The sequence below is a fragment of the Epinephelus fuscoguttatus genome, linkage group LG20 (assembly GCF_011397635.1).
Source record: "Epinephelus fuscoguttatus linkage group LG20, E.fuscoguttatus.final_Chr_v1".
NCBI lineage: Eukaryota > Metazoa > Chordata > Actinopteri > Perciformes > Serranidae > Epinephelus > Epinephelus fuscoguttatus.
The window spans coordinates 4,187,115-4,305,058 of NC_064771.1; the positions used below are offsets into that span (position 1 = coordinate 4,187,115).

Consider the following 117,944-nt stretch of genomic DNA (forward strand, 5'->3'; position numbering starts at 1 on the left):
GGGGGACTGTGAGGGCCATGGCAAAACCTCCAGCTTTTATTGTTTGGTTTTATCTCAAACAACAACAACAAATAGCCATAAAATTAAAAGTAACAAAATGTCAGAAAAAGCACAACACAAATAAACAGTTTCATTCAGAAAAACAACAACAAAATAATGTGTTTGAGAGGGAACGGGGGAAGCAGAAAGCTTATTTAGTCCTGTCCCTTCCCCATCCCTATATATAAAAGATACCCTGACAAAATAATAAATAAATACAACAAAGCAATTATTAAAACAAAGATCAAGGCATACTTAAACTAGCCTCCTACAATATCCTAAACTGAATAAATTAATTTCCCAATCACTTCCCATATGCAACCAAAGTAAAATATTCAATGATCCATGACCCAGCCATGAATGAAGTTAGTTACATTTGTATTATATATGTTGTTTCATGTAAGGAACAGAAATGTAATAGAAGAAATACTTGCAGAAAGTAAATATAGTTGTTTAGAGGTCCTTGTTTTTGTATTTGTCAAGAATTGTTTTCTTGTATCTGTTTTTAAACTGTATAGAGCTAGTGCTTTGATTTCTTCATCAAGACCATTCCACGAGGTTACCCCACAGACCGATATGCACATGCTTTTAAGAGAAGTACGTACTCAAGGTTGTTTAAAATTCAGTTTTCCTCTTAGATCATATTTTCCTTCTCTATTTTGAAACATTTTTTGAATGTTTTCAGGAATGTTTTTAGGCCTGTGCCTCTTGAGGCAGTCCATTGTGGATTTCGAGGCGTGTTAACGATCATTATCCTATTGTAGAAGCCATCCTCTCTTCATCTTCAGCTTTTTTTACAGATGCTGTGATGTTTGCTTCCAGAATTTGCTGGAATGTAACTGAATCCATTCTTCCCTCTACCCATGAAATGTTCCCCATGCCACTGGCTGCAACACAAGCCCAAAGCATGATCAATCCACCCCCCTGTTCAACAGTTGGACAGGTGTTCTTTTTATGAAATTCTTTTTTTCTCCAAACATACCTTTGCTCATTGGGTCCAAAAAGTTCCATTTTTGTTTCATCAGTCCACAGGACTTGCTTCCAAAAAGCATCAGGCTTGTTTAGATGTTCCCTTGCAAACTTCTGACGCTGAATTTTGTGGTGAGGATGCAAGAAAAAAATTTCTTCTAATGGCTCTCCCATGAAGGTCATATTTGTACAGTTGTCGCTGCACAGTAAAACAGTGCACCACCACTCCAGAGAATCTTCCTGCAGGTCTTTTGCAGTCAAACAGGGGTTTTGATTTGCCTTTCTAACAATCCTATGAGCAGCTCTCTCTAAAGTTTTCTCTGTCTTCCAGACCTCAACTTGACCTCCACAATTCTCTTAACTACCATTTCTTAATTACATTACGAACTGAGGAAATAAGTACCTGAAAACCTTTTGCTATCTTCTTATAGCCTTCTCTTGCTTTGTGGGCAGATATATTTTAGTTAGTTCAGAGTGCTAGGCAGCTGTTTAGAGGAGCCCATGGCTGCTGATTGATGGGACAAGGTTTCAGGAGATAAAGCTTTGAAATTTGCATCACCTATCCCAAAGATGACTCCCTCTCTCTCTTCCTCCCTCCTTCCAGCCCTCCACCTCTCTTTCTCCCATCCTCAGCCCCTCTCTCTCTGAATTCAGTTAAATTCCATTCAGTACAGTTCAATTCCGTAAGCTTTAGTGGCATGAAATTTTGCTGCCAAAGCACAATTACTATTTAAGACAGTGAAATTCAGGAATAATTAACAATTTCTCCCTCTCTCTCTTCCTCCATTCCACCCAAATTTCAAAATCTACACCAGGTGAAATATACACCTTGATTAAAATACAGACTTATCACACAATTCAAAGCAGCCTCTGTAAAGACACTCCAAAACTATTATCGGACGCATTGCAAGTAAAGCAACTCTTACATTGTGAAGCCCATCACAAAACAAAGAGCACAAAGTCAACAATATAAGTTACGTTAAATTAAGCAACAGTTAGTTTCTGAGTAGCAGTAAAATTAGCTACTTTTTCAGTGTTGCCAATGATATCACCAAATGTGCTAAGCTAGCTACATGTAGCAGTGAAGGAGAGAGGAAAGGCAGACTGTCAACAAACAAACAAAATGACTGCCAGGAGGTTGAGGACTTCTGTCAACAAGCAAACAAAATGACTGCCAAAGTGACAGAAGACTCTGTCAACTAACAAAAAACAAAATGAGTGTCAAAGAGAAGGAGGGCTCTGTCAACAAACAAATAAACAGAAAGACAAAGCAGCATGTGAAGTTGGACATCAGTGTCTACTTCATCTCAATGAAAGACAAATAATTGCACTAAAACAACAAATGTAAGTTAGATACACTCTATTTATCTGTCTGTGTTTTTCTCTTTGCTCACTGGTGTATTTCCTGGGCCCTATTTCACATTAATTATAAAATTACATTTATCATGTAAATACATATTACTTGTATGGTTAGTGATTTAAGTCAGTAAGAAAATTATTGTACTCTCCCAAATTTAAAAGTCAACCATAGATCTTTTTCAATAATAATAATAATAATAATAATAATAATTATTATTATTATTATTATTATTATTATTATTATTATTATTATTATTATCATCATTATTACTAAATTAAAAGAAGAGCAAGTCTATCTTAATAAAAGCAAGATAAGGTATGGGGCCTGTGACTTGAAGCTTCATTATTTAAGTAATCAGTCTTACATGTTGTATAATCCAAAATTCATCTGCGAACATTTCTGCTTTGTCACACAGCAAACAGATAGTATTCCAGCAAAGAAACATCACACCATGCACAGAGAGTGGGAGGAACAGGGGTTAACAGTTGCTCATTTTTGCCTCTAGCACCTAAGTAGGTTAATCTGATCATACTCTGATTTACACGCTATCAAGATATATTTCTCTATCTATCTACTGTTGAACAAAAACTTCAATGTGACTTTTTTTTCTTCCAATTTTTACAGGTTCAAGTGAAAGATCTAAGAATTACTTTACGCACTCAGTAAATAGAGTTCTTTCAAATTTTGCTTGCAACTTTGTTAAAAATCTGTTAGTGAGCACTTCTACTTTTCCAAGATAATCCATCCACCTGATGTGGCATATCAAGATGCTGATTAAATAGCACCATTACTGGTGGATGGTCACAATAAAAGAACACTCTAAAATGTGATCACACAACACAATGACAGAGATTTTACCAGTTTTGAGGGAGCATGCCATTGGCATTTTGACTGCAGGGATGTCCACCAGAGCTGCTGCCCTTTAACTGATTGATCATTTCACTACTGGAAGACATTTTCAGAGTTTTTTTCTGTGAATTTGGCAGTACATCCATTGGCCTTACAACCTCACAAGTCTGTTATGATGGCAAGGTGAAGACCCTGGTGAGGACGATTAACATGCAGATGAGCTTCCTTGAGACAGTTTGTGCAGAAATTCTTCAGTTATGCAAAACAACTGTTGCATCAGTTGTTCAGGTGGCTGCTCTCAGACGATCTTACAGGTGAAGATGCTGAATGTGAAGGTCCTGAACTGTTGTGGTTCTGGTCTGTGGTTGTGAGGCAGGTTGGATGTACTGCCAAATTCACAGAAATGACATTGGAGACATCTTATGGTAGTGAAATAAATATTCAGTTCACAGGCAACAGCTCTGGTGGACATTCCTGTAGTCAGTGTGCCAATGACATGCTCCCTCAAAATTGGTGGCATCTGTGAACTTGTGCTGTGAGATCAAACTGCACATTTCAGAGTGGCCTTTTATTGTGACCATCCCAAGGCACACCTGTATAGTAATGATGCTGTTTGATATGCCACACCTGTCAGGTGGATGGATTATATTGTAAAAGAAGAAATGCTTACTGGCACGGATGATTTTTAACACACTTGCCATTAAAAGTTGAGAGAAATATATCTATTAAGCGCATAAAAAAGGTCTAAGATGTTTAAGTTAAACCTGGGAAAAATTGGGGCAAAACTAGAAGTGCTGGATTTAAACTTTTGGTCAGTAGGCCTACATATTTCTGAAAATCGGTAGGCTGTGGTTTTTGGTTTTAGTTTGGTGAACTAAACTCGAAACATAGGCTACTTATACACAAATAGCTGTGCATGGTTGGTTTCTGCCTGTTCACAGTGACTGTGCAGGAGTGACCTGGAAGACGAGCGGGTTTTGAACATTAACTTTAGTGTCAATCTTTGAGCCCAGCGGAACACACAGCACAGACACCGCTTCCTGCAGCCTCGACCCACCGCTCTGTCGTCTGCACAGCTGTAAGTTCCTCCACGACTTTGAAACCGTAAAACACAAACTGAATCTGGATACAGGAATGTGTGGCAGATTTAGAAGTTCGATCAGGAAGTTGAAGCGTAGTTTAGCTCGATGAGTCTTGCCGACAGACATAACCAAGTCACATGACCGATCGCTTCTCTTCAGGCTGAAACTATGTTTGTTTTGTTGCTTATCAATCTGCAGCTGATCCCTGCGAACTCTACCGACCATGGAAATCTCATTTGCAGGCAAACGAGCTCTGGTGACCGGAGCAGGAAAAGGTAAAGCAACACTTAACACAAATACACACACAAGACGGAAGCCAACGTGCGTACACTGACACCACCAGGCTGTTTTAATAATCGCATCCTCTCCAGCCTTACAACCTACAACACATACAGAGGATTTATCCCAATATCCCTCCTCGACTCCTTCGTCTTCTATCCTCGATCACTTGACCCGGAAATCGATTGAGACTCGTCATCGTGTAGGACGTCTCAATACGTTAAATGCGCTCTGAGGAATCCAGGAGTTGAGGAGAGAGGAGAGAGGAGGTTTTCAGAGGGGAGGGAATCAAGGTAGGGGGAATCGAGTGCAGGCCTCGCAGAAGTCTTTTACCGACCGCCTCACATGAACACATTGTGTGACTCTAAGCACGACACGGTGTATATTATAAATAGGCTACAGAACGCAGGTTGTTCTTAATGTGCAGGTTCAAGATTCAAGCTTCAGGACAACTTTATTAATCCCCTAAAGGGCAATTTCATTTGACAGCTCGCACAACAACACACACACAAAGTAAAAGTGAAAAGTAAATAGAGAATTAAATAGTGCCAGGACGGTAGAGCTCCCTATAGGCAGTGTACTTGCTGCAGTGGCTGTGGGCTTGTTTCCAGCCTGTGGCCCTTTGCTGCATGTCACCCCCCTCTCTCCCCCTTTCATGCTTTTTGGATCAAAAATGGCTCTTTTGTTAGTAAAGATTGCCAACCTTTGGCACACACACACACACACACACACACACACACACACACACACACACACACACACACACACAGGGTCTAAATTTTCCCATCTACACTCAAGCCCTTGAGAATGTTTTAACTGATCACAAAAGAAACAATGAAACATTATAGTCCTGGCGTATTTTATAATTTATTTATGAGTTTAACCGTTCAAATATTTCTTCTGTTATTGATTCAATTCCATTGTCCCCTAAAGAGACACTTGTCTTGCAGCCAGGAGAAACACAGAACACACAGACTTGAACATATAGAGTAGGCTACATGAAACATAATAAATCAGTAACGGTAAGAACATGACCCCAGCAACATCAAAAGATTAAAAACTGTCTGAAGCCACAAAATTATTTGAGTCGTATGATTACTAATAGGTCTAAATGAGCATTCACAGGTATGTTTTACCAACGAATTGCTACTCTGCAGTGAGCTATTTATGATTTTTGGTGCTTTAACTATGCAGCATTTGTGGTGATAGAAAACAGAATCTGTCCTGGCACTATTAAATCATTAATTCCTCAAAGACTTTTACTTTTTTGGATTTGGAATCCATCGGTAGCCCAGCTGGTAGACCACCGGCATAAGGCAGTTACAATGGGCCCCTGTGCACGCTATTATGACAGGCCCTAGTTCACGCTATCGTGCACATATCGTCTTGTCACATGATCAGAGACTTGACACTTGATAACATCAGCATACATATTACCCAGCAAACATCATTGCATATCTGTATATAACAAAAAATACCAAAGAAAATAAGATTTAATTTAATAATTTTAATAGCTGATTTATAGTCATAGAATGAGCATATCATTTTGTTACAGATGCTAATGACTATTTTACAAAAAAAGAAAAAGTAAACATGACAGACATGGGTTTGTATTTTTCAAGGGCATATATAGCAGTTGCACTGTTTTAATTGAATGGGTTCTTGTTTGAACACAGGCATATTTCCAAGGTGACAGTTACTCATGAGGGCCCATTCTCCACCCAACACATTGTTGGAGGGCCCTCTCACTTTATGGGCCCCCCACCTCACAGGCCCCAATGCAACTGCACTGCCTGCGCCATCTATATTTAAGTCTCTGTGGGAAACTCAAGACTAGCCAACAGTATTGAGGGTCAGCAAAGATAAATGAATATTTAAAAGAAAAAAAGTGAGTAATTTCCATATGATGTTTTTTTTTTTTTTTTTGTCAAAACCATCAGGAGCCACTTGAGAAGGGCTCAAGAGCTGTAGCTTGCCTACCCCTGAGCTACAGTGTCTTTAGGTTCATCATTACTTGCTGATGTTGTGCAGTCAAAAAGTGTTCCAACTCACCAGAACTGAATTTGAATTGTAGTGGAGGTCCCAACATTTCTGAACATGTCAGGCTGAATGTTGGAGAAATGCATCTAAAATGATGCACAGGACATCCAGAATATTTTCTGTTGGTAGAAGAGTGCAACCATAAAAAAGAAAACAAAACCCTCAGGTACTGGGTGTAAACATTCATTTCACACAATGTAAGAGTCAGGAACATGTTTGATTTAATTTGATTGACTTTCTTGTCTACCTCAGTGGAAATGTATACAATGCACATAACACAGCACACCATTAGAAACATACAGAATTAGTATAGTGCAAATGGGCAAATGAAGCTTTTGCAGACTGCATAGCCTGCAGGCTGCATGTGGAGAGGGGTTTATTTGTAAAGTTAAAGGATAAAATGTGGGATTCAAGAAGTCAAAAACCTACAGCATTGAGATAAGTTAACCATTTTGAGCCCTTTAAAGAGAGAAAATTACAAAAATATAACAATACATGTGGGAATGACACATGGGACTTAAAAGCAAGAGGGATACACACACATTGAAACACTGAGTGAAAGTGTTTTGATACATGAAATCATGATTAGGGCATGTACCAGTTACCTAGTTAAAGAATGGGAATAAATCAAACAGCGACAGAGATATACCCTTTAATAGCTTGCAAAATTAAAAATATCTGATAGAGCTAACACAAGTAACATATTACGTCATATTTATCAGATTTTGGAAAACTCTAGAAGTCAGGAAATTAAAGCAATCACCGGCTAGGAGAAGGAATTAAAGGTAGTTATACCTCCAGACATCTGGAAAGACAAAAGTAATAATACATGTATGACTACGAGTATTATTGGAAAATCAAATATGTTTCTTTTTAACACCTGTTATCCAAGCAAAGTGCTTTAGCTGGTGGAGAAAATGTGGGGAGGTAGAAGCCAGCCACATCCACATATTCTATTCCTGTCCAGATTTGCAGCAATATTGGACAGAAATAAGGGGAGCGATAGACAGCATTTTCCAGCGCTTACTAATTTTGGGGCCCGAGCAGCTATTACTTGGCCAAACACCACAGCTACTCTCTCAACACAAGAATAGGCTACATATCTTTTGGAACTTTAAGAGTAGCCACACTTAAACAGATAACAAAAAACTGGTTGAAACCGGAGGCACCACAACTCAGAAAATGGAAAGTTAAAATTAACGAGATCTATAAAATGGAGATGATAAACCACAGCATTAGGAATCTAGCTAAACTATTTGATGAAAGATAGAGGAGAATGCAGAAAACAGGTATTATACAGAAGTAAAAGGCAGGGGAAAATGAGAGGAGATGGAAGAGGAGAAGGTATGAAAGGAAAGATGGGGGAAGAGAAGAAAGAAACATACTTTTTCCAGGATGTCCCCTGAACCAAACCAATTCTTATTTCTTATTTAAGTCTTTTTTTCTGTGGTGTATCTTCTAAGAGTCTTAGTTATTTTATTGACTTTACTCATGTTTATTATTTATTGCAGTAATCCTATGTATGCATAAAGGTATAGATGTATGTATTATTATTAACTATCCAGTCATATCTATGTTATTTTATTTTATTTATTTATTTATTTTTTTTTACTTGTACAGTAGCTATTGTAATGATTGACACTTCCACTTTTCTTTTGTTTCTATGTGAAGTAGCTCAACTGTTGTAAGGGACTATAATTTTGACAAATAACGTGTATTTTTTTATTAAAAAATTAATAAAGCAAGAGGGATACACACACATCGAAACAGTGAGTGAAAGTATTTTGATAAGTGCAGTCATGATTAAAGCTTGATATTTTACTAATGTTTTGATACTAGTATTAATGTGATAGGGCCTACCTGCTGTATTGGAACAAAAAACTTTTTTTGATACTTTTTTTTTTTTTTTTAGATTGTTTTTTGGGGCTTTTTGCCTTTAATATACAGGACAATGTGAAATGGGGAGACAGAGAGAGTGGAGGGAGACATGCAGCAAAGGGTTGCAAGCTGGAGTCGAGCTCGAGACCACTGCGGCGCGGCATCGCCTCTATACATGGGGCGCCGGCACTATCCGCTAAGCCAACGCCCCCCCCACCCCATACTTTAAGAAATATTATCACGTTTACTTTTATAAAATCCTTTTTGTATCCAACAGAAAAAGAATGTAGAATGTATCATCATTTTTCCACACATGTAGGAGTTTGGTATCAAGAGGACACATTTTAAGTTCCCCTATGTGTCATTTATGAGCAGTATATAAACTGCTGTCAGATATTTGATAAATGGTGTTTAACACACCATGATGTAGCTGGAGGCTGCTGTATGAACAGATGGTGAATGACAATATAGTCAATCTCAGACAACCCTGCTTTACAGGAGAGGTTATTTGTTAATTGTTGACAAATGCTGTACATTAATACACGCTCAGATTGTCCTTATACCTGATTATAACTAAACCTCCGTATAGTGAGTTCTAAAGCATTTATTACATGTTCACTGCTCATTAATCCTAAATACTGGGACTGACAGTTAAGTGTAACCGCTGAAATTAATGAATTGATAAAAACTGAGGTGACAGAAATAATACCAATTAAAAATGAAAAAACTGATGCAATTTCATGTGAATTTTGAAAGACTGATGGAGGCATGTGATGAATTTGCACATACCCACACAGAGTCTTGTCAGTTCCAACACACTGAGAAAAAGGAATAGAAAAGGCTTTGTTCGTGGAGCGCAGTGTGGCAAAGCCTGAGACATGTGTGGAATGTGTGTGTGTGTGTGTGTGTGTGTGTGTGTGTGTGTGTCAGCTCTGGTGTCACAGCAGCAGCTCTACTCTGTAATAAGTCTTTGTGTTTATGGATGTTTTGTGTCCCAGGGATCGGCAGGGCTACGGCTCTGGCTCTGGCACGCTGCGGGGCAAAGGTCACGGCGGTCACACGTACGCAGGCTGACCTCAACAGTCTGGTGCAGGAGGTACTACACTTACTTTGACTCATAGTTATATGTGATGAATAGGAGAGGGGGGAGAGATTCCAGTGGTAATGACTTACGAATCATTACGTCATCTGACAAATGAGGACGGTTATATTCTTACAGAGCTGATTGTGTGAGGGTTCAAACTCTGTGCACTAACAATATTGTTGGAACCTGACCTTTGTAACGGGTCCCCAATTAATGGAAACTTAAGGTTCAAAGTATCATGCTGAAGTAGGCAGGGAAATAGCTAAACACAGCTGCCAGGCTGCCCGCCAGCCTACATTTTACAATGCTAATTGCAAATGTTAGCTGGGCTGCCGGGCTACTCACCTAACACAACCGTAACGCCTGACCCATTGCTGGGACAGAGCCGCTAATAACTCAAGCTCCGGACATTAACCCATGCTACGATTGTAACATTAAATTTAATTGAATCGACATGGCGACATGTGCCTAACATTACTGTAACACTAATTAAAACAGACATTTGACTCCGCCATTTCACTTCGAAAATACGCGCTGCCATTGCTCACTGGCTTTAGCCTTTTATAGGGAGGGAGGGCCAAGGGCTCTGAGAGGGGTGGAGGGTGGGGGGGATTCACATGAACATACATGAACACGCAGCCGGACCGGGTTGTAAACAAGGGGCTGGAGATCAACACAGAGAGAGGGTGCGTGAGGTCATGCTATACTCCAGATGAAATTACACCTCTAGTTCTTCACATAGCAATTTTTTAATTCCTTCAATCTAGAAATGATGAATTTTGCTTATTGCTCCTTTAAGTTGGCTTGGTGACATCACAGAGTCACATGTCACTGTGACAGTAGTGCCCAATCAAGTTTGAAAACTGGGTCCATGGGCAGGACTCTCACTGAGGTGTGACAACAGTCCTGTAGAGATGAATGCCAAATGGCTGTCCTTTGCTTTGATAAACAAAGAACATGCGGTCTTGGCCACCATTTCAGATGGCAAGACCCAGAGGGAAATCCTTTACATGTCCAGTTTAGATCTTAACAAATGATACATCATCTGTGGTCCAGTGAATCCCAACAATATCACACTGTGTATCTTTTAATTTTAGATTCATTACCTTAAACAAACTTTGGCTAACATAAGCCCCCATATGTGTTTAGTTTTCAGACTCTATTATTTTCACGTCATTCTGATACATCAGAGCTTTCACAACAATTAGTCTTCCCAGTTACAAAATTGATTAAGTCATGGTGCAAAATGTCTTTTACCACAACATTAACTGTAACCTATCAAAACCATTGTGAAATACATAAACATCAATCACTGCGTTATGGGTAACATGAGTGGTTTAAAACACATTTAAACACAGTTTTCTTCGCCTTATTTCCCTAAACTCATTGTCTCACGACATGCTGGGAAACTCCACCCATTTAGCCCTGACACACCACAATATGTTAAGTGCACAATGATAGTGTTGTTTATTGGCCTTAAGCCAATTAGGTGTAATCAGCTTTATAAAGTTTAGTCATTGTAACTCAAAACGCAAAAATTGTTGACTTAACAGAAGAAAAATATGTGATGAGTTTTGTGTGAACATAAAGATTTTATGTTATTCTGACAATGCAGGGCATTTATGTAGACTTTACATTAAAATGTTGTGTCATGGATGAATTGAGGTTTCACTGTACAGGAAGATAAATATTTGAAAAGCAAAACCAAGAGCCTTACTTCAATATATTCTATTTTTATATTTTGAATGCAAGATATGAACTATTTGACACTCCCCCCCCCCGTTCCTAATTTGTTTCTCACTCGTTTCTCAATTAACTAATCAATAACTAATCATTAGCTACTCTATGAACTTTGATGATCTGTTACTCAATAACTAATGGTTCACTAACAGTTAGTTCCTCATTTTTGTCCTGCTTATTATTTAATGTTTTGTCTCCTTATTGTCAAGTGTTACTGAGATTTGTTTCTAATGATTAACTCTGGAGCTGTGTCCTAGTTCTGTGCTAAATACTAACAGTATACAGTGTGTCTCTACTAACAGGACATGATTCTGTTTTTACTGTATTCATTGTTGGATGGATTATTATTGGTTTAATATTCACACTGAGCCATTTCTGTTTTTGTCCTTCTCCTTCATCTCCTCCTCTGTCTACTGTCTGCACTGACATCTTTGGCATTGGCTTCCTCTCACAGTGTGCATCCATCAGCCCCGTGTGTGTGGACTTGGCCGACTGGGGGGCCACAGAGACAGCCTTGCGGGATGTTGGCCCCATTGATCTGCTGGTGAATAATGCTGCCTATGCCAATCTGCAGCCATTTCTGGAGGTCACACCTGACCAGTTTGACAAGTAAGATTAAATACTCTGTGATGATGATATCCAACTAGAAAGCTGCCGCAAAATAAATACTCAGAGAACACAACATGATTTAGAAATTTTGAGTTGGAATATACAGTTTCACCATGTGGCAAACTATATGTTTATTATGTTCTAAGGTGTCTTTCATCTCCAGGTCATTCAATGTGAATGTGAAAGCTGTGCTGCATGTCTCTCAGGTATAATGATGGCTCAAATCCACATCAATACATAATTGTTTTTTTGTCTTTTTCCTCTTGTTAGAAGCTGGCCAAATGTAGATGATGTCCAGATGTTTACATAGACTTTGATGCAGTTCGGCAAAAGCACATGTTTTGATTGATCTAACGATTTACACTAAACTCAGGTTTTGGTGTCAAGGAAAATATTGTATCCTTCAATATCACAATTACAGGAAATATGGTTTAATCGCAGCATTACTTTGAATTCAGATATTTGTATCTAAATGCTCCTGTTGAGTCAAACAGAATTGTGTCTCTGTGGTCAGATCGTGGCTGGTGGTATGAAGGCTAGAGGATCAGGAGGCTCCATCGTGAATGTGTCCAGCCAGGCGTCACAGTGTGCCCTCAGAGACCACACAGTCTACTGTGAGTACCACAGGAGCAGCCATGTGCCAACATTCACCTGAAACGTTTCCCTGAAGAAAAATATTTCAGTTAGCAGATCTCTTGAATGAAAGAAGCTATTAGAAGTGTTCAGTACATATCTGAACATATCTTTAACAAAATCTTTTAACTGAACTGACTGTACCGAATCATCATTGCTGACTGAATCACTGCTCCCCACTGGTGACCAAGAGCACCACTGTCATCTTAGCTGTGAGATACAGAACAATACTGTCTGGTTAAGTATTCCTTTAACCAGACAGTATTGTTCTGTGAGATACAGAACAATACTGTGAGATACAGAACAATACTGTCTGGTTAAAGGAATACTTCATCCCGAAATGACCATTAGTATATCAGTTACTCACCATGAATGATGAATTCAAAAACTGAGGACAGGAACTGAGGTCTCGATGAATTGAGGTCATAAGTGGCCACATTTAACAACAGCAAAACTATATCAAAACATCCATTTTCAAGCTCTCACACAACTTGTGCAGTATAATCCAGGTTTCATTTATCCAGTCATATGCTCAGTACCTCCCAAACAGACAGCCCTTTTTGACAAGGAACGGAGCGAAAAGTGAAACTTACCTATGTTCTCTCCAAAGCCGGATTTCACTGACAAAAACAGTAGTTTTCCATTTTACCTTTGCTTGTTTGTACGTGACTTTGATAAATCCAAAATAACCTTTTCAAACACCAAAGTCACACGGCAACACAGACAAACTAACTGATCGAGGCAGGTGGCATGGTGGTGCAGTGGTTAGCATTGTCGCCTTACAGTAACTTGGGTGGAGGGTTCAAAGCCAAGAAAAGCCCAGAGGGGTGGGGAAGCCCTCCTGTGTGGCTGTTCTCCCCATGTCAGTGTGGGTTTTCTGTGGGTACTCCGGCTTCCTCCCACAGTCCAAAGACATGCAAGTTAGGTTAACTGGGTGACTCTAAATTGCCCATGTACTAAACCATTGTGAGTGTGAACGGTTGTCTTTCTCTATGTGTCAGCCCTGTGATAGTCAAGCACCCTGTCCAGGGTGTACCCCACAATGTCAGCTGGAATAGGCTCCAGGTGGATGATGGTTCAGGCAGCAGAACATTCACCATTGCATCTCCAGACTCTTTCATGCTTGTCACATGTGCTGATTGTGAACCTGCTCTCATCTCTAAAGAGAACTGGGTGCCAGTGGCAGTCCTGCCAATTCTGGTGTTGTCTGGCGAATGCTAATCGAGCTGCATAGTGCTTGGCTGTGAGCACAGGTCCTACTATAGGGGCTCTCATGCCACCCTCATGGAGTCTGTTTCTGACAGTTTGGTCAGAATCATGCACACCAGTAGCCTGCTGGAGGTCATTTTGTAGGGCTCTGGCAGTGCTCCTCCTGTTCCTCCTCAAACAAAAGAGCAGATACTGGTCCTGCTGTTGGGTTGATGCCATTCTATGGCCCTGTCCAGCTCTCCTTGTGTAACAGTTGGCCTCTGATATCTCATCCATGGTCTTGTGCTGGGAGACACAGCAAACCGTCTCATGACTGCACTTATAGATGTGCCATCCTGGAGGAGCTGCACTACCTGTGCAACCTGATTGGGCTGCAGGTACCGCCTCATGCTACCAGTAGTGACAATGACACTAGCAGAACACAAAACTAGAGCAGAATCAGTCAGGAAGGACAGGGAGAGAGCAACTGTCTGTGGCCACCACATGTAAAACCATTCCCTTTTTGGGGGTTGTCTTGCTTTTGCCTCTTCATTGCACCTGTTGTCACTTTCATTTGCACCAAAGGTGAAACTGATTCACAACCACTTGTGCTTCCTAAATGGACACATTGATATCACTGAGGTTTAACTGACTTGGTGTTACACTGTGACCATTAAGTGTTCCCTTAATTTTTTTTGAGCAGTGTATTTATTTATTGTGTGATCATGAAAAACACGTTACTTTGTCACATAAAAAAAAAAAAAATGAGGAGTTGGTGTTTCAGTGTTTTACACCAGAGAGCAACATAAACCTGCCAATGCCAAATCCAAAGCACTTTTATTAATTTACATATGGAGGTGCAAGGGAGCTTTTTCTTTTTTGAGATGGAGTTACATTGTCTATGTTAAAATGATAAACAATCAACTGTCCAATCACAGCTTAGGGCGTGACCATGGGTGATGCTTGGTGTCTGACGGCAGCCATGACAGACAGCCTTCTTGTGGATCAGCTGTCTTGAGGGACATTACTATTGACAGGACATATAGTTACATTTGTAATTCCATAATGGGACACATAATATATTTCCCTGTTAACTACTCTGCTAACCACTGTTTAGCTGATTCAGTTATTTGTAGATTTGTATCAGAAGTTGCAGAGGGCAGCACTGACACTGCAAATGAACAGGGCCCATGTTTCACTGCTGCAGCCCTGGTAAAGTTCCTGTTGTCTAAGTGTTCCTGTCATTGTTCAGGTGCCACTAAAGGAGCCCTGGATATGCTGACTAAAGTGATGGCTCTGGAGCTGGGACCCCACCAGGTAGAGTCATTCTTACATAACACAGCAACCTCTTTCTATAATTCTCATCATAGTCTGGCTTGTTACATTTTACAGTCAGCTGAGTGAACATTATTTAGCTTGATCCCAGAATTGTCATTAGTAGCCACGGTGGATGCTGTTTAGCAAATTTACAGTGTGCAGTGAAATCTTGTGCACAGAAAAATAAATAAGCACAATTAAATCTTATTAATGTGTATCTTCTATTCAAGGGCGTGTTTTAAAAATGAGAGGATGAATGGTGCTCTCAGTGATTGAATATTGGAATAGTTTTAACTGAACTGTCAGTGTTGTGTTCTGATCAGATCCGTGTGAACAGTGTGAACCCCACAGTGGTGATGACTGAGATGGGTCGCCAGGGCTGGAGTGACCCCGAAAAAGCCAAGACCATGACGTGCCGCATCCCTCTAGGCCGCTTTGCAGGTCAGACACTACAGGCTGTATATACATGCTGTTGACAGTGATCCTATCCCCATCCATAATCTATACTTGCTGGAGCCTATCCCAGCATACCTTGAGTGGAAGGCAGGGTGCACCACGAAAAGGTTGCCAGTCCATCTGATTACTACCTGCACATCTTCAAGGCATAGTTTCACATTTGGGAAATGTGAGATGAGAGGATAATAATGTAAAAATATTGTTTTTAAGATTTCACAAGGAACTGCTCCTAGTTACCCTTACAGTAATTTTAAGAGGTTGGGGGAAGCCCAGAGTCATAACACCATAGCCAGAGTAGCAAATCTTTATAGATTTAAGTGGAAGATGGTGTCATGAAATGGAATAAGCTTCCTCTGTTTATTAAAACTGAGGTATGCACCTCAATTTTGGTGTTTTGGGCAAAAAACCCATGATAGTTTTTGAGCATATTGTAATTAAAGTATTATGAGAGAAAACTAGACGTTTACCTCCTCTTGCCCTTCTTTTCAGGCTTTAGAAAATCTAGCCTGTGATGGGAGACTTTGACCAATCACAGGTAATTTCAGAGAGAGGGTGTTCTACAAATGCAGATGCAGGTGCACATCCCATTGGATGGTAAAAATCAGAATGGTGAAGAATCCTGCACAGAGAGTTGCTATTCCCACATTGGCAACAACTGCCTACACTGATAGCAACCCAAAAAAAGTTAGATGGGCTTATAGTCTGACGATAAACACACACAACATGTCAATATTGGCAAAGTTTTTCAGAAATGAAGAGAATATGTTGGTAACAGTTTAGTCTTCTGCTAACTGGCGCTGAAGGCTCACGACTGCTGCTTTAAGTAAAAGTTTACCTAACTGATGTTATTTAGAGCCTCGAATCACAGTGTGTCCTTCACCTCACTCTCCGCTGCCACAGACCACTTCACTTAGAGGAGCGCGGCCAGCAGCTCTGAAGACTGACCCCCAGTCAGCGGCTACGGCAACTTGAATCAAGCCAGCACAAACCCCTGATCTGAGGAGCCACACAGTCCCTACCTGCTGCCGGATCAGCAAACTTTCTGTTGCTGCCGTTACACAGGTTAGACCCAACGCTGGGACCCAACAACAACCCGCTGGGACACTCTGCTTTGGGGGGTTTGTGCTGGCTGTATTCAAGCTGCTAGTTGCTGACCAAAGGTCCGTCTCCAGAGCTGCTGCAGACTCTCCTCCCAGGGAAGCAGTCCGCAACTGCAGGGAGTGAAGCGGAGGGACCATGGGATAGCTAGCAGCAGATTCTCACCTCATTTGTGGTCCAATATACAGAGAGAGCGGAGCAAGGAGGGACTGAATGAATCAACTTTTGCGCAACTTTACAATGAAATGTGATAAAGAAATGAGCGTATGGTAAACACGTTACTGTGTGAAGCGTGTGCATATACTTTTGGTCGTCTGGTGGAAGGGGCTTAGGACAGAGAGGGGGGAGCTGCAGGAGGAAGAGGTATTTTTGATAGGAGGGGGTCAAAGGCAAAGGCTAAGCCTTGGCTGATAGATTGCATTCCTTTATAGAATATGAAGATCTTTATTATTTTTTCCATCTACCGTCCACTTAATTGATCTTTGCATCTTTATTTATTTCTCAACTGTTATCTTTTTATGATTTTTTTCCTGTTTTTCCCCTATCTAAAAGATCTTTATCAATTATTTGGTCATGATTGTTGTGTTTTCTTTGTTCTTCTGCTCCCACTGCTCAACCTCCTCAGAGAGTTCATCCTAGGGTTCTGAAAAGGAGGCTGATGGTTAATTCAGATTCAGGAATGTGGATTCACCCTCTCCTGCCCATTCAATCTACATGCATTTTGTGTTCACATTCTCTGCATGAATGTCTAGCATGTTCTTGGTCAATGTTGGACTCCGCTGACTTGAATTGTCCCCAGAATTGTCACCCGAATTTGTGACAAGACTGACTTGACACCAATTCTGTTTACGGTTTTCACTGATAGTCGGGATCCCTAGGTGTAGCCAAAGAGTGCATTTAAATCTAAATCTAATGTTACTGTCAGCTTGGACACAAACAAAATGCCCCCAGCGGTGCAGTTATGCAGTGTATGCACATACTATACATACTTACACTCAATAAAAGTGTTAACTGAGCTCCCTGTGTATGTGTGTGTGTGTGTGTGTGTGTGTGTGTGTGTGTGTTTGCAGAGGTGGAAGACGTGGTGAACAGTATTTTGTTCCTGCTGAGTGATAAAAGCAACATGACAAATGGAGTCACTCTGCCGGTGGACGGAGGCTTCCTGTCCTGTTGACAAACTTGAGTCTCGTCTCAGGACACTGCCCCCCTGTTCAGAGGGAAAACAAGTATCTCCTGTCTCATCATCTCACTGCAATATACAAAAGAGGTCAATTTAACAAAGAAATTAAATTCAACTACTGCACAAATCAACCTCTAACTTTTCTTTATTTGTGAATTATATTTATTGTAGTATTATAGTAGTATTAATATGTCATATATGTTTCTTTGGTAGTTATCATAATAATTTTGATATTTATTGGTACCTACAGGGCACCACATGTTTGCAGGTGAGGTTAGAAACAAGTCTGAGTAATGATGATGTAGAATATTTTAAAGGTCTATTGTTTAGGATTTAGTGGCATCTAGTGGTGAGCTTGCAGACTGCAACCACCTGAAATTCCTCTCCCATGTGCAACGCGTATAGGAGAACTAAGGTGGCTGATGCAAAAACGCTGATGGCCCTAGAGCCAGTGTTTGGTTTGTTCATTCTGGGCCACTGTGAAACAACATGTTGGGCTCCATGGATTCTGTTAACCCAACCTGGTAAGGACCCTTCAAAGGTCTCACAAACTAAAAGCAGTCATGTGATGAATAGCAGTAGAGAATTAAAAACACATTTTCCAACATAAATTATGTTTATTTTCTGACATATCTCCAATTTCTGTATTTTCTTTAGACATTGTTTTGTTTCAAGGTGACACTAGCTGAAAAGGTTGGGCACCAGTATACTTTAGATAGCACTGTAAAAATCCATCTGTTATCTGTAACCACTCAGAGGGGTGGGGCTGATCCCAGTGGGTAATTATAAATATGTGCACAATATGTTTTTTGGTGGATTTAAAAAGTGTCCAAAATCAATCTGTCATTCCAGAATACATTGATATGGATATTCAGGACTGGCTGGCAGCAGCTAATGATTATTTTCTGGATTAATAATTTAAAACTATGGTCTACGCTGCAGCTTTCACAGTCATAAACCAGCATTGGCATACAGTTATCTATGTCACAACATTCACAATAAAAACGAAATATTACCTGTTCAACAAAAACTCTGCTGTATCAGCATCACTTTTCAGGCCCAGATCTTGCTGGGGCTTTCTCCATCAGTCAAAGGATGACCCGAAGTTTACTCTGCTTTGAGCTCTCAATTTGTCGCATTTCCTCTTTGTTTCTGCCTTTTCTTGCCTTTGCCGGTGGGGTAAGCAGAGGCCGCTTGCTGCTGTCACTCTTTATTTTCCATATCGAAACTCATGTAGCTGAATCGCTGAGGGCCTTACAAACCACTCGTACTTTCAAATGCGGAGGGGGGTTGGGACGAGGCGGGACGAGGAGCAGAGGAGTGTCAAAATGGAGCAAGGGGATTGGACGGAGGGTAAGAGAGAGTGCAAATTTGAGCAAGGAGTAACTCCCATGTGGACCGGATGGCTGTGATTGGTCAATTTCTTTGCAGGCCTGCAGCCGCCAGAGAGAATGGATTTTTTTGGTTCCTTTTGCTCTTCACATTGTGTAGCTAGCACTATTGGGCCATAACCACCATCTAAATGATGTTAATAATAATGATCAGTCTTTCTAAAGACCATAGCTTTGAAGGGGCAAAAAGAGAAATCGTTTCACCGCGAGGTTTGCTGTTGTGCACTGCCTGTAGACCAAAACAAAGTGTGTCATGAGCCACACCTCTCTCACTCACTCTCGGTCTCTGCTGTGTTTAGCTATTTCCCTGCTTTCCCGTTAGCGTTAGCACTAGTCGGCTGCCACGCTAACGTCCCTACTCTTCTCCGTGAGCCTGTGAGCCCGCCACGGCTCCGGCTCATGGTGAAGAGTAGGGACGTTAGCGTTAGCCCCTGGAGTTAGCACTAGAGCTACTACAGCTACTGGAGTAACTTACAGCTATGGAGCGCTTCTGCCAGCTCTTCTAGTCACTGAGCCTCGTCTCCATCTCAGCAAATATATTACATTTACAGGTACCATCATCATTGAAGTAGGCAGGGAAATAGCTAAACACAGCTGCCAGGCTGCCCGCCAGCCTACATTTTACAATGCTAATTGCAAATGTTAGCTGGGCTGCCGGGCTACTCACCTAACACAACCGTAACACCTGACCCATTGCTGGGACTGAGCCGCTAATAACTCAAGCTCCGGACATTAACCCATGCTACAATTGTAACATTACATTTAATTGAATCGACATGGCGACATGTGCCTAATGTTATTGTAACACTAATTAAAACAGACATTTGACTTTATGTTGTTACTTAATGTTACCTGTCCAGGAGAAGAAGAGCTAGCTCTGAGACAAATTGTAGTCCATTTAGCTCTCGCTAGAGTTGCCACCCGTCCCGTTTTTCCCAGAATTGTTCTCTTTTTTCATCAGCTGTCCCGGAAAAAAAAATCTCTCCCAGGACACAATTTGTCCCGTTTTTTGGGGAAAATGAAGCAGCAGCAGGCCAAGGAGTCCATCCAGAATCAGTGCAATCAGTGCAACAGGCCCCGAACAACGCATAGTGCGTCCAAATTCACACCTGTTCTTCTCTATGGTTTTTCTCCGCAACCGTGCGTCATAGCGAGAAGTCACGCATATCATGTGAAACAGCGGAATCGTAGCTTTCCGAATGTTTTCACAGTGAAAAAAAGATAAAGTTACACTAAAATGATGTATAACAGAGCTTTCATACAGCTCTGGATGGATTACTCGCGAATGCAGGGTCGCACAGAAATGCCACGTATATCACATGAAAGTGCAGGAGCAGAGCTTTCCAATGATACCACACATATCATTGTGCTGTCAACCCATCACGCTATAAATCCAGATCAATTGTTTACAAAATAAAAACCTGACGAATTTCCCTGTCTATCCACATTTGTAGTCCGGCTTTCAAGATGCAAATATTTCTATATTGTCCAGTTGACACTGCATCAAACTTTGTATGGCAAGACCAGCCACTTCACCTTTGCGCACCCAGACAACTGCAGCCTAATTATGCATGTTGACAGGGCCGTAGTCACCATATACCCCTTATTTTCCAAATTCCATTGACTATTTTTCTATTATCTTAGATGTAAATATTGCATGTTTCTTTCAGATAAAACACATTTTTGACTTGTGAATGAGTCAATGGAATTTCTTGCAAAATGGAAAAAGACTGGCAATCATGTCCGCCTGGCACAAACCACATGTTTTGGACAGCTGTGAAGTGACAGAATGCCCCACCATCATGGTTCTTATATTACCAGATTCCAGAGAGCCTCCCCTCTTCATATATGGCAGAATATGTCAACTTCCAACTTGCTATGGTGAGATACATGTAAAAATGTAAGAATTTAGTCACACGGATTTGTTTTTTTCATTGATATAAAAATTAATATAAAATACAGGCACATAGAAGGACATGGAATGATGGCAAATCTGGTCTCCTATGTCTGAATTTCATGTTCATTGGTCAGTCTGAACTGGTAATAATGGCCGAGCTCTCCGCCTCAAACATTTGGTCGAGTGTCCCTTTTTTTCCACAAATCCAAGGTGGCAACCCTAGCTCTTGCCGTGCTCTCCACCTTGGAAATGCAAGGCCAATGTTAATCCGAGTTCTGTCCCTTTCTTTATCCGACAACTTCTTTGCCAACAACTGTTGTTTCTTAAGAGATAATGTCGGATCCTGGTCATCTTCAGGTGGACGTTTTGTTCCGCTCTCTGCCATTTCACTTCGAAAATACGCGCTGCCATTGCTCACTGGCTGTAGCCTTTTATGGGGAGGGAGGGCCAAGGGCTCCGAGAGGGGGGGGTTCACATGAACGTACATGAACGGGCAGCCGGACCAGCTTGTAAACAAGGGGCTGGAGATCAACACAGAGAGAGGTTGTGTGAGGTCATGCTATACTCCGGATGAAATTACACCTCTAGTTCTTCACATAGCAATTTTTTAATTCCTTCAATCTAGAAATGATGAATTTCGCTTATTGCTCCTTTAAGTGGTTAAATTATTTAAGACTGTGAAGTCTGTTACAACTTTCTTCATTCCCAGGTTATGTCTTCAAACAGCCAATGACACTGGACAAGATGAAACCAGAGAATGTTGGGACATTTTGCTTGGAAATAACTTAAATGAGTGATTATCAAAAAAGATAGCAGTAAACTTTCTATTAATCAACTTATTGACCAATCAACTGCTAAATCTTTGTAATTTAAGCCATATCATTCTACCAGTTTCAAAGGAGACATAGTCAGGTGACATGTCCCCAGACCAAGCATTTTATGTTTGACTTAGGGTCAAGATGAGTATAATTAGTATAATAGTATAATTATATACTAGTTTGTGCAAGTTCGGAGAAACACATTAAAGCTACAGATGGTCACTCTTTGTTTTGTTTTTTTGTCATATTTACTGAAACTGTCACTATATCCTGACAGTAGCACAGGAGACTAATAATTTGTGAAAAAAAGACAAGTTCACAAAAGAAAATGGACAACGAAAAGCTTGCTTTCACTTTCACACACTGTTGACTTGTCCTTGCGATGTACGCTGTTGTTGGCGAAGGAGAGATGGGCAGTCTTTCATTGCAGAATTTCCCACGCATTCATTTATGAGTGAGCGAAAGTGAAAATTTACCACTGGTAATTCATATAGAAAAAGACTGCTCTGTCTCTTACAACAGTGGTGCCCTGATTTTAGTGTTGTCCATTGTGTTTCCAACATACTCCAGCCGGCTGCGTTCCAATGGAAGATGCACACCCGACATGGTCCAGCCAGGGTGCACGGTGCACTAAGTCTAAAAGTTTGCTTTCACACACCTCTGCAGCAGCCACTCCTCCGGTCCATTAATCTGATCAGATTAGGTCTGATTTACCCAACCACAAACTGATCAACTGATCAATTCTCCACCCTGCAACTCAAACTCAACAAACTGCTGCTGGGGGAATAAAAAAAAAATTCTCATGAAGACTTGCACCTGCGGTGTGTTTACGGACCCGCAAAAACCTCTGACTTTAGAGATGAGACACAAAATGATCACAAAAGGGACACACAAACAAACAAAAAAGGCCATTGATCTTTACTGAAGTGCGTTATACACTGCGATTTTGAGCTGTCCCAGGTAGATGAACGATGTGAAAGTCACGGGGTGCTATCTTTGGTGGTGGCTGTAAAAAAGTGGTCCTATGTCCTGTGTAGGAGGTTTAAGTGAGAGCGTATGTGGGGGAGGGGAGCAGCGCAGCATGACTTGTCTTGGCTGTGATAAGATAATTTCATTTAGGTGCAGTGGATTCTTATAACTGCCACTAGGAGCACAAGGAGGAGCCAGAGGAACATTATTTTTTCAGAATATTTGACTTTTGCACCACTGTCAGTTTCAGCAAATGTGACAATAAGGTGTTTTTAGTCCACTTACTTTACTTGTGTTTCTTTCATGTTGTTATTTGTTACTGTGGGTCGTAAAGAGAAAGAAAAGGCTGAGTGCGGAACAAATCATGACAGAACAGAGAGTACCTTACATATACATTTGTATTTAGTATACAAAAAATTGAAATATTTCACCACACAGACATGTGAAGTAATAAAAAATAAGACAAACAGTTGGAACAAGTATACAAGTCATCTTACATTACATACGTACATGGCCAATGCATTTCATCATACAACCTCTCCTAAGAATTACAGTGGGTCAAAGAACCAGAGAACTTCCATGCAAGAGTAGATTAGAATTTTTTGCTGCGTTTCTCATCTACATTTCAACACCTTAGCTAGGCAGGACCGCACAACATGATTCAACCACACAGTTTGCTATGCCAACCAAAGACAGCGTGACAGAGTGGACTGCAGTGCTGCGTCTCGCCACATGAGGGAGACAGACACACTGCAGACCTGGAACCATACAGAAATGCATTTCATAAAGGTGCAATCTGCACTGTTTGCCACAATGACAAACTCCACAAAGATTGGCCCCTTTATTGTACACTGTTAGCAACACTTCTAACTTCAACACAAGCGACTATAATCCCTTTAGTTTGAATTGTTTTAGTTTTAAGAGCTAAATATTCAGGTACATGTAGATAGATATTCATAACGCATTCCTTTTCTAAGGATTATTCTGTACATCACTAGATGTCATTAATATCCATTTTTTTCTTCCTTTATGTCCACAGATTGTTGAAAAGTCTTGTGTATTACTACAATACAATATGAAATAGTACCAAAAACTGGACACTAAAAAACTTGGCTTAAAACAATACTGTCTTTTATGCACTACCCCAAACTGTGAAACAAAGCTGTCTCACTGATACCGACACGTGCTTGTCCATACACACAAACACCAGCGCTCATATACACGTCCGTGACTCTCTCTCTCACACAAACACGCACACACTCACACTCACACACACTCACACTCACACTCACACACATGAACAGAGACAAGATCTAAACAATGGGATAAATTAAGACAAAATATTTTAAGACCCATGCAAGCTCCTCCACCCCCAAAGGCAGAACTCAGGCAGCAAGGTTGTACAGCCCCCATGTTTGGCATGCTTGTCTTTCACATGTTCACAGTTAGATGAAGTTACCCACAGACACCTGACTGAGATCAGATGCTTGTCCAAAGTAAACAACATGCTCAAGAAACATTTTTTTCATCATAACAGGACAGCACAGATTGGATTTTCCACCTTGCTAACAGTGGTAAAACAACTTCAGCTAATGCCTGGTACACACTACATGATATCAGCCCGATTATAGCCCGAAGCAGCGTCATACGGTGTTGGCATGGATCGTGGATGACAATTCACTGAGTGTCTTATGCAATAATCCATCATTTCATCTCGCGTAGTGTGCCATAGTAGACGACAACTGACGCCACGTCTGAGACGCCTCAGGACGTTCCAACAGAAAGTCTAGCATGTTTGATTTTCTTTTTGTTGTTCAAGACTGCTCCCGTCACAGCCGTCACTTTGATCAATAGAGACACAGAGCGATAAGCTGCCGTACACAACTGTAACTAGGGACGTTACCACAACAGTTTAAAAAGGGAAAAAAAACTACTGCCAGTAGTAGTAATATTACTGCCATTAGCATCAAGCTAGCAAACAATGTTATTTCTTCATAATGGAGATGGACATAAAGTAAGAAAATTAAAAAATAGTGGCGGGGCTTTTACTTACCACAACTGCAGAGGCTACCAGCTTCATTTGAAACAGACTACATTATAGACGGTCCGTTATTTATTATTCCCTTTGTATTTTCATATTTTTACTTTTTATCTGCTCCCGTTTGCCTTGATAAAGTTAATGCATCGCACTGTCATTTCAAACTCAATACTTCCTGTATCTGTATCCAAAAATAAAAGCCCCTTATAACTTCAGTTGAGAGAATCCCTTCATTTTCTAAATAAGCTTTTATTGTAAAACATTTGCAGGAGTTTGTTGTGGAGGAATCAGTGACTTGCATGTTTGCGTACAGTACTTCAAATGTAGCTCCTACCATCTGGTGGCATTTTTTTTTTTTTTTTAACGTTACTACAATAACATTTCTGCTGGCACATGAACAGACAATGTGACTGAAATAATAGGAATAATAATAAAAATAGGACAAGAATAACCCGTTGATGTCACTCACGTCACCAGGGATAAATAGTGTGGTCCCTCGTGTAGTGTGTCATGTCTGTCGGCCAAGTCACGGCACAATTTTATGACTCCACAATAGCCTAATGTGACACAGTGACTGTTAAAACGAACAGAAATGTCGTGTAATGTGAACCAGGCATAATTTGACAAAATGATCTCAACTCAAAGTTCACTTATTAGCTTTTTCCAGAGTTTCAACCATACCTCATGGACTGCATTAGCAAAGAAGACCCAGTGAATGACCCACAGAAGTCTTAATCATCTCATGGCCTATTCTGATGAAGAGCATAAGATGACGTTAAAAGCTCAACTAATATTTGCAAGTTAAGCTTGAAAAATGTAATGCTTGACCTTGTAAATTGCACAACACCTCATCTTCTACGACTGAGCAAACTCTCCTGCTGAACAGGCTGCAAGGTGTGGTTGAAAGCTAAAATCAAGTAAGTGGAACTGATAACCGATCAAAATATTTTTGTCAAACTAGCTCAAGATTGAGCCTTCACACTCAATCTTAAAGTACGTTTAGGATTGAGGATTTGTGCAAACGTAATGAGGAAAGCCAAAAATGTGATGGTTCAGAGACACTGGAGTTAAAAGTCACTAATCTTACAATGTTATGCTCCCATGTAAACCTTTCAGAAGAACATGTTCATAGTTTTGTACATCATTCCTTTCAGTATCAATGACACTGCACTTATTCAAATTATTGCTGAGATGTCTGAAATGTCTGATGTCTGAACACCATTAACCCATATTCCCCATTCCTTAAAGGAATGCCTCACCCGCAAAATGACCATGTGTATATCAAACACGCACCACCTATTGTCTTGAATTTGTGAAAAAAACTCTTTTTTTCTCTCATGCCATCATGGTGAATGGAGAATCCAAAAAAAGCATCATTGTTCACATTTAAAACAGCAAAACAATACCAAACATCTGTTTACAAACTCTCATACAGCTCCTGTATAATCAGAGTCTCAAAGTTTACATACAGATATTTTGATATAGTTTGGCTGTTGTTAAAATTTTTCCCAAATGACTTCAATTCATCAAGAATGTTCACCTTTTTTGGATTCTTTGTTCACTGTGTAGGCATGTGAAAAAAACGTTTTCTTCACAAATTCAACGCTCAGTGAGTAACTGATATACAAATGGTCATTTGACCATGGTCACTATCTGGCCCCAGATTTTCTCTGTGTTCATTTGATTAAATACATTGATTTGGCAATATGCAACATATTAGCAAAAATCTGAAGTAATAATGGTCTGACAATAGGTTTTGACAAAGGGTCCCTCAATAAATGAGGGTCTTATGGCTAAGAACAACTGCTGAATTTGCTTGAAAGTGCAGTCTGACTCATCAGACTTTGCATTCTTAAATCTCAGCAATGACTTCAATGAGTACATTACTGTTGATTGAAATGGGTGCTAAAACTACAAAATAAGACCCAGGCTGTAATTAACTAGAAATTTCCTGGAACTTATCACATTTCTTGTAGAGAAAACACATTAAACCATGCTCTATTTGTGAAGTTTAGTGAATGCAGGCAGTAGTATTGTTCTGTCAGGAGCAACAGATTTGTGTGTGCATGCCAGTAGTATGCTTTTTTTCTCCACATGCTGATCTTAGATCAGGAGCTGAGGGTAACTTCAGACCTGAAGGCTTATTCATAGTTCACTTTCTATCTAGTCAACACCGCATTAATTCAAGCAAGCGTGGCTGAAACAGAAGAGATGTCGCAGTATGAAGACGAGTATTAGAAACCTTTGTCAGCCCTCATGGCAACTTGATGTGGTTCTATGAGTACAAAGTAGGTGGACAGTCAATGTCTTTCACAGAGAGCCTATGAGCCTATTCAGTAATGGTAAAAAAATTGGATTAAGTATTGGTCTTGTTACCAATATCGCTTTGAAAAAACATCAATATAAAGAAAGCAATCTCAGCAGTGCACACTCACTCTCGCTAGTTTTCTCTCATCCTCTCAGAGAAGTAGTGGTTGTTGTTCATGGTGATGTAGTGAAGTGTTTTAGCAAGGTTTCCTCCTCAGAACATGGTGCACCTCTTTCCCCTTTTCTTCACAGGCGGAGGGCAGAGCACAGCTCGGATGGCCTCATCAAATACCGTCTTCAGGCCTCGCTGGGTCAGTGCAGAGCACTCCAGGTACTTCACAGCCCCTGAGGAGAGAAAAGATTTCTCAGTGACAAATGGAGACAGTCAAAAACAAACAGATATGCCCTCAACCTGAGGGCCTCAGTACCTTTGAAATTAAGTCCTTAAATAGTGTCTGAAACCTCCACCTCCCACCACATCAGAATTGTGGAGAGTGTGCAAAGGTGTGTAAGTACTGCACCATGAATGCTTTTCAGAGAAAACATGTACTCTTATCCACACAAGTAATATTTGTTGCATTGAGAGTACAAAGGCACGCAAAAGACACAGAGCTGTTGGAGAAAGATCAGGGAGTGATGGTGTTATCACAATGACATCTGTTATTTATCTGATGGAGATAGAAAAGCATGGACACTTGTGATGTGTTCACAACAACAGTTTCACCCTATCAATTGATCAAACATGTCATCAAGTCAAAAGAACCCTGCATCATTATACCAGGCCACCAACGGTGTGCTGCAGGCTAACTTTAGCAACCCTTGCTAACAGGAGCACTAACAAGTGCAGCATCTTCTCTGCAAGACTTTGTTTAAAGATCAGACATCATATGCCATCAAAGGAGGTGAATGCAGCATGGAAATATGTCAAAATGTAGGACTGTCATCCACAAATCAGCAATTGCAATGTAACATTAGCTAGCTAGCTAGTTAGCGATCAAGACATCAGCTTACTATTAGCTTTTTTTGTTATGCTTGTTATAAAAAAAGGACCATTATACATTAAACAACACTGAACTAAGTTAAAAACTAAATCATCATTTTTAAAAGCTTTATCAACAATAAAAATACATACACAATATAATCGGGACACCCTTCACCTAGACATGAATGCACAAAATGAAGGGGTGGGGGCTGAGCGTTGGGGTGTATTACTGTAGGACTGAGCCCAACTCACTGAAAGGAATACTTCAGCATTTTTGCTTCATCTGTCTGAAGTTCAAAAATCGACCTTCCAACACCACCGAAGCTCACTCATTAACATGTTGTATCTAGGGGTGCACCATAATATCAGCACATCATCTGTATTAGCCAATATGTTTTTTCTTATTTTGCACAATGAAGAAATATTACATACATTGAAAAGTACTTTATTTCATGTTTCCATCTGTTGATGGGCCATCATGATAAGAGTATGCATGCATAATATGATGTTAATACTATTGCAGGAGAGACTTGCCGATCACTAAATTTAGGTGGGGAAAAAGGTGGATACGGGTATCACTAATAGGTCAAATTAGTTGTTACATATAATATACATTATTATTATATACATACAATATCGACATATCAGATATTGGCAAGAAATCCAATATCGTGCATCCCTAGTTGTATCATGTTGTGTTAAGTGTGGAAAGTGTCATCCATTCCCTCAGTACTTTAAAACGGTGTCTCTGGTCATAATGTGGGTTACCAGGTACTGTTGGTGATCACAGACTTTGGCTTTCATCTCTGTACAGGCACAAACTTGATAACCTCACTGTAATGACAAGACTTGAGAAGGCTATAGGGATTAAGCCACAGAGATATAACATGCTGATCTATGAGTTTCAGAGGTGTACTTTGGATATTCCATTAGCCCTTCCTGGCTGCATCTTCCAAGGCTACACTGAATCACTTACTATTAAAGATCCAGTGTGTAAGATTTATGGGGATTTAGTGGCATCTAGCAGTGAGGAGTGCAGACTGCAACCAGCTGAAACTTCTACCTGTTAGAAGTGTTCTTTCTTCAGGAGGTTTCTACCAGGAGCGGAATTATCCTAAGAGGTCACCTCCTCTCCAAAACAAATGGACCTGGGGTCTTATTTATAACATTGTGTATGCACAAAATGCGGCCTGAAAGAGGCCTTCCCACACAAAAGTTGTGACGTATAAAAACAGACTTGATGGGAGGAACTAGTAAACCAGTAAAAACACTGAATGAAGAAGTTTCACATTAATTCCTTTTTGGTAGGAGGTTCATACAGTTTTGCAAAAAGTATTCCAGGTGGACATTCAGTGTAAACTAGAAACCCTATACCTAGGCACCCTGCCTTTGGACAATATTATCTCTCATGAGAGGTATTTATTTTGGATCCTAAGTGCAGCCAACAGGAAAGCCATTTCTAGAAAGTGGCTAAAACCAGCAACACCTAAAGATGATGACTGGATTGATATTATATATGACATCTTTAGGATGGCAATGATTATTTTTTCTATTAGACTGCAAGAGGACAAGTTTTTGAAAAGATGGGAAAGTTGGATGGTGTATATTACGCACGTTTTTCATTTGTTTAAGGTGAATTTCTGTCCCATTAAATGAGTTTCTTGTCCTTGTCTGTAAAGTGATTAGAGTAGCATGAAGACCTAACCCAACACTCTATGTTACAGTAATACCTGTATTTACATTGACTTTATTGGTCCATTTCGGCCTTATCTTCTGCTATAACTGTGTCTTACAGATGGCTTGGAAAGATATGGCTATCAAGTCCTATGAGTATGATTTAGTTGTCTGTTTGGACCTTGAAATAACCCCCCCAAAAAGTGTCACATTACAAATCATTTTTTTTCTGATGCTGCTTGTTGCAGATGGGCTTCTAACTATGATGGCTGACACATAAACACAAATGGCCCTATCTAGAGCCAGTGTTTAGATTCTCTTCTTTGCTACTATATAAACATGGCTGTGCAACATGGCTATCTCCGTGGATGTGGGGTAATTATACAATAAAGAAAACACACTTGTTATATTGTATTCAAATTCTGCAATCAGGCACTCCAAAAATAAAGAAAACAAGGAAGAAGTTTAAAAAAAAAAAAAAAACCTTTACTGTAGTGGCTAAATCATTAAAAGAGCCAACATGTTTCAGGGCTTAAAAACATACAAGGAACCAAGAGGAGGCCATCACATGACCCAGATAATGACATGTCAGGTGGAACAACAGAGGAAAAATCACAAAAAAACATATCTATATCCTCATTAAGACCAGGATACTTTAAAGGATCCAGTTGATAAATCCAAAAAGATTCCCTTTGTTTACTTCTCTTCTCTCTCCTCTCTGTAGTCTTCACCATTCTTCTCACAGCCTATGTGGAAATATGTGTGTGTGTGTGTGTGTGTGTGTGTGTGTGTGTGTGTGTGTGTGTGTGTATATCTTTATCTATATTTTTTTTTCCGCGTGACTCATCTCATGTTACTCTGTTTTTTTATTAACTTGTTATTTTCATTATTTTCTATTCGTTTCACCTGGCATGCCATTATTTGGGACATGTGATGGCATCTTATTGGTTCCGGCTATTATATTGGCAGGGCCATACCTTTGTTGTATGTTTTTAAAACCCTGATGGCAAGTGGGCTCAATAGCATCCACAAACACACGGCAGGGTTGGGATGAAATTCCACGAATGTTGACGAAATTTGATTGAATCATTTCTGTCATCTTCAAGAGCATATAAACATTTTTTTGAATTGGATTTGTTTTAATTTTAATTTACTTTGAGGACTTGCACAAAAACTCACAAAAGTGTACCACTATTATTATTATTACCCACTTTTTTTTTTTTTTACCTATTTACCTATGTATTTATTCATTTATTTATTTTACTCTCTATTCTCCTCCTCCTGTCACATACCTGCACATTCCTCTGGTTACTGTTATTCATATATAAATATATGATACACTTAGACAACACACTTGCATACACACACACACACACACACACACTTACAATGCTCCCACTAAAAAAAAAAAACAAAAAAAAATCTGTACCACGTTCTGTTTCATGTCTTATATTGATGTCTGTTTATTTTTTAACCTCTGGCCTAATTTGTCACCTGTGTGTACTATGTCACACTTAAAAAAAGAGAGAGAGAGAGAGAGAGAGAGAGAGAGAGAGAGAGAGAGAGAGAGAAAAGAAAAAAGCCTATCAACTTGTGCACGTGACGCACACAGCCTCACCGATCTCTCTTGCCATGGCCAGGCCCTGCGGGTAGGTGATGGGGGAAAGCTTCTTGTCTCGCAGCCTCTCAATGGTGTCCTTGTCATCTCGCAGATCCAGCTTGGTGCCCACCAGGATGATGGGTGTGTTGGGGCAGTGGTGTCTCACCTCAGGGTACCACTAGGGCACCACACACACAAACACACGTGTACATTTGCAAATGGACAAAGTCAGTGAGAGAGGAGAAAAAGAATAGTTAGCAGATACAGAAACAGAGCGACGAGCACCTTTCCACTGTGACATTCAACAGACTCTGTGAGTTGTGGAGCTAGAGGAGTTGTTTTTTGATAGATCTGTCTGAATGGAAGCATAGTTGTATGAACACAAAACATCCTCAGGCACAGCATCCTCCAATCACATGATGCGATGAGAGAATCCCGTCAGACCAGGAGCATACAGACTCTACAGAGGGAGGCTGGACCTTCAGGGATGTGTGATTTCATATGAGAGCGTCTCATGACGCTCAGCAGACCAAACCACAGCTGGCCGCCACGCTCCCTCTGCAGAGTGTTCACTTGTTCAGACCTCGCCTTACAACAAGTCTCTGTACCACATCCCCTGGAGGAATGAGTGCAAGTCTGGACGGTTCTAAACCAAGGTCTGAACAGGTGGGGCAGCGGTGTGAGAAGCCAGGTGGAGCCATAGATGTGCCTCCTTATGGTCAGACTCGGCGTGGAGGGGGACAAAGGGAGGGGGGGCGGTTGGTCAGTCAGCGTACTGACCTTAGCTCGGACGTTCTCAAAGGAGGCCGGACTGACCAGGGAGAAGCATATCAAGAACACATCCTGGGAGAGAACCAGAGAGATGGCTAGTTGAGAGCGAGATCTGTGTGTGTGTGTGTGTGTGTGTGTGTGTGTGTGTGTGTGTGTGTGTGTTTTGTCTATTTTTAAAGACACTAACACTTCTGTATTGTACTTTTCTCTATGAAATTCTTTGTTAACTCACACAGAGGCTAGTTGCTGCCTTTAATACAAAAAATATCTGCTCAACTTCCTGAATGAATAGCTTTTTTTTTGGTAATACCACAAAACTTACAGGATTGCCCTGTGTCAATTATACTTTGATCAAAAATTTAAACACTTTTGTTTTTTGCTCCCATTTTTCACAGGTTTAAATAAAAGATCTAAGCCACAGTAGATAGAATTCTCTCAACTTATGTCAATTTATTAAAATCCATGTTAGTGAGCACTTCTCCTTTTCTGAGATAATCCATCCACCTGACAGGTGTGGCATATCAAGATGCTGATGAAACAGCATCATTACTACACAGTTGTGCCTTGGGATGGTCACAATAAAAGGCCTTAAATGCGCAGTTTAATCGCACAACACAGTGACACAGATGCTGCAAGTTTTGAGGGAGCATGTCATTAGCATTTTGACTTCAGGAATGTCCACCAAAGACGTTGTCTGTGAACCAAATGTTCATTTGCAACTGTGTTGTTGATGTTTTTTCTGTGTATTTATGGAGAAATATATGTTTTTCATAGTTAACATGTTTATTATACAGCCTAATTGGCCTATTTAATCTAACAATATATGAATTATGCTCTGTAATTTGAGGTATATTGTATTATTTTTGTGAAATGCCATTCCATGTCATTATTTGTTTCTTTAACATCATAGTCATAAAGATTATTTTACAGTAATAAGGGTGACTCTTGACCCTCGAGAAAAGAGTGGAGCATGCACAATATAATTCTTAAACTACTGTATAAAGACCTCACATGATTATTTACATGTCCACTACATTTATTTTTATTTTTCTCATCAATCTATACAGGACATACATTAGCAAGTGCATTTTGTCAGTTCAGTCAGTTGCCAACTGAGTTAGTAGCCGTAAATATTTAGAAAGAGCCAATCTAAGTAATAACTAGTTTGTTTTGTGCAGCACATCATTACTTAATGATGTGTAAATCTTCAAACAGCTGGTGTAAAATCTAACGTTTGTAAAGTTTGAACCTACACACCCACCCTGCTTTAGAGGTGAGCATGTAAGTGTGTGTGTGTGTGTGTGTGTGTGTGTGTGTGTGTGTTTGTGTGTGTGTTTGGGAGGAATGGGTTTGAGTACCGTCTGTGGGTAAGACAGTGGTCTGAGCCTATCGTAGTCCTCCTGTCCTGCTGTATCCCAAAGGCCCAGATTCACTGGTTTCCCATCCACCATCACATTGGCAGAGTAGTTATCGAAGCTGCAGGAAGGCGAATACTACACTGAGTAAAATGCAGTTAACAGAGAGTGCATATGTTGCTGATTTTGTTGCATTTAAATGGTTTGAAGAGAGCCATAGGAAACATTGGGATGCTGTTCCAAAAGTAAGAAAAACTTATTGTATATCACAATTACAGCCAGGCATCAAGCATAACCTTGCCTGATTAAGCTTTTATGCAGTTTACTCCATATATCTATATTCAGAGATGATGACAGTTTTTTAAAGACTCTTTATGTTTTATACTTCATTATCATACTAATAATTGTTTGTTGGTTTTACTTGTTGATGATATAACTTGCTATTGATTGCCACCAGGAGGTGTTATATATTTATCACCAGCAGTTCAACGTTTTGAGAAATATACTTATGATGATGATTTATTGCTGAAACATGGAAGAAAGAAATCGGTATCAAAAGTTCAAATTTAACAAAATAAACAAAAGCAAAATAACTGTATTTTACCAAAATGTTAAACTAGTCCCTCAAGGTACTAGTATTGACACTGGTATTTAACATAAAGATCACTTGTGGTCAAAACATCTTTGATACAATAAAGCATTGGAGCTTAGTGTGCAATCATCTATTGCAATATCAACATTTCTTACATAATTTCTTGGAATACTGACTGATCAATTACAACCTTTTACAGTCTGTTATTTCTGAAGAGCATATCATATCTATGGACCACTGCTATGGACGCAGTTCTAATAATAGATCCTTGGCAAAAGCAATAAAATCATTTCTAAATCAATAATATCATTATATATATTAATAGTGTCACATTATTTATTTCTTTAGTATGTAGCCATGTAATAAGTGGGATGATTCAAGACCCCTCTACTTCTGGGGTCCTGCATCACCCTGTCATGGTTCATTTTGCAACAATGACCCATTTGCTGCACATCATCCCCCACATATTGACCCTTTCATTGGTATTCTGTTGCTAGGGCAACAGTCTTGGTCCCTGTTCACTTCCTGTCAGCTACCAAGGAAACTATAAAAGAAGGAAGGGTCATTACGTCATTGACAGTGTTCACATTTCGCATTGGAGTCAGAGATTGGTGTCATTTCTACTGAAGTTAATGGGGCTGGCTTGGCAAGTCCCACTGTAACCCATCATATCTGTTCTGTTTCACCATTGATTCACAAATGCTTCCACCAAATAAAAAACACATATTCCGTGATGTTGACTGACATTTTCTATCTAAATGTGCATGTGCATTTTACTTGTTATTGGTCTCCAAACAGATCATGGCTCTGTCTGATCAGCTGCATATAACATTAGCTCACCCAAATCCGTTTGGTCCAATACAACATGATACAAGACAGGGCAGGTCCAACCTATTATCACTGACCAGACAAAAATTAACCACATCCCAAGTCGTCACTGTGTAACATGTACATACAACATTTATTGATTATCAATATATATACAACAACATTAAGGGACTGTTCGTTGTTTATGAGGGGTTAGGGGGTGGTGCAAAACAAGGAAGGTATGTCAAATAATGTTTAAGCACTGGGGAGGGACCTATGTTTTTTATTTTGGCTGTGGGGAAATGGCTGTATTTTGTATTTATTTTACCACCAATTAAAAAAAAAAATGCCTGTGTTCTTTACAAATAATAAAAATTACACAATTTATCATAGCCAGAAACTGTAAAAACAAAATTATTGTTGGATTTTCAAATTTCCTGAAACATCATGTGTGACAAATACTTTGGTAAGGAAAAAACACAACCAAATCTGATCTGAAAATGGTGATATTTCATCAAATTCCTTTAATCTGTGTCTCATTTAAAATTTGGCCAAAAATAAACTGTGTGCACGAACTAACCATGACAAGAGTGAAAAACTGAGGCTTTTTTCAACTCTAGGATCAATTTTGAACTTTTAAATATCAAAGAGTAAGTTTTTAAAATATAACAACTAATCTATTGGAGGGAGGGTCATGCATTTCAAGGAAAAATATTTGTAGCTTCCGAGAGGGTAAAAAAAAAAATAAAATTAAAAAAAAGTCACACCCAGCCACCCCCTTCCTCTGCTAAGTAAAGAACAGTCCCTGAATAATATTCAGGACAGTTAACTTTAGCCAGCTCTCTCCAAAAGATTTCTTTATATAATTAGGAGGTGATGATAATCACTAAATTATAATAAATCTGGACCTTTATCTCTTACTGATACTTGTTACTTAGTTTGTCAGTGAACTAAGTTGCACTTTGTTTAGCTAACGTTAGCCAGCAATATCTCTGTTGAGATGCCCTACATTAATTTAGGGATAAAACCATTAACGTCAGTCAGAAATAATAAGGTGTAAAAGAAACAGACAGGGAGCTTTGGTGTTGGTGAGTAATAGCAAATGTTACAGCCTCTCTAGTTTAATCGCTGTCAGGATGTGTGTGCTAGCTAATATAGGCTTGATGACTAGCTGAGGCAAACTGTAAGGCGTTAGCATTGTGGTTAGTCAGATAAAAGGTCAAACCTGCCCAGTTTGGCCATGTATCATGATGTGTCGGACTTAGAGTTGAGTTATATGCAGCTGATGGACACAGCCATGATTTGTTTGACAACCAATAACAAGGGAAACAAATGCGCACATTTAGGGCCGTAATATACTTGCTGCTTGATCGAACGTATGCGTACACAATGGGTACACAACGCGCCGTGCGTTGTGTACGCGTTATAACCCGGAAATTGTGAAGAATCTCATGAGAAGAAGAAGAAGAAGGGTCTGGTCTGCTCATCCGGTCGGGTCACTGTGTGCATTCGCACCAGTGCTTCTAGCGGTTATATGAATATTGCACCTCTCGCACGCATTGGCGGTACCTCACGTTGAGATGTGCATTCGCAGATCACATGTGGCAGCCATGATGCGGTCGCATTTGCGTTGTTTGCAGCAAATATATTACTACCCTTAGATAAAAAGTCTGGCATGCTGTCACTGACATAATGACAGTTCCTTCTATCATGGGTTTCTTGTCAGCTACTGCATTAACAAATGTTCCAACAGCAAATATAAAGAGAAACATTTAGAATGTTTAAATACAGTGCTCCAGGATGACGGTTTTCCATAGGCAGAAGATAGCGTCACCCTGGTTCCCTCGTCAAAAAGTCTCTGGGATTTTTCAATTAGATGTTGGATTATTGCAGAAAATAAGCTTTTCATAAGACACATAATGGTTTCAAATTTCACAGTGGGGTACTTAATGACATATTTTATGTCGCAGAACAAAACATGAAAGTCTCTTAAGCTTGTGTTAAACACAGACCTTAATTTCAGGCATCTAACCAAAAACCCATTCAAAAACCCCACTGACTTTAAGACAAGGACACCAGGAGTGCTAAAACGCTAACTCATTTCCATGTTTTAGGACTCATTCTTGCAGCACTCTATTGTCAAGTCTGAAAACGTCTATAACATGGTGTTGTTCATTTTCTGGTAAACCAATTGAGAAACTGGTTGTACATAGTCTGACAAAAGAAATCTTCAATCTACATGCTAGCTTTTACAGAGCTTTCAGTCGCAACTCATGGTCTTCATCAGCAAATGTTTGCTAAATAAATGTCGACTCAGTTGTCATGTATGGAACTTTGGGTGGTTGGTAAAATGTGGTCTGGTCATTTATATTACACATGTTAAGACATGATTCATACTTACAAGTGAGCCATTTTTATGACAACTTTGCTGATAACAATGGTTTAAGTACAGTTGAAATTCCTGGAAATAGCTAGTAAGTTAACACTGAGTCAAAACTGTTTTTGTTTTGTTTTGTCAAATTACTTTTTCTACGGTCAAGAACAAGGAGGGGCTGGTTTTGGGCTAATCCAGCAAATTAAATACATGACAAACCACAGTGTTGATACACAAATCTTATTAAAAACAATATTAACATAAATCAGTGTTGGTCATTGATTTACAATATTACCTACTATGGTTTAATACATCCAGAGATATTAAGTTGATAGCTACCAGAGTATAAACGCAATTAATGTCACAACAACCGACCCTAAATCATAGTATGGCCCTATAACATGAAACCACTGCGTACATCAAATAAGTGTAAGCGCATGTGCAGTGTGTGGTTTACTCACACAGTGGGGATGTATTCACCAGGGAAGGCATTGGTGGTGTAGCTAATCAGCAGACAGGTCTTACCCACAGCCCTGAGGAGAGGGGACAACAGAGGACACATGAATACAGACGTACAATACAGCTCCACTGACTCATATGAACAAAAACTAATTCTGTGTAGACTGTATCTAAGTGCGTATGCATGCCTGTATGTGTATGCATGAGTGTAAAGGCAGGCTGCTACTCCCTTCTACTGTGCCACACAGACACTGGCCTACATTCATGTTGCCTGGGGACACAGTAGCCCCCTATGATAACCCCCAACCCTCCACCCCCACCCCACCCCCCACACACACACACAAACACACTCACTCACTCACTCACTTACATGCACAACCTACCTCTCCTGCACTCATACAGTACACATAACAGCCCCTCCCCTTCTACAGTGTACTGCACTGACACAAGGCGTAGGATGCCCCACAGATTGGTGGTGGCATGGAATGGGTATTGGCTGTGTACTCATGCATGAAATAATGAGTAATTTTGTGTGCATGTCTCCATAGACACAGCAAATGGTGGTAACACACAGTGCCAATATGTGTGACGGTGCCATGAGACTGATTTGAGGTCAGTGAGTTTCTTTGGTTGACATGGACAGCAGGACAGAGACAAATAGAGGACAAGAAAATAACAAGAGAGGAGACAGAAGTACAGCAAGACATGTTAATGTCTTAATGTCTTCAGAAAGTGGTACTCTACTGATTAAGCATTACAGTTTCATTAAATTGGAGGACTAGTGAGAGACATAATAAAAAAAAATGGACCACAGATACAGAGATATCCTGAGCTGCAGTCCCAATAGTGGGTCAAGCTCCCAAAACACTGGATCCTACACTTCCCACAATGCAACTTGATATTGTCTATTCTTGCAAGTATGATCAGAGAACACTGTAAATTTCAAAGGTGGTGCAAAGTCTCTGGCTAATACCTTATTTCTACATACCTCTGTGTGTATCATAGATTTATAATAAAACTTAAATATGGGATGCCAAAATTTCTCACCTAGCGCATACGCCAAAAACGTTTCTAGCTTCAGAGTTGACTTCTGTGTTGACCCTCTAAATATGCACAGTAGTGTTTTTCCATCTGGGGACCATAATTTGCCTCAAGTACTTTGAAAAATTCGACCTTTTGCGACAGATTTCCTGCACTTTGCCACAGGAAGTTTACATCAACTAACTGATAAATGTAATACAGCTTGATTTACACTTTTTCTAGGTGAAAAGTTCAACAGCACATTAAGCTAGCTAACACTGATAGCATGCTAACTGTATAACATATAAAGTGCATGCATGGCATTTATGTCTTTTAACAAAATATTTCACAAAACTGGCTACACACCTGACAGGCCACCCTCCTCACTTATTTGCCACCATTATTTGTCTTTGACAATAGGGTGGCGAAAACAGCCAAAAACTAACTTTTCTGCAAATTTTGCAGTGGCGTTTTTATCCATCCATAAAGAGATCAGTTCATTGTGTTGAACATTATGGGGTGTATTACGTATACTATACAGAAGTATGGACACAAAACAAAACTGTGTAGAAACAAGGCATAAATGATTGAAAAACTGATTCAGTTTTTTTCTTTTAAAGATCTTTCACCATAAAAACATGGCAATCTGATGATGTAACAATGCTATAGGTTTATGGCCACCAGTTTGAATTATTTCAACATTATTTTTGAGAAATCATATTTTGTCCATCAGTTTCTCACAGTGGTTGGCTCTCCTTACTACAATTTCCATGATCCTTTATTGCTGTATGGAGAAGGCACAAATCTGGCACTATGAAAAACCCTTTGCTGTTGCAAGTGATCAAAACACTGCCTATTAGTTGTCCTTTAGCAGGGAACCAAAAATGAATGTTAAATTACTCTGTAATTTGATGTTTCTTACTGAAAAGCACCTTGGGAGTCCAGGTTAATTTCTCTACGCATGTTTTGCTGTCCACTAGCTTGTATCTTTGACTTATTAAAGAACCAGATATTTTCTAATACAGTTGTTCATCATTGGCACTGATAATTCAGACAGGAAGGTGTAATGTCCATCAAAGACTTTAAGTCTTCAAATGGTCAACTAACACTGTCAGATAAAGAAATGAGTGTGGCTTTTACTTCAAGAACCCTGAACACACATAATTAATCCTTCAGTTCACAACTATGCTACATACAGTATAAAATCTATTTAAAGAGCACATGCAAACTGAAGCAAAGAAGTTTTACATAGTAGCTTGGGCAGTATCAAGGTATAACGATGTACAAGGGTATTTAGAAATCCCAAAGGTATGATTTTCAATATCATCAAAAATACAGATACTCCTCTTTCTATGATACTGATATGGAGATGCTGTATTGACGCAACGTAGCACGCGCCACCAGAGGTCAGTCTACTGGTGGAACAGGTAGCTGAGCTGAGAAAGATGAAGACTGCAAGTGGTGGGGATAATGTTACAAGACTAGTAAGAGAGAAAAATGCCTCTGCCACTGTTTGGAAGTACTACCACATATAAGTTTATCTTGAGATGACTTCCTCCAACTACAAAAGCAGTTTTTTAGCCACATAATTTAATTCAACGTATCATTCATCAGTATCTGCCACGGCAACAAGTGTCATCAGGTCCTCCAGAAAGAAGGGCGCTTATTTCCTTTCTATTCATTATTCGCTACTCCATGAATATTTAAACGCAGGAAGACTTAGAAACACAACATTGTAGGCTAGACAACGACATTCTACAATACTTAAGCAGCTCAACTTTTACTTTTTATTGTTTGTTTTTACACAAATACCATCATTTATCATAAAACCTGATGAAATGTCAGAAGGCTTTAGAGGTATAAAAAAAGCAGATACTGAACAAGCCTAGTACACGGTGTGAGTTAAAAATGTTTTAGCTTGAGTATAAAATTCACACATATCTCAAGGCATCATATACCCACTCCATGGATGCATGGAGAGAAGAGCAAAAGTAGAGAGACTGGAGGAAAAGAACAGCAAGAACTGGAGTTTGTGAGATTAGTCAGTCCGAGCTGTTACACAAACACACACACAGATGGTCTCAACATACATTGTCAATGCCTACTTTACTCGCAAACTACAGCTAATGCCTGTGCAGCTGGTACATAGGCCTTTCTAACAGCAGTCATTTTGACTTGTCATGGTAGGAAAAGCATATGGAACGCAGAGGGGCTCCAAACGTTGATTGCGACGACGTTCGTATTAATTAGTCAAACTTCTAAACATCTTAACAAGTAAAAATATAACAGCTTAACGCATAAAATGCGAGATAAGACGACAGAAAATGCCATGTTAACAAGTACATTTTTGACGTCTTAAGACATTTAATTTTGGATGAAACCATTTCACCAATTTCAGAGGGGAAACTGATGAAATAGTGTTCGGTATACACTGTATTGTGTCCACTAGATGACAGAATTAAATTAGATTACAGACACTAGAGTACATTGGGCATAGTGTTAGAAATCAATTCTGAATGTGTTATTGATTTGCCTTCATTCTTTCATATCATATTAAATAAATGCCTAAAGTTATTTGTTTCACTATAAAAATGTGTAAACTGTCATTAAGGCAGACAAGCATAGCGTTAGCTGGTTTATTCACTTTACATGGAGCTAAAATTAAAACAGAGTTATGTAAATTGTTTGCCTCATGTGTTGAGGCTGTCTGTTTCTGAGTTACAAGAAATCATAAATCATCTTTTAGGAGATGTTTACCATAAGCTAGCTTGTGCTCTGTTAAATTTAACAATATGCTAATGGAGCAAGGGAAGCTAATTGCTAACTTGCTTGGTTAAAAAGGAAAACAACAAATGCTTTGAGATGGCTGTCAGAGATGACAGAGGTATGATTATGTTATTCCGTCTGAGGTGAAACAGGTGGTATGTTTCACATGTTTTATTTCCTAATTGCTCTGGAAAAGAGGATTAGCATACCGTTAGCATACCAGTCTGTACCGTTAATATAGTAAAACTCCGGTTCTCTTCTGGTTCAGTGTCAGAGGCTATGCCTTTAATTCACGCAAGGTATCATTGGGGCTAGGAGTAAGGTGGATACAAAGCTCAGTTTTCCTAAGTAAAATATCATGTTTGTGTTTCAGAATTTTTTTTTTAATATAATTAATACTGGATGAAAACACATTTGGACTGTAGTATGTTATAACCACAGTTGCTTAAAGTTGCTTCCAGAGGCCATTCGCTGTCCTCAATGAGTTCATGACAGAATTTACACAAAATGGACAAGTCCCAAACACTAAATTGAAATTGCGTAGAAGACAGGTGATATATATGTAGCCAAAACTTACCCACTAACAGAAGCCTATATTGGCCATCGCTACGTCAAAAAGGGGTGGGTATGTTGACGCTAACCAATGGCACGGAAGCCTTAATGTTCTAAACGTTCTAAGATGTCAGCACTTGTTAACAGGGCATTTTCTGTGAAGACATTGTACTTTTACCTGTTAAAGCTATAGTGCGTAACTTCTACAGGTCCTTAAATGTCCATTTCACCCAAGCCACTACTAGAGGAGATGACATAATGCTGATTAAGCCGATCGGCTCCTCTAACATCTCGCGGTATTTTTCAATATATATCATTTTTAGTATGCGTGTCGACCGGTGACATTCCCACACTGACACACAGGAAATGCTTCCTCACAACAAGAAGGGAGGGGGAGGAAGAGCAGAGAGTGTCATAGCAAGAGGTAGAGCGCAGGTAGAAAGAGAAAGCAACATGGCGGAGAAGCGGCCGAGACACGGTTCAGAAGTGGATCCTACCAGAAAGGCAAGTGTTACTCTGTGTACGATGTGTGGCGACTGGCGAGTGTTACTCTGTGTACACGGTGTGTGGCGAGTGTCACTGTACATGGAAGTGCCGCCGGCTTATTAGCTGTAATAACACATTATCTGCTGGGAGGCGACAGAAGTTACGCACTATAGCTTTAAGACAAACAAATTTGACTTATCAATACAAACATCAAAACAAATTGTTAAGAGCTCTTTCCCGTTTCATAACAGCATGAACAATAGCAGAATGCAGTTTAGCCAACATTCATTTTATTTCCACCTTTGGTTCTCAAACTAATTTCAGTAATGCACCCCCTTTGAAATATGTTTCCTGCCAAGTACCCCTGACCAACGCAAAATAGTTTTGGTAGAATATACAGTACAATAAACACAGTGAATAAACACCAGTGTGTCTGCATTTGTTGCAACAGTTTATGATTTATGGCAGTCAACAACTGCATTGAAAACAGGAATACTGCATGTAAAATGTAGTGAATTGAACTTATATTTACATTTTTTATTCAACTTATTATAGTGTAATTAAGAATTACGCATGACTGATATTTTTTTAATTAATATTTACCGTAAAACCTCAGTTAAAAGCCTAGTCCCAATTAAATGCCCAATCCCGGGGGCGTTGGTAGCGTAGTGGATAGTGCCGGTGCCCCATGTACAGAGGCGATGCCTTGCTGCAGCGGTCGCAGGTTCGACTCCGGCTTGCAACCCTTTGCTGCATGTCAACACCCACTCTCTCTCTCTCTCTCACCCCATTTCAATCTGTCCTGTCCATTAAAGGCAAAAAGCCCAAAAAAATAATCTTTAAAAAAAAATAATAAATAAATGCCCAATCCCTTATACTAGCCCGGTGTGGCTACACATTTTGACAAATAAGTATCTGTCATAATTAGACACTTGGTCTCGTTGCCAAGCAGTTAATTTTTTTTATGGCTACCTTTGGACCATAAGGATCCTCAGATCAAAAGAATCAAATGGGGTTTTTTAAAAATAAATATTCATCCAAGCTTTGAGTATTGTTTTAACAAGATAAAGTGGTGTTCTGTTGGTATGCCAGGTGCCTTAACATTCTCTCTCTTTCTGCTGCACTATTGTTGGAGCTAGATCAAATGAATGACTCATAATAGTAGTAATATTCATGCTAGTTTAACTAAACAATTTAATTATATTTCCCATCTTTGCTGAGCAACAGTTTTATGTTAAAGGAATTAAAGGCCTGCCCCATATAGACACTTGTCCCAAAAACAGGCCTGCTGATTTCAGTGATTTAAACAAATAACTAATAGCCTGGGCTATTAATTGAGGTTTTACAGTAAACAAAATCCCCACTGCAGTACAAGGCTACCATACAAGGTGCCATCTACTAATCAGTGACCATCAACACACTCACACCGATGGAGCAGCCATCAGTGGCAATTTGGGGTTCGGTACCTTGCCCAGTGATATTCATACTGATACGAGGAGCCAGGGATTGAACCCCCAGTTGATGGATGACCTGCTCTGCCTCTGAGCCACAGCTGGCCCCTTTAGACCCTAGACCCTCCCTGCCTGGTAAACTCCTGTCTTTCCCAGTTTGTAATGCAGGTTTTTTGTTATAAATTTGTACTTTCCAAGCCCAAGCTGAGAAATGACATCATCAGGGTTGTTTACCGAGGCTCTCTCCAGAGCCAGCTCCCTATGCAGAATAACTGAGCTTGATGTCTCAAATCAGAAAATGCTCCTTTAAATTATTAGTGCCATTCTCTGATTCCCAACTGCACAAATGTTAATTCTGCACATATTATCTGCCACATAGAATTAATCTGCTTCAAAGGAGGATTAAGGTCACAAACTTTTTTTATTTAAGTTTGGAGATAAATCCTAGGATTCTGAGAAAAATCTCTGAGGAAAGGTAAAAATTCTGAAAGAGTAGCTTTCTAAAAATTCAATTCAAAGTCAGTTTGGTTTAGTTTCAGCATTCTGACTTTAAGAATAAGAAATATGACTTCTGTCTCAGGCCTTTTCTTAATTTTCCTAAGAATACACACTAATGGTTCATTTTTTCCTGGCCTAAATCTATACCTAGCAATGATATCAAGATTTTAAAAGAGAAGTGAAGCCACAGATATCAGTCCACATGAGGCTAAATGTGATATGGGTGCAGAAAGAAAGGCACAGTGTGAGCAGAATTAGGGCAGCGGGGCCTATTTGCCACTGACAGGGCCACAAATTCCTTAGCGTGCATCAGCACTTCAGCCTGCCTCCAGTGGCCTACGAGGCGTGTAGGTGTTCCCGCATCCGTTCCCACCGTCACAATGAACCCCACACCACAGTACGATCAAACCGAATAAAATCACAAAGCAGATCACTGAGGATATGTACTCAGCATCAGGGAGCAGGGTACAGAAAACCAAGGCGACCGACAGATCGGTGAGCCCCAGCCCCTTTTCCTAACGTTACATAGCATCCTCCCATCATCCATCCATCCGTGGACGCTTCACCGTATCACACAGGAGAAAATGTGCTGGTGTTGAGTGTGTGAAAGCATGCTCTTACCCGTCGCCCACCACCACACATTTGATCGCTTGCATTTGTACAGGAGCTGGAGGCTTTCAGGGAGCCGGCGCTGTAGGTTTTATAGATCCGACAGTCTGCACTGAGGTCTCGGATGAGAGCAGCGGGCCAGTCCGCTCGGCGATGGAGCCGCAGTGAAAGGGGTCGGTGACGAGCAGTGCCGAGCAACTCCGGAAAGTACCGAGTAATTTTAAAGAGACAGAGCACGGAAGAGAGGAATCCAAGAAGACGAAGAGAGGATTCACGTCCTCTACTTCCGCATTTGCTTCTGTAACTTAGCACGGCTTAGCACACTACCACTAGCCCATTACAACTACTACTAGCCTACTACTACAACTAGTAGTAGTAGTAATAGTAGTAGTAGCCTACTAATAGGCTACTATTGGCTACTATCACCACACACTGAATGCACTCAATGTCTGTTGTCTGTTGCCAGTGTCTCAGCAATGTTATAGAATATAAGTCATGCTGCTAATGATGAAAATTACTGTAATGCCTGGCTGAAATACATTGCTATTAGAAGGCCAATTTGCCAGGAAAGGAGAAAGAAATAGTAAAATAGAAGCCTCCAGAATGGGCTACGAGTAAAACAGTTATGGTAAGGAACTGTTCTTCACTTATCAGAGGGGTTGGCTGGGGAGTGACTTTGTTTTGTTTTTGTTTTTCTCCATTTTTTGGTTTGTTTTTTGGTTGTTGTTTTTTACCCTCCCCAAAGACATAAATATTTTTCCTTGAGCCTCCCTGAGTGTACAGCAGAAGTCTTGGAGTTGAAAAAATCCTCAGTTTTTCACTCTTGTCGTGCATGCTGGTTAGTTCGTGCAAACAGTTTATTTTTGGCCAAATTTTAATGAGAATTTACATAAAGTGATTGTGATAAAATATCACTATGTCAAGCTCAGATGTTTTTTTTTTTCTTACCGTTTGTCGCACATTATGTGTCCAAGGAAATTTAGAAATTCAATGATAATTCTGTTTTTACAGTTTTTGGCTATAATAAATGGTGTAATTTTGGTAATTTTCAAAGAACACAGGCATGTTTTAAGATTGGCGGTAAAATAAAAACAAAATACATCAGTTTCCCTTAAGCTGACATAAAAAACATAGGTCCCTCCCCAGTGCTTAAAATTTTTTTTGACATACCTCCCCCCTTTTGCACCACCCCCTAACCACTCATAAGTAACGAACAGTCCCTTAATATCATTAACTGTTTGAAAGTTGTATATTTATTGTTAATCAATAAATGCTGCATGTACGTGCTACACAGTGACAACCTGTGATCTGAAATTACGACCACCTATCTTACCACTATCAATCTATGAAAGTAAAATGTTCACATCTGGAACGCGTGTGGTCATTGCAACCATCAGTATTTAAAAACTAGCGCTTACAAGTAACATTCAAATAACATTAATTTTGATCTTTTATCATCATCATCTGTATTATGTTCTCATTTTAAGACCAGTACACCTGTTTGATAATGCCATGCCCCCATTAGGAACATGTCTGATAGAATGATGCTGAAGGTTCATCCATACTGACTTTCACAGGGTTCAAATATGTGTGAACTATCTTGACACTTAGGATCTTTGGCTGTATTTTCAAGACCCAGTGACCTCATACATCCCCACCCCATCAACACACAATGCTGAATACTGTAATGATATCGCTTAAATAGAATAATAGGCAAATTCATATCAACTGCTAAATCATCCACACATGACGAAAAGTTGTGGGACATTTATTTCAGAAATGACTTTTTAATTGATACAAAAAGCACAATCAAGAACAGAGCAAACTGGTAAAAACACCTGAAAATATAAAATGATAAATATCCATGACATATCTGAAACAGTATCAAGATATAAAACAGCAATTTCTATATAAAAGACTGCATCCAGAGCTTAATTTGGACTGAATTTGTAAAAACAGCAGAGATTATTTGGTGAGTCAGTTTTCTGCTCTCTGTGTCTGAGCTGGAGAGGGGCAGCCATCTGGTTTGACAGATACAAATATTAAGGCATATTTGAACAAAAATCTCATTTTGCATGTAAACACCAATGATGCTAGAATGGGCTGGACAGCAAAACAGATACAAGTGATGACAGTTTAATTAGCGCACAGGACATCTCAATTAGAGTGGGGGGCTAAAGACATGAGAGTGGAGATTCTTCTGCAGTGATCCAAGGTTGTGTGATGCATTAAGACAGGGCTGTGGTCACAGCAAATTAAATGTCCTTTCAACAGCAGTTCAGTCTCATACCAAGTCAAACATTTTTTAAATGGTAAATTCAGTATTTTTTTTTAACTTGGACTCTATTTTCCCATGTTTTTGTGACCAAGTCACTAATGGGAACAACAGGTTTTGAAAGTGGTCCCGTATCAAGTGAAAGCGCTGCAGCTGTTAATAATAAAAACAGGCAGCCATAGAATCCCTTGGGGAGTTTTGCACTCCATCAATTTATGTCCACTAAAAGTACTTGTTTTTGCCACTGACAGGCTCAGATTATTATTTTTAGTGTCTGACAACATTATGGATAGGATCCCTTCAGAGAAAGACTTTTTGTGAAAGAGAAAGATCTTTTTTGTTTAACCAGAAATAGCCCAGAGGTCTCCATTGCCAAACCCACCAGACTCCATTTGAATAAGCAGTAATCTAACGTGTATAGAGCCAGCATATTGTCACTTCAGGGTTTATTTTACCAAACCACAGCTGGTGATTGTTGGAACAGTGGAAGGATGAACCAAAATGGCTTTATTTGGCCTCTGTTGATTTTGAATGAAGTGAGTTTAAGGGGCCATACACATGCCGTGTCTTTAACCACCTGGAAAACGTGAGGTCGGGTGCTATGTGCAACTCATGTTCCTTTCTGTGCCAGCTTTCAAGGGCATGGAGACAGGTTGCATCTGAAGCTGCTAAGCAACCATAACAAGCACCGTATCATAGCCTATATACATGAAATCCTAAGTTCAGGCACTGTTTTTAAAGTGTGCAGGCCTAAAATATTGTCTGTGGGACAGACATAAAGCTCTGGGTATTCCTACACTAAAATAATCAATTTCCTTTCCATATTTACCACAGACTGATATTTATGGAAGTAGGGAAAGATATCTGTTGGCTGTGAGTGGTTGTTCCTCGTTACATGACATGCACGCTGCTGCGTTCCAAAAGTCGAACCCTGGTTATCTCAAAGCGGGCCATCACACCCTGAAAAAAAGGCACTCGGGAACGCGTGCGCGTTGGCATCCCTCTGGCTTTTGAGTGCGTCTGCCACACGTCTACACTGAAAACAATGGATATGAGGGTGCAAAAATATGTGCGGCCCCTTACAATAACAAAATTACTGTTTATTGAAATAGAGTCTGGTGGAACTGGCGATAGAGATTTCAGAACTATTTGCGAATATACAAATATGATCTTACTCTTTATAAAAAAAGGTCTGTCTCTGTAGGCATCCTTTCCATAATGTTGTCAGACACTTAAAATAACCATCTGAGCATGTCACTGAAAAAAACAAGCGCTTTTAGTGGATATAAATTGACTGTGCCAAATGCCCTGAGTGGTTACATTGCAGCCTGTGTCACTGCTGCTGGCTGCAGAGCTCACACTCAACACTGGTCGAATTTTAGAAATTGTGGTCTCCATCAGTCACTTAGACACAAAAACATGGGAAAATAGAGTCCAGGTTAAAAAATATTTAAGTCACCCTTTAAGATAAGACAGGCCATTATGAAAATACAATAGCACTTCTTACACTTGGAGACATTTTGAGGTGCTGAGCAAGAAGAGCTTAGTTCCCTGATTGTGTTTTTACCCTTAGAGTACTGTGTTGCTACTTCATCTAAGACAGAAGAAATAATATACATCTCAAAATAATACCGACTTTGGACCATCACTCTATGAACGAGTAACTTAAAACTGACATTTGACATTTTGAATAGATAAACATATTTTTTCAATACCTGGTAATAATCTCATCTAGCTGGCAAACATTTGGTTAAAGACAAACAAAACAAATAACAGGTAGATGTCCAGCACAGTGGTAGCAACCCCAGAGGCTTTAGTGTTCATTACTTTACTAGAAGTGGGTGTAAAAATGTGAATTGTGCCTTGTGGGTGGAGATATAGGAAAGAGTCGTTCATCTGAAGAGCATTCATGTGTTGCATTTATCTAAAGATTAAAAAAGCATAAAAATATATCTTGCATGTAATATTTGTCATCTGGGGACCATGGATATCTAGCAAATGTCACAGATGTTTTTTTTTAAGTTATTTTAAGCCCTTCATTTGTTAAATGGATCTGCACATTGTGTTAGGTAGGATTACAGCTCACAGTCATATTGGCCAGCACAGATGATCTCCCCTTACACTCCCGATTTGCTGTCTTTTCCAAATGTTTCAAGTCCAGACAATCATGATTCTTTTTTATTCCTCAGACTGTCCTAACCTGTTAAGAAACTAGGGCTCAGATGTTACAGCCGAGGGGTTGAGGTCTCTGGGTCATTTTTTGGGGCTACTGTAGTGTCCCAGAGGTGAGCCCTGAACGTAGGTGAGGATGGCGCTCTGCAGGTAGCTGGCTCTGTTGGCTTCGTCTTCCCTCATCCTCTGGATCTCCGCCTCCTTCAGCCGCAGCTTCTCCAGCATGGAAGACATCTCACTCTCTTTGTCGAGGAGCACCTCCCTGTGGTTACTGCTAAGTACTGCAGGACAGCAGGCCACAGAGGGAGACAGGTATGAAAGACAGCGCTACAGAAAATATTTAATATTTCAAACATGATGCATTTTGACTTGGTTACAAGTCAAAACATTATATTCTGAACAAATCAGTAAAGTATGTTAATAAAGGGAAAAACTTGTACAGTTCAAATACTGGTTGACCTGGGTAATACTTCTTTGTTTCAAGTGAGTTATTCTTACACATGTAAAAACTAGTTGGTCTATTTCTTGCATTAGGGCACATCATGCTACCGGTATCACTATGTTTCTTGAATAAAATACATTTGAAATGTAATAAATGACACAAACAAAAACATACAGGAAACTATGTGACTTGTTGAAATGTTCTTGCTTTTGCAATAGGAAAGTAAATAGGCAGGTAAAGTGATAAGAAAATTGTGAAAAAGAAGGGTGCACCTTTAATCTCTCTCTCCAGAGCACTGATCTTCTCTTTGAGTCCTCCCTGTGCTGTTCTCTCTGCCTGTAAATGTCCGATCTGCTCCTGCAGCTCCACCCTAACCCTGCTTACTTCAGCCACCTTCTCCTGGTCTTTAGCCGACAGCTCCTGCAACAACACAAGATCTATTCAACACCCAAATTATCTTGATGACAACAAACAGACATCCTTCATATATTACTTCTGGAGGCTCATCAGACGGACAAGGCCACTGTACAGCAGAAAAAAGTAACTAGAGACCATCCTGCAATGGGATCACTCCAGCTGTGATACAGCAACCTGCAACTTAAAATAAATGTCGGCCAGAGAGTTTCCCTAGACCTTACTGTGAGCAGTTTCATGCAGTGATGCAGTTGGCAGGTGTAGTTTGGTAGGAAGAATATAGTTCCAACATGAAACTGCTCACAACAAGGTCTGTGGATCATCTTGAGTAACCAGGTCATGATTTCTGGAAAGAGACATTGCTGTTAAGTTTTTCAAATCTGTTTATTTGGCACAAGCACACAAGCCGAGTGCCACCTAGTTCCATTATACTGGGGAGAGTGCAGACATTTCTACAGCCAATATCTCCAGCACTCTGCAAATCACACCAAAACAATCTAGACTGATAAACAGCACTACTGGTTAATTCTGGGGTGAAGTGTCCCTAAACTAAAGTGAGTGTCTTAATGCTGTGAGAGGAAACCCACACAGACACATGCAAATTGCACACATACAGAGCCCAGCTGGCTCGATTGGCTTCCAGCCACATATAATCCAATGTTTTCACAATCCTGCATTGATGTCAGAATAAATCTGGTAAGAATCACATGTCTGACAATGTGACTAAGTGCTCACAACAGATTTTTTTATAGTGATTTACACATCATTTATATGATAAACCACTATTTATTTCATAAAGTGCATCTATGGTGTGAACACAGCCGTCACGTATAGAATATAACAATGCCTACACATAGTGAACCTAAACTGTTGTAGGTGTAGGAGGCAGCTGATGAGTCCTGACCTGCTGGAGTTCCTCCGTCCTACGCCTCATTCCGTTGATCTCGATGCTCTGCTGGCTGTTCTTGGCCTGCAGCTCTGAGATGGTTTGTTTCTGCTGGGAGCAATGGAACTGGACCTCCTGTAGGCAGGTACGCACAGAGCGAAGCTTCTCCTCCAAGGATGACACGTGCTCCTGCTGCTCACAGGAAATAAAGGTGGACGTAAGGAAGATGGAGAAACAGAAAATATTTCACCGGGATAATCCACCCAATATCAATACTGGTCTCCAGGGACTCCCAGAGAGTCATTAAAACAATGACCTATGAGGGAGGGCAGGAAAAGCACGTTGTTAGGCAATGTCTGAAATACCTACAATTTAATTTTAATTGTCAGATTCCTTCAGTGTTCATTGGTCAGGAGGTTTTTAACAGGAGCTGAATTACCCACAGAGGTCTCCTCCTTTCCAAAGGGACGAGGTGACCGGTTAAACAGGTTAAACCGGTCAAAACTCAGAATAAGGCAGTTTCACATTAAATACCAGTGTTTCTCTGACACTGTTCAGCATGGCAGAGGCTGGAGTTGAGCTGCCACTAACATCTGCTCAGCTTGTTTCTGTGATAACTTAAGATCCAGAGGTCAGATGACTAAAATCCTTCATCTGGAAAAAATAGAAAATGATTGAGCTCTAAAAGGTGAATCATAACAGTGTGGCTTAAACTGGATAAGGCCCCAATCACACTTCACGCAAAAATGATCAAATTCCTTTCCAAACAAAAAATATTTTTTTGTTGCTAGGCAACTACCCCATCAACTCCTTATCCTAACTTTCCTGTGTAATCAATCTACCATTTATTTATTCATTTTTATTTATTTCATAGTAATTAGTATCAAGTTCCCAAAATGGACAGGCAGAGGGTAATTGCTGTAGCTCTAGTTGAGGGTGAGAGGCCGTCAGCAAATAGTTTGTTGGGCACAGAGAAACAGAGATCTGTGTGGGTACATCAGTTTCCTCCAATGCTTACCAACTGTTAACTTGTTGTCGTGACCACCACATACAGCCCGCCTCTCAAGTCATCCGATTGAGCAGTTCAGAGTGCTCCAACAAAAACGCCAGGCGCCTAGAGCGCAGAAACACGAGGCCCATAGCAATGCAAAAACAGTGAGCAAAAAGCTTCATTCCTATTAAAAATTTTTACAAAAAGCTGCCTCCAGCTGCTAAAACATTTTCTGTGTGATCGGGACCTACAAAGTCAATTCATGTCAGTTCTTGGCAGAAAACCACAACCCTGACGCATGTGCAAAGAGGCTATGATGTCACTGATAGGTAACAGTGACTGAACGACACAGACCGCGTCCTTGATTAAAATGACAGATTTCAGAGTTTGAACATTGTTGACCAGTTTGGGATAATGTAAGTACACAGCTCAACAAAATATATAATATTGGTGAGACTGTTTTTAGACATTTTTATGCAGAACATTTAAATATGATATCTTCAAGCTCTGAGGCTAACAAATCTTTTATAAAACCTTTAGTCTCTTCTCATTCTTTTTTATTAGCAAAGAGCAATGAAAAACATAGGTAGTTGATTTTTCATTGTAAGCAGACTACTGCAGGTAACGATTAAAATTGGCCAATTACATCAGCTGAAGCTAAATTATGCTAATTTAGTAATAGAAAAACTGAAACATATGTCTGATTGATGTGCTTGTATTCACACAAAAATTATTTGTATGTGAAAAGACACATCACCGTATGACCGCCAGTGCAGTGTCTTTGTAGTTCAACAAGGTGGTGCCTCTTCTCCAGGTAGATGATCAGCTGACCTCACGTCAGTTGAAGAATCTTACAGTTAAACTTTGAATACTATCAGATCAACATTTGAATCTCTCCAGCTTCATAGTTTTGAATCAGGAGTTTCAGTATTTGGAGACAGTGGTTGGTTACATTTAATCAACATTTTGCATATATCATAGATAACCAAAATAGGTATCTTTGGGTCAAACTAAAATGTTGAAAGGTCAGGGATTTGAAAGGATTTGAGCTTGGTAAAATGCAATGGAGCCCTGTCCCTACTTGTACCACTATTGATGATTAGATTGTACCTTATTTGCAGGCCCATTCAGAATCTGTGCCTGCAGAAGTCAAATTTTCCACAGATTTTAGGAATATAGATGCTCAAACTCAGAATGTTGTCACTGTCTCCTCCAGCTCCTTGTGCATGTGTGTGACAACTGCATGTTGTATTCAGTTAGCCTTAAAATCAGTTAGTGGTGTAGTGAAAAGAAATGTCAAAAATAAGATTTACTGTTAACAGATTGTTAATAGATTAATTAATTTTGTCTCTGCTCCATACTGAACCTTCCTTCATTTAAATGGCCATGTGTGCCACATTTTGTTGGTTGACTTTTCCAACATTTTCATTTTCAAGTATTCATGATTTAAAAAATTTCTGATTTAAAGTTTCTCCTAATATCTACTACATAGTTCTTTTAGCCTTCTTACGGTGATTTTAGGTTTTAATGTATCGTGTGAGGTTATTTTTGTTCAAAAACAACTGTTATCATAAACAAATATTGTCTATCAAATTACAAGTTAAAAAAAAAAAAAAAAAACATGCCACAGAATTCTGCAGATTTCCATGTTGGATCACCTCTAAAATAATTGAAAAATAAGCAGATTCCGTTTGGGCCTGGTTATTTGTACGTTGCTTTGGACAAAATGTATGATCATTGTGAAGATAACTGTAGTAACATCTTAATAACCGATCATAATGTGTTGATTTTAAACCCACCTCCTCCTGACGCACTTGAGCTCGCACTCTTCCCATCTCCTCCTCTGCCTGGGCCCTCTCTGTCACACACGCTGCTTTGGCTTTACTCAGCTCCTACAGCAGATGGACATTATAATAGGACATTAGAGAAGAGCATAGGTAGACTGGAAATTTCTGCAGTGCTTCTCACACTGTGCTGAAGGCATCTCTAAAGATTCAAACCTACATAGGGCATTTATTTCACTGAATTTCTCTCTGTAGAAATGACCCAAAAATTCAGGGCTACTGTGTTAGTTCACAGCACAGTGTGAACATGTTCATTTTACCTTGTTCACCAACTGTACCTCTCCACCTATGTTGCAGACAGTTATATCATTCAACTCTCCAGCACTAAGGTCTTCCCATGTTCTACATTCACCCCCAGCTTGACCTGAGAAGTGGGAAATTCCCTGCCTGGGAAGAGAAGCTGCCTTGTAGATTTGAATAACTGAACTGCCTGGAAAATACAGTTATGGAAAGTAATAACTTCCCCCCTTCAATAAATAAAGCCTCCATTCTGTCTTTGGCAATAAACCTCAGCTGCATTAAATTTTGCATGCCCCCGTATATACAAACATGTCCCCTTATTTGCTATAAATGCCATTCCTCTGAAGCAACCCTTTCTCATAGCTTTGTCCTGTGCCCTAAGGTTGCATCTTTTTGGTCCGATGTCTGTAACAGCATCTCAGAAATTATTAATATTTCACTAGAACCAGAACCTGTATTAACCATTCTGGGTGTACCTGAAGCATTGAGACAACTCTCTACTGCCCAACAAAAATTTATGTAAAGGTGGAATTTACGCAGTGTGTGGGTTTCCTGATTTTCCTGGAATTGCTTTACAGTATAGTGTCTGATTTTATCCACTGATAGCACCACCGCAACACGAGACGGATGTGCCATAAACTATCGGGGCGCATCATTATAAATCCCACAGTGATGGTTTTTGCATTCTTTTATTCACTGTGATGGAGAGTGGTGATTGTGGTTAGCAGGTTTGTCTTTGTTAGATGAGTGTTAACTGAAAAGTAGCAGATTACAATCTTTCGTCTACTTCCTGAACATTGCTTTCACTATCAACAGTCTCCAGTGGCATCTGAAATGTGTAAGAAAAAGCACCAGTCACAGTTCTTGGTGTCCCCATGTGGTATCTCTGTGGCTTCTGTAGTCCTGACATGTAGTTACATTTTTGAGGAAACACATCTGTTACAGCAGCTACTGTAGCCACGTGCATAGCCTCTGCTGCTACACTATAAAATCCTGATCATCCTCCTCTGCAATCCAACTCACATTACCATCTGCGCGCCTGACTACCATGGGTTCTTGAGTCTTCAACCATTCTGCCCCTCAACTTTGGAACTTTCTCCCTCATGACATCCGCAATATTGACTCCCTTTTCACTTTAAAATCCAATCTGAAAACACATCTTTTCAAACTGGCATATTCTGTCTGAAGTAATGGTGACACACATATTGCAACTTGCACTGATGATGACTTTATGATGATGATTTTATACGTGATTATTATAATTATGATTTTTGTCTAGTTATTTTATTAATTTATTATACATTACTGAATAGTTTGACTTTATGATATATGGATATATTGCTGCTTTTTTAAAACTATGTATTGTAAGGTGTCCTTGAGTGCTTTGAAAGGCACATATAAATAAAAGCATCAATATTATTATTATTATTATTATTATTATTATTATTATTATCAAAAAATAACTTTTTTCTGAAACTGTCATGGTATCCACGCAGAAGTACTTATGACAGATAAAAAAAATCAGGCCCCTCCTCTTCCTCTCAGTGCTTTTAATGGCATTTGCAAGAATCCACTACATGTGAACATGTGAAAAGAGATTGACAAGCTTAGAGACTCCTCTGCTCTGACTAGTTGTTTCCTTCAGCCACGGTAGATTCTAGCAAATGCTTTTAGAAAGACTACAAAAAGGAGGGACATGATTTTTTTTTTTTTTATACAGATTACCTGTCTTTTATACTACTGTGTGGATATAGTGATAGTTTCAGCAAATTTGAATAGTTTTAAAAAAAAGTTTAAAAAGTTTAAACAGTTTTGGGTCGTCGGTGGCTTAGTGGTAGAGCAGGCGCCCCATGTACAAGGCTGTTGCCGCAGCGGCTCGAGTTCGACTCCCGCCTGCGGCCCTTTGCTGCATGTCACTCCCTCTCTTTCCCCCTTTCACACTTATCTGTCCTATCAATTAAAGGCTAAAAATGCCCAAAAAATATCTTTAAAAAAAAAAAATTAAAATAGTTAGTTTAAATAGTTTTATTGAGCCAAAGATAGAATTACATTTGTCATGCTTCAGCATCAGTGCTCATTTCATTTTACAAAAAAGAGTTTTTAAAAGATGAGTTCACAGATGCAGGAAAACTTAGTCTTGGTACAAGACTACCTTAACCCCTTCTATTACCCTATCCCTTACCCTTGTCTCACTCATTAACTTGTACTCAAAATGGGATACTGTAGAAGATTTGGTAACAACTCAGGAACTGTACTTTGTGCAAGGTGTGATTTGAGAATTTGCCAGATTGTGATATATTTTGAGAGTCTGCCCTTTAAGATGTGTCTTATACTTTCCAAATGTAGTGTACTGGTCAGATCACATAGCCACATATTGTAGGTTGGAACTAGTGTTCCTTGCTGTAATGATACAGTAGGAGTGGAATTTTTGTTGGGCAGTAGAGAGTTGTCTCAATGCTTCAGGTACACCCAGAATGGTTAATACAGGTTCTGGTTCTAGTGAAATATTAATAATTTCTGAGATGCTGTTACAGACATCGGACCAAAAAGATGCAACCTTAGGGCACAAGACAAAGCTATGAGAAAGGGTTGCTTCAGAGGAATGGCATTTATAGCAAATAAGGGGACATGTTTGTATATACGGGGGCATGCAAAATTTTGGGCACCACTGGTCAAAATTTCATTTACTGTGAATAGTTAAGTAAGTAGAAGATGAACTGATCTCCAAAAGGCATGAAGTTAAAGATAAAACATGCTTTTCAATATTTTACGCAAGATAACTGTACTATTCTTGTTTTGTACAATTTTAGAGTGAAAAAAAGGAAAGGAGCACCATGCAAAAGTTTGGGCATTTCAATACATTTGAGCTCTCACACAACTTTAACCAGGGTCGCAGACCATAATCACCTTGTTAGGACTATAGCTTGTTCACAGTCATTGTTAGGAAAGACTAGGTGATGCAAGTTTCAGAGCTTTATAAATACTGTGACTCCTGAAACCTTGTCCCAACAATCAGCAACCATGGGCTCCTTTAAACAAGACTATAAGAAGATAGCAAAGTGTTTTCAGGTAGCTGTTTCCTCAGTTTGTAATGTAATTAAGAAATGGCAGTTGACAGGAACTGTGAAGGTCAAGTTGAGGTCTGGAAGACCAAGAAAACTTTCCGAGAGAGCTTCTCGTAGGATTGTTACAAAAGGCAAAGCAAAACCCCTGTTTGACTGCAAAAGACCTGCAGGAAGATTTAGCAGACTCTGGAGCAGTGGTGCACTGTTCTACTGTGCAGCAACACCTGAACAAATATGACCTTCATGGAAGAGTCATCAGAAGAAATTAACTCTTTACAGTAAATTAAATTTTGACCAGGGTTGCCTACATTTTGAATGCCACTGTATGTTGTAGGCATGTAACGATATATCGAATTTCGTGGTGTCGCGATAAAATAAATTCTCGATACCGTCGTCGGAATGCCACAGTAGTTATATAGCTGCGTTCTCCTACAGAGCCAGTAATATGACTGTACAACTACATTCCCCATAATCCTTTGCATGCAACTGCGCACACAGGTGAGAGCAGACTCTTGCAGCTCAGCCTCTCAGCCTCTGACTCTGACCCGTGTGTGACCGGAGGAAACAGCGAATAAAAGCAAGGAGATTGTTCTTCTCTGTGGATTTTCTCCGCGACCGTTCGTCATAGTGAGAAGCCACACATATCACATGAAACAGCGGAATCATGGCTTTCCGACAAGACCGAGCACTTGTCTGTAGTCCAATGTTTTCACAGCGAAAAAAAAAATGATAAAGTTACACTAAAATAATGTATAACAGAGCTTTCATACAGCTTTGCACACACATTACTTTTGGATGGATTACTCGCGAATGCAGGCTCGCACAGAAATGCCACACATATCACATGAAAGCGCAGGACTAGAGCTTTTCTCTCCTCATCTCCTGTTCTGAGAAAGTGTTAGGGTCTCCTTGATGTCAAGATTGTCAACCTGGCATGAACGAACTGAGTGAATGTGTTTTTGAGTTTTTCTATGACTTCCAGGGAAATGGCTGGGCTTTATTTATTTTGGTTTTCTTTTACACACATCTCTACCCACCTCTCTCTCTCTCTCTCTCTCTCTCTCTCTCTCTCTCTCTCTGTCTCTCTGTGTATCTGTGAGTGAGGGATTGTGTGTTATTGAGTTTACATTATTTCTAATGTAATGTAATGTTGTTGTTGCAGGGTCTGGTTGTTCTAAGTTCTGTATATTTGATGAATATTAAGATCCTCATAGTTTGATTTCATTCAGATGACTTTCTAGTAATAGTACTACACTACTTTTGTTCAGAGTAGGTTAAAAAATACTGAATGTTTCCATTTTCATATTCTGTCACTATAGTTTTAATTGACATGACTTTGTTATGGCACTTTAATGTCTGCCTGCCTGGCAGTAATAGGGGGGAAATGAAAGCACATGTTCAACTGTGTGTTGATTTTTTAACAATAAATTTTCTCTTTTTTCCCCTTGTACAAATATCGTGATATATATCGTATCGTGGACTCTTTATTGTGATAATATCGTATCGTGAGTTTCTGGTATCGTTACATCCCTAGTATGTTGTGTATTTTTGCCTTGGAGTAGTGCAGTCTGTGTAGTGTTTTTATTCATATAAGAGTATCTGGCATTGTTTGAGCCATTTGTGTATGTGTTTGAGGATTTCTTCCCATGTCATCTGATATTTCAATGCCTATTTCTTTTTCCTAACTGGCTTGATAACTTTCAGAAGATGGAGAGGCTAATGATAGCAGGGTGTCATAAAGGTAGGAGATGAACGGTTTGGTGACATTTTAAGACAGTTGTCTACTGTTAATTGTCTCCCAATTTCAAATAGTATTAGATGTTTTTGTATTTAATCTCTAATCTGTAAGTGCCTGAAAAAAATTCTGATTAGAAGACTGAATTTCTTTTGTAGTTTTGTACTTTTCTATATTTAGATCTTTGACACTATGGATTCCTAAGTCACTCCATGTACAGAGGGTTTTATCTAGAATGGATGGTATAAAAGTGGGTTTTTTTGCAATGGGATGAGCGAGAAAAATAGGCTTAAGACTGAAGTGGGATCTGATCTGCTTCCATATACATAGTAAGTTATGACAAAAAGTTTGTAAGTTAAGTTTGTAAGTTAGTCTGTTATTAGCAGTTAGTTTGTTGACTGAGTGTATGTGTTACATTAATTGTGTCTTTATTTTTTTTAAACATGGGTGCTCTGACCTCCTCCAGTTGTATCCGCTGTCCCTCCAGCTTGAAGATGCGCTCCTGCAGAGCCCTCTCACTCTCTTCCAGATGTCGATTAACATGCTCCACCTGTAATGACATTGAACTTTTAGTATTCTATCCTGGTCTATCTAGTCTACATCTATTCGAGTACTGAGTTTTAGTAAAACCTTCAGAAAAGTGAAGTAAACAAGGAATCTCCAAGGTAACTAAATCTACCTGCCAGTACATCTTAAGCTTACTGACAACAGGTTACATCTGGTTTGTGTTATCCATACAAATGTTTAAGTGTAAAATAATATATGTTGTTGTTTAACAGGAGGCTATGTTCAGATACATTCTGCTGGTTGTCTGGCAACCAAACGGTGACAAAAAGACTTCAGACTTCCTGCAGTAGAGTGTCAAATAATTCCTTTGAACTTGCAATAATTGACACATGACCCTTGTCTGACAGGAATTTTATATCAGTTTAACATAACTTTTTTGTTGTTATTTGAACATTTAATTCTATGTCATATGAACCTTAAAATAATGAGTTCACATTTTACAGGATTTTTTTTAATATCATTGAACTATAAAAATATGTTGTGGTGAGCTTAGGTTTCTTGAGTGCTAGAATAAGGCAAATAGATGAATTCTGAACCAGGAAGTGCTCTTTATTTCACCTCAGCATAACATTATGTTAGACATGCTAATATCCACACTGTGTATATGACTTAACACATGGTGCAAAATGTCTTTTACCACAACATTAACTGTAACCCACCAAAACCATAGTGAAATGGTAATGAGTAACATGAGTAATTTAGAATACATTTAAACACTTTTCTTCAGTTTATGACGCATTCACACTGGCACTATTTGGTCCGCTTTAAACGAACCCTGGTCCGCTTCCACGGATAGTTTGTTTCGTTTGGAGTGGTGTGAACGCTCATTCAAACTCTGGTGCGGACCAAACGAGCAAACCCTGGTCCGCTTGAAAACTGGGGGTCTCGGTTCACTTGCAAGTGAACTCTGGTGCGGTTTGCTTACAGTGGGAAATGCAAATGGACTATCCAGCGAACCAAAGAGAGTAAGTAAACCAAAGAGGGGATGTGGCATAGAGCAGTGCATTTTGGGTAAAAAAAAAAAAGCCAACCAAATGAAGGTGTGAAATTTTTCAGCATTCCCAGCCCAATCCAATCGAGTCCCCCTGGACTATCTTGGTGTGAATGTGCCCACTGTCTCACGGCATGTTGGGAAACTCCACCCATTTAACCTCAATATGCCACAACATGTGAAGAGCACAGTGATAGTGTTGTCTATTGGCCTTTAACTAATTAGATGAAATCAGCTTTTAAATTTTAGCCAAATAAACTATAAAATTATGTCAAGCTCACAAGGGTTGAGTTTTTGTGTCAAGTGAACACAAAGTTTTTTGTCATTCTGACAATGCAGGGCATTTGTATAGGCTCAACATTAAAATTGTGTGTCATGGATGGATTGGGTTTACAGTGTTTGAGGAAGAAAATGGATGCAGGAGAACCAGGGGTATCGTCTTTTATTCCATGCATTCTTCTTCAAAGATCCCTCTGAGCAACAGTTAAATAAGAATAGAAGAAATTACCGGTCAAAGCTCAGCATCATATATATGTGCAGATTTAAATAAGAACAGGTTCCAGTGTCAGTGTTGACTGCTCAGTAATGCCAAAAAAAATTAACAGACAACATGTTGCTTTGGCAAACCTGTTCTTCAGACTTCACGAAGCTAGGCTTAATACTATTCGAACTGGATCGGGGGTATCAGCTGAATATTCTACGGAATGATAAATGAAAGTTTAAACCTATTCAATCTAACCACTGAGTAGTGCAGTATGTATGTGTGTGTATATATTGTGTACGGGAGAAAGTTCCTGATATCACCTCCTTCTGGCGGAGACTGTCCATGTCCTGCAGAGCCTGCTTGGACCTTCGCTTCTCTATTTCCAGACGGTCTGTCAGATGGGGACATACAGAAAATCTCTACTGGGTTTTATGTTTTAAAAAAGACATTCTCTTTGGGTATCTGTAATTAAGAATGTTTGTGTGTGTGTGTGTGTGTGTGTGTGTGCGCGTGTGTGTTCTTTGAGTGTGTGTCACCTTCAGCCTGTGCTAGCTGCAGCTTGAGCTCTGCCGTGCTGTTGGTCAGCTCCTGCTTCAGCTCAAAGATCTGCTGCTGCTGAGACTTACACCTGCGCTCCATCTCCTCCAACTGACACATACACAACAGTTAGGTTCATCTAACAGCCCTCATAATGCAGCACTGGTCTGTGTGTGTTGCTCAGCATTGGCATATACATTTTTTGTGCTAATGCTCAGACATAAATTAACACTTATCTGAGCAACCATTATTCTTACTTTGGTCACAAGTTGGCTGTTGGTTTCTGTCAGGTTTTGGATCTCTCGGAGGAGTCTGCCCTCTCTGTGTGCACTTTCCTAAAGAAAACATACACATGAGGTACATTCATTTTCGAACAGCAATTTGTCATAAAGTCTATTTTTATTTAATAATGGGATTTTTATTAATAACACTTTTGTTTTACTGCTTATCCTATCCTGACTTAAGTTAAGGAAAAATCCTATTATATATATATCTTTCTATTGCAGAAGCAATTCCTAAATTTATGGCTGTAGAAGAATGGATTCAGTTAAATTCCAACGAATATTACAGAGCAGTGCATGCAAGACAGCCCAAGAATGTCACAGAACTAGAAGCCTTTTGCAGGAAGAATGGGTGAAAATCCCCCCAAACAAGAACTGAAAGACTCTTAGCTGGTAACAAAAACCATTTAGAAGTTGTGATACTTGCCAAGGGGGGGTGCCACTAAATACTGAGCATGCAGGGTGCCCAAACTTTTCCATCAGGCACTTTTCCATTGTTGTTATTTTGAAATTGTAAAAGATTGAAATGAAATTAAAAAAAAAAAAAAAAAATCAGGTCATGGTTTTTTTTTTTTTTTGCTATTTACAGTGATCAAAATTTTGACCAGGGCTGCCCAAACTTTTCGACTGTATAACTGTAAGTATGTATCTCTTCACTCTATCTCCTCACTCATCCTGTCATTGCCTTTACTTTTGATTAGAATCTACCAGTGGGCTACTCAAAACGGACAAGCCGTAATATCGACTGCTCTCACTTGTCACTGGCTTGCTAGCTTGCTATCATAGACAAAAAAGACAGGCATTCAATTTTAGCTACAAGAAGTCGGAGGCACTAATTTTGTTGGTGGAGGAGAGGAAACTCCACCTTTTCAAGAAGTTTTCTTTCAATAATGCTATCTTCATATTTGTTGTCATAATCATTATATTTCAGTATCATGTTGTTCCACATTTTCACTGCCAATGCCATACAGAGCTCAAAACAGTTCTGCTGCCATTTTTGGCATTTATTTTTAATTTAGGACAGGGTCTAGGCAATTCTAATTTAGTATTCCTAACTTGGGAACCCATAAGTTAGGATGGTTCTCTAATAACAAAATTCCAATCCTAAAATAGGATTTCTTTTTCTAAATGCAGATTACGAAACATGTTTTGTAATAACAAAAATACTAAAGGTCATAAACTGAGATCAAATGGGCATTCAGATCTAGGGAGCTTCTATAATGAGGCCTCAAATCTGAATATATAGAGTAGAGTAATATAAGTATTTCCACTCTGACTGGGTTTTAATATTGAGAGGGTATCTGAATACAAATATCTTGTCCTGTGGCCAATTAGTAGCAAGTGCTAAAGCTCTCTTGAGCTAGCTAAATCACATATTTGTGTCCGTCACATATGTCCGTACCTCTTGCTCCTTCTTCCTCTCTCTGCTCTGTCGTTCCCTCTGTTCTTCTTTCTCAGCCTTCACTCGTGTCAGCAACTCTCCCAGGTTGTTGTTTTTCTGCTCAGAGAGGGCCAGGGCAGCCTCTGTCATCTGTAGTCTGCACAAAATCATATCATGTGATCAGAGTTACTGCATGTGCTTCTTACTATTCTTTAAAGGGAAATTTCGGTTTATTTCAACCCGTCTCCTACTGTCCTAAATTTGTTTCAAGTGACTAGTGACATAAAAATAATAGTTAGCATGTTAGCCGTTAGCCTAGATACAGCCGGGGCGCATAGTAGTGTCAGACCTGTTAAAACGTAAGTGAATGGGCATCCCTTCAAGTGCAAAGTTAGTCCACTAAACAAGCTTTTTTTTCCACAAAGACCGCCTCATATCGTTAGGATAAATGTCAGAGAACATATAGAAAACGACATATAAACGTGTTGTCTTGCCTTACCGGTGTGCTGCCATGTTTGTTTACCATCTAGCTCTGCTTTCCAAAGTGCGGCCGAACTATATCTCGCGAGCTCTAGATAAAGCCCAGCTGGATACTACTCCAGGTGGAGGTGTCTCATCCTCGGTCACATCCAGACCTTGAAAATAAGGCTGCAACCGGTCCCATTCCTTGCAACAGAGGCATTCCTCTCTGTGGGCATTGGGGCACAGCATTCACAGGTACACCACCAATCTCCAGAGCTACGCAGCCTTGCAGCAGCCATTCCTCCTCTCTCGTCCTCTACCTGTTGGGCCTCTCTCTCTCCTCCGTTCTTCAATTTCACGAAGCTCTTCATCAGTGTATTCTGGCTCAAATAAATAAGGGCGGCCATCAAACTCTGCAAAATCAAATTCCTCCTCCACAAAGTTGAAGACTGGCAAAAAGTCAGCCATTATTCTATAAATCTTTCATAAAATAAATGAATGAACTTTTCAGGCTACTGTCCGGTTCTGACTTCCAGCTGTTGCTGCTTGTTCTCGCGAGATTTCAGGCACGGTATGAGATCGCTGCTTGTTCTCGCGATATTTCGGCCGCGCTTTGGAAATCAGAGCTAGATGGTAAACAAACATGGCACCACACTGGTAAGGTAAGACAACAAGTTTACATGTCGTTTTCTATATGCTCTCTTTGTGGAAAAAAAGCTCGTTTAGTGGACTAACTTTGCACTTGAAGGGATGCCCGTTCTCTTACATTTTAATAGGTCTGACGCTACTATGCGCCCCGGCTGTATCTAGGCTAACAGCTAACATGCTAACTATTATTTTTATGTCACTAGTCACTTTAAACAAATTTAGGACGATAGGAGACAGGTTGAAATAAACCGAAATGTCCCTTTAAGGAACACTGGTAAGCAGCATATTGATGGTTTGAAGGTGAAAAACATGTAATGCACTTGGGATAACATCAGTATGGTGCATGTATATAGGTAACTATGCCAGCCAGAACAGTCTTTGGTTTTGCTGCATGTGCCGCATTATATCATTTTCAGTATTTTCAGGATCTTTGTCACCTTTATGAGAGGATGTCAGCACACGTAACAAATGTTCTTTTGCTGTCATAATCAATGTGTACCACATTTAATTTTTTTTTAATCACAAAATCACCTTATTGCAAAGTGCAAGAAGAACGCAAAACTCCTGCAGTACTAAAAACAACTTTGTTATCAGACCAATGCATTTCCTAATAACTACGAGCCAAAATATAAAGAAATTGTACTTGGGACCATATTTTTGTGGCTGCGCAACAACCAGTGCAAGCAGCATTCAGACATTTTGGTGTTACATCCACAAAGAACAACAACACACAATAATTTTAATGCTTGTATGAAGTCTGTGTATATCAGTAATGGCTGTAAATGCATGCATGTGACACAATTTACGTCTTCCCTTTGCATCTTTTAACTACTCATATGAACCTAACCAGTCTATACTTGTTTTATTCAAATACAAGGGAGAACTATTACCACATAATTTCATAAGGACTGACTTTCAGAATTCTATTAAATTCAAGTTCCAATAAAAAAAGGTCAAGTGTCATTAGACGTGAAATGTTAACATATTTAAAGAAAAGTAAGTAATAATATTTAGCTATACATCTTTAGCAGAGTACCTGGGTGGGGTAAGTATACTGCGCTGATCTTTTTCACAGCAGAATGAGCTCATACCATTATATGTGCCACTTGAAAGAATATAAGTTTCAGACTAAGGATGTCTGTGTACCTGAGAACCTTCAGTAACTAATAGTAGCTGCTCCTATGATGCCTGATTAAATATTTAGCTTGTACAAGTGTTCAGGTAGGGTTGAGTCAGTGAGGAAGCCTAAATATATACTGTGGTTCACACCGGAGTCTCCCTTACAATTGTGTTTGACTGAAAAATGTACTAGAGTAACTTATATTGCATTTAGCACCCACAAACACACTGTACTGCTCTTCACATTGTGAATACTGAATAAAGGAAAATGAAATGCTTACTTGGCAGTGAGAGAGTTGACAGCTGACTTCCTCTCATTGAGAGCTTCCTGAAGTTGGCCTATCTGAATGGAGGTGGACCTAATCAATCAGAAAAGAGGTCACAAAGTCACTGCCATGAGGTCATGGGTACAAAAAATCAGATTATTTGACGAAGGCGCAGAGGGATAGCTATGAGTATAAGCACTGTAAACTAGAATTACCACCCCACGACTGTATGCCTCTGCGCACCAGTCAAGTGTCTCGTAATGCCACACTGAACTTGACCTTTGACCTTCAAACCACAAAACTCTAATCAGTTTACTCTTTAGTCCAAGTGGACGACTGTTTTAAATTTAAAGAATTTCCCTTAAGGCGTTCTTGAGATATCTTGTTCACGACAATGAGACGGATGCAAGGTAACACTGACCTTGACCACTGACCACTGAAATCCAAACAGTTCATTGTCGAGTCCAAATGAACGTTTGTGCCAAATTTGAAGAAATTCCCTCTAGGTATTCTTGAGATATCACATTCACAAGATTAAGACAGATGAGGTCACATAGACTTGACCTTTGACAACATTCTTAAGATATTACATTCCCAAGAATGAGACAAATGGGGTCACATAGATTTGACCTTTGACCTTTCACCACCAAAAACTAATCAGTTCATGGTTTCCAAATGTGTTGTCCACTATTGTGCCAAATTTCAAGAAATTTCCTTGAGGCCTTCTTGAGATATCATGTTCATAAGGATGGGACAGACGGATGGACAACCCGAAAATACAATTTGTCCGGCTAAAGCAATTGCCAGCACAGAGGCATGAAAAAAGTGCTGACTAAATAATATGTTCTACATCTCCCTGGGTTTATTTCCTTTTCAGCGCAAATGTAAAGGGTTAAAGACTGATGTGGAGGTTGTGCCTCTCAGTTATAAAACTATTGTTATAGCCAATGACTGTACGCAATAACAACTTCACTCACCCGCTGGAGCGTCCCATCTCCTCCCTCTGCCTGTCTATGGTTTCCATCAAGGTTAGAAACTAAAAGAGAGGAGGAACAACCACAATTACCACCAAAAACTTCATCATGACATCGGTTATACTTAACAATAATTTAAGTGTAAAATATGTCATTTTCTGCTGGTCCCTCAATCAAAACAATGACAAAAGATGGAGCAATGCTTTCATTGTAGTCAGTTTCTCTCAGTTGGGATTCCTTCAGAGTTCATCGTTTTTACAGGAGGTTTTTACTGGAAGCTGAATTATCCGCAGGGGTCTCTTCCTCTCCAAAACAAACAGACTAGGTGATTAAAATTGGCAGCAACACTGACTAAAGCAGTTTCAAATAAAAAAACTCAGTGTTTCTCGGATGCTATTCAGCTCATCGTGGAGAGGCTATTAGCCCAGCTCCTGCTGATGTGGGCTCAACCTTTCTCACTGATAATTTAAGATGCAGACATTGAGGAAGTTTTTACCAATAGCCGAATTATCAGCAGAAGTCTTCTGATCTCCAAAACAAACAGATCAAGTATTTTAAACTTATAAAAATATAAAAAAGCTGTGCACTGTTTTTACTGAGACTCCTCCAGTAGAAAGGAGTTCCAATGAAGACTACTGGGGAGGTCTTTGAATATCTAACTTAATAGTCCACAGACATGGTAGTAATGGTCACATTGTCATGGGGATAAGTGAGCATATTTTTGTGATTTTGAAAAGTCTTAAACAGCCTTCATCCACCAGTGTTCTTGCTCTGTTAGTATGAATTATTTTCTTCTTCAGTGTGAGGATTACCTGCCGGCCCTTCTCCTCCTTTAGCGTCTGGATCTCCTTGCTAAGGACCTGAGTCCTGCTGCGGCTCTCTCTCAGGGTGGACTGTATGTCTGAGTTGTGCCCGGTGGTCTGCTCTGAAAGGGTTAAACAACAGGAGCAAAAGGGTAATGAGTGAAGAGAGAAAAACATGGGTACTGAGTGGAGAACAGCATGCATGTTCTGTACAACATCTATTACACGTCTGTCCGTCCTGGAAGAGGGATGCCTCCTCAGTTGCTCTTCCTGAGGTTGCTACCAATTTTTTTCCCCCATTAAAGGGTTTTTTGGGGAGTTTTTCCTTATCCGCTTTGAGGGTCCTAAGGACAGAGGGATGTCGTATGCTGTAAAGCCCTGTGAGGCAAATTGTGATTTGTGATACTGGGCTTTATAAATAAAATTGATTGATTGATTGATGTTAACAGGTATGACTGAGTGATAATCTGTACCACATTCAGATCAGTCCACACACTTTCCCAATAATGACAGGGGTAAAAAAAACAAACATACTATTCAAACTGAATATAGACTGATAAGCCACAATGTTAAAACCTCTGACAGGTCAAGTAAATAGCATTGATAATCGTGTAAATAAACTTAAACTTGTTTTAAATGCTGTGTGGATTCGATTTGCCTCAGTTTTAGTAGGGTGGAGAGAGAACTCTCAGACACTGATATGTGAAAACGTGAACTACCTAAAACCAAAACTATCTGAAGGGAGAGATACCGCCAGAGGGAACTGAGAAAATAAGATTTCTTTTGTAATTTTGACGAACCACCCCTTTAAGGAGGCAGACAGGATGCAGCTGCATGTTTGGGGGTTGGGGTTATACAGAACACAAGTAATGCAGAATAGAAAAACTAGGGTAAATTTGTGTACACACACACACACACACGCACACACACACACACACACACACACACACACACACACACACACCTTACCAAGTGCTTTGAGTGTGTCACTAGGTATGTTGTTCCCTGCCATCTCCAGCTTCATTATGCTCTTGTTCTTCTGCAGAGCCTCCAGCAGGGACCTGCCACCCAGCAGACCAATGTTGTTCCACCTCAGATCTGTGAACACAGTCAGTGGCAGTGGGTGGCATTGTCACTTCACAGCAAGAGGGTTTCTAATTTGAACGTGGGATCAGGGGTTCGAACTCAGGGGTGGGGGAGCCCTTCTATGCAGAGTTTACATGTTCTCCCCACATCCGCTTGGGTTTTCTCCAGGATACTCTGGCTTCCTCCCACAGTCCAGAGACATACAGGTTAGGTTAATTGGTGACTCTAAATTGACCGTAGGTATGTATGAATGGTTGTCTGTCCCCATGTGTAAGCCCTGCAATAGTCTGGCGACCTGTCCAGGGTGTACCCCACCTCTCGCCCAATGTCAGCTGGGATAGGCTCCACCTTAAAGCAGGAACTTTGTGTCAATGGTTATACACCTGGACAACAAAGTGAAGGGCTCCTATTTTATGTGATTGTGTCTCACCTAGCACTTGCAAAGTGGCGTTGCGTTGAAGTGCCAATGCCAGCTCAGACGCTCCGTGGTGGTTGATCTGATTGTTGCGTAGGTCCAGCTGTGTCAGCACAGTGTTGGAGGCCAATCCCTCACAAAAGAGTAAGAAGGCTTCATCCCACACTCCCAAAGCGTTCCACTCCAACACTAGCCTGTAAACAGTATAAACACAAATTTTAAGCACCAGGTGTTAATAAGGAAATTGTTCTCTGTTGCATACTTGCAGCAGTGTGGGGTTATTTTCTGACTAAAAAGTCCTGATTGAAAATCCTTTCTAGGAAAATAAAAAAGTTATTAGTTGACTGCAATAATATGTAGCAGAAGTCAACTTTGATTAGCATAGATTTTTCTGACCAGTTTAGACTGGTCACAGTTTGCACAGGTTAATACGGCCATGGTTACACCTCTCATGTCAGCTTAAATTAGGGCCAGTGATTTGACAACAACAACAACAACAGTTAACATTATTGAGTTCTTGAGCATAATTAATATCAATCTTGGAAGCCATTGGCTAACATCTGACGATGATAAAGCATCTGAGCGCAAGGGTCAATATTTTGGGAGATCTGGATTGTGTTCAAAATCACATAATAACATACTATTCATACTAAGAATGACGTAAAAGTGGGTATGTGGTTTGTTCACACTGCATAGTATGTGGATTTTGTGAACACGAGAAACGCCCGACTGTAGGCTACACTACAAGGCACTGCGTCTCTGCACAGTGTCCAGCGATGGATTTTGAGCCAGGCTAAAAGCTATTAATATGTCACTTTATTAAGTTTGAATATTTTTTCAGGCAAAAAAGTAATTATTTAGATTCCCAATATGTGGTCAGTTTATCCAAATAACACCTTTTTGTAATTTTAATTTGGAGATGTGTCAGCTGCTGGCTGGGTCAGACCAGTCGTCAGTCATGTGATGCGGCCATGACATCAAGTCAGGATCAGGATTTATTGACTGTTTATAGACTTTATTATGACATGACTTTCTTACTTGAGTGTACTGTACCTCGGTGTAAACAGTCGGTGGGTAATGGCTGGTTATCATTCATTTAGTAGGCAACATGCAGTACAAACAGGTGGAATATGTAGTAAGCGATTCTGAACACAGCTTGGGTGTAGCAAGTGGATATCATGGCCAAGATTTCCTCTTTCATGCACTGTTCACTGTTTACAGTTTGAGTTGCAACCTGAGTCAGGTCTGGACAACATTGTGGTCAATCTCTATGAACACATATGTGCATATAACAGCAGATAAATTAAAAAAGAAAAAAAAAAAAAAACGAGTAAAAAGCTAAATCCTCATTAGACGATGGCAGATAGGTTCTGAGACTGCATTTCGGACAATGCATTCCACCTCTTTTTTCACGGACTGATTACCTGCAGGCAACCAAAACCCACTCAAACAGGACTGATCAATACTACTTGGACTACAAATGAAAACCAGAATACTTCTGATACCAAAATCTTGTCCAGCTGTCTACCGATTCGGCATTTATTTGCAGATATTTGTTTCTAGAGATTCAATTTATATTGGCTGCATCATGTATTTTATTAAAGAACATGTTTTTGTTGTATGGTTCTGTATGTAAGGCACACGGCCAAACACTGACAAATGCCCTTTGCACTTTTTTAACAGTTAACTCCACCTGAATTGCATAACTTGAGATACTGTTCTAATTTTACTGTCATAAAGATGTGATTGATTGGCTGTGGTAGATTCACTGCAAATACTAATACTAATACTAATACTAATAATACCAGCAATTCAACCATCTTTCTGTGAGGAGCCAAAAATCTGCAAATAAGTGTAGCAGTTACACAAACACCAGGTGATGGGTAAATGCACAAACATTTTAGTAAATCAATTCTTTTATACCAAATATATATTTATGATTTCAATTGTAACACACAAAACATATTTGTGGATTTTACTTCATTTGATGTTTTTTCTTAAGCTTTCAATGGCATCTCAGGCTTGTCATCGGTGGATGGAATTTGATAAGCTGTCATAGAGAGGTCACATACTTATATCATGTGATGACAACTGAGAAAACTGCGCCCACTGATGAAGACCAGAAGACATAGATGAAAGCATTGGAAACAGCTAGTAAGAAGGCTTCAATTAAGATTATTTTATCCAAATTCACATTATTTTTTTGATATTTTATAATCACTTATAAACACATCTGGTGATTGCGAGACAGAAAATAATTTCAGAACATCCTTCTCACCTCTGCAGAGTCTTGTTACGTGCCAACAGCTTTCCCAACACCTCAGCTCCTGTAGATCTCAGGTTATTCCCCTGTCAACAATATGTTACATTTACCAACCATGGCTTGTGAAATAAAATCCAGTAATGTCTGAGAGTGTGGACAGTCTAATATAGCAGGTGTTACCTTCAGATCCAGGACTTTCACAGTTGTGTTGCTGAACAGTCCAGTCAGAAGTACTTTGGCACCTGAAAGTCACACACAAGCATGAAAACGGACACTGATATAAATTATGTTATACTCACTGTCATTAAAGTCAATGTGCAGAGACCAACTATGGTTATTCCTCAGTGCCATAGAGCTCCATTGGTGTCCAAAAATTATTCAAAACATATAGATGAGCCACACTGTTACACTTGGTGGCATGTCCCTTCATTATCATGAACACACACTGTAGTTTATTTTGACTCAATCCCACATACACCGTCCTGCTGCCCTGAATATTCACTAGTGCACCAAATGTAGATTAATTCACCACTGAAAATAGTTCCCAACAAATGCACAATTTCCTCAACTAAAGTGACCAGCTGTTACAGGAAAACTGTTGATGATTTTAAAAAATGAAAATATATATTTGTAATTCGCTTTTCAAGATTTGGTTATATATGGAAATTTAAAAGATGCATTAAGCATATACTTGCATTTGAAAATATATGCTAATTGACACCTGATCTTACACTAATCAACTTAGAATATAATACCCTAAACTACTAGTTTGTCAGTCTCAAGACTTACACACCTTCCTCGCTGAGCATGCAGTCACTAAGTAGCACCTCTGTAAAGGCGGTATCTTTTTGGAAGCTTCTGGCCAGCACAGAGCAGGTATCTACAGACAGGCTCCGTCCCCTCAGGTCCAGTCTGGAGCCCTGAGCTGCCCTGCTCTCTTGGAGCTGAGCCACAATGCTCTCCTGAGGCTCCACACCTCCCTCCTTACACAAACGCAGGTACGTCCGCTTGAAATCCTCCATTGTGAATCACCAGTCTCTCCTTTTCATCTGAGATACACAACGCTTTCTTCACGTCTTCCTTCTTTCCTCAGTGACTTGGCTGGAAAAGAAAGGATTGAATTTGCTGGATGATTGATTAGCTGATTAATTGACAGAAAATTATAGTATTTTGATATCAGATTAATTATACAAGTCACCTTTACAAGCAAAAAAGCCAAACATTCCCTAGCAGCTTTACAAATGTGTGGACATACTGCTTTTCTTACACTCGTGTGATTGTAAATTTAATATCTTTGGCGTTTGGACTGTTGACATCACCATAGGCTCTGCTCTTGGAAATCATGATTGCCATTTCTAATGATCTTATGACATTTTATGGACAAAGATTTAATGAATAAATCCAGAAAAATAATTATTAATAATCATTAAGTAATCATGAGAAAATAGTGGGTAGTTTATGTGTTTACGATTATCATGCATCCTACAGAGCTGAAAAATAATTTAACAAGGCACTGGCACTATCATTTTTACTGTCCCACCTGTCCTGTACCTCAAAGAGAATTCTCTCTGCTACTCATGTTTTAATCATGTACACAGATCTACTAGCGGCTCATTACCATCAGGAAGTAAGTGGAAGTGGACGCAGAACTGCACAAAGGCCAAATTCAAAAAACAGTAATCAGCTGCTTTTATGGGGCCAAACTGCATGAGACTCTTGTTTGTAGAAGAGACAGTGCTTCCGATGACTTCGTTCAGCCACTTAAAGGACAGTTTCTGATTTGGAATACAATATATGGATGCTTTATTGAGGAAAGACTTGTTAGGCACTGACAGCGTCCCGAGTCACAATGATGGACAGCAAGGCTAACATTAGAAGACGTCCAACACGTGTCACTCATTCACTAGAATTTCTTATTTCTTATTTCTCACCTTTATTTATTCTCAATCAGTTGGGTACCAGCATCAGAGAAAAATATCTCGTAAATTAGAAAATCTAATCTTGCTGCTGCTAGTAACATCTGGAAATTATCTTGCAAGTACTCCACTGACAAATGCCATAGCGTGCCTCATGATTTCTACAAAAACACATACGTCGTGACATAAGGAGGGAAATCCACCCAACACCACTAGAGCCACCTCTTGAATTCGGCAACATCCGTCTTAAGAACCAGATCATATTACAAGAAATTCAAACTTTAAGAACTGATTTGTCTGTCATGTTAGCTAGTTGGCGGAAGCGAACAGTGTAACACAAAAACATAAAATTCAATGAAATAAATACTGCTTGGTGAAGCATATGTATGCCGAATCAAAAAAAGACTTCTATTAATTTAGAAAACGTATTGCGTTTTTATCTAACTATGTATGTATCTTGGGAATAATCAAGCTAAACTTTAACTGCCAAATTTTGAAAGAGAGTGTCGCGTAACATTATCGTTTCAGTATCTCCACGCGAGTCAAAGGCTCTTGCAGGGCTATCTGATTAACCGACGTGTAAATAACGGAAGTGCGTGGGAGTTTTCCCACATAAAAATACGTTTGGTATCCAAAGACAAAAAAACCCCACAAACCTCGGTGACTACAGTACAATTATCTCCCCAGTAGTTATTGTTGTTGTAGACATCACAGCTGACAGGCAAAGGAAGCCAAGCGACAACGTAACTAGGAAGTGTATTTCGGCGCAAAGCATCTTGGTCAGCGTAGTTTCGAAAACATGAGTATTTTTCAGTCATCTACCCCTGATCTACCCTCGGCCTTAAAGTGAACTAGAACGGAACTTAATCAATCTTAATCAATCAAATAGACACACAGGACGTACTGGTTTAAACGTCGTCGTATATAACGCAGTGTTATTTTGATTTGTACCCCATGAGAAATAGTTACAAACCTACTGAACCAGCAGGTGGCGAAAGACAGGCACGGTTCGCTTAGCCGCACTTTGTATTAAACAGTAGAAGAAGAAGAATTTCGGCAGAAGAAGAGTCAATTAAGCATGGCAGGCAACATTAGCAACACTGCAACTCCGATAACTAGCTCTCTATCTAAACTACAGTCTTTAAATGGAATGTTCGCGATATATAAAAAACAAGGGCCGACATCTGCAGACGTGTTAAATAAACTCAAAGAAGTTTTACTCAAAGGTAATTCGACATGGATCAGGAAGTAAGTCGACTGTTGAAGCAGGGAGAGGCAGCTCTGGTTGAAGCTAACAGTAAAATGTCATTGTGTCCCTAATCTTTCAGAGGCTGGTGTAAAAAACCCAAACCCGCGAAAGAGGAAGAAGCAGAGCCTGAAGATGGGACACGGAGGGACACTGGACAGTGCTGCCAGCGGGGTGTTGGGTAGGACGGTTCTTCATTTACGTACAAGTGCAGGTCCACGTGCGATTGTTGTCATTCTGTCCTGGCTGGGGTGTAGTGAAGTAGATATTAAAAGACATTTCCTCCCAAACACCTAGCCTGTGAAAACACGGCTACTGGTGATGTAACGTTACCTTGCGATAGTACCCCAAGAGCAAAGGTTTTGGTTACAGGTAGAGTTGACTATGCCATACTGGAAGGCAAATACGTATATCAGAGGTTGTGGATAATTTTCTAGAAAAAAATAAACTTCAGCCAAAGGTAAAATAAAGTGGGTCTCTTTTTAAGTTAATCTTTGTAGACTACAGGATTCCTGCTCTTTATGCCTCTGCAACAGCGATAGCTGTGGCCAGAAGCATCAGGTTTTTAGGTTGTTATCCCATCCTTGTGAACACCATATCTCAAGAATGCCTTGAGGGAATTTCTTCAAATTTGGCACAAATATTCACTGGGACTCAACTATGAACTGATGACGTTTTGGTTGTTATAGGTTTCAGGTCAAGGTCGCTGTGACCTCATCTGTCTCATCCTTGTGAATGTGATACTTCAAGTACATGTTTAGAAAATTTCTTTAAATTTGGTATTTGGTCAAGGTCAAAGTCACTGTGACCTTATCTTTCTCATTCTTGAGATATCTCAAGAACACCTTAAGGGAGTTTCTTCAGATTTGACACAAACATTCACTTGGCCCAAACAATGAACTAGGGCTGCACAATTCTGGAAAAAATGAGAATCACGATTTTTTTGGCTTATAATTGAGATCACGATTCTCTCACGATTTTTTTCAACATAAAGATTTATTGTGCTTATTTCCTGTTACAAAAGGAAAAGTAACAAAAATTATAAATAATAAAAAAATATCAGTAAATAACAAAACCTATGATTGTGCCTGATACAAGAGACAGAAGGCACATAAACTCTGGTCAGCAGAGAGGGAACACTCCTGTTTTTAGCTTAAATGCAACAGCTGACAGCCTGACACTGACCGTCAAAACAATAAACTTAAGTCTCTTGTCTTCTCTTACAGCTTTTGAACAATTTTAACAATAATATCAATGTTGAACAACATTTTTCTGAGGTAGGTATTCCAGGCCTGGAATTAAGTAATTTTTAGGGCAAGGCCACTTTGGCCTTTGATAAATACAAATTTATTGGGGCATCACGGCCAAAATATGGGGCACCAAGGCCAAAACCAATGAACATTTGACTTTTCCACAAAATGCTGTGTGATAAATGTTATTAAAATTAAATTAAATTAAAATGTGAACAATTCATAATATTCATTGTTATTGTTATGATAAAGTAAAGTCTAAATGGGCTAAGGAAGATCAAAATTAAGTGTTTCAACACCATGCATTTGACAGGAGTATTCACCAAACATAGCCTACATATCTTTAATTAGATAATTATTTGTCTCTATGTATATCTTTACATAAATCCCCAGTATTTTATTTGCCTTAAAAAAATCTTCCTTCATTTAATTTGATAATGTTTATTGTATTGTATTATATGTATTAATTCTCTACAGGATCTTGTATGTTCTTTAATGTGTGTTCAATTTATTAAAAGAAAAAAAAAAGTTTTGGTGAACCCTGCAGCAAAGTGAACCCTCTTCCTCAGAGAGGATCTTTGCCTCCCAGTTTGTTCCTGGCAGCAGAGCAGAGTGAACCGTCTTTCTTCTCAGAGGATCTTTGTCCCATGAGAGCAGGCACTAACACCTGCTCTCGGTGTACGCAGTGTAAGCAACTTCGCTGGCGATTTGACAGTCATGAGAAGCACATTATGACTCTCTGTAAAAGTTTCTGTGTGGTACCTGTGTTGTACATGAGCTAATGTTAGCGGCTAAGGACTGAGAGGCTGTCCGGTATGTGTGTGTGTCTGTCTGAGGAGTGTCAGTACGATAACTTGTTAGCTGTAGCCTTGCTGTTTGTCATGTTAACGTTATCGTCGGCAGCCCTGAATAGCTTGTAAAGCTTTAGCATTGTTAGTTAACACATTTTTTATCGGCCCATGTGTTTACTGCTACAGAAAATTAATAAATCTTTGGTTTATTTGCACAACGTCGCCTCTCGTTGTGTGTCAAGGGACACTCAGACACACACACACACATACACACACATATACACATATACTGGACAGCCTCTCAGTCCTTCCCTAGCCGCTAACATTAGCTCATGTACAACACAGGTACCACACAGAAACTTTTACAGAGGGTCATAATGTGCTTCTAGTGACTGTCAAATCGCCAGCGAAGTTGCTTACACTGCGGACACCGAGAGCAGCTGTTAGTGCCTGCTCTCATGGGACAAAGATCCTCTGAGAAGAAAGACGGTTCACTCTGCTCTGCTGCCAGGAACAAACTGGGAGGCAAAGATCCTCTCTGAGGAAGAGGGTTCACTTTGCTGCAGGGTTCACCTACATTGTTTCTCTTCTGATACAGTCAATGTGTGCATCACAACCACTGTAGTGTATTGCACAAAAGCTTTATAAGATGGTTACAGGCAGCAAACTTGTGGATGTCCTTTGTTTACATTTTTTGTAGCCACTTTATTTAAATTGTCTGCCTTGTGATTAGATTTAATTTAAAATATTTATTTTGTATGTGTCAGGTAATGTTAAATAAAAGTACATGATGACTAATGTACTCCTTTGGGGTCAATTCTTAATGTAAACAGTATTTTTAATAGTAATGCACCAGGTCAGAGGGTTCCTTGTTAAATATACTTCGTTAGTTCTCAGAAAATATCTTAATGTCCAAGAAAACTTTGTATTATAATTGAAATATACTTGACTGAATCGATATCGAACTGAATTGAATTGAATTGAATCGAATCGAATCGTGAATTGGATCAAGCAGAGTTGTTGAAAATCAAATCGAATCGATCTGGAAAATCTGAATCGATACCCAGCCCTAGATTTAATAAAATGTCTGTGCACGAGCGTTATTGTAAACTAACATCTGCTTCGTGAGCATGATGTAGCATCCATGTACCCTTTTGGACCACAGACTGGGTGCAGTATTAGCCTATGGAAACGCATTGCATTCACTAGATAAAAAAAAATTAGACACCATATCTTGTAATTACGAGATCCTGATTTTGTTGAACCAACAAGGGATGCTTCATGGATACAAATTCATGCATTTGAAATGCATCCAAACTGGTTTGGTAGTGTCTCAGAGAACTGTGCGGCACCAGCTAAAAATCCTAGGAGTACAGCTGAGGCAACGGAACTGTCTAGTCGTAAAGAAACCAAGTTGCTAATTTACCCATAGACATGAATTTACCTCTTCGTAAGATAGGCTAAGATAAGATATGATAAAAACTTTATTAATCCCACACTTGGGAAATTCACACGTCCCAGCAGCTCAAAGCACAGACAGGGAGGGTGACAGTGTAGCTTGAATAAGCTACATTAAAGCCTTAGTAAAAGTAAGGCACTAAATTGAATTACTGTACACACACACACACAAGACTATTTACAATATATACACAGTATAATAAAGATATCGGATATCATCAAGATGGCACCGCCCGAGTGGCAGCTGGTTACAGTAGCTCCGACCTCCCTTCATGGATGTGCAGTATGTGGTTCTGAGCGAAGCAGTGGCCAATGTAGCACCTTTCCTGATCTCATAATTACGAGATCTTCTCTCATAATTACGAGATCCTGATGTCGTAATTACGAGATCTTTTCTCATAATAATCTTTTCTCATAATTAAATAATCAAATGTGAATATTTGCCTGTTTCCTTAGTCTTCCGTGACAGTAAACTGGATATCTTTGGGTTTTGGATCGTTGGTTAGACAAAACAAGACATTTGAAAACATCCCCCTACACTGTGGGAGCTTATGATGGATATTTTTCACTATTTGCTGACATTTTATAGACCAAATGTTAATCAGAAGTAATTATTAGCTGTAGCCCTACCTTATTTGGACAATACCATTACCTTCTGACAGCACAGATCAGACTGTAATAAAATAGGACAAACATCCCCAGCCACCACTGTAAGGCTGTAAAATGAAGATCATCATCAGCATGTTGTTAGGTCTGTATCAGGTGTAATGAACAGTGCCGCATCCAGGGGATGCTAGCAGGGCTTTACTGATATTGTCTCTGTCTCTTTCAGTTGTTGGTGTTGGAAATGGCACAAAGATGCTCAGTACAATGTTGGCTGGTTCTAAGGTGAGTTATTATACACTAACTAAATACTAAAAGTCAACTCATATATGCATCAAGGTTAGAGCTATATTTACAAAACTGAAATAGTTAGGCTTTAATAGAATGTGTTTGTTTCCATTATGATGATTCTGGTAATTATACTTTCAAGTACAAAATACAAAACTAATTAAGATACCATAAAAGACGTGTGGATCTGTAGATTAATTAGGAGCATAACACACATTTGATAAAAGCTGTGAGCACAATGTGTCATTGTAATTTACTCTGAAGACAGCTACAGTATATCACAGTAGGACTGGTTGAGTAGCTGCACCTGAATATATATTACTGTATGATCAGATAAAATACAACCCAAAGATGGATAAAGTCAGGAAAGACAATACTGATAAGAGAGAAATATAAAGTTATTTTAGGAATACTACAAAATGTTATATTGTATTGACTTTAGAAATTATATACAAGAATCCAGATATTCTAAGCTATATGTTCAGGGTCCCTCTAGAAGAATTATAGGAACATAATACATGATAAATATTGATAAACTCGGTTGACTAACATTTTAGGTTGTTTTTTAATGTATCAGTATAATCGGAGCATTTGTCACTTGCATACTGCTGTTCACTGTAGCATTAACTTGAGTAAAGATCATTTTAACTTACTTCACAAGCTTGACTCCATTAAAAAATTGCTTATATGAGGTGTAAATGTTATAATATTCACATTTTTACCCAAACTGGGTCTTGAAATTGTTGGAAATGGGCTAAAAGTTGGACATATTTATATATTTTCAAATTACTGAAATGCATTTACAGGTAGGGTTCAGAAGATACCGTGGCTTGACAGTATCACAGTATTACAGAATTTATCTTATTATCAGTCAGAATGACCCTTGAAGTTAATGAAAATGAAAGAGTTATTTTTGGTTGTTTTATCACTATTATTGAAACTTGAAACCATTTTGTTAATGGAAGTATGTGTAAAAGGTCTCCCCTTAGAAAATAACTAGAGTAAACGGGAGATTCTCTGTCATGTTGATTTTTTTTTTTCCACTGTTGTAGATAAGCAAATATACACAGTATGATAACCATAAACTTTTATATCACAGTATACCTTGAAACCAGTATTTCGCTACAACCCTATTTACAGGTAGCTTAGTTGATGTGTGCTGTTTGTTTTACAGAAATATATTGCTGTGGGGCAACTGGGAAAAGCAACAGATACTCTCGATGCCACTGGCAGTGTGACTCTGGAGAAAGACTTTGGTAAATATTGAAGTACAAACATAATCTCATCTGAACTCTTCATCCCATTCAGCAGTCTAATCTACAGTACTGTGTGTGTGTATTCCCCCCCTTTCTTTCTCCAGTTTGTTGTTTCTATTTTGATGTTAATGTGATTTTTGCCCACAGGACACATAACCAGGTTAGACATTGAGGAGAAACTGAAAGCTTTCACTGGTGACATCATGCAAGTTCCTCCACTGTAAGTAAAGACTCCATACTGTACATATTGTGCTCCACTGTCTCTCAGGTTAACTCGTATTGCAGCAGTGCCTGGATAGTGTGACGTGTGTGGTTGTGCTGCTGCCATGGTCCTGCCAGATGCCCCCTGCTGCTGCTGTTATCATTAGTCATACTTCTACTGTTATTATACATATATGATTATTGTCACATATGTATACTATCAGATATTAATATATTATTATTAATTATAATATTACTACTTTCATTAATGTTGTTGTCAGCTACTGTCATTACCGTCTGTCCTGCATCTCTCTCTGTCTCTGTCCCTCTCTCTGTCTCTCTCTCTCTTTCTGTCTCATTGTGTCATACGGATTACTGTTAATTTATTATGTTGATCTGTTCTGTACGACATCTATTGCACGTCTGTCCGTCCTGGAAGAGGGATCCCTCCTCAGTTGCTCTTCCTGAGGTTTCTACCATTTTGTTTTGGTTTTTTTCCCTGTTAAAGGGGTTTTTTTGGGGGGGAGTTTTTCCTTGTCCGCTGTGAGGGTCCAAAGGACAGAGGGATGTCGTATGCTGTAAAGCCCTGTGAGGCAGATTGTGATTTGTGATATTGGGCTTTATAAATAAAATTGATTGATTGAATTGATTGATATTCACATTCCTCAGAGGATGAAAGTATGGTGGAGCCTCCATGAGGTTTCTCATCACAGCAGAAAACCTTGAGGCAAATATAAATACCACATTTCAGCAGAGCCTTATTTCACCTTGTGTGTGTATTGTTTAGGGATGCATCGATTTATCAGCCAGTCTTAATTTCATTTCAGGGCCTTAATTTCATGTGTTAATTCAAGATCTTGCAAGAATATAGTTTAGGTCTAAACTGTAAAGGTTTTTGCCGAGTTATTAGGGTTACAGTAACCTAATAAAAATAAGTCTTTTTAAGTCCCTTCAGGAAAAGATCAATCATCAGTCTACTGCTGATGTTCTATTGTTATGCAGTGAACCTTGCAGCCTCTAGAGGTCGCTAGCTCTAGACTTATATTTTATAACTGTCACTTCACCTGTGAAGAAGCTTTTTTGTCAGTAGCCATTCCTATAGACAAACAGCCTAAAGCTGCAACTTTTCAAACTAAGGGACCAGGGATTACTGACAGTGTCACTCTGTGATGTGGACTGGGTGTATGCAATTTATAAACTCTGTTTACAGTGCAAATGACTACTTTTTAATGAAAGTGCTGTGTGTAACTGTAGAGAAAGATAGCTGATTATGTCTCATTCCCAGGATGTCAAATACTGACGCTTTGGTCTGGTGGTTCGGTCCGATCCAAAGCATTAGTATTTGCAGATCTGGAAACGAGACTCAACAATTAACTAATTAATCTTTCTCCAGAATTACATACAAGACATTTTAATTTCTGGTGTGATTTATTGATTTTCTGCTACTGCTTTCAGCTACTCTGCACTAAAGAAAGATGGCCAGCGTCTATCTGTCTTGCTGATGAAAGGTCATAAGGTTGAGGCCAAACCAGCTAGACCAGTCACTGTGTACAACCTGACCCTGCAAGAGTTCAAACCTCCTCTCTTCACTCTGGGTCAGCACATGCTGCTTAAATCAGCATTTCTTTCTACTGCTGTATAATACTGACTTCTAACTCTCGGATATTTAAAATAGAATAGCTATTTTGGGTGTAATTTCCTGCTGCTTTTGCTTAATTACACATTCAAATTAACAATTAAAATTATTTTTATTTCTCTAACAGATATAGAGTGTGGTGGTGGATTTTATGTCAGAAGCTTGGTGGATGACCTGGGAAAAGGTTAGATTCATTCACTCATTCATTCATTCATTCATGTCCTTGTCAGCATGTTTATGAAAAAGTTCCGAAATCCACCCCGCTAATACATGAGAATAATCAGTGCCTATGTGCTGCAGCTCTGTCGTCTTGTGCTCATGTGAAGGAACTGACCCGAACCAAGCAGGGTCAGTTCACCCTGGAGGAGCACGCCTTACATGAGGAGCAGTGGACACTGGAACACATCCTGCGCTCTCTGCAGCCCTGCTCACAATCAGAGCAGGACGGCCACTGCGGAGAGCCACCAGAGGCTGACACCTGAGGAACACCTGAGGAACACCTGAGGAACACCTGAGGAACGCTGTCTGAACAGGGCCCAGAGAGAAAAGCTGGGGTTGCTGTCTGTTTCATGGTTAGTCATGACTCACCAGTGAAGAGAACATGCTGTCTAAATGTGATGACGGGTTATCCTGGATGTTTTAAAATGTGCTGTTGAGCAGGTGAAGTGGGACAAATTGAGACAACTCTCAAAACCACTGTTGATTCTGGACTCACGTATTTACAGCCCCACTCAATCCTCCACCCCAGCCTCTGTCTTCACCTGCTCATGCCTCTAATTGTATTGCAGAGCTGGGTAATAGAAACGGTGCACAATATACATAAATGTCACAATTCAAAAAAAATATTTCTACAATATGAAAATAAGAAGTAATACATTGTGTTAGGGAAGAATGCTTGACAATGCACCTCGCAATGCATGAAACAGTTTATACTAAACAAAAATTTGAGGAAAACGTTCCACACTGCAGGAGTTATTATGAATGATGCTGGAAAGATTTAAAAATATATGTTTTTTGTATAATTTCCATTGAAGTAGAGTTTCTGCTTGCAGTTGTGAAACATCAGCAGAAACATAAAATTCATTTCTGTATGGATAATGAGCAATATAAAAAGGAGTATTGTGATGACATTGTCTTCATTGAGGTGTTCTTACATGAAACAGCAGCATCCTGAGAAATACATTTACAAAGCAGGTGAAATGCATGATATTACCCAGTTTATCTGGAGGGTTATTTGTGGGAATGCCATGCTCTGAACAGTGCTCTTAACAAAGACATCTGACATGTAAATGAAAGCTATTTCTGTTCTTCCAGTACAGTGAGTAGTTTTTTGTTTTGTGTTGTTTTTTTTCAATGAAAGATTGATGTACTCCAGATCTGAAGCACTTGTGTGTCCATACAACATGTTGAAGTTCTGCACTTCCATGTTAAATAAATTTTCAGGTGATCTTTGTTAAATACCAACAACATTTCTTGCATCATTCAGAGTGGGGGGTGGTCATAAAGGAATCACTGATATCTTTGCCTGCTTACCATGATGGGTCAACATAATTATAATTATAATAATTTTAATTTTGCTAAGATTTAGTATTTTAAAATTGTGTTTTTGTATGTCATTATCATGACATAAAAGTCAAAGTTTTAATGTATTTTCCTAGAGTTTTTAACTTTCTATCTGAAGACTATCAGTTAGTGTCATATGTTTGCATGACTTAATATACAGTGGCAATTTTGTTTACTGTGAATAGTTAAGTGAGTGGAAGATAAACTGATCTCCAAAAGGCATAACGTTAAAGATTAAGTGTGCTTTTCAACATTTTTAGCAAGATTAGAGTGAAAAACTGGAAAGGAGCACCATGCAAAAGTTTGGGCACCCCCAAGACATTGGAGCTCTTAGACAACTTTTACCAGGGTGTCAGACCATAATTAACTTGTTAGGGCCCTGGCTTGTTCACACTTATCAGGAAAGATCAGGTGATGCAAATTTCAAAGCTTTATGAATACTCCGACTCCTGAAACCTTGTCCCAACGATCAGCAGCCATGGGCTCCTCTTAACAGCTGCCTGGTACTCTGAAAACTAAAATAACCAAAGCAGCAGAATGCTATAATAGCAAAGTGTATTCAGGTAGATGTTTCCTCAGTTAATTCAGTAATTGGAAATGTCAGTTAACAGGAACTGTGAAGGTCAAGTTGAAGTCTTAACCACCAAGAAAACTTTGCGAGAGACCTGCGTGTAGATTTGTCAGAAAGGAAAATCAAAACTCCCGTTTGACTACAAAAGACCTGCAGGAAGGTTTATCAGACTCTAGAGCAGTGGTGCACTGTGGCCCTAACCCTAACCCTAATCCAAATATGACCTTCATGAAATTAAAATAGAATTTTTGGAAGCAATGAGCAAAGGTATGTTTGGAGAAAAAAGGATGCAGAATTTTCATGAAAAGAACACCTGTCCAACTGTAACTGCTGTCTGATCCAAAGAAAATCTAAACTAATGGTTCCTGGAATAATGTGTTTAACCAGCCACATTCCTACCTAAAATTGACCTCTACACTGAACAAAATATTCATCACTGACCTTTACTTAACCTGCAATGCTTTTTTGAAGAAGAAAAATGAGAATCTGTTGATGACCCCTCCCTATAAACTCCATATAGTGACAAGATTTTGATGTTTTACATTTATAATAACTTTGGGGTGTGTGTCATTTTTGTGTATGAAGAAGACTTGGTCCACGTGTTATTTTTACTATTTAGAATACAAAAACTTTGAAGCTCGATATCTTGAAACCACTCAGAATGCAGGTATAACAATATAACTTAAAGGTGACTATTTGTTTCATACTCTAAAATTATCAGTTTAGCCACTGAGTTTCTTAAAAATTTCTCCTGGGCAGAATTTCTTCTAGACCCTGCAGGAGGATTGGGTTGTAGAAAAGGTAGTTTGAAAATGGTCCCCCTCAATGTTGAATAGTTGTTCACAGTTGCATCTTACTAAACGTCACCAGAACTTGAAAGTTGTGTTCACCTAGCGTCTCAGTGCTGTCAGGCTATATGGATAATGTTTGATGGTAGGCAGGAGACAGTGAGAAGCTGTGTCTTTGAGTTGTTAATGGTAACATATATGGCGCCAGCTCCCAAGAAGCGGCAGCAGCGCCTCTGCTCTGCTGTGGAGTTATCAATCGTTTTTGGACAGGAGCCTGACGCCGCGCAGAGCTGGCTGGATCAATGAGCTGCAATGATTGTCTCAGTCCAAATATTAGCAGTTTGCTGATTTCTTTCATGTCTTCAAGGCTGCTCATATCCCTGTTTGCACTCTGAGTCCACTTTATCTAAATTAGGGCGGTTAGAAAGTTGGCAGTTTGCGGCGCACGCTTTAAAGACGCATCAGAAAATCGAACCATTGGATTCGATTAGCGCGCAGAATTATCAGTGACGAGCACCAGGCTTCCTCCCAACACTGAGGCGTGACCTGTTAACATATCATTAATGAAGTCACCTGGTAATAAAAATCAAGATGACCAAAACACGTGCAGCTGGAGCCTTCGGAGGCACAGAGGCTGTTCGTGGTGTAACTGTGAAACAGAGAAGTTATCGGTTATTGTTTAACACTTTGCGGAAACCCGTGTGGGGTGATAAACATGCCCTCAGTGAGCCATTAAAGCGATTTGCATTTGTTGCTATTATCGTAAGTATATCACCTCAACTGCTGACAGATAGGTGGGCTTCACAGGAAAACTCCACACATTCAAATAATGAGTTAATCACCTGCTATTCAGCTGCACCGTAAGGATGAGGATTGCAGTTAACGTGTATTACATTGTTAAAGATAACACTGTAACTGTTTGATTAGACAAAGAGCCATTTAACGCACGTTTGGGCTGTGCGTAAAACCAGGGCCGCAACAAGGGGCCACCTCTTTGAAAGAGACAATAGAATAACATGTAAATTATGGCAAGTGTGTACACCTAATGTCAGTAACGATATAGTTTAGGGCCCCCAAACTCTTAACGGTATAATAATAAACATTTAGAGGGGGTGGAGGAATAGGATTTGGTTGTCGTGGCTGTGTGTCAGCATGAACAGGTAACTGAACAGGCCTACAGGCACAGGCCAAGCAGGGGGCCGTTAGTGCCAGGAGGACCCTAGCTTCTGCCTGGGGTGACTTAAAAAGCATTTTTAATTAAAACGTCAAATGGTTCAGTCGAAAGTATGTCATGTTTTTCTTTGGTGCTTTTTTCAAAGCAATCTTTTGTATAATGTACTGCAACAGTTTGTATTAAAACTGTGAAGAGAGTCAATGGATCAGATGTAGCAGAAAGCTTTGGGCTGAATTTATATGGGCTCTCCTCATCTCCAGCTGAGACAAAATAGTTTCAGCCAACAACAGAATTTAACAATTCCAGCAAAATACCAGGAAAAAGATGTGAAATGACATAGAAGGGATTCATTAATGTGTCTTTGTCCAGGGGTTGGTCTCCTAAACTGCCAAAGGATTTAATCATAATAAACAGACTACACTGTAAAATATTTGACTGCACATTTACAGTGAATTACTGGCTACTATAGTTGCATTACTTTCACAGTAAATTACTGATCATACTGCTCATTAGACTCATAAGAAACAAACGTAAAATATTTGACTCCACATTTACAGTAAATTGCTACTATAGTTGCATTACTTTCACAGTAAATTACTGCTCATTTTACAATAAGCTGTTGTGAAATGACAGCTGTGTACTGTGATCTCACATTAGTTATACCTGCATATTAATGTGATTTAGCAGCATGCTCCTGTAAAATTACTATATTTAAATGTAACCTCACAGTTAAAGCCCATTACATTACTGATATAATCGTACATTCCTGTGTATTGCTGAATTTAACTGTAACTTCACAGTTTATGTACACCTGTTTACTGTGATTTAGCAGTATGCTTCTGTAGAGTTACTGTATTTCACTGTAATCTCGCAGTTCAACTCCATAATATTACTGTGATTTATACCTCTGTAAAATCACTGTATCACAGTAAAATTTTGAATTTGGTTAAATATCACAGTAAAAGCCTGTGAAGTCATAATAATGTAATTTACTGTGAAACATTACAGTTACATAATTGTAACTTCCTGCAAATAATTTGCAGTGCAGTTTGTATTATATCTGTGAAGCGAGTCAGTGGATCTAATGTGGCAGAAAGCTTTGGACAGAATTCAGACAGACCCTGTTCATCTCCAACGAATACAAAATGGTTTCAACCAACAACAGAATTTGAGAACTCTGGTAAAATCAAGGAAACAAATGTAAAACAACCTAGAGGGGGTTCTTTAATATGTCTGTTTCCAGGGTCTGGTCTCCTAATCCACCAAAGGATTTAAGGACAGATTCATAAGAAACACACTGCAGGCTACAGTAATACATCTTTGTTGCTATAGTGGAACTTAATACAATTACTTGATTAATAAACTAAACAAAACATTGAATTTTGCTGTGGGAGATGTATCTGACACCACCATAAGTTACATAATGATTAACACTACTTTAGACTACTCTGTATTTACAATATGTTGTTTGGACTGCTTGTTACCATCTTGTTATGTCTAAGCACATTTACTCAAGTACTTGATGAGGTACTTTATGTGATGGTTCCAATTTAATATTCGTAACTCCTCTGCTACATCTGACAGCTACAGTGGTTATTTTGCAGATTAAGATTTAACATGTAATCAAATGATCGTCTTATGAAATGACCGAATTGTTACAGAATGAATTGCCCAGTAACGTTAATCAAATAATATAGAACACTCTAAAAGTAGTGTAACATAAGTACATTTTGCCAGTAATATTTTATGTTGCTTTTACTCAATTAAAGGATTTGAATACTTCCAGGATCACAGTTTCAAAAAGGCTCACACTTAACATATGAAGACTAATTCACATAAATTGCGCAGATGTGCTTGAAATCAGTAAAACTACTATACTACTAACTAGTAACTATACTATATAAACGAATTTGACAGGAGCTACAGAGGCACTTAATGAGGACGTTTTATTTTCATGGTTTCTAAGAATCTTATATTTTTCATTCATTAGTTTTTTTTCGTTTTATATTTGGGGTTGTTTTCTTGTCAATAGGCTATAGTACCTATCTGCTAATACAATTCCTGCTTTCCATATTTTGTGATTGTTTGCAATAACCTGGTCTCAAACCTTTCAGTCTATGGCGCTTTCTGTTAAAGACTACAGTACGAGATGGTCTCATTTTACAAATAAAAGCGACTTTTGGCAACTAAAGAGCACAAGTGAACGTAAGTCATCGTTAGACCATTATATCACTCAAACCACCGAGTTACTATTACCAAGAGATTGGCTGTAGTGAACTGATTCTACTGAAATACAATTCTCTCTCCTCTCCTGTCATCTGATCACTATGCGCCTCGATTGGAGCTACGAATAAGCCAATCAGAAACGGCCGCTGGCCACCTGCAGGAAGTTGGCCGTCCACTTATCTCCTCCCTTCTCCGCCTGCAGCCAGATAACAGCCCCAACAGTTGGTCCAGGCACCAGCTAGTCCACCACCGCAACCTGATGGGCACAAACACAATCTAACGGTCCACAGCCCTGAAAGACTCTCTCTGTAATCTGTTCCGGATAGTCAGTGGACTTGAGTTTTCGATGAAAGTTTACAGTAGAAGTTTGGTAGTATGTAAAGTAGTTCTTCTGAGATATTGTCGATAAAGAGGAAGGCTGTAGGGAAAGAACGCAGGGACGCAGCTTTCCGTTAACCCAGTTCCAGCGCGCAGCGGGGGCAAATAGCACCATGAGTGTCCCGCTTTACGCACCGACTCCCATCCAGCCTGCTCACCCGACACCCTTCTACATCGAGGACATTCTGGGGAGGACTACCACTGCCACCTCCTCGCCCTCTTCTTCTTCTTCTTCTTCTTCTTCTTCCTCCTCCTCCTCCTGCTCCACTCCGCTCATCCCCACACCGACTCTCCCGTCGCCAAACTCTTCCTTCACAACTCTCATCTCGCCGTACAGAACGCCGATTTATGAGCCCACACCGATCCACCCGGCACTGTCTCACCACGCCGCTGCTGCGTTGACTGCGACGTACGCGTCCTCTGGATCCTTCGCCGGCTCCATCTACCCGTTCCACCACCAGCACCACCGCTCTATGGGGGAGTACGCACAGGCGCTGCTGAGGCACGACCCTCTCGGTGAGTTGGGCTGTGCGTAAAACTCTTGGATAGATTCATAATGATATTTTGGGCACACATTATTTCTGCTTTACAGTGGTTACAATTTAAAGCACCACCCATGACAATCTACTGTCATTTTTTTAGTTTCCTCTTGTGAAAAGCGCTAGTTTACCTCAGTTCCACGAGTCTAGACTGTTGGCCTAATGACACCGTCAGTTTGGTGTTTAAAGAGTCAGGGTTCGTGAAAAATCGTCACTTTTCATGAGTCAGTTTTTGCATGATGCATTTTTATCATGCCTTATTGCACACAAGATGATTTTCTGCTTCCCTCTGTGAGACATTAAATTGATTTTGCTCAAAAGAAATCAAACTCTTGGATGATGTGGCATAAGGAGCACTTTTTACTCTTTGCATGGCAACTTCTCTGTCTTCACAAGCTTCGTTTCAACGTCAGCGAAACTATTTTTGCATAAGTATATCACGCTTGGTCATGCATGCATATCGAACGCAGTTACATGTGGCCCACATAAACAGCAGAGTCAGTGACGGGTCTTTCTTCTCCTAAGTCTACCGCTCAACCCATTTCCAAAGAACAGTTGTACATGATGCCTGACCACGCACAAATGAGTCACGCTGTTATTGTGACACACATATTTGGGGCCACAATAGCAGCAGGCTTATCCATTCCGTCTGCTAGTGGTGGAGGAGGTGGTGATAGGAGGGGTTGGGGGGTGCATGGCAACCTTGACTCCTTTTCCTGACTCCCATTGTTCTGAAACATCAGAGGCTCAAATCAGCCGGTGACTAAAACATAGCTGGGCTCTAAATCACTTGTTATTTCACTGCTTTGTGTGTGTGTGTGTGTGTGTGTGTGTGTGTGTGTGTGTGTGTGTGTGTGTGTGTTTTGATATACTTCTGAGCACCAAGTGTCCCCTACAAGGAAAACAATTATTATAAAGTCATTCAGATATTCTTTGTTTGTTTGTTTAAGTTTCTTGCTCCAGTAGGAATAAATGAGGTTGGGGACATTAATCCCTTCAGTTTTGCCACAGAGTCCATCATTCAGGGGCGTCAATGTGGGTGGAAAAGTGAGACTAATTATTCAGGGCTCCAATGAGAGGGGGCCCTCAAAAAACTTGAAATAAACAGTTTGGTTTTGTTTGTGTTTATTTCTAAGCAATTAGTGTCATAGGTAAATTAAAAAAGAAAGACTGAGCTTTGTATGAAAAAACAGTGGAAGCTCTCTGAGGCCCCTCTTAAGGCACAAAATGATTTAGTCCACCCTTGCACTAGGATTCCTCTCTAAACATATAGCTAAAGCTAAAGCCCAGCAAGTGCTTTCTTATCCCAAGAAAGGGACATTTGGGCTCAAAAAAAAGGAAAGACAGAAAGGAAAAGGAAAGGAAAAATAAATTATTATTACAATGACATGGAAACCCATGTAAGCTTATTTCATCCTTATTATGTTTTCAGTATCATTTGTCTGGCTAAATTCTTAGAGTATGCAGACACAGTTTGATGCAGTGGTGAGGGGCATCGCACCAAATATTGGGCCCTATGCATAAGCAGTCTCTGTGGGCCCCCTGGCCTTCCTCTCTTGACCCATGTCTCTCTCATATACCTTTTATTTATTTATTTCACAAAGTTGGTTTGCCATTTCCCTTTCTTTTCTTTCCTTTTTCTGGACCCCCGATTTCCCTTTCTTGAGGAAGGACATGACTTTTGAGCCTTTCAGGGGAGTGGGGCCTTCCACTACTTTTTAATACAAAGCTCAGTCTTTCAAGTGATTTATTCAGCCAGTTGTATTTTTGTTATGACATAAAATACTTAGAAATAAAATACTGCATTCCGGGCTTTTTAGTGGCCCCCTTTCCCATCACAGCTCTGGGTAATCAGTATCCCCCTCCCAAATGACACCCCTGGCAGTGGTACATGTAAAAGGCTAAATATGTGACCCTGTATGGATCAAATAGCCTGTTGTGCCTTTCATGGTTGGGTTGGGTTCTAAAAAACTTGATAAATTGTTAGGAGACACCTGTGTGTGTTTAGGGATAAGTTATTTTTATTGCTGCCCAAGAGGTCTGTGAGTAATGGAAGGTTATTTTGCGCTGATAGTGTCCAACTGATGGAAACTAGCACTCATGGACACAGGAGTCAGGATTGTTCATTGGTTTAGGCCTACATATAATTGGTTTAGAGGTTAGGATCTGAGTCCATATCAGAGTGGTTGGGTTAGAGGCTGTGAGTGATAGTCCTCTTACACATAGTGTGACAATCGAGCGTCTGGCTTTGTGCAGCGCTGAACAAGCCGGGCCTTTTCCGTTCATAGCGGAAGCCGTGAGCCTGTCGATAGGAGTAAATCTGCTTTCAGAAGCTGTTGAATGTTTTCCTGGCTCACCCCGGCCAGCCGCTTCCTCGGGAGCCCGCTGCACGCTGCTGATTATTTTATCGACATCCTCAATACAGACATATTCAGGAAACACTCGGCCTCTGATAGCCCGGGATCCGTTTTTCACATATTGTTGCACTTCCTCTGCCCGGCCAGCGAGGATGTGGCTGACTTTCTTTATGGTTGGCGGCGAGAAGAAAATAAAGCAAACAGGGCAGCACATCAAACCTAATGGGATCACAGCAGAGGAGATAAAGTCTCATTTAGAAGAGTTTAAACTAAAGAGGAAGGGTACCGTGTTAAATCAAAACAAACAAGTATGACCTCATGTTGCTTTTCATACAACAAATGCTGAAAAAGGGGTAAATTAAAATACTAGCATTAAGATTTGTTTCAGTTTCAGGCTACCCCACAGAAGTCCTCAGTGTATTACTGACGCACTTTTGACGTAGGCCTATCTTTAGAGACTGTTCATTATTTATGAAGAAAAAATGTTTTATGTTTTTTTTATTTAGGCTTAGGGGAGGGGCATACACATTTAAATAGTTGTATTTTGTATTTATTTTACAGTATGTTTTGTTTGAAAAAATCACCTAAAATAACACCATTTGTAACAGCCAGAAACAGTAAAAACAGATACTATTGTTGGATTTTCAAATTTCTGAGTTCTTGAACACATTATGTGCAGGGACGTTTTCCATCAGAAATCAAATAGGCCTATATAACTATATAACCAAATCTGAGCTTAGAATAGTGATAATTTGTCCAAATCACTCACTCAGTGAGAGTCAGGGAAAAATATATATATATTTTTTAAAATGTACAGACCAGTCTCTTAGATTATATGATATGAACCAGTTTTGATATAGATGGAACAGATTAAAAATATGTCAAATTTAATATAAAGGCCAATAAGTAGATGTGAGTTTCTCCTCCCTTTTTAAGTACCCCACAGTATATGCTCATTTATTTGTGTTTAGGCTATTTAGTCAGTCACATTTCTCTTCTTTTTTAATCTATCAAAGCATATCATACTTTCTGTCAAAGCATGCAAAGAATAAAAATGAAACAACGCATCTATACAGAATGAGAACAGGCTCTGCAGCACATTCAACGCTCTGTTGGGGCTTAAGAACAAACAGTTCAGTATTATTCCTTCGTCTCGTGACTCCATCTTTGGGTTTTACAACTTTAGAGGAGAAATCTGTCCTTTGGCTTTTATTTTTGGAATAACTATGGTATGAAACCCAGGATTGGGCGGTTGTCCGCTGGAAACCTTTGAACATCAGATAATTTCCAGCATTGTTTATGCACCAATTACATTTTCTGCATCATTTTATAATGAAAATTGTGTTTAATATGTGTTGAAACAAAAATCATCTTCTACTTTTATGTTTTTATTTGATAGTAGACACATGCACATTTCAAATATAGAGGGGGACACGTCCTCTGCATCCCCCTGCAATCTATGCCTGGGACATTTTGTTGAATAGCTGTAGCATTGAAACATTGAAACTAAAAATCTTTTTTTTTAGCACTACCATTAGCAAATACATGAAATGTAGCCAAGTGACATCAATGCTAATAGAGCACTTCAACAGGTTTACCAAAATTATCTTTGAAAAAACAAACAACATCAAAAGCATAATAATATCTAAGTTATAATTAAGATATAATAGGACTGTTTGTGTTAAGATTGACATTGTCGAGTAATACTTACAATTATGATATACAGAAAAATAAATTGAAAGAATTTTACTGTTCCCATGGCCTTAAGGACAACCAAATGACTCTACTTCCTGTTGATCATATGCTTAATGTTCCAAATTTTTACAGGGGAAATGTGTCAGAGTGACAGGGCTGAGTGGAAACCTTTGTTTCTTTGTGTTTTTAACATAATGTGAATTTCCAATAAGATAATGTACTTCATGTCTAAATTGGAAGTAGGGTCACATAAAATGGAAATGAATAAATATAATAAATAAATAAAAATATGATTTCTGAAGGATTCTAGTTATTAGGCCTATATTGTGATTCATGAATGACACAGAACTTAAATGTAAACTCTACACAATGTCCCAGATTGTCAAAATGACATAAAAACTTTATGTTCCCTAAACACGAAAACTCATCCCTTGTGAGCTTGACAAATATATATATGTATATATATATATATATATATACATATATATGTTAAGGCAACAATTTTTGAGTTTTGAGTTAATTTGACTCAAATTTATGAAGCCGATTTGGCCTAATTAGTTAAAGGCCAATTAATAACGCCATCATTGTGCACATAACATATATTTTTATTGTTAAATTAAATTTAAAAAAATGGTTATAAAAATGTTTACCCAATGTTTTTATGTTTATATTAATTAGGCTAAAATGCTCAAGCAACAAAAAAAGTCATGTTGAAGTAAAATAAAATTCCTGTCAGACAGTGGCCATGTGACAATTTTTTTTGTGTCTGGTGTGTTTATGGTACTGTATTGTACTAAACTAAAAGTTTTGAGTGCAAGCTGTTTCCAAAGAATTTTGAACTTGAATGAGCAGATTGGGGTTTACTCTTTAACACTCCTATAAGAGTGTTAGAGAGTAGGGATGGGCTGACATCTTTTTTTTCAGTGTTCTATATCTTTAATTATGGTTTTACATAATGTACCTCAACGTTGCAATTTAGGAGAAAGGGGAGGACATTTTGCTTGATAATATAGGCCTAATGTATTATAGAGACACTCATTGAAAATGACCCTCCATTCATTGGCTTCAGATTGAAACAGCTGCCTAGAGAATAACTGGCCACAAAGTAACAGCAGAAAGAGAACTGTAGAAATACAATGTGTAGTCATACTAGAACGATTCGTACAAACATCGTACAACGTCGGATTGTTAGTATCATCCATTCAGAAGGACTGACAGGGTTTTGTATTTGAGCTTATTGACTAAAGTTAGCCCATTCTTAAACTAAGCCTTATTCTAGTAAATCTGTCTTTGTTAAGGGAATCTATCTGATGGGACTGGATTAGCTAACTTCCTTTGGAAGAGAGCAGCAATAAGAAGGCCTTTGACAGCGGTTTCAACCACAACAGATTTATATTGTGTCAGTGAGAGCAGAGGACATGAGCGTCTGTTGGCGGATGCCATCGCCTATAATCACACCGCAAAGCAGGAAGCACATGAAGCGGATATTTGGCCATAGTTTTCACTCTGTCACGACCTTCCTTAAAAGACAGCGTACAGCAGGCGGCTGCAGCCTCTGCTATTGTTTGTTCCAGACCATTAACTGCAGAGGAAGAAGGACGAGACAAAAACAGGCCTGATTACACGGCTGGCTGTCTCCTCTCCAACTCGGCTGTTTGAATCAAACAAGAAGAGCTTTACACTAACTGCGTCATGTTTATGAGACTGTCGCTGCTTAGATTGTGCACTTACTTTAATTTGATCCAAACACCTGCAGTTTCACTTTACATTATTATTATTATTATTATTATTATTATTATTATTATTATCATTATTATTATTATTAGCCTATATGCACTATGCTATCATATAGCCTATAAATTGTAGCTATTTGAAAGATAGACTGACAGGTAAGAAAGATTGTGTGAGTCAATGACTTGAATGTCTTCAAAGGGTTTGTTTCCCCCGTATTTATTTCTATTTTTCCATTTCATTACTTTAATCTACTCATTATTCTTACTTTTGATTTAGCCTATATGTCAGGCTGCTCTATATATAAACGTGTGTTGATGGGGTTCTTTGTTAATTGTATGGAAAAAAAGCTAAATGCGGAGTTGAAAATGAATAGTTTCTCGTTTCTTCCTCCTACAGGGAAACCTCTGCTGTGGACTCCCTTTATTCAGCGACCTTTGCATAAAAGAAAAGGTGGTCAGGTCCGGTTCTCTAACGACCAGACGATCGAGCTGGAGAAGAAGTTTGAGACGCAGAAATACCTCTCACCTCCGGAGAGGAAGAGACTGGCCAAAATGCTGCAGCTCAGCGAAAGACAGGTGAGTCCAATGTGACTTGGAGCCCAGTCCACACGCGTGAGGTGGGATGGTTTTATTCTTAGGCTACAAGACCTGGTGTACCTGTTCATTCAGGCCACATCACATACTAAGAAATAATTTAATTCTCCCATTAATTTGCTGGTTTACTGTCTAGTTATAGAAGTACGTGCGTGCAGAGGAGATGGTGCTGGCTAGCTGTGACGCATACAGCGCATTTTGACTAATTGAAGTAATGCATGTTGTTAACCTATTTTAAGGACTTTTTTTTAACCATGATACAAAGCCAGAACTATAAGAATAATTAAATTATTAATTCGCCTTTTGTTATTTTTTATATTTTTATTACACACACAGAGGCCCAAAATACACGCAAACGAGACTTAAGAGCTTACAATAATTTAATCAACTGTCCTGTTCAAAAGCAGCGCTAAAAGCTTCCGGTAACCTTTAAGGTGAAATGTTTTTTGGCATGTTTTAACGTAAATCAATCAACACACCTTTAACGCCAATGTGGCGACTTTGACCACTCATTTGTTTTTATTATCCCTCTTGCATGACAAACGCTTTAGTGATGAGTGGATTTTCAAGCGCTTAAAAAACAAATTATGTGAATGTTCTGTTTCCTCATTTGAAAAATAAAAGTGGCGGAGAGTAGGTCCGGTGCGCTCCGGGAGCGCAACACGCTGGTTCGGTGCCTTGCTCAGGGGGATAATGCACCTATCCACAACTCCACACAGACACACAGTTTTTTTTCAATGGACTTACTTCCACAAATGTCTTAATATTGATGAAAATAGATGAAAAATGTTTTATGTCGGCTTATTAATAGAAGTTGTGTTTGTATTGTGTGCCACGAGGTTTTGTAGCAACATGTGATTCTTTTGACTGGACTGAATCAAACAGTTAAATAACCACATTTTTCTCTGTGACATGCGCGGTGCGGGCACGTGCGTTGCACCTTTATAATAGTTATGGATGGACATGAGGTTTGGTGCTGGTGAGTGGAATTAATATTTAGGGATTCCGTTGAAAAAAACTGTACTGAAGAAAAACCCAGACAGAAAAGATTTGTTTTACCATCCCTATTACATCACTAGAATTTATTTGAAAATGTAATTATATTTTATACAACCAAGATTATAATGAGCGCTAGTAAAATCCAAATAATTGACACAGAAATAGTAGGCGATCACAGTTTCAACAGGCAGATTTTAGCCCATTGCCACAATTTGACATTAGGCCTAACGAATAGGCTATCGTCTGAACGAATCCATTCTAGAAATCGAATGAAATTAAATCCAATCTCTAGCCTGCTTGAATTGTCTGGAGCATGCGCATGTTGTTTGGACCGCTTGTAAGTTTGGGTAGTTATCATCTGAACAACTTATCGTTTTGTTCCATCTGTATCCCTGTTGTTGTCTCTTCAGCTGTTATGTTTGAGTGAAATCAAGTGGAGCCATAATTATTTTTCATTTTGTCTTTCAGGTAAAAACCTGGTTCCAAAATCGACGAGCTAAGTGGCGAAGACTAAAACAGGTGAGAGGTTTAATGTCACATCACGCTCCTTCATTATATTTCAGTTTACACCCAAATTAACTAACGATGTAGTAGTCTGATTATTACAGCGATCCAGATCTCTTAATTCATAAACGATCTATCTCCATCTGCATCAGGAAAATCCTCAGGGAGGTAAAAGAGAGTTGGAGGATGACAGCTCCGCCGGAAGGGGTAATAAAGGAGACGAGACTACCGAGCCCTCCGGGATCCAGAGTCCAGAGCAGAGACACACAGTGCCAGTGTCCGAGCTGGCACAGGCTGGTCGCTGCGCGCGCTCCGTGTCCCCGCAGCAGCAGCAGCAGCCTCACACAGAGCTGGACTCTGACGTGTCGGATGATACAGACCAGGAGCTGGACATAGAGGACGACGACGACGAGTTCACAGTGAACCCTTAGTTATGAACTCAACACTGACACTGGATCAGCTCGGACACTCGGAGCTGGATGATGAAGATCACTGGACTCCTCTGACACGTGTGCCTGTTCACTCACCTGCTCTGGAGTCTCCATACGCCAGAATTACAGATAGGTTGATAGTTCCTGAGGTAAAAATAAATCCTCAAAATATCACATTTCACCATCTTCCAGTGCCCTCACACAGGACTGTAATCTCTGTTGTAAACTTCTCTTCCTGTATATGATGTATAGCACTCTGCTGTATCTCTGGTGATTGTTACTGTGTTATGTTGATCTCTGTAAATGGACAGTAGGCCGAGAGATTAGTTTCTCCTGTACTGTATGTTGTGTGGAATGATAAAACGCTCATGTTTATAGACTATGGGCCTTAAATGTGATATTCCATCAATAATCAATGTAGCGCTAATTATCTGTTTTGTTTGATGGTAATAAACTATTTTTGTGGTAAGAATAAAATTTTCACTTTCAGATGTAACTCAGCTGGAATTTGACTGTGATTCATTACTTTTGTATTTCTTGAAATTGCACCGGACAACGGAAATTAATAAATGATGTTACAATTGAAATAAAGACCATCTATAACTCGCCAAAGAATAAAAATAACAGAGTGAAAACAATTAACCTGAAATTAATATAGCAACTGAAAATAAGGAGAACAAATAGGGCTACATATGAGTCTATAGATAACTGAAGTTAGTAGCCCAAAATAAATGGGGAAACAATGAATGATTACCTTATTCAAATAAGAAAACGACTTGTGGTGGCAGGTTATAACGAAGTGATGTCTACAAACACTGCCTTAGAGCCCGCTGCTCTTCTATATCACATAAAATGACTGTTGTTGATATTTTCAAACCCAATTAAGAAACCATATTTTTATGCCTGAGCTATGACAAGATTTTGTTTTGTGTACCGCTGTTGTAGTGCTCATATTTCCCCAGATTGCGATAAACTTTAACAACTTTGTAAAGGTATTTGTCCTGGGTCGTGAGATTGTCCGGGGTTTTGCCATTCCAAACATGTTCCTTATTTCTTTGGCAATATTGTGCCAATGTTTATAATGTTTTAATTGATCTACCTTTTTACTGTGTGCTGTCGCACTTTAAGATTTTTTTTTATAAATGAAAAGTGATTTATAAATTAAATTTATTATTATTATTCAATTTGGATGAATTAGTGGGCATCCCCCCAAAATACGAAAGTGGTCGGCCATTGATTTACTACACAGCCTCCAGCATTCATCCCGCCTATCATCCTCATTAATCTCCAGCCCCGACTCCCTCTCCCATTTCTGTTTCCTATAGATAGCTTCGACATTATTACCCATTTTCGAAATTAAATATTTTACTTAGCTTAAAAAACAACAGCATGGAAGTACAAGACCTTTTTTGTTTTACAAAATCAGAGACATTTAGACCATAGACTGATGCAGAAAAGGCACAAATATATTATTATCAACATTTATTGAAGATTTTGTTTTAGTGGAGGTCCCCATTACTCCTGCCTCCCTTTGCCATCCCCCCACCTCACCTCACAGATAACAATAACCACTTAATGTACCATGGCATAAGGCAGTTACAATGGGCTCCAGTGCATGCCATTATGAGGGGCCCTATAATGCAGGCTAATTACTTGTTAAGAGCCCTAACTAGCTACTATATAATCTTATCATCACATGATCAGATAGGGACTTGACAATGGATAACAACATACATATCAGTCAGAAATCATCATCCCATATGAGGAATTGTTCATCTAAGTGAATATTTTTTATAGCTTATTTATGGTTTATGTAGACTATGCATACATTTAACATTTTAGAACATATTTTGTTATACAATGCTACTGGCTATTTTACAAAAAAAACTTTGATGGAGATGGTTTTGCCTTTTCTTAAGATATTTTTTGGGCACTTTTAGCCTTTATTTGATAGGACAGACAAGTGTGAAAGGGGGAGAGAGAGAGGGAGTGACATGCAGTAAAGGGCCACAGGCTGGATTTGAACCCGGGCCGCTGCGGCAACAGCCTTGTACATGGGGCGCCTGCTCTACCACTAAGCCACCGACGCCCCGGTTTTGCCTTTTCAAAGGCATATAAAGCACATGGCACAAATTTTGATTAAATGTTAGTTTTCCTATGAACACGGGCACATTTCTTAGGTGGTAATTTAAATCACTCACAACCCCACACACACACACACACACACACACTCTCTATGGGCCCTCTCACCCACTGAGCCCCAGTGCAACTGCCCTGCCTGCACTTACTTACATCTAAATGTATGCCCATGCAATGTGTTCTGTAGGAAGATGCTGAACCCCAGACTGATCTGCCCAACTTGTAAATTTCCCATCAGGACAAGACTTGAATATGTGTGAGTAAAACAATATAAAGCTTGTTGCTGTTGTGTGGAGGACAGATGGAAGGTCCAATATAAAAGTTCAAACTCAATCAATGCTCTTCATTCTGTTGTTTAACTGCCTTCTGATTTCCTGAGGAATCAAAGGCAGCCACAGATTAGCAAACAGTTTAGTCCATGTCAATGGTCGTCCCATCACCACATTCAACTTCAAATAGCTTATCATTGAGTTCTCATGCAAACACTGTGAGTGGGAGTTTTTTGGTAAGTAGATTAGGTTAATGATTGAGTGAACCGTCATAGCAGCAGGGACAGCACAGAGATACCACAGGGCTGATTGATAGTCATACAATATGTTCACAGTACTTTTCAATATAAGACGTGGTAACAGTTGTCGAGACTGACAGTTAAACTGACAGTGATCTGGAGGCAGATTTGGAAATATTACAAAATAAATATTATTGTGATCTTTTGAAGGATTAAGGCTCATTACTCTTATAACCTTGTTTGTGTTACATTACGGAGGTTCAATGGCCTCACACGTATGAAACTATTCCAAAACCAACAGTATGCACATTGATCTCAGCCTCTCTATTGTGTAATGCTTCACAAATTGTGCTGGGTAAAGTCAACATTTGGACAAATAGACCACACAGTCGCTGCAGGGTGAAATGTTCAGTAGATAGCCGTTTGATTCCAAAGTACCTGTCTGATGTGGTCAATTCACACACACACACACACACACACACACACACACACACACACACACACACACACACACACACACACACACACACACACACACACACACACACACACACACACACTTCCTGATGACAAAAATGATCATTTCAATTATTGCTATATGTGACAAAAAGGAAACCACTTATTTCTAGCTGACAGATTGAAGTTGACAAATGTTCATCAATTATTGTAATATTCTAAAATCATGGCCTGTTGTTGTTGTCACATATCAATTCGAAAGCATTTTTCATCATAACAAATCAGGTGGCAGCCACCAGAAAAACCTAGGCCTATCTGTTAACTTCTGTTCAATTTGGAGCTTTTGATGTTATTGACCGCATGGTAACCTTGAAATTACAATTATATTCTATGTATTGGTAACAACAAAGGTGTTTTCAGAGAAAAGTTATGCCATTTGGATTACATTTATCTTGTATTAAGGTTTTTTGTCTCATGAATGTATCTGAAATGAAATCAGAAGTCCCTCACTCACAAAAAACAATGTTAACTCTTAACCAGCACAAATCATCTGTTAATCTGTTCACCCATATTCTGTTTCACATTTTATCTTTACTTCGTTCATCTCTCTCTCCTGATTGAAATGTTGTTAAATGTTTAAGATTTAGTGTATTTCATTAGTTTCCCTAAAATATTTCCTGTTACTGCATTTCAGCGCTCTCGATAATCTATAATTACCTATAATAATAATCTTCTTGTAGTTCTTGTAGTTTCTTGTGTGAGCAGTTTATTTATCCCCCCCCCCCTTTTGTACCAGTTTTGGCTTTATTTGTCAGCCTCGGAGGATGCTGCCTGGCTTGTACATGCAATACTGGAGGATGGTTGTGAAATAACATTGTCTTGTAATCGCATGTAGGATGGGCCAAAAAAGACATGAAACTAAAACAAAAATGAATGAATAAATGAATGAATGAAGTGTATAAGTGCAAATTTGGGGCATCAAGTTGCTCAAAGTTTAGTGATTTTTATGTTTAAACAGGAGGAAATAGTGTATTTGTTGGGGACTATCTTCAGTGGCCGAAATATCCACATTTAGTGCTCTAGTGAATGTTTGTTGCAACAGGACAGTGTATGTGGTATTGAGTAAAAATAATCTGCGGTGTGTGCTCATGGCAATGAAGAAACTTGTTACCCAGTGCACCAGTGCGGCTTTTCTGATATGCTTTAATATTTTTTGGACAATAGTGAAGCTCTATGGCACAGAGGAATATGAAAATAAAAGCTACTTTTTCATCATTGTATGTACAAAAAATTGTAGACCACACTGACTCAACCAGTTTTTTTTCCATTAAATGAAGTGAAACAGTGACAGAAACTTTAATCTGACCTAAACTGCAATCACCTTGACCAATCATTGCAACCTAATCCAAATCATTGAAAAGTGAGCCAATATCTTTCTTAACTATTAAACAGGAAGAGCAATATTTCTGCTCTCAAGCAGATGCCAATATCAGGTGTCATCTGGTGGGGCAAAGTACTTTATTTCCCTGTAGCTATTGTCATAAGTTAACCATTCCGATATTCCTTGTATCACCTCCTCAACAGGACGACACCCTCATAGTCAGGCAGGACAGTATTAACACAGCTCACTAACAATCTGTTATCACTCTGTGTGTGTGTGTGTGTGTGTGTGTGTGTGTGTGTGTGTGTGTACCCTTATGGTATTGGTGGAACAAGTTAATGTGTGGTTTTATTTGAACGACTGAGGAATGTGTTGACTGTTGACCTTGGCCAAATGGAAACCATTATCTCCCTCCGCTGAGGCCTCCCTCCTCCACCGAACTGATAAATTAATGAGAGAAAACACTGCTTACATCGATACTGGTGTCGCCAGCAGCCACAGAGACACAGAGAGGGAGAGAGACAGAGGGAGGAGGGGGAGAGAGAGACAAGGGGAAGAAGAGAGACAGGCTTTGAGAAACACAAATATCAGAATGGCAAATCTCCACATGAAAGCACTGGTGAAACAAGGTGAGGAAAAAATTAAGAAACATATTATTCAGTCTAGCATTATATTCCTGTGGTATATTCATTTAGAAGATAAAAGAAACAGAAAATAACAAAGAGTTTACACCATTAATAGAAGCTGAAATGCACAACTGGTTCAGTTCCATTTCAAAGGATTTATAAAGTATTATTTGCTGTTAAAATGAGTGGAAAAAGCTGAACATAAATGTGCAATAATGTCTTTAAAATGTTGTTTAAAATGGAACAGTAATAATAATAGTAACAGTTTTGGTCATCAGATGTGATTGGTAGATAGCCTGAGATCTATCACATGAAAATGTGCTTCACACCCATCTTCCCCCTAGCAGCACAGATGATCTATACATCAGCACAGTTTCAAGGGGGACACCCAAGGTTAGTGTCACTAATTTAGTATATGACAAAATGTCTCACCTACTGTTCCTGAGTTATGATGTTAAGTAATAGAAAGAAATGTGTTTTATAGAACATTATGATGTCACAGTGAAGTTGATATAATTGGCACGTGAATTCTTGAGTTATGGGAAAAAAACGTGTTTTGTGAGGTCAAAGTGACCTTGACCTTTGACCACCAAATTCTTATTCAGTTGTTTGTGCAAATTTTGAAGAAATTCCCTCAAAGTGCTCTTGAGAGATGAGAGAGAGAGAGAGAGAGAGAAAGAGAGAGAGAGAGAGAGATCATATTCACAAGAATGGGACAGATGAGGTCAAGGTGACCTTGACTTTTGATATTTGACCACCAAAATCTAATCAGTTCATCAATGAGTCCAAGTGGACATTTGTGCCAAATTTGAAGAAATTCCCTTGTGGTGTTCTTGAGATATCATGTTCACGTGAATGACGAATGCAGGGACAGACAACCTAAAAACATTAATGCCACTGGCCACAGCTTAGAGGCATAAAAAGAATGGTTTACTACCAAGCTAAAACTATCAAAGGCTATAAGCTTCAAATCTGCATGTGGAATTGTGTATACATTAATAAATAACATACAGTATATGTCCGAAAATATCTAAAAATAATCACAGGAAAGTAGCAGATGTAGTTACTTATTCTGGTTCTTATTAACAATATTCCAACAAGAAGGCACATCAAAAGGAATGAATAACAATAAGAATCTAAATACCCTTAACCTTTTTACATATCATATTCTATAAGGTAACCCTTTCACGACTTAGTTAAAGCTATACATAACAAAAACACAACAAAAAATTTCCGAAACAATTCATACATAATAACACTGTGATTAACATATGGTTAGGTTTCGACATAAAACCCCCCACTTGCTTATGGTTAGGAAAAGATTATTTTTTTGGCTTAAAATACCTGCTTTTGTGGCACAAACGCAACGAGAGGTTGCAACAACAACCTTCTACCTGTTACCTTTTAACTGGAAGATAAACCCTGACTTCCTGCGGGCTCTTGAACTAGTGCAACAGAGCCACTTTGAGGATCAGTCAGGAACAATTTCATCTTCAAGAAACCCAAGTCTTAACCTCAAACAAATCCGACCACACACACACACACACACACACACACACACACACACACACACACACACACAGAAGCCAGCTACGTTTACATGCACAGTTAAGTCAAGCTATGGTTACAGCTCAACTAGGCCATGTAATACTGTCCTTGTCCCAGTATACAAGCACGGAAGGGGAATCAATTTATTGACCAAGGTATGTTCGACTCTGCTGCAATAGGTGGTGATATGCCCCCTTCCAGCTTGTTAGTATTGGACCTTTTTCCAGTTGACTTATGACATCACAGGCCAAGCAATCAAGCATCAACCAGCTGTTCCACTACTTTTTTGAACAGGTCGCAATTCTGAGTTTTCCTCCTATCCATGTATTTTAATATATTTAATTCTTTCAGGTGACAGCATGAACTGCATCTCTTCGTCCATCTAAAACTGCATGGCTCTGGATATAGATTTGCCATGGTGTTAAAGGCGTCTTCTTCTGTGACGCATTTATTGCTATTCGACTTTCAGGTCAAAGCCTGTGGTGAAACTGTGGAGCGTGCACAGAGCAGTTTGGCCAGTTTGGGTCTGATCGACTGTATACATTCAAGTAATGCGAGTAATTCGACTCCCAGTCACATTATCTGGGTATGTTTGTCCGACTTTGAGAAATTCAGTTAAGTACGATTTCAGTCAGACTAACATGTTAACATGTGTTTTCAATGTCCAGTTTTAGTCAGACAAACACAATAAATCCATTTTCTCTAATGTCACGTAAACATATGCTACTGAGTGTAGGCAACAGAGTTCTTATTGCGACCTGGGACCATTTAGTCATGTCTGTAGCTCTCAGTGGAGAGGAACTAGGAGTTAAATTGGCCATGTACTGATTAGTGTTGAAAGAGAACAAACAGTGGTTCATGTGCTCTGCTGGGTGGCACACAAGTCCAAACAGCATTCTGAAGACTTGTAATGATGACAAATGTATGTTTGTGGGTGAGGGAAAGAGTGAGCTGCACACAACCACCCCCTCTAGCATTAACCTGCCATGAGGACAGTGTGCTACTGGTGCCAGGGAATAGTTTGTGAAAAGAAGTACTTGAAATGGACTATTTTTCTTTACAGTTTACAATTTGTTAATTTGTACACTTGTAAGTTAATAGCTTAACTGCATTCAGTATGTCACTAATTCATTGGTAATAGCTCAGGTATTAAGTATACATTATGTAATGTATCTAGGGCATCTAAGTGAAGCTAAATTTAAGTCTTCATGCTCGGTTGGACTTTTAAATTTAGATTAAAACAATTAAACAAACATACTTAATAAGTTAAATGTAGGATAGAAGCAACAGCACAAACAAAATGGGAGAAAATTGCATTTGAATCAGTAAGCAAATACTAAATAAATGAAAAGAGGTATGCTTGTGTGTATGGTTGAGTGTATTGTGGTATTTGAAAGATGGTTATCATGGCAGTGACCTGTGGTCATGTATGTGGCTTTGGTTTATTGGTAGGTACTGTTTAGGGTTGAGAGGAGTTAGAAATGTGTTCCATGACATAAAAACTTTATGTTCACTTGACCCAAAAACTCATCCCTTGTGAGCTTGATATACTTTTTTGTATAGTTAGTCCAAAATTTTTGAGTTTAGAATTAATTCTACTAAAATTTATAAAGCTTGATTTCACCTCATTAGTTAAAGGCCAGTAAACAACACTGTCATCGTGCATTTTGCATGCATGTTGGGGCTTAATGGGTGGCGTTTGAATGTGTTTAAGGCCATAAGCCCAAGAAAACTGTGTTTAAGTGTGTTCTAAATCACTTGGGTTACCTATTACACACTGATTAATGTTTATGTGTTTCACAATGGTTCTAATGGGTTACACTTAATGTTGTGGTAAAAGACATATTGCTCCACGAGTTAAGTCGTACAGTATATACAGTTAGTGACCTCCAACATTGTGTTGTACTAAAGTGAAGTAAAGGTCACTTCTTGGTTCACAATTCATTTCTCTGGCTTGTTCTAACGACTGAGAAATTTGACCTAACCACAGTATGTTTTTATAGATTAAGAAATTTTTTAACATTGTAAAATGTGTACCAAATGTATTTATCTTCATATGATGTAGAATTAAATGCTCAAAAAGTAAAAAAAGGTATGTTAAACTGATATAAACTCCTGTCAGACAAGGGTTATGTGACACATTTATATTGTGTGTGGTGTACTCAAAACTTTAATGTTACTGTATTGTACTAAACTAAAAGTTTTGAGTGCAAGCTGTTTGCAAAAGAATTTTAAGTTGAGTGAGCAAATTGGAGTTTACAGTGTGCATAAACATTATTATCACCATTACCATCATTTTACGGTAGTGACTCTAAGAGTGTATATAAAAAAGAAATGTCAGTCTTTAAGTAAACTAAAAAGGCTAAGAGTCAGTTTTAACAGTCATTTAAAAGCCTCAAGCCTTAATCAGAGTTGCTGATTCAGACTCAGAGGAGGCAGAGGACTTCACAGTTTGGATCCATAATTACAGAAGGCAGCTTCACTGTACATCTTTGTCTTATTTATTTTTAATTTATTTATTTCATTATGGTGGGTGGCAGAGAGAGTTTGGAGACGCATCTTTCTATCATCCAACTGCCAAGTCCATACTTGCTGCCCCCCACCAAGAATTTTCCTTGTTGACCAATAGTCATCATTTAGGGCCATTAGTTCATTAGTTAGTAGAAATAATAGTATAAGTAGCATTGTTGACACTGTGCTACATTACAGAGAAATAGAAAACCGCACTAACCTTAAGTAAAATAGGCCTATATTTTATCTACAAGTGCATGTCACACACTGAGCAAGCCGCCTGTGGCTACTAGGCATGTAGCTACTTACATGTTTCAGATGATATGTCATGTATGTAGTCGACAAATGATAGGCAAATGTTTGCCTGCAGAGTTTACATATCACATTGGGTTCATTCTTCACCTTCTCAGAATGATCCCACACTTTGGATTTCCTGCCCAACATGTTATTAACTAGCCTGTGGAAAAATCGCAGGTACCAGCCCTGGAAATTAGGTGCCTTACACATGCCTTAACAGCCTGTAAACATGAGGTCGGGCTCTAGGCCCTACTCTTGTGCCTTTTTTGTGCTAGCTTTCTAAAGCACGGCGGCAGGCTGCATAGCCGTTAGCCATAGCCTACTTACCTGAAATCCTGAGTGCAGAGCTAATCTTTTTTCAGGTGCTGATTGTAAGTGTGTAGACCTTTTGTCTGTGGGAGAGATGTAATGCTCTGGGTAGTCCTGCACGAAAATGATGGAAGGAAGGGAAAGATCTGTCGGGTGTGATTGGTTGATAGCAGGACTCCTGTCTGACTACTGAGCGTGGCCTCTTCCTGTGTCTGTCCTTTCAAATTAGATTCCCTCATGGCCCAGTCATGTAGGTTTTGATTTATTTCAACAAGGCACAGCTCCTAAAAGAGTTTGAAGCTTTTTTTTGTGACTAAGTGACCTATGAAATCTTGCCAACTAATGATTTTTTTGGTCAACTGAGGCTTTGTTGGCTATTAGGGGGCAGCCCTAATAAACACACAAAGAACTTGAAATGAATCCTCAAATTAACTGGAAGCCTGTGCAGAGGCTTTTGAACAGGACTGATGATGGGAGCTCTGTTGCAGTTAAAACTCAGGCAGCAGTGCTCTGAATGAGCTGTAATTGACCTTCAAGGGCAGACCTGTAAAGAGTTTACTGTAGTAGGAATTTTTTTGTAATAAGTTTTTAAAAATATTTAAATAAAAAATATAACGTAGGTCATAGTTAATGGTGTCAGCCAGATTTATTACCTGAGTTGTAATGTGCTGACATAGTGTCAAGTGACAAGCATAGTTTCTATTTTCAATCAATCAATTAATCAATTTTATTTATAAAGCCCAACATCACAAATCACAATTTGCCTCACAGGGCTTTACAGCATACGACATCCCTCTGTCCTTAGGACCCTCACAGCGGATAAGGAAAAACTCCCCAATAAAAGCCTTTGAACGGGGAAAAAATATGGTAGCAACCTCAGGAAGAGCAACTGAGGAGGGATCCCTCTTCCAGGACAGACAGACGTGCAATAGATGTCTTACAGAACAGATCAACATAATAAATTTACAGCGTTCCATATGACAAAATGATACATAAAGAGAGACAGAGAGATGCAGGACAGACAGTAATGACAGTAGCTTACAACAACATTCATTTAAGTAGTAATATTATAATAATAATTACGGCTATTGTGGTACAATATGTTGTAAGTATATGTTAATATCTTATCTTATCTTACTATATAATGACGAAAACTGTCCGTAGGTGTCTCTGTTCCACGTTTTTCTTCTCACTGACTTGGTCAATCCATGTGAAATTTGGCACAGTGGTAGAGGGTCATGGGAGGATGCGAATGAAGCAATATTACATCAAATGGCCAAAGGGTGGCGCTATAGCAACCTATTGAAATGCAAACTTTGAATGGGTATATCTCATGCCTGGTATGTCGTAGAGACATGAAACTTTGAACAGAGATGCCTCTCCTCATGAGGAACAAATTTGCCTCAGAACCTATAGCTTCTGGCTATACAGATTTTCCGCCATTTTGAATTCTTTGAAAAACACTTAAAATTGATCTCTAAGTTTGACCAATCTGCATGAAACTTGGTGAACATAATCTAGGGACCAATATCTAAAGTTCCCTCTTGGCAAAAGCTGGAAAACTTACTAAAACTGAGCTTCTATAAGGCAATGAATATTGCGGAGGGCGTGGCTCATCACATAAAGGTGTATAACATCTCAAGGGTTTCACCGATCACCACGCAACTTTGTAGGCATATGACCACACATAATCTGAGGGGACCCCTCCATTATTGACCCCATCAAACAAAATGGGGGCGCTAGAGAGCTCATTTCTTATCTACTTACTTAACTCCACAACCTCCACAACATTTAGTCATTTGTGCACATCATAATAGCAGTTTCTCATTCCTTCCAACAAATTGCAAATGATTTTGGACATGCATCAATTGCTTTCATACAATTCTCTGCTGTTTTATAACATTATCATTTGCTTATGTCATGTCAGTCAAAATGAACTATACTTATGAATGCTGAATAGTCATTCCCTATAAAACTAATAGTCCTCATTTCATTGCTTGAGTCATTACATACAAAAATGTTGAACTAATTGTCAAAATCTGTCAAGCAAATTTTATACATTTATTTATCATTTTTTCCTGAAAATGTCTCCTAAATTGAACAATTTCTCTCAGGTGAACCTCAGCTTTCACTGATGAGGAGGAGTGTGTGAAGCATCAGTTGTAACAAATGATAAGCCACTTCTCCACAGTCACTCAAAGCTGAATCCCATGAACCTTCACTTGGCAAACACGCATGAACCGAGCAGGACATAGTTTGTACCATTTCTACAATACTGTGACACAAAAATGGAAGGTCAACGTCGTGGAAGAGGGGTGAGGATGCGGGGAGGAAGGGAAAGAGGACAAAACAGGGGAAGAGGAAGAAGAGGCCAAGTATATAGGCGGATTCCTGATGAAATTAGGGCTACAGTTGTGGACCATGTTGTCAATCACGGTGTCACAATGGCTGAGGCTGGTTGAAGGGTGCAGCCAAATGTTGGGAGAACCACTGTAAATTCAATGATTCAAACATTTCGTCGGGACAACAGGTGTGTATATTGGACAGTAATTCAGTACTAAACAATCTGCACTGCACTACTGTCATTGTGTCATACATGAAACTTACAGTGGGACAAGAACTTGTCACTTTTTACATTTTACATTTAGACTTACAGCTTTACTACAGCACAGATTTACTGTATTGTAGTGTACAGTAGTGTTACAGTAAAGATTTGCCATATTTAAAGTATGGTACTGTACTGCAGCATTTTACAAGTGGGAAGCACTGTTATTTTACACAACAGTAATATGGGTTAATGCAGTGTATCTCATGTTTATTGTACATTACTGTAATTTTACTTTGCGCCACAAAGGGTTGCAAGACAACCTCGCAGAGGTGGAAGAAGGCCCCTTCTTACTCTGGAACAAGAGGAAGCTATTTGTGCAATGGTGATTGCAAACAATGCCATAAGGTTGAGAGAGATACAAAGCGCTGTTATAGAGTATGACAATATCTTTGGGAATATTGACCAAGTGCTCAGGAGAAATGAAACAATTGTACAATGTGCCATTTGAACGGAACAGCGACAGAGTGAAGGAGATCCGTCAGCAGTATGTACAGGTAAAACATGTATGTGTTCTATGCATACTCTATGTTCAGTGCTGTAAACTGTTTACTTTGTGTAGTGCCATGCAGTACACTTACATGACAGTTCTGTGTATGTGTATTCACAGTACATACTGTACAATATGTTGTCCAAAATGCATTATGTTACACAGGAAAAGTTGTTACAGTTTTTCTCTCTCTCTCCCTCTCTCTCTCTCTCTCTCTCTCTTCTGGGATAAAGCGTGTTCTGGAGCTGGAGGCCAGGGAACCGCTGCACACATTCATATATACCTTGATGAGATGGGTTTCAATCTGGCAAAAGGTAGAAGACATGGAAGAAATCGCATTAGACCGAGAGCAACCATTAATGTCCCAGGCCAGCAAGGAGGGAATATTACAATGTGTGCAGCCATCTCAGAAAATGGCGTCCTCACCCATATCCCCCTTCTTGGTCCATACAACACACAACATCTGCTGACCTTTTTAGACACTCTTTACAGGGACATAATCCCTGAGAATGAGAGGGGGTATGTTGTTGTTTGGGATAATGTTCGTTTTCACCACTCAGATCTGGTCAGACAGTGGTTTACGGCACATGACAGGATGCTGGTGGAATATGTCCCTCCCTACTCCACATTCCTGAATCCGATAAAGGAGTTTTTCTCTGCCTGGAGGTGGAAGGTATATGACTGGCATCCACATGCCCAAATGGCCCTGCTGGCGGCCATGGATGCAGCATGTGAAGACATCATAGCAGAGTCCTGCAGAGGGTGGATTCGCCACTCCAGGAGATACTTTCCTCGCTGCATTGCAAGGGATGATATTCAGTCTGATGTAGATGAGAATATCTGGCCAGACAGACAGGAACGTCTGGATGTGCGTGAATGATACTGTGTATGTTGTATGTTCCAATATGTACTGCAATATTGTTTACAGTTGTGCATTTGTGCAGTTGTGCACAGCTCTACCCAAGGGGTGTTTCTTATGTTTGTTGTCAGTAAGTGTGTATTTTTCTTTTCCACAATGCTGTGAACAAATTAGAATTGCAGTAAAAATGTGAAACATACGTATTCAGTGTCTTGTACTCTGTTACCTCACTAAATACAGTAATGTGTAACTTTACTGTAGTTTTCAAATGGCTGTGCAAATAGTGTATAGTGCTGTCTTGAGTATTTTCAGGTAGTGTCACCAAGATCTGACTTTTTTGCATTGGAAAACACTTACAGAGTAAACTGTCATAATGAAAACATGACAAAGCCATTTGACTCTCTTGTTCATAAACAATGGTGTCAGGACTTTTCATTTTGATGACACTGACACTTTCATTGACATGAATACTTGCTTTTGAGGAATGAACTATCCATTTTGAGCAAGTGACACAGTTTTGCAGGTTATCAACTAGGTTTTGCAGTTTGCACTAATTGTTTTGAGAACAACTCTTGTGCAAATGTTAATAGTGATGTGAGAAATGCACCAAAGCGATTGAGAAAAACTGTAGTATAACACTTCTATAAAGCTGGGGAACCTATACCCTTTTTCCATGGCCACTCTTAGCTGCTTAGAGTAAAGCCATGCCGCGTCGATTTGTTTTTTCATTTTCAGTTTAGACAGTGATTTGACCTACAAGGCAGAGATATCCTGACTTTTATTTTGTAGTATGGATTAAGTTCTACACATGCTGGAGCCTACATTTCCCATAATGCAGCTTGACATTGTACTGAAATCATATTTCACGATTTAATGTAACAACTAAATTGACTGATTGATTGACTGATTGACTGATTGATTGATTGATTGATTGATTGATTGATTGATTGATTGATTGATAGCACATATTTATGTTTGACAAACTCTGCACAGTAAATGCCCACGTCTTTCAAATTCCATGCCTCCAGTTTGTACCCCAGGCTTCCTCATATACAGTAAATCTTTAATCTCCAAATCCTGACTGAGATTACCCTGATGACATCATTTTTTTTTATTATGCAACTGTTTTCACAGTTATCTGATTTTTATGTGTAAAGTTGGTGGACTTCTACTTCAAGACATACCATTATGACACAGTGATGCTGTCCTAAGTCTAACAGTCCAAGCTGAGTGGACAGCTTTCAAGTGAGACACTGCCGACTCCACTGCTCAAAACAAAGAAGTGAAACCAGTGTGTGCTCCAAAGACAACAGCAAATGTGCACGTCAGCAGGACTAGAGCCCATGGCAAACGTTTTACCATACACTATACACACTCTAAGGCTAACAAATACTGCCAAACACAAGTGCTGCTGCATCAGGTCAAGGGCCCACCAGCCTTGCAAGACAGTATAGAAGAAACAGAGGCATGTAGAGGATGCTCAGGCCAGCCACATGTAAAGTTGATGGGAATAAGTGGCTATCTGTTATTGGGACTCACTGATTAATTATTCTGAAGAATAAAGAACAGCTATTGCTAAGCAAATTGCATCATTACTATAGTGGTAGTGCTGCAGTAACAAGAAATACTGTGCAGACTATTAGAGAGAACTGTCCAGGAAATGTTCACATATGATGGTGCCCAAACCTATTCTGTAAGGTTGAATTCTATTTCTTCTTCTTCTTCTTCTTCTTCTTCTTCTTCTTCTTCTTCTTCTTCTTTTTTTTTTTAACCCCACCTCTTGTTTACTAGTGCCCTTTTGGCCGGAATAGAGTTACAAGGGGCAGTGGTTTAAATGATCTCCTGTGAAATGGGACAACCCATTAAGACCCTGAAATGCATCAGTATTGTCATCAATGGCGTTTCCATAAGCAGATGCAGCTATGGCAATAATGGCATTATCACATTAACATTTATATGGTGGAGATAAAAAAAGCACAGATGCTCATGAATTGTTCAAAACTAAAATTTCACACTATCAATCAGTCAAACAAGTGATCAAATAAAAAAAGAACACTGTTTCATTACTAGGCCACTAGCAGTGTTTTGTAGGCTAATGTTATCAACTCATGCTCCTATATACCATGCATGTATTAAGAGATCCAGATACAGCATTGGAGGCGGGCACCTGTTCATTCCTATGAAAGTTACTTAGTGGCACATGAAGCTATAAAAGCTGAATTTCTGGGCACCTACAACAAAGTCATACAGGACTTGGATAGACGAGTTTGCCCAATTCACTGCAGGCCCGTTCATCAATAATTAAAATGAATATTCTCCCCAGGGTCAATTTCATCAGCTCAATGCTCCCCTTGTCACCTCCCAATGGTTATCGGCGGAAACTACTCTTGGCTGTCACAAAGTTCCTTTGGAACAGGAAGTGGCCAAGACTTAAAATGTTGACTATTCAAAGGAAAAGACGGGATGGTGGATTGGCAGTCCCAGACTTTAAATTATATTTTTAGTCCTTTTCACTCAGACCGCTGATTACTTGGCTCAACCACCGGGCCACCGTATCTTGGCGTGGCCTGGAGGAGGAGCTGGTCTCCCTTTCAGACTTCAGGATGTCATTTTTACGAACAACTCCATAAGGCAATGTCAACTCAAATTCGGCCCACTCATCACACGTTATCCAAATTTGGCGCAATTCCCAGAAACTTGGTGCTATCCAGTGTCAGTGCATTTAGATTCTCCAATATTTAATGATACTCGGCTCCTGATAGGACGAAGACCGGTAACAAAGGGTGTTTGCACTCTGAGAGACATTTTTAATAACACAGGTCTTCACTCTTTTCAGGATCTGAGAGATTACAATTTACAATTGAGAGCAGCCCTCAGGGCCCATGGGGTCCCACGGAATCAGCCACTGGATTAGCATACCTTCCATAAACTCATCACAAGCAGAGGCACTTCCTCTTTGTGGTATTTTATTTTGCTGCCTATCTCGTGTGTTTTTCCTTTTTGTCTTGACGACTGTTGCTGTTGTGTTCTTGTATTGTTTTGCATGTTTGTTAAAAAAAGAAAATAAAAAAAAATTATTAAAAAAACAAACAAAAAAAAGCTGAAATTCTGCAGTATGAAAATACCCTGATCTTCCGAGTGACTTTTGGCGGCTGAACAGCTAACTTCTGGTTTAACGCTCTGCTTACTTAGATGGGGATGAAAATGAACTGTGTGGCTCTTCTAGACTTTTGAAATGTTATCGGACTGAATGGATTAAATCCTGATAGTTAAACATATCATTTCATAGCTGATGTGATGCTCAAAAAATTATCCACTGATTTACAAACATCTGTTTTCCAATGCAAGTCTATGAGAAAAAAAGTCTTTTAGGGCACACTGGTATCATGTAATGGACCCAGATTTTGTTATTCCACTGTTCAGCCACTATGGAAAATTGGTTTCAAACTCTGGCGTTGTTCCTGGGGGCTTGTTACCTACCCTGCCTGTCTGCACTGATGTTAAAAGAGTGTTAAAAAGTGCAGCAACTTTGCTGCTGGACTTAAGTTTTGGGTGTTATATGCCATCAAAAGAGGGGAATGTGACATGGAAATATGTCAAAATGTGAGACTGTCATCCACAGATCAGCAATAAAAATGTAACAATGCTAGCTAGCTAGTTAGTTACCGAGACATCAGCTACTAGTGTTTTTTTTAATTTGTCATGCTTTTTATCAAAAGATCATAATACATTGAAATATCAGATAATGTCATGACTATTGCTTTATTAATAAAGGAAATACATTTGCTGTTTTTTTGTTACCTCTACAGCCATCTTGCAGATTTAAAGTTTGCCTCTGAAAACTTCTATTTGAAGGCCTGTGTAGCCTAAAACTTCACCCTACCCCTCTATCACAACAATAATTGGGACACCTTACCCCTAAATATTCATTCATTCATCTTCTAACCGCTTCATCCCCTTGAGGGTCACGGGGGGGCTGGAACCTATCCCAGCTGACATCGGGCGAGAGGCAGGGTACACCCTGGACAGGTCGCTAGACTATTGCAGGGCTGACACATAGAGACAAACAACCATTCAAGCTCACATTCACACCTATGGACAATTTAGAGTTATCCGTTAACCTAGTCCCCAATCTGCATGTCTTTGGACTGTGGGAGGAAGCCGGAGTGCCCGGAGAGAACCCACGCTGACACGGGGAGAACATGCAAACTCCGCACAGAAGGGCTCCCACACCTGGGATCGAACTGGCAACTCTCTTGCTGTGAGGGGAGAGTGTTAACCACAACACCACCGTGCCGCCCACCCCTAAACATGAAAACACAAAATGGAGACCTAAGGGCTAGGGGCAAAGAGTATATTGCGGATGAGCCTTAAAATACTGCAGACATTAATTTCATACAATAGACTACATTGACCCAAACAATACTGCCTGTTCACATTCCCCAAATAAACACTTTATCAATAAAATTGATATCACTCTCATCATCATCATCATCATCGTCATTAGTTTTATGATCTCTTGAAAAAAAAAAAAAAAAAAAAAATTATTGGAAAACCCTCTCCACATTCACCTTGAACGTTGAGTGTATCAGCCTTCCTTTGTTCAGTGTCCCATCTGGTGAGTCAACAGTGAGGCCTGGAGTTGTCCCAGAAACCACTTACTGGTGTGTGTGAAAAGGATCCACATCAAGACATTAATCCCCCAAACAATAATCCAATAGATAATGCATGATGGAGACCATTTGAAGCAATGGAAAACAGGAGAGAGAGCGAGGGGGCCCGGCCGAAGAGATTCATTCCTCTGGCAGCTAAGGAGATATCACTCACCGATTCATGGGTGCACTCAAGTGTACTATTTGCTTTGCAATTAGGCCATATCCAAATGGAAGATAGGGAGGTTTTAAAAGTATTACCATGCTAGTTAAAAGAGTACAGGATTTTCTGCCTCACTATCCAATTTAAATAGAGTCCATCTGAACGATTAGCTGCTCAAACAAGCTGCCCTGGCAGAGCACACACAGATAATAAATAGTTATGGCCAAATGTTGCAAACATCCGACTGAATTAAGGTGCTATTAGGACACAAGTGGCATTTTAGGAATAATATAAAAGGATATCTCCAGAGGCAAGGTGGGTGGCTACTTAATGAAATCTTGTTGAATTTTCCATTGTGATAAAATCATAAAAGTTTTTTTTAAAAGTTTTTGTTTTTGTTTGAATTTTTTTTTACATTCTGCCTTTAATTGATAGGACAGCTAAGTGTGAAGAGGGGAGAGAGAGAGAGAGAGAGGGAAAGACATGCAGCAAAGGGCTGCAACCTGGGCCACTGCAGGCAAGGACAAAGCCTTTGTACACTGGGCACCTGCTCTATCCACTAAGCCACCAATGCCCCATAATGATTTGTATTTTAAAATGAAATCCTTTCTTTTTCCTAAAAACAACCAATCACTGTTTACATACTCTGTGAATTCAATATTTAGTCTTTACATTTTCCCCTGAAAGCTCAGGTAGGCAGTTTAATCTTGGCGTGATTGGGCAAAAATCCCATAATACACTCTCAGGATATTGTAATTCAAGTGGTCTGAGAGAGCACTAGACTTCTGCACCTCCATTTGGCTCTGTTTTCAGGCTTAAGAAAATCTGGCCCATGATGGAAACCTTTAGCCAATCACAGGTCATTTTCAGCAGCTGTCAATCATGTCAATCACTGCTCACAAACTGCAGTCAAACTAACAAACTAGGCAGCACTGATCAAATATGAATCAGGACTTTGCTGCATTCCCTGTTTCTCACCTGAAATGTTTTCAGAAACATATTTTAGTGTCCTGTTTAGCTGTAAAATTAAAAAGTTTGTGACCCTTTTTTTTTCACTGTGATGTCTTCATTAAGCACAATATACACAGCAGACTATGGAAACTACATTATACGCCAGGGATCTGCATGAACCAGTGTTCCTTCCTTGGTTTTCCATGTCATAATGATTTCTAATAGTGTGTCAATACATGGTGCTGATTTAATTAAACACAACTTTATTTAGGACTGTACACTTCATGTGAGCCCAACACACACTAAAATGATAAAACTAGACTAGTTTTGGACACAGGGACCCTCTAGCCCACAAAAGACAAACTAAACACTGGCACCAGCAGAGTTGAGAGTTGAGTTAGAGTACTTTGATTACTTTTTGCAGTAACAAGTAACCTATTGGTTAGTTTGCTGTTTGAGTAATCAAATACTTAAGTACATTTTCAAACAAGACATCAGTTTCTTCCGTTACTTTTAGAGCGCTGGTCCTTCAGCTCCGAAATAGCAACGGCTGTCGTTTGGTTCTAATAACGGAGATAATGTTAAACCTATCAGTCTGAAAGAAGCCATGGAGCTTGTGGCTCAGTACGTGGTCGGAGAAATGCTGTCGTTATCTACGGTGGAGTCTAAATAGGTGGAGTAGGACTCGCTGACA

The 117,944-nt window shown here is 39.4% G+C and overlaps 5 protein-coding genes across 5 annotated transcripts; 3 read left to right on the plus strand and 2 right to left on the minus strand.

Annotated features, from left to right (window-relative positions):
- The first annotated feature begins 4,150 nt into the window (after positions 1-4,150).
- Positions 4,151-17,928, plus strand: dcxr (dicarbonyl/L-xylulose reductase). The gene is made up of 9 exons (XM_049563937.1): positions 4,151-4,295; positions 4,498-4,574; positions 9,495-9,592; positions 11,775-11,929; positions 12,093-12,135; positions 12,444-12,543; positions 15,003-15,067; positions 15,391-15,508; positions 17,692-17,928. Exons 2-9 carry the CDS (start codon positions 4,523-4,525, stop codon positions 17,793-17,795), a joined length of 735 nt encoding a protein of 244 aa, XP_049419894.1. The 5' UTR covers positions 4,151-4,295; positions 4,498-4,522; the 3' UTR covers positions 17,796-17,928.
- Positions 17,929-23,287: 5,359 nt separating this feature from the next.
- On the minus strand, positions 23,288-45,390 carry rac3b (Rac family small GTPase 3b). Its single transcript, XM_049563938.1, has 6 exons — positions 45,230-45,390; positions 37,838-37,909; positions 33,607-33,724; positions 32,258-32,320; positions 31,496-31,655; positions 23,288-27,566 (listed from the first exon to the last, which is right to left on the minus strand). Exons 1-6 carry the CDS (start codon positions 45,262-45,264, stop codon positions 27,436-27,438), a joined length of 579 nt encoding a protein of 192 aa, XP_049419895.1. The 5' UTR covers positions 45,265-45,390; the 3' UTR covers positions 23,288-27,435.
- A 1,592-nt stretch (positions 45,391-46,982) lies between these two features.
- On the minus strand, positions 46,983-74,228 carry lrrc45 (leucine rich repeat containing 45). Its single transcript, XM_049563892.1, has 18 exons — positions 74,131-74,228; positions 72,352-72,659; positions 71,739-71,800; positions 71,574-71,644; positions 69,311-69,489; positions 68,764-68,892; positions 67,804-67,916; positions 66,995-67,053; positions 66,033-66,110; positions 63,544-63,679; positions 62,118-62,195; positions 61,860-61,971; positions 61,644-61,714; positions 59,739-59,831; positions 54,197-54,289; positions 51,425-51,598; positions 50,379-50,526; positions 46,983-49,945 (listed from the first exon to the last, which is right to left on the minus strand). The coding sequence occupies exons 2-18, from the start codon at positions 72,578-72,580 to the stop codon at positions 49,746-49,748; spliced, it is 2,025 nt and encodes a 674-aa protein (XP_049419849.1). The 5' UTR covers positions 72,581-72,659; positions 74,131-74,228; the 3' UTR covers positions 46,983-49,745.
- A 298-nt stretch (positions 74,229-74,526) lies between these two features.
- On the plus strand, positions 74,527-83,689 carry trub1 (TruB pseudouridine (psi) synthase family member 1). The gene is made up of 8 exons (XM_049563934.1): positions 74,527-74,700; positions 74,803-74,901; positions 79,052-79,107; positions 80,285-80,366; positions 80,514-80,586; positions 82,023-82,162; positions 82,331-82,387; positions 82,504-83,689. The coding sequence occupies exons 1-8, from the start codon at positions 74,553-74,555 to the stop codon at positions 82,683-82,685; spliced, it is 837 nt and encodes a 278-aa protein (XP_049419891.1). The 5' UTR covers positions 74,527-74,552; the 3' UTR covers positions 82,686-83,689.
- A 5,035-nt stretch (positions 83,690-88,724) lies between these two features.
- Positions 88,725-98,251, plus strand: hhex (hematopoietically expressed homeobox). The gene is made up of 4 exons (XM_049563932.1): positions 88,725-89,419; positions 95,625-95,803; positions 97,289-97,339; positions 97,477-98,251. Exons 1-4 carry the CDS (start codon positions 89,017-89,019, stop codon positions 97,753-97,755), a joined length of 912 nt encoding a protein of 303 aa, XP_049419889.1. The 5' UTR covers positions 88,725-89,016; the 3' UTR covers positions 97,756-98,251.
- Positions 98,252-117,944: the final 19,693 nt, after the last annotated feature.

Bases quoted from the DNA above. Each gene is read 5' to 3' on its own strand.
- dcxr (XM_049563937.1), top strand. From the start codon at position 4,523: ATGGAAATCTCATTTGCAGGCAAACGAGCTCTGGTGACCGGAGCAGGA. The intron at 12,136-12,443 runs GTATAATGATGG...CTCTGTGGTCAG, and splicing joins CTGTGCTGCATGTCTCTCAG to ATCGTGGCTGGTGGTATGAA. The intron at 12,544-15,002 runs GTGAGTACCACA...GTCATTGTTCAG, and splicing joins CAGAGACCACACAGTCTACT to GTGCCACTAAAGGAGCCCTG.
- trub1 (XM_049563934.1), top strand. From the start codon at position 74,553: ATGGCAGGCAACATTAGCAACACTGCAACTCCGATAACTAGCTCTCTA. The intron at 79,108-80,284 runs GTGAGTTATTAT...TTTGTTTTACAG, and splicing joins CAATGTTGGCTGGTTCTAAG to AAATATATTGCTGTGGGGCA. The intron at 82,163-82,330 runs GTCAGCACATGC...TTTCTCTAACAG, and splicing joins ACCTCCTCTCTTCACTCTGG to ATATAGAGTGTGGTGGTGGA.
- rac3b (XM_049563938.1), bottom strand. From the start codon at position 45,264: ATGCAAGCGATCAAATGTGTGGTGGTGGGCGACGG. The intron at 37,910-45,229 runs GTAAGAGCATGC...CCCTCTCCTCAG, and splicing joins TGTGTGGTGGTGGGCGACGG to GGCTGTGGGTAAGACCTGTC. The intron at 32,321-33,606 runs GTACTCAAACCC...GTTCTCTCCCAG, and splicing joins CACTGTCTTACCCACAGACG to GATGTGTTCTTGATATGCTT.
- hhex (XM_049563932.1), top strand. From the start codon at position 89,017: ATGAGTGTCCCGCTTTACGCACCGACTCCCATCCAGCCTGCTCACCCG. The intron at 89,420-95,624 runs GTGAGTTGGGCT...TTCCTCCTACAG, and splicing joins GCTGAGGCACGACCCTCTCG to GGAAACCTCTGCTGTGGACT. The intron at 97,340-97,476 runs GTGAGAGGTTTA...CATCTGCATCAG, and splicing joins AGTGGCGAAGACTAAAACAG to GAAAATCCTCAGGGAGGTAA.
- lrrc45 (XM_049563892.1), bottom strand. From the start codon at position 72,580: ATGGAGGATTTCAAGCGGACGTACCTGCGTTTGTGTAAGGAGGGAGGT. The intron at 69,490-71,573 runs GTGAGAAGGATG...TACTGTTTACAG, and splicing joins CGTAACAAGACTCTGCAGAG to GCTAGTGTTGGAGTGGAACG. The intron at 68,893-69,310 runs GTGAGACACAAT...CTGTGTTCACAG, and splicing joins CGCCACTTTGCAAGTGCTAG to ATCTGAGGTGGAACAACATT.